This window comes from Plectropomus leopardus, chromosome 6, assembly GCF_008729295.1.
Source record: "Plectropomus leopardus isolate mb chromosome 6, YSFRI_Pleo_2.0, whole genome shotgun sequence".
NCBI lineage: Eukaryota > Metazoa > Chordata > Actinopteri > Perciformes > Serranidae > Plectropomus > Plectropomus leopardus.
The window spans coordinates 36,086,831-36,230,342 of NC_056468.1; the positions used below are offsets into that span (position 1 = coordinate 36,086,831).

Sequence of the window (143,512 nt, forward strand, 5' to 3'; positions counted from 1 at the left end):
TTGTAGATATGATGGGAAGGTGTGTCAGGACATTCATATATTGTCCGTGACCGCTTGTCCTCGTAAGGGTCGCGGGGTGGCTGGAGCCAATCCCAGCTGTCATTGGGCGAGAGGCGGGGTCACCCTGGACAGGTCGGCAGCGATCGCAGGGCTGACACATAGAGACAAACGACCAGCTCGCATGCACACCTACGGCAATTTAGAGTCACTCTTTCTCTCTTTCAGCTCTGTTTTGTTTCAAAAATAAAAAATTAAATAAACTTAAATTAACCAAAAATGTGAGAAATGAAAATACTTTAAAAAAATAATGTCAACAAAAAGTACATTTGAAAAAAAAATGTAATCAGGACAATAGTAACTATAGTAACATTTCCCCCCAGCTTTTTAAAAATATTTTTTTTAATCGAGCAATTTCTTTCTGAATATTTCTTGTCAAGCTGCTCATTGCCTTTCCCCCTCTGTTTTCAAAAGAAATCAAACCAATGTGCCCGGGCTTAATCCTGACGGGAAAAGTTTGCAGGGCAAAACTTAATATGAACAAAGCAAATTATTACTGAGGTGCAACAGGTTAAAGGTGGGTGGTTTACATATAAAAGGGCTAAGAAGAAGGTTTTTGTCATGAACGTAAATGTTGTCAACAGAAAAGTAGAGAAACATGTCAAAGTGTGTGCAGGAAGAGCAAAACCGACCCGAACAAAAGCAGAGACTTAAATACACACTCATCTAACGAGAGGATGAGGTGCAGCTGCTGCAGGGAGGAGCAGGGAGGTGATCGGGGAGCAGAGAGTAACGAGGCTGATCCAGAGCAGGAGTGCAGGAGGACAAAAAGAGGAGGGCAGGAAATCCTCCTCATCGCTCTCTATGTTTACGTGCAGTGAGAAGAAATGCTAAAAATCTAAAAATCTAAACAGGAAATGCTGTTTATTTCTGCAGCCTCAGTGCAAGAAGGAGCTCCACATCCCCATATATTATATTATATTATATTATATTTAGTTTTTTTTATGTATTTTATATATCATATTTATGTATTTGATCTACATGGACAGCAGTTAACATTTTACATATGGTCAAAAATGTATATTTAATGCATGAATTAATAATTTATATTATATTATATTATATTATAAATATATTTATATTTTAGGTAATTTCTTTGTCTGTTTTGTACTAATTTCTTGCTAATTTGGGGGTCTTCTTCACGTTTTTTAAAAGAAGATCTATCTAAAAATCAGATAATGATCTGTTTCTGGTTTAAATCACTCTGAAACGTGACAGCGCCGCCTCCGTCATCGGCCAACCAACACTGATATTTCCTGAGGCAGTCTGGGTAACGTGTGTGTGTGTGTGTGTGTGTGTGTGTGTGTGTGTTTCCTTTGAGTGCAGGGGTCTTTGAGCTGAGGCAGTGAGTCAGAGAGACGAGGTAATCCCTCGCTCGGCGCAGGCGCACACACACACACACACACTAATCTGTACCATCAGAAATGTGCGAGGGGGTGGTATCGCTGAGAGTGTGTGTGTGTGTGTGTGTGTGTGTGTGTGTGTGTGTCTGGACATGCCTCGGTATGTGAAGCTGTGTGCGCCTCCAGCTGACTGGGCGGATGTAGATTAAAAGCTTTAATATAGTGTATACACCACGATGAGTCATCGGAGGCTTCATTGAGCCTCTGGTTGGGAATTCATGTCAAAGAAAAAGTAATTATAATATATAAGTCTGTTTCCTTCAGTGTGTAATCAGCTGAAAATAAGAGTGGGTGTGTTTTTGTTACTTTAGACCTTATCTTAGTTTATATCTACATGGGGAGCAGGTTCTCGTCTACGGAGATCGCCATGTTTCTACAGTAGCCCAGAAAGGACAAACCAAACAGTGGTCAAGATTGAGCAATTTGCAGCACTTTTGGTGAAACTCTGGATTGTAACATATTGACTGTTTTTACCATTTTACAGGGACTATATGGTGCATTTTACGCACATTTTATTCTTCAGTTTTTGATCATTTTGGCTGTGTTCATGCATATGTCATACATTTTTGTGTATTTTTGTTTAATCAGTGAATTTGCAGCTCAGCTCCTACAATAAGTCTAAAATACACTGTGAAAACTAAAAAGTTACATTCAGACTGTTAAGTGCAAATAATGCTGCACTGAAACTGACATTTTTGCTCCCACAGCCATGTTTTCATTTGCAGTTTTGCAGAAATGAAAGTTTCTGTTTGACGGCTGAAGAATTGTGATTTGTATTCAGTCCTTCACAAAGAGAGAGCACATCATCATCAGCGTATCAGCTGAGCCAGATTTTTCTCCAGGATGAAACTTCACTCAGATATCAGCAAGTCCTACAGAGCATGTCCTAAATCAGCATCATTACAAGCTCCCAAATGCACCCAGGTAAGAGGTCAAAGGTCACCTCCGACCCAAACATACTAGTGCAACCAGAAAACTAAACACAAACACACTTAAAAAAGGAACTTTTTGTTTGTTTATTAAAATGTACAAGTATAAAATGTATTAAAAACAGCTGTGATCTTTAATTTGTCATTAACATCTTGCAAAACTTGCAAGTCTTGCAAAGTAAAAAGAAAAGAAAGAAATGTGTTTCATTTGCAGTTTTGCAGATATAAAAAAGTTTCTTATTGTGACTGATGATGTCTGATTTGTATTCAGTCCTTTACAAAGAGAGAGCACATCATCGTCGGCGTATCGGCGGATTCAGTCACTGAGCTGCGTGGTTTCTGGATTTTTCTCTGGGATTAAATGTCACTTAGATGGCGTGGCCTCGTGTCCTATATCAGTGTGATTACAAGCACCCAGCAGCCCCAAGGTCAGAGGTCAAAAAAGTCATCTGAGTTTGAGTCTCAGTCCACATGACACTGTCTCATTCACGTCAAACTCACAAAGATGAAGTTTTTTTAAGAAAAAATCATCTCAACTCGCTGACCGTCTTTGTCTGCAGCTTCTTTTGTTTTCTTTTCCCCTATAGAAAATGCTCCTCTGTCACGCCACCACGCACTCCAGCTGAGTCTCTGGAGCTCCACCCACCATCTGGACCCTCCAGGGCTCCTCCGCCGTCCATCCCTGCACCGTGTCCAGGCTCCCCTCGGCCTCCTGGGGCTGAGACGCTGCCATGTCTGCACACTGGCCCTGCAGCTCTGCAACTTCACAACAAAAAGCAGGTAACGTTTTTAAACTGAACTTTGGGCAGAAAAAGACTTTTAATATCTACGACTGCAACGCAAACTAATTTTAGCAGATGTCACCATTCCCACTTAAAGTGTATGAATGAATGATCGGAGTGAAAATAGGTTCTTTGGGTTTATTTTGTAGTTTTTTGCATGCAGTACAAATGTGTAGTTTTCACCTACTGTATTTGTATATTTCTGCACACTGGGTCCCTAAACAGTCTTGAAACTACATGAATTCGGGTCTGACTGGAATGTGGGATGATGTTAGTCCCCAAAATAGTCATTTCACTGTAGTGAGACCTTTTTTTAAACTGACCTCACTAAACCTCCAGCATTCAGAGGGTGTTCGGCTTTCATAGGTACTCGGGCAATAAGGTACAGAGGTGCTCGCCATCCAATCGTCCAACAATTAAATTCTTACAAAAATCTCCAAAAGTCAAAAGTTTTTGATGCCAGTTTTTTCTGTGTTTTGTATTTTCTTCCTCGAGGCCTTGGTGTCCTAATGTGATGTTTCGGAGGGATTCATGACCATTTATTTAAAACAACTCTCAAGTGGTAAAACATGATTAAATTTTGCACAAAATCTTTGTAACACATGGTTTCAACCCAAAAATTGCTACAAATTATGAGACCAAGTAAAGCAGAAGAATGGCCATCACTTTCCCTGCACAATTTGAAATTTGAAGAGGAGCCTCACAAAAATATGATGTTTATTACAGATGTATGATCACAAAACTGTGTAAATTTCCAGCTTTCAAATGACGTTAACCACTTCTATGTGGCATAAACTGTTGACCTGCTATCTCATCCTCAAAATCCTCAGTCCCTCTGAAATAAATGTGGGTCTCAGAGGACAACATTAAGGAGTCAGGCCACGTCCTTTGTGCTGGAACACTAAAACTAAACTCAAAACAACAAAAATCAGGTGAAAAAAATTGGAATCAAAATAAAAGATTTCTTTTGGAAAGGTATTTTTTTGCCACATCTGATCTTTCCATAAATTTTTTTAGAAATGACTTTTATGTTTTGCTGTAACAGACTATAAATGTGTCCGTGTGTGCAGACCGACCTGTGCAGGTGTGCGTCTCCTCCGCGTAGATCTGCAGGAAGACGACAGCAGAGAGGAGCAGCAGGGCCCGGCGGGCCCGGTCCGGGGCCTCCTTCAGCCGGGGCCTCCTGCTCTGAGAGGCCGGGTACAGGACCCGACGGGGGCGACGTCCCCGAGGAGGAGAGGGGCGCTGCAGGGAGGAAGAGGAAGGACAGGAGGAGGAGGAGGAGGTGGAGGTGATGGTTGCATCCAAAGGCCCCAGAGCCACAGGGAGCAGCCTGCAGGAGGAGGAGGAGGAGGAGGAGGAGGAAGGCATGGTCGATGTTTGAAGATCCTCTGTTACAGCTTCACTTTTACTCCTTTTTCTCACTCTGCCTTCACTTTTCTCAGTGTCTGTCTGTCCTGTCCTGACCTGAAAATGCTGCTGCTGTCTCGCTGCATCGTCTCCGGACTGACCTCAGAGACTCTTCATCACTAACTAACCTCGGCTTTTCTCTCCCAGACTCTAAATTTGTCTCTGCATCCCTCCTGATTTTCCTCTCTTTTATTCATCACTAATCCAGGTCTAAATTCAGCACTCAGACTCTTTAAATATGTGCACAGTAGGTGTTGTCAGCTCGCCTGTGGCCAGGTAGGCCCCGCCCACCTCTGGAATCAGTGTTGTTGTGAGTTAAAAATTATTTTTAAATGCACGCAAACTCCCTCTCCTCCTCCTTCTCCTCCTCCTCCTGCTCCTCCTCCTCCTCCTCCTGCTCCTCCGTCTCAGCTGCAGGGAAATCCCTGCTGCAGCTGCACGGCGACAGGCCCCGCTCCAGATTTTTGGCTCTAAACGGATCACTGCAAATCTTCACTTTAATCACAATAAAATGGAAAGAAATGTGGTCGAAGCTGCAGCGAAAGAACAGAGAAGAAATTATTTAAGAGTCCATGAACAGGAGAGGTAAATTGTAAAATGTGCGCAAAACCTTTCTAGTATTTCAACAGACTCAAAACAGTTAAACTACAAGTCACATCCACCCGTTCACACACATTTATCATTTATAAGATCAGCAAGTTAGCTTGATTTCTTTTGAAAACATTGGAAGAAGGCAATGAGCAAAAGAAAAATACAAAAAATTACTAAGAAATTAGATCAAAATACAAGAAAATTGCCTGGATTTTGGTTTAAAAAGTAAGAATGATTTTTTTTGAAATTCTAAAAATAAAAAAGGGAAATGACCTGCTGAAGATTATAGTAATTCAGTAAAATTATTTATATATGTCATTATGATCATTCGCTATAAATATTTTTACCCAAGCTTTTGCCCTTAGACATTTTCCCCAAACTATTAAAAACAACTTTTCTAACTATTGTAGTTTTCTGCTTTGCTCATTATCCAGTGTTGAGCTTCACTAGTGGAATCACTCTTTGCCTTTTACCCACATTTTTGCACCAATTTACTCAGAGTCCAAAGGATTGAATACTTGTGAGAGGCATCTGAAAGCAGCACAAGCAAATAAGCTGGTGGCCGAGGCTACCGTATATGGTACTATTCAGCTAAGCATTCACACGCACAGCAAAGACGACACCATCGGGAGCAATGTGCAGTTGATGTTGTTGCCCGAGGATGCTTTGACATGCTGACAGCAGGAGCCGGGCGCCGAACCGGCGATCTTCCTGTCAGTGGACGACCTGCTCCACCTGCTGATCCAACTATAATCATCACGTTCTCATCCTCACTCGTCACATGGTGCCACTTTATCAGTGAACTTACGCGTCGATATATTACACTCTAGGTATCCTTCTGCTCCCGGCGTTGGTTTCCGTGTGCGTAAAACATAACGGCGCGCAGCGTCCGCCCACCATGTGCTTGTGTTGACATCGCCGGAGCAGCATCCCAGAACGTCAATAAATCCACGTGCACGTGTCAAAGTGTCCCTGGGCAAGATGCTGAACGCCAAATTGCTCGTCATCGCTGCAACATCACTGTGTGAATGTTTCACCATACGAGGTGGCACCTCATACGGTAGCCTCGGCCTCCGGTGTGTGAATGAGGTACTAACGGTTTTAAGTGGTTGGAAGACTAGAGATGGACACATAAATCAAATCTATTATCAAGGTTCAGTCACCGAGGGGACATATTTCTTTTGTTCCTTCTTCCTCTCCTCATTTCCTCTCCTCTTCTTGCGTGTCTCCTCTCTTTGTTTCCTCTCCTCTGCTCTCCTCTCCTCATTTCCTCTCCTCTCCTTGTTTCGTCTCCTCTTCTTGCATGTCTCCTCAGTTTTGTTTTTTCCTCTCCTCTCCTTGTTTCGTCTCCTCTCCTTGTTTCGTCTCCTCAGTTTTGTTTTTCCTCTCCTCTCCTTGTTTCGTCTCCTCTCCTTGCGTGTCTCCTCAGTTTTGTTTTTCCTCGTCTCTCCTCAGGCTTCGACCACAGAAACTCTCACTGAAGCTCCTGGAATGTTTTGGAGAGTCTTTGATCGGCTGCCTGCCTCTCTCTCTGCACGCAACACACACAGCACCGCATGCAACACGCCGAGCTGCCATTTAACTGCAGCATGCGACCTGCAGTCCCACATCACACACTGCTTCCATAAGCTCCATATTTTCATGAATACAGACGCACACAGGCTGCACGCAGGACGTCAACACTTAAAAACATCTGCATCACACACAGCAAGACTCACAACACCACATGCAAATTCCTCTAGTGTCAATTAATGCTGCACGCAAACACACACACACACACACACACACTGTACACACGATGTCACGGTCAGCTGAACTCTCACTTTCACAGTGTTCATCCAACACGTTCTCTCTCCGAACCACCTTTAGAGTCCAACCCGAACGTGGCTGCACAGCATCAGACGAGAACGCGCTGATGGCCAGACGGCACCGTGTGCATCCACGTGCACTGTGCACAAGCATAAAACAAATGAAAAAAGGACAGCGTCAGGTGATAACGCTGCCTGTAACCGCGTAATATAAAGAGTGCGCTTATAAGACGGAGGGGAGATGGATGTGCTTCTTTTGCCTAAATCCGACCGTCCGTGACTTTGCTGCCATGTGCTGTTGTGTAAAGAGGACTGTGCTGCTTGATTTCGTGATTATTGACAGTGATATGGCTTCATACATGTTAGAACGTAAACATCTGACAAAGAAGGATGCATAAAACGTTACAAGCAGACGCAGATGGTCGCTGACAGAGCTCCTGGATGAAAGTCCGGGTTTGTTGGACCTTTCCAACGACCCTCTCGCCCTAAAGGAACTTTCTAGATCCTTATACGATGTTGTTTTAACTGCGAAAGGTTTGACCTGACCTTGTTATAAACTGATGCTGCCAGAGGCGTTGTAAACTGACGTCGCCATGTTGGGATAACATACCTTCACAAAAGGTAAGCCTTATTTGTATTCGTGCATGACGGCAGTATTTTGCAGGGTGGGAATGAGAACAGCTGAGTCTGGTTACTCATTCCTGTCGCAGTGGCCCAAGTTTAAACTCAAATTTTGAGAACTTTTCTGTGAGTAAATGTACAAAAAATCCTTTAAGTTGAGAGAGTTTTGGGGGCTGTTTACTCTGCAACGGTTCTTGCATAAAACCTTAAACTTTTGTTGCATTTGGCCTTTTGTTCACATGATAACGATGTTTTGGGGGCCTGAAAATGCAAACTTTTGAAAGCAGGTTCCAGAGACAGATGTTTTTTGAAAACGCCACCTTTTCTGTCTCCATGTAAACTGGCCGGCGTGGATCCTCTGATAATGGTGACGTCAATGGTAACAAGTACAAGTTGGATTTATTTTATGACTCTACGGTTTAGTAGCACCCCTCTAGCAAAGTCCAGATTTGTTGCAGCTCTACTGTGATCAGCGAAGATTTTCGCCATCGTCCTCGTTTTTTTACTCACCGCTCTGCAGGAAAACGCCTGCATGTGCAGGAGGGTGGTCTTCTTCTATGGTGTGTCATTACAAAGTCACACCGCCAGCTACTGGCCTGGCGTGCATACTACAGCGTTTTCGGTAGTTTTTGTGGATCATTCTCACAATGTTATCATATGAATATGGATTTATTTAAGAAAACACAAAGGAAGTACATTTACATTTTTAGCGGGCCGTTCTCGTCTAAACGTGGCCTTAGGTTTCTCACGAGGATTAAAGATCTGAAACGTTTCCCTCTGCTGCTCTGAGATCCAGCAGCGTGACATCACAGCCTCGTGTCCCACGAGAGAAGAAGAAGAGGACAAAACAGAGAAAAGAACAACCGACTAATGAGAAGTTGGATCGTCTCCATGACATACGTGCTGCTCCAAAATTAACCACCATGTGACCCGTCTGACTCTGTGCTTCATTAAGTCCTGATTCTCAGGCTTCTCGGCTCTCTGAGTACTCGACAGATCAACCAGCGCGAGTTCAAACCCCTCCGAGTGGCTGCGAGTGAATCACAGAGGGAGTGTCGGAGGTTCAGGCCCTGGCCAACGGGAACACATTCTTCACCTGAGTGCTGCCTTTGTCCCCGAGCCCATTTTTTTATAAGTTCATGCACTCAGCTTGTCCACACCCAGAGTCAGTGAAAGAGCAGCAATAAAAGAGGAACAAGATCTCAAAGTGCTCATTAGTTCAACTGATCAAAGGTAAATTTAACTGTGAGAGAGCGGGACATCTCTCCTGACTTGAAGTTAATACGACGTTACATCAGTCATCAGAGTCTTTTAGTGTTTTTGGATTCATGCTCCACGACGTGATGCATTTTTCATTTTTTCATTTCCTTCTTCCTGTTGTGATAACTGTGTGTGTGTTGATGCATGTGTCCTAAATGTAGTCCAGATTGTGTATTTGAGTGTAATCAGTGAATTTGCAGCTCAGCTCCTACAATAAGTCTAAAATACACTGTGGAAACTAAATAGTTACATTCAGACTGTTCAGGTCCAAAAATGCTCCATTGAAACCCATTCAAACTGACATTTTTGATCCCACAGCCATCAGAGCAGAAAAACAGGACTTGTATTATTTCTGGGTGTCATTCTGGGCTTTTGACTCTGAATTTGTCATTTTGACTATTTTCCACCTGATGAGGTCATTTTGACCATATTTGGCATATGGAGGAAATACATGCTATTTCCACTAGGTGACCTGTCACAGTCAATGTAGCTGCTGATCACTGACATATCCCAGACTGTCAGCAGCTACACTCACACACTGACATATCCCAGACTGTCAGCAGCTACACTCACACACTGACATATCCCAGACTGTCAGCAGCTACACTCACACACTGACAGATCCCAGACTGTCAGCAGCTACAATAATCTATTATCTATTTTTTAAAATCTAAAAACCTAGTCATCATGACAAGAACTTGGCATTCAAATGGTTAAAGTTCTGAAAATTAATGAATGTTTGATCATTATGATTAGGACTGATGTTGTCAAAAAAAGTCAAAGTCAAAGTTGCTGCTAATCCTTGACGTATTCCAGGCTGCGATAATAATAAAATCTACTTCGAATGTAGTGTATTAAAAAATAATATTTTTTGTGTTTAAAAACATAGTGGCATCATGACTAATATCTGGCATTAAAAAGAGTAAAAATTTTCAAAGTAATTCATATTTGATATTTATGATTAGGACTGATGTTGGTTTAAAAATCAACTCAATGACAGCAGAAAATAATAAAATAATGTATAATATGTTTTAAAGCTTGATTTAAAAAAGCGCATTTTGCGTAAGTGTAATAATAAAGCGGTGCTTAAGGGGTTAACTCAAAGCTGATTCCTTGTGATCTTTATTTTTAACTCTGTGTTTTGTTCACACGCTGAAAGAAAACAATCCTCTGCGTTCAGAGCTGGTTGTGCGTCGGTGTTTTGTGTTTCGCAGCAGTGAGAGGTCACTCTTTTGTTCACAAAACAGCGTGAAACTTCATCCAGCTAAAGTTCAACAAGTCTGCCGCCGCGTCCCGAGCTGACTCACTGCGCGGACACTTTTACCCCCGACAGCAGACGTTTGTGCCAAAAATAGTCCTTTGTTAGCAGAAAAAAAAAACCTGCAGAAAAACAAAACCTGAGGGTCTGTGTCAAGCCCAGTTTGAGTGACGAGTCATGAGTTTGAGGTCTTCTCAGATTCAAGGTGTTTTTCAGCAACGTCAGACAGGGTTTCACAAGTTGGCACGGTGATGAAGATTTTATCTTTTAACTCTTTGAAACCTGAGCGAAGGGTAAGTAGATACAGAAGGTCACCGACAGAGCGGCACCGGTCGATGAGAACGTGAAAGGTGGCCTTCGGCGTCGGGATCTTCAGGGATATTTGATGACTTCAGAATGAGAACAGGTCGGTAAATCAGGTCGGTTGAGTTTGAGTTTCCTCTTGAAACAGACTTTTATCAGAGTGTTTCTGATTTTACTTTTACTTCTTTTGATTTCCTTTAAACCGTCTATTACGTTCACGGTTTTTATGCAGCAATTATTTTTACTTTCTTTTTAGGCATTTAACTTTATGACTCATTTGTTTCATTTTGATTTTCTGTCTCGTGAGCAGTTTGTAACACATGTTTTGAACTGTGCTCTTTAAATAATTATAATTATTATCATTATCATAATAATAATAATAGAGGACCTGAGAGGTATAATGAAAATGTTTGTATGAAGTGTTACCTGGATATGCACGTGATTGGAGGAGACGTTTCCATGCACTTTAGTAACCTACGGCTACATGCAGCAGGGCGGCATTAAGGTTTCTGCTCGACACCTGACCTAAATCTGGAAACATTTCCTTTTCTGTTGTTACGGTAGGGGAAGGTGCTGGGTCCTCTTGTGAAAGTGTCTGAATGTTACAAATAATCAAACGTTTTCACTCTGTCATGCACGTGTACATATTAAAAGCTGATTACTGGGTCGTTCTCACTCCCAGAAAGTCTAGTGCAGCCATTGTGTCAGGGATTTTGACGAACGCACCATGCAGCAGACAGCACCCACTGTAATACAAAAGGCTAGACAGTTCATATATGGAGCATGAGACAGGATGGTCAAACAAACGCTGGACTTTCACTCTGGAAGCTGCTGTTTGTGTCCTGTGTGAACCCAAAAGTCAATGTTTTCATAGAAACATAGTGTGCTGGTGTCTGCAGCATACAGTGCTACTGATGTATGTCTCACTACGTTATGAGGTCAGTCCCAACCACACTTATTTTAATCCAAATCATGATGTTTGTCTTTAAATCTAACTACATACTTTTGCTGCCTAAACTTAAGGACATAAAAACATAAAAACAAAGTGTTTTACCAGCCCGTTCTCATCGAATGGCCTACTGCAGTATGGTCGGTGATTTAGGACACTGATACACAAAGGCAACTTTTGTAGGTACAATACACCAGCGACCAGCGACAGTTTTAACAACATCATATAAGGAGCCGGAGAGTCCCTATAGATCGCTCTACAGCCTGCGTCATCAAAAACATCGTTAACATTAATTTAAAACGGTCAGCAGTGTCTAAATGTCTGGCTATTAAACGTGTTGACTAGACTGAGGACACATAATTGCATAACAGTTAATGTTTTATTTCCAGATGCAGCTCGCTGTGAGGATTCAGTTTTCAAGATTTCTGATTGTTTCTGACTCTGAGCCTACGTCACGGTGTCTGACGCTCTGCACATACCCAGTTAGCAGGGAACGTTCCCACAACATTTGCTAACAGTCCATACCAGTTGCAATAATGTTTTAAAGAAAACATTTTGACCCACTCAGTAATAGCCACAGATTTTGGAAGTCGGCCACCATTTCTCAAATTCAGCTCGTTGAGGTAGCATTTATGATCTTTGGCGGTTAATCCTCTTGCAAAGCTTAACAAGCTGTTGCTCTCCAACATACCTCCATTGCCAAAATGCGTTCACACAATTCCTACATCTTCATCATTTACAAACCGTAAACAGGTCTGCGGGGCTGGTCCAACAAACCCTGGACTTTCACATGGAAGTCCACTGTTTGCTTCCCTTCTGAATGTTAAGCCAATCCACGATGTCTTCTTCAAAAACTTGAGAATATGTTGTTTTTACCAACTTTTTAACTTTATTTTGAAAAAGACTGCAGCTAACGAGGATAAACTTTACATTTTCATGTGAAAATTTAAGTGTATTTTAAAGAGACAAGAATGATTCAACAAGTGTAACGTTATTTCTCAGAACATCCAAAGCATCATCCATCATATTGAGACATGTAGGTCTGATGACAAAGCATCGTGTTTTGAGAAATTGGGTTAAGAACATTTTTTTTGTGTCGGCTCATATGATGATCCTAATGTCTCAGGTTCAGGTGCAGGTTTGTGCTCTCTGGAAAAAGGGAGGAGATTTGTTGCAGCAACGTGTGAATTCTCGGTATTGACCCACAGAAGCAACCAGAGCGGATGTGACCGACAACGCTGTTGCAACACGTAGAGAAAGTGATTAACAGAAGCAGATTTACACGAATTCCTGACATGACGGATATCAGTCAGAGCGAGACACAAAGACTCGATTAAAGGAGTCGCTGACCTTCTGTACGGCTAAAAAAATATGTTTTAAATCGTCCCTGAAACGCTCCTCTCTGCTGCTGCCAAACCTTCTGTCGAGCCCCTGATGTTGCGTGATGCTGCAGGAGTTGCTGTCTGTTGTTTGCGCTGCGTGGCAACAAAATACCGAAGTGCTGGTTCACATCTGCCGAGAGGAAAAGGCTCGTCCCCTGGGCTCTGAGGAGGCACGAGGCGAGACACGTTGGAGCTTGAAAATCACGGTTATTACAGCTTAATGATACAGCGGAGCGGTGATCACAGCAGCTAACACCCTGCTGCAGGAATCCAGCAGCATCTTTCTGCTTTTGTCTCAAAAGTCTGGAGGAAAATTCCAGTTTAAAGCTGAGCTGCGGTTTTGGCAGCGCTCCTGATGGTTCAACCAATTACTCTCAGTCAGGAATTTAAATGAAGGTGAACTTTATAATCATTACATCCATGAAACACCTGGGAGGTTTGAGGAGATGAATTTGGGCTCTTTAGTGTTTCCAGTTCCATTGTTGCAAAACAAAAAAAAGACTTGGGATCACTTTCGGTGTCATTCGTTGATTTGACCTTCGGACCGGTGACACGGTTTTGTTTCTGTGTCTCATGATGACTCAGATGTTAAATGTCAAATTATAAGGAGCCTGATATAAATAATTACAGCCGAAGGTGGAAGTTAATGTTGGGGTGGATCTCAGAGGTCGACTGTGTGAACCGAGTTTCTCAGAGCTACACCTGAAAGTATTTCCGCAGAAAGTTAATAAATACTTTTCTTATTGCTAATAAGGGCAGGGCGATATGGAGAAAAGTCTTATCATGATCATTTTTTTCATATCGGTCGATATCGATATATATCACGATATACATCAAATCACTATTTCTGTCGAGCTTAAAGGTTCCTTTAACTCCTCAGTGAGACATGAAGATATCATAACCAGTGATGCACAATAATGATCATTTAAACCGATAAACCGATAATTTCCAGCTTCTATTGGCCGATAAGATACCGATAACCGATAATTTCTTTTTGTTTGTTGTTCATTACCTGACAAAAAGCTGTAAAATCACATTTTTTTAGAAAGTCATTTTCAAGAGCAAAATCAGTTTCATTTTTATACTCACTACACCTGAACTCAGACCGTGTCCAGCGTGTCCTCTCATCGTGTCCTCTCATCGTGTCCTCTCATCATGTCCTCTCTCACACACAGAGCGAAGGAGGGAGGGGGGAGACGGCGGCGGCTTACACCGCCGGAGAATGAGACCGGAGCGGACATTCGGAGACATGGGAGGAGACACCAGCGGAGAATAACAGCGGCGCGGACATTGGGAGACACCGGCGGAAGACCCGCGGAGACACCGTTGGACAATGAGACCGGAGGGGACATTCGGAGACACTGGCGGAGACACCGGCGACAAATGAGTGCGGAGGTTATTCAGAGACACCAGAGGAGACACCTGTGGAGAATAACAGCGGTGTGGACATTGGGAGACACCGGCGGGAACACCTGCGGAGACACCGTCGGACAATGAGAGCAGAGTGGACATTCAAACACAACTGGCATTATCTCCAAGTCTTATAATAACAAAAACAAAAAGGGGTTTTTGTTGCTTTGAACACAGCTGGAAATGTCCGAAACTTAAACTTTATGTCAAACTAAAAAAGTTTTTCGTCTCTCTGCATTTCATGGTATCTGTGGTTTGCAGAAACCTACAATAACAACATTTTTGTCTGGTGATTTATTTGCAATAATCTAATTGTCAAAAATCAGAAGCTCGGAGGTTAAAATCTTTTCGTAATCGGAGAGTGAAATGTTTGGTATGTGACCTCAGATGAACCTGAGCTGACTGGAGACAGCGTGCACCTGTGTGAGGACACCTTCAGGTGCACTCAGTCATTTTCATAGCTGAGGTTTCTCCTCCGCCTCCCACAGGTATTGAGCCCGAGGCCGGCGCACCGAGCCTCCGCCGCCTGTGTGTTCCCGGCTGTTTTTCTGCATCCACCCAGCAGAGTCAAGCCTGCGAGGAACATCCCTCAGAAACTCCGGTAATGTGCTCTTTGCACGAGAGTGAGAGGACGCTGTTTCCCGGCAGGACAGGATGAGACGGAGCGCAGAGACGGAGCAGTTAGTGGTGGAAAGTGCGGGTGTGGAGGCTCTCACGACACACAGACATTTGTAAAACAGAAACTTTAACCCTCAATCAGCGTTTTCATTTTCACATGCAGATGTGTTTCCAGTTCCTGCTGCTGTCACTGCATATTTTTTTCTACACATTATTCAAACTTTTTTTTTTTTTTAAATTAACCCTCTGAAACCTGAGGCCACACCTATTTTCTTCACAAGCTATTAGAGCCTGAAACATGAGCAAAGTGGTTTGATTTTTCTTCCAAAAATTTAGGGAAAAAACAACTTAGCAAAAAATGTCCAACAAATTGCGAACATTTTCGAAAAATTACTTAAAGATGGGGGAGTTATTAAAAAAAATCCAATAAATTCTGTTACTGTAAAGAAAATTGATCAAATAAATACATTTTATTTTCATTTTAGTGTTTATTTAAATTTTTTAATTTTAGTATTTATTTAAATAAAAATCAATCTAAAAAAATCTATTCATTTATAGTTAAAAATGTTAAAGTTATATAATGAGAATCTTACAAGTGTATTAATAAACAATAAACAAAATAAAAAATAAACACAAAAATACATTCAAATAATAATGGCTCTAGTAAGAAAATCTGTATAAATTAATGATAGAAAAAAAAGTCAATTTAATATAACAGAATTACAGATTAGTCAAAACACTGAAATGTGTCAAATAAAAATATATGCATGAAATGAAAATGTTTTTTTAAAGCAATTTTAATGCAAAAATATCTGCTTTGTTTCAGATTTGTTTTTTGGTCAGTGGGTGGAGCACATTTAAGGACTTCTGACGTCATTATTCCCTAAATCTGAGCACGTGTGACAAATATCAGACGCCACAAACGCAAAAACTAAACAAAGAAACAGACAATAAGAGTCAGAGTGATGACAGAGGACACGGCTGACATTAATTAACACTAACTGCTCATTAACAGCAGAGACAGCACAACCTCTCAAACAGGACAGACTGGCATCACGAGCCACATGCTCTCTTTAAGTTAATTAATTAACAGTCAGTAAATTTGCTTTTTTTTTTCCTGGTAACTAATTTGATCAAATGTTCGTGTTGTTGCAGCAAACACTGTTTTGCTCTTTGGGCTTCAGAACAAACGTTACATCATGTAATAGATCTCTGCGTGCACGCTCATGCTCCAAACCTTTAATTTCATGACTGAAATCAGCAGCAGGTGTGTTTTTCTGTGGCTGAGCAGAACACAGCCTGCTGCAGAGGGGAGAGGCTCGCCCAAAATAGCTCCTAAATGAAGCTATTACCTGTCTGCTGTGTGCTAAATGTGTTTGTTTCCACTGTTGTCATGGCAGTCTGTAATTAAACTTAGAGAGGCGCACCGTGTTCGTTATTACTCAACACATCAGCTCCTCCTGCTCACATTTCAAGCTGCTAACAAACACTTTTTTTTTATTAAAATGGTCCATTTTTCCTGCTGTGGGGACAAAGTGGGGTCCACAGGTGTGAAATGAACCCCTGCAGACGGCTTTCTGCAGGACAATAGATTGATCAAATGTTGCCGTGATACATTTCTGCAGATAAATGATATTTCTTCAATGATGTTGTTCGGGATAAATGTTCATGAGTTTCTCAGCAGGAGGAGACACCTGAGTGAGGCGACAGTTCAAGGCCACCAAAAACCGGTATTTAGATATGTATTCCAAAAGAACCAAGTCTCTCCTGTTTTAACCCTTTAACAGGCATTATAACCGCACAATTGACATTTTTTGCAATAAAATTGCTTTACTTAAAGTTTTGAAAAACCCAATTTTTATCTTATGCATTTTTTTTCACATAGTGTATTTTAGTATTTTGATTATGCTAGCATTCTATTGTATTTCTATTATATCAAATTGACTATTATTTTTTCAATTCTTTTTTTATTTATTTGTTTATTTTATGAAGTTGCTTTGATTTTTGGATTTTTTTGTTTTTCACCAAATATTTTATACAGATTTTCTTTTTACTAGATTTATTTTTATTTTGTGTTTATTTATTTTTTTTATAGGTTTATTGTATGAATGTTTTTATTTTCAGATTTCTATTAAATTACATTGACTTTTGCACTTTTTACAAGGCATTGTTATATTATATTTCAAATAAAATGATACATTTTGTTAACATTTCTAAAGTCTATATGCTTAAATTTATTATTATTTAGCAAAGGCATTTTTAATGTGACTCTAATATTGTTTTCTTGTCACCATTAACTAATTTCTCCCAATTTGTTGGACATTTCTTGCCAAGTTTGTGATTGCAAAAATCTACTTAGCATATAGTTTATTGAAAATAATTAGTTTTGTGCATGTTTGTGTTTTTTGTTTTGATTTTTTCATCTAAAATATTCATCTGAATATTTTATAATTATGACTTTGACTAATGTTGGTCACAAAAATAAACTCTGAATTAGGACTGGGACCTTTTTTTTTTTAAATTAATGCAAGAAATAATTATTACATGAAGAAATAATTATGATAAAGTTTATTTTATTGCACTTGTTAAAACCAGAAATCTAGAAATCTAAAGGGCTAAAAGAGGACAAACACATGTACAGAGTGACATATGAAACGAGAATAATATCAACAGTAAATTGTAGTAAAAGTTTAAAAATTTAAAATGAAGACAGTTTGTTTATTTTTGTAAAAGTGTAGAATTTCCGACTTTCCCTGAAGGCAACATTTACCTAGCAACAACATGGACGTTAGCTTCTGAGCTAGCTACGTTATTCTGTAGACTTTCTTTGCAAAATACCCCGAAAAACGGATAAAAAAACGGCGAACGGCAACAAAAAGTTTGTTAACATACAGCGAAGAGACAAATATATGTCCATGGCGGATATAATGTCTTGTGAGGACAGAGAAAAGCCGTTATATTTGACACAAATTCAGTTTCTGGATCAGCAGCTGGAGAGGTGAGCCGCAGTTAGCTTCAGCTAACGCAGACTGCAGTCTCATTTAGTTATTTTTAAAAAATTATTTAAACACGTAATTATACATACATATAGATTAATATTTGTATTCATTTATTATAAATATTTCATTACTAATTTTATCTTATGTTTTTGTCTTTTTAAGTGAGAAAATATTTTGTGACGGCTTTATTTTGTTAAGGTTAGCTTTTTAACGTTAGCCGGGTGATGTTAGCCCCGTTAGCAGTAGCACCAGTTTGTGCCTCATTAAAATGCTGCGACAGAAAAAATTCAACATCATTGCCACCGACACAAAGTTGATCATGTTAGCTTAAAACTTAATTTGATTAAAAAAATCAAGTTACAGACTAAATTTGAGTGATTAGAGGCTAAAATTTGAGGTCTGTTTATGTGTCTGTATAAGTGATGTTAGCTCCGTTAGCATTAGCACCAGTCTGTCAACAAGAAAATTACCTTAAGATTCATTTTTTAACAAAGACAGAAGGATTATTTGAAAAATAGGAGGGACTGTCCAGAAAATTGTAATTATTATGATTCAATATTTAACATTATGTCTGTAAAGAAATCTGTAATAAAGTATGTAAAATAAATTTTTGTGTTTGCTTTTCAGATTTTATTTTTCTACATCTTGCTAAGTTGCTCCCATGTCTGAGAAAAAAACAACAATTTACTCAGGTTTAAAGACTTAATTATTTAATCTGACTCTATTCATCAACTAATGTTTCAGCGATTTTCTAGCTCTCCAACACTTTCTCTTCTTTAAAAAATACTAAAAAAAAAACCAAATTTCCAAGAAGTGTCCCACTAATGTATTATTATGACTTAGTTATTTTTTTGTTTGTATTAATTTAATATAATTTTATTTAGATTATTTGTTATCGTTTTTTTTAAATATCATTTGGTAACATTGTATTTTATTATTTTATTATCATTTTATTCAAATTGTTTTTTGAATTGTTTAGTTATTATTTATTTTTAATGTTCAGATATCATTTTATTTCTATAATTTAGTCATTTCATTTAAATAAGTTATTTTATTTTTACTGTTACTTTAATATTTCATTTATATTATTTGCAACAGTAATCACAGTACTTTAATGTACTACTATCTCTTCTTGCTGCAGATGTCAGCGTCGGTGTGACGAGCTGCAGAAACAGAACAAAGACCTGACCGACCAGAGCAGCACGCTGGAGGAGGACACGAGGGACATCAGCGAGTACCTGAGACACTCGGCGGTGGAGACGGAGAAGAAGGTGGAGGAGCTGACGGAGCGTCTGCAGAGTCAGCAGCAGGAGGAGCAGCGGGTCAGAGAGGAGCTGGAGCTGCAGCTGCGCCGGCAGCTGCAGGAGCTGCAGGAGCACCTCGATGAGCTGAACTCACAGAGCGCCGTGCACGGTGACACACCGCGCACACACCTTCATTATTATTAACCATTTATATGCACAAGTATATATACATATATCCCATCATACAGTCACACATTCAGACAAAGAAAATAAAATGAACAATGACATTATTAATAATAATAATTACAATAAAAGTTCTTTTTTATTATTATAGACAGACTGAATTACATTAATAATTTATTTGATTTTTTAAAATACTAAAGTTATATAACAAAAATGAAAGTAATAAAATAAAATGAGATAAAATGAAATAAATAAAATAAAAGTCAAATGCAGGATTAATACTTTCATGTCCAAATAACATTTCCTCTCAGTCGGTGAAACATGTTTACAAACAAACTCTGTTTGGCGTCTTCCACCTGAAGCCCGGTACGCACCGTGTGATTTTGGGCTGTCAGATGAAAGATGACCATCGTGACAGAAACGTGCCGATATTTCTGCTCGTGGCTCTAAAACGGGCGAGAGAGGTTTAAGGACAGCTGCCGTCAGAGACAGCCCGCGATAAAACCCTCAAACTCTCTGAACGCTTTTTGTTTGCAGCATCGTCTCCGTAACGCTCCTCTCCTCCCTCAGCGGCAGCGTTTGAGGAGCGGCAGGAGCTGGAGGAGCAGCTGCAGCGTCTGATGCAGCAGGAGTTTGACACGGAGCCTCTGAGGACGCAGCTGGTCAGCGAGAAGGAGGAACACGAAGCCGCCATCGACAGTCTGGAGACTGAAGCCGAGTTGAAGCTGAGCGGGTAAAGACGGAGTTAAACTGACGGCGACGCATCTACAGCAGAGACACTCAACTTGCTTTACCCACTTTTAGGATTTTTAGGACATTTCATACATTTTAGAACATTTCTGGGATTTCAGGATGTATCTCAGATTTTAGGACTTTTCTGCAACTTTAAGACATTTTAAGGGTTTCAGGAAAAGCTCTATTTTGATGCTGTTTTATGTCGCTGACATCTTATGGAGACTAAAAGGACAAAAACTATTCAGAGTGTCTGTCACTTTATTTTTATTGTAAATTAGAACATATTTGGGGGGCCACCAGGCTCTTCTTTGGGGGCCATCAGGCTCTTCTGTGGGGGCCACCGGGCTCCTCTTTGGGGGCCACCGGGCTCCTCTTTAGGGGCCACCGGGCTCCTCTTTGGGGGCCAGATTTGGCCTGCGGGCCAAAAGTTGCGTATCACTGTCATAGATAACGATCGTCTTCTTTTGACCTCTAAATTGACACTAAATGTCCTTCGTCCTGCGACACCAGGGTGGCGGAGGACTTGCAGAGCGTGGTGAAGGACTGCATTCAAACGCGGGTCTCGGACTTGGTCCAGGAGGAGCGGGCTCAGCACAGAGAGCTGCAGGAGAAGGTCCAGATCCTCCTGGACGAGTGCGTGGATCTGTGGAGGGCCAAGGAAGACCTGGCAGACCAAGAGGAGCTTCTTCGCTTCGAGATGAAGAACCTGACGAAGGATTTCGAGACCGTGGCCCAGAAGAGACTCGCCTGCCAGAAGGTAAGAGGACCGTAAATGTCAGGTGGACCGTTTTAAGGGACGAACTTCTCCTCTGAACGTAACCGGCAAAAAATTCCTCACACGACTTTTCTTCATCCTCATTTGTCGATTAACACAGCAGCACAATATTCAGAGTGAAGATGAGCCCAAAGAACAAAATTAGATTAAACTGCACAGATACGGGGTTTTGAATTTCTTATAAAACAAGTTGTATTTTTGACATTTAGCAATCAGTAACTAAATAATACGCCCAAGAAGTGAGGGGAAAAAACATGAAAATAATAAAATATAAATCTTTTTTTTCGTATTATTAAAAAAGTTAATACAAGTTATAAAATCATCTTAATTAATTAGAATAGAAATTTTAAAAAATGCTACGACCTTAAAATACCTAAAACCTTATTTTCAGTTCCTTTTCATGTCAACTTTCTTGTCACCTAATTTCTTGCAAATTGCCAAGTTGCTCCTCCCAGTTTTAGCCTTTTTAAAGGAAAAATAAAAAATGAAAAAATCCAGTTTGCGCAGATTTCTGAGGTGTAAATCTTGTGTGTTCAGGAGGTGGAGAAGCTGACGAGGAGGTGTCGGCAGCTGGAGGAGGAGATAAAGAGGTGTCGCATCGTCAGACAGAAAACGCTGGAGGAGAACGAGACGCTCAGGTGGAAAGTTTGCTCTCTTCTGTCTGCACCTAAAACTCACTTTCAGTGTCACTCTGTGTGTTTCCCTGCAGTTTAGCGGAGCGACGGTTATAGTTAGTTTAACTGGACTCTGTCTTTGTCCCAGTACACCAGCAGCAGGGAGAATCTGCTGACTGAAGTCTGTCTGACTTTTTTATTTAAAATAAATATCAAAGATCTTTTTAAGTCCTACGCCAAAAAACTAAAATGTCTCTCCTCAGTGCTGACTTTTTTTTTAAAATGTCTGATCCATTTTTCACCCCTCCCCCGTCATAAATAACAAACAGTCCCTACGAGGACGACTAGGAGCACACGCACAACACCGAGTCCACTTAAAGTCAGACTGAGGTGTTTACACGACGGAGAAAATCCTCCTCCGGTCAAAGTCTCGGGTTTTAGTCCGACTTCCAGAAATAAGATTTAGTCTGATTTCAGTCAGACTAACATGTTCACATTTATTTCAAAGTCCAATTTCAGTCCGACTGACACAAAAATTATTATTATTACATCATGTAAACACACTCAGGTTCATGTAAAGTGCATTTCAGGGGTGTCTGGTGTCTGTCCTATCCAATAAAGACAGAAATGCCAATAAATAATCTTTAAAGTGCATTTCAAGAACATTATAATCCCCGAGATTCAGAGCACGAGACCCAGTTTTGGCAGAATCCACCAGCTTCATTCGCAGCAGAAATCTGACCGTCCACTCCGGTGAAATGTTGGTAAATGGGAGTCAGGGGGCATCTGGAATTGAACCAGAGACCTCTTGATCTGCAGTCAAATGCTCTACTACTGAGCTACACCCCCTCTGATGACCCCCCTCTGTGCGTGCGTGCGTGCGTGCGTGCGTGTGCGTGCGTGCGTGCGTGCGTGCGTGCGTGCGTGCGTGCGTGCGTGCGTGCGTGCGTGCGTGCGTGCGTGCGTGCGTGCGTGCGTGCGTGCGTTTTCAGACGGCGGCTGGCCTCAGAGTCACAGAGGCTTCAGCAGCAAACAGCCGAGCTGGACGAGCTGAAGACCGAGCTGCAGACGGAGAGCGGCGGGACGGAGCGGCTGAAGGGCGTCCTGCAGCACGCAGCTGCCACCCTCAGAGACATCCTGAAGGTCCGAACACACGAGGACGAGCATCATCTTCACCTCAAATACCCCGTAACAAGTTAAAGGCTAAAACATAGAACTTCTGCAATAACGTCAAAGGTTAAAAATAAAAAAAAATACTTCTGGAATAATTAAAAAGTTTAAAAATCAAAAATTACTTCTGCAGTAATATCAAGTTTAGAAATCAAGAAACTGCTTCTGGAAAAACAAAAAAGTTTAAAAAATTCCTGACCTCTCCAAACATATGTACATATATATATATATATATATATATATATATATATATATATATATATATATATTATATATATATATTATGATGCACACAGATTTTGCAGTTTTGAATTGTGTGCCAAAACACTAAACTAAACTTGCTGTTGCTTTACCCTGCTGTTGTCTTCTGTCCTCTGCAGAGCTCAGACAAAGTGTCTCAGCCTCAGTGGACGACGCTGCAGGAGCTGCTGCGCAGCATCGAGCCTCAGGGCCCAGGCTCGTCTCCTGGGCTGACCTCCGACCTCAGACCGGTCAGGTACTGAATCAGCCTCCGCTGCATCGCTCTGGTTTCTGCTGCTTGTTGTTATTTTTTTGTTAGTTTATAGTTTACATCTTCGTGTCCGTCCTCCACAGACCAGAGAGCCTGAATGTGTCCACAGACCCGCTGTTCCTGTTGTTGGCCCGCTACAGACCGGGCGACCTCGGCCTCGTACCCCGACCCACGAGGAAACACAAAGCGGCCCCCTGCAGGTCCGGAGCTCCGCTGCATCCGGACAGGTCTGTGATGAAGCGGTGAGTCTGCGGGGCGTCAGTCCTGTTTTCAGTCTGTCCTCAAACAGCAGACATGAGGACAACAAGTGAGGCGTGTGCATTTTAACTACTTAAATAAAGTCATGGAAACAGGAAGAGATATTAATGATTGGTGAAAACGAAGGGTCGACAGATGATCTGTTATTGCACTTTTTTCGTGTCTGCAGAAATCACTGACCTGTACTGTTTCACAGGTTCGGAATAAGAACGGCTGATTAATCAATTAAGCCATAAATAGAAATAGACCTCAATTTTTTTTTGTTTTTCAAGAAGTATTTTTCTGTGTTTCCTTTCTTTGTGTAAATGCTGCTGCTCTGTCTGTCCCCTCAGGACGCTCTGCAGACAGAAGACGTCCTCCTCCTCTCTGCAGACCGCTGATCCAGACTCACTCAACACCAACAAACACGGAGGTTTTTTCCTCCTGATGCCACATTAAAAAATAAAAGGTTTAATCCTGCTTCTGTTCTGACTGCAGACCTGTGTGTGGACACGAGGAAAATTACTGAACATTTACAGCTTCCACATGAACTTTTTTAACGATTAAGATTATTCTGTCGACTGTTTTCCATTCACTGATGATGAACTGAGTCCAAAAATGGAGACAAATATCCATCGAGGGTTCCAAAAACAAAATCAGACTCCAGCGAATGTTGTGTTTCGTGACCAGCAGAGCAGAATATTTAATTTACGGTCATCAAAGAGAAGAAAAGCTGGAATTTGTCACATTTGAGACACTGGAACCAGAAAATATATTTACCTAAAAGTTTAGTTGGATTTTTAAATTTTTTTTCTATGTTTAATATGTATATAATATATAATTTTAAATGTTTAATATTTATTCACATGATCATTGACGGACAGATTATTGGCTCGCCAAACAAATAACACTGATTATCTCCACAGTGTTTACAAAATGTTGAGCCAAGCTGAGGTCAAAGGTCAGACTGCTGAACCACGATGACCTGCTCACTCTGAAGCGTCGCCACCGTTTAAAAATGCACGAGCCTCACAGCGAGGACAGGAGGACGGAGCAGAGAGACGGGGACAGACTGAAGACTCAGCAGACGTCCTGCAGACATCGCGAAGCTCCGGCACCAAAAACTGGTCGGCCTCTCTGCAGGTAATCCACAGCGCCACACACACGCGCACACACATATACACGCACATGCACACACATATACACGCACATGCACACACACACACACACGCAGGGACGAGACTTTCTCAGCTCTGCAGAGCTGATTCTTGTACAATCAGGACTTAAAATTAAATCTTAAAAATAGTTTTTTTTAAAAACATTTTTAACCCTCTGAAACCTGGATCTACATCAGCTGTCTTGTGCTGCCTTCAGACACATTTCACGAGTATTTCAACCTTAATTTATTTTCATTTGCAAAAAAAAAAAAAAAAAACCTAAAAATTAGCTTTAAAAAGATGAGAATGAATGAATTACTAGAGTTATATCAAATATCCATGAAATGATTCTTTGGAGTAAAAACATGAGATTAGAAGCAATGAGCAGCTTGGCAAGAAATATCCCAAAAATTGCAAAAAAAAAAAAATAGTAAAAGGTAAAAAAAAAAAAAAAAATTAGTTTAAAAAAAGGTAGAGGATATTGGAAAATTATTTTTAAAAAATTAAGAGAAATTGTCCAAACCACTATATTGTTGATCACTATAATTTTATATTTAAAATTCTGTTTCAGAAGAAAATAAATATGAATAGATATTTTTGTTAGGTTTTTTTTCTCCTTTTTTGCTTATTTTCAGGTAATTTTCTTCCACTTGTCTTGTTAAGTTATTCATTTCCTTCTTGCCATGTCTGTGAAGAAACCAGTTTGCTCAGGGTTTAAAGGGTTAAGCGTTTGATTATTTGTTTTTTACTTTAATTTGCTTTCTTCTCAAGTTGTTCATTGCGTTCCTCCTTCTAAAGAAATCAAGCCTAATTTCCCGGGTTTCAAAGGGTTAAATGAACTTAAGGTTACCAGATGTTTTGGTAAAATTTAAAGAGAAGAAATCTGCAGTTATGTTTCCCGTCATTATATCGTGTTATGAGAAAATTTTTTAATAAAGGTTAATTTTGATTCATCTTATCAAACAGCACTCAGTGTGACTGTGTGTGTGTGTGTGTGTGTGTGTGTGTGTGTGTGTGTGTGTGTGTGTGTGTGTGTGTGTGTGTGTGTGTGTGTGTGTGTGTGTGTGCGCTGGTGAAACAGGAAGGTGGAGCCATCCTGGAACATCCAGCTGACACTGAGATGTCAGCTGGATGTTCCAGGATGGCTCCACCTTCCTGTTTCACCAGCACACACACACACACACACACACACACACACACACACACACACACAGAGTCATGAGGCTCTGATACATTTGAGGATTTTACCTTATTTTTCTACAGAAAACCTTCAAAATGAGCTGCCGACAGAATCACACGTACTTTCTTTCTTTCCTGCAGAGTCACTCTGCTGTGAAACCCAAAATCAGACAGGAAGTGTGTAACTGCAGCTGATAACTGATCTTTCACAGCGCTGCATTTAACACATCTCATCTAAAATCAGGTCACAACTGCACCTTCCGAGGAAAGAGCGAAGACGGAGGAGATTAGTTTCAGCCAATCACACACACACACACACACACACACACACACACACACACACACACACAGGTAAACAGAAATCCTCATAAAAAACAGTTGTATCATATATTTATGTAGTATTCTGTGTTTTTTTATTACATATTTTTGATTGTTACTTCTTTGCTAAATTTTCAGGTAACTTCTTCTTATGTTTTTATTATTATAATTATCTAATTAAATAGGTACTAATTTGCATGTATTTTCATAACAATGATCTGAATATTGGAGAAGGTCAGCCTCAATTTTTTTTCTCACTTTGTTCTCGTGTTAGGATCAATGGTTTTTTACAGAGAGAATTTTTTTTTATGTATGTATGTATGTATGTTTTTCTTTTATGAATACAAAGATGTTGAGAACAGAGAGAGGAAGTCACAGAGAGAGCAGCTTCCTCCTCCGATGATCAGCTGATCAGCTGATCGGCTGACCGTCAGAGTTACTAACTGACCGTCAGTAACTCTGTTTGTCTGGTTTCAAACGAGCCCACGCAGAGAAGGGAATCCTGGGAAACATCATGAGACAAAGTGGACTTTTTGTCCGACAACAGGCCGGTGTGTGTGTGTGTGCGTGCGTGCGTGCGTGCGTGCGTGCGTGCGTGCGTGCGTGCGACGTGCGTGCGTGCGTGTGTGTGTGTGTGTCGGACAGACACATGAAATTCTTTTGAATGAGGTCAGTGAACTAAAGAGACCCTCCTCTGTCCTCTGTCCTCTGTCCTCCGTCCTCCGTCCTCCGTCCTCTGTCCTCCGTCCTCCGTCCTCCGTCCTCCGTCCTCTGTCTGTTCTCAGGTTGTTTCAGCGTAAACAGTCAAATGTTCAGCAGGATCCATCAAACAGGTACACATCTGTCACACATCTGTCATTATTACATATTTAACACCTCCTCTGCCCTCTGACCTTAAACATCACTTTTTTGTGCTGCATCTTTCAAAACTCTTTAAGCCTCTGAACTCTGTGCAAAGTGAGCAAATTTGTAGATTTAGAAATATATTTTTTTTAAAAAGCTGAGGAAAAATGTCCAGAAAAACTATATTTCAATTTTTTCTAATGATACAATTATATAATAATAATATTTTTATCATATAATATTTATATTATCAAATTATAATTGTTATAATTATAGAGTAATAATAATAGTAATAGTATTAATAGTATTAATAACTTCCATGGTACTTTTTTCAGGTCAGTTCCTTGTTTGTTAGTTTTTTTGATTTTTTGTTTTTTTGTTTCTTACTATGATGAATGGTTTCATATTTGGGATTTTTGGGGTTTTCTTTTAAGAAAGTACACCTTTGGAAAGCTTGTTTTCTATTTTTTTAAAGGAAAAAAATGCTAAAATGTTTTCTTTAAAAATTGCTAAATTAAAAAAAAGAAACATGCCTCCTAAACCTTCAGGTAGGCAAGTTTTCTTTCAAAATTCAGCAATGAAATAAATTCAAAATACAGTGATTTAAAGGCATATGCCCCTCCCCTAGAGCCAAAATAAAGTAAACACAAGTCCCTCCCTTGTGTTTACTTTAGTCCTAAATAACGAACAGTCCCAACAGTGAGTTTGATTTAAATATTCAGTTCTAATCCAGTCTGGATTCATTATATATATTTAAAAATACATATTTAAAAATCTATTTTAAAGTTATGAAACAGAACCGCTAAGTCTTGATGGTTGTTGTCTTAAAAAAATTGCCTTAAGTCCTGGAAGAGTCCTTGAAAAGTCCTGGATGTCTATTTTTGTATGAACCCTGCTTTGTCATTTTGGGACGCTTCCTGAATCAGCTGATGCTGTTGTTTGTGCCTCTGCTGGTTTAAAAGGTCCGTGAGCTCGGCGCTCTGCCACGTCTGATCGTTGCAGCAGGTGTGGACAGTTTGACCTTTGACCTCACCTGGCTGTCCTGCTCAGGGTGGAGACGGGACAGCTGATGGACAGCAGGACCGTCTCTGCTGTTCTGCCTGTAAGACGACAGAAGCTGTGCAGGATGTGACTGTTTACATGAGGGGGAGTCGGTCTCCACGGAAACAGGTGTGTTTATAGCTCAGTGTGTTGTTAAGGTGTATCCACCGCCATCACACACACACACAGACACACACACACACACACACACACAAAGCTGCCTGTTACACACACACACACACACACACACACTCTCGCACACTGTCACAGAGGATGTGTGGGACACCTCACAGCAGAGTTGCAGGATTGAGCAATAAGCCACACACGCACACGCACACACACACACACAGACTGGCCTCTCGTTAATTGACTGTATAGTGGTAGTATCGTGTTTGTTGATGCTGCAGCGCCACCTGCTGCCTGCAGGCTCGTTAGACATCACCAGAGGCCTCATTAGGTGGATTTCCATCACAGATTTGTGCAGAACTTAAAACTTTAAAAAATGTTTTTAAAGTGTGGATGAAACACAACTGTGTTTCCACTGATACTGGTTACTGGGGTGATAACACCCCAGTAACCATGGCGATGGTTCAGAACATCAGCAGCTTTATTTCTGTTGCAGCGACCGCACTAGCCGTCATTATTTTTTCAGTCCGAGGCCACGTAGGCGTGTTATGGAGCCGTGATGGAAAGGCGAGCTCCTCATACGTGGAGCGGCCACGAATAACGAGCTTCTTGGCACAAAATGTGCTCAAATTGCAAGAAATTAGAAAAAGAAAATGATATGAAAATTCATTTTTAAAAAAGGAGAGACAAATTATTAGAATTTTACTTATTTACAGAAAACTATATTTTATTATTATTATTATTGTAATTATTAACATTTGTATCCATATTTATTTAGTGTTTTGTTAGGATTTTTTAAAAACTTTTTTTGTTTGTTTACATTTTCCCTTTTTATTTCTTTTTGTGTAATTTTGAGTTAATTTCCTTGTTATTTGTAACCTCTTCCCATGTTTTAAAAGAAATCAAGCCGATTTACTCGGGTTTTAAAAAAGAGAGAGAAGATTCAAATAATTAAAAAGGGGGGAGGGGTCCAAAAAAACTAAAGGCGTCTCTCTCAGGACACTTTGACTTGTCTGAGCGGAAGGAGCTCAGCTGAGAGCGATGACACTAACGCAGTGACGGCGAGCGAGCGTTCATCAGAAACCAAAAATCAGATCATCAACTTCAGCTGTCGTTCATTTCATCATGAGCACCGCGATGTTCCTGCAGAGACGCGTCCAAATGTTTGTCTCTTTTCACCAGCAGAGGGACACTTTAGTCCACTAAAGCATCACAACATGTCTCACTGAGGACAGTTTACTGAAGCGAGTCCTCTCAGCTGCAAACACTTTTTAGAGTTTGAAAATCCTAAAAATGGTTAAATAAGAATTTAACTTGGAAACTCAGCTGGAGCCACAACAAGCTCCACATCTACAATCTGAAACACTACATCTTTATTATTCACTTTATTTTAAACAGTGAACAGAGAATACGCAGTTTAAAACACCTCAAGAGTGTAGATGGTTTTTATTTTTTGAACAATTGTAAAATTTATTTATTCAGGGATTTTGTTAGGGTCTTTTTTTTAAAAAAAAAAAAAAAAAAAACTTTGTATAACATTTTTTCATTTGATTTGATTTGATTTGCTTAATTTTTCTTTGTAACTTGAAAATTCTTCTCATGTTTTTTAAAAAAATCGAGCCAATTTGCTCGGGTTTTAAAAAAAGAGAAAGAGCATGAGATGAATTAGAAGATTTTACAAAAGAAGGGGAAATATCTAAAAAATATATTTAGGTCAGTTATTTTAGTAGTAATATTATTATTATTATTTATTTATTTATATTTATTTTTTATTCTTTTTGTTTGTTTTGTATTTTTAACTTTTTCTCTTTTTTTCTTGTAACTTTTTCCCATGTTTGTGTTTTAAAAAAAGAGAGCAAAAGACAAAAGAGACGATTATCCAAAAACGGGAAATGTCCTAAAAACTAACTCTAAAACTCTAAAAACGTTTTGCTGTTTGTAACAAAAAAACACATAAATTGAGTTTAAAAAGGAATTTATTTAAGTTGAACATGAGGCAAACACAGTGATAGTGCAAGCTTTGCTAAAACAGTGATATAAATATATAAAAGTATTTTATTTTACATTGCACAGTAAAAGAGGCCCGAGCCTAAAAAACACACAACAAACAACAAACAACAAACAACAAACGCGTCAAATTCAGGCAGATAAACATGAATCAAAGTGTCAGATTCAGTCTGAACCATCACGGAAACGTCTGTAACTAATGAGTTTGTTTTTGGCACGCTTGATTTGCAAGTCAAAGTGTTTGTGCGAGAAGTTTTCCTTGTTGGCTGAAAACTAATTTCTTGCAAATTTGTTGGACCTCTAACGCCTGAATCAACATTAGTTTTTCATGTGCTGCATTCAGATGCCTTTTGTCGAGAAAAATCGTTTTGATTTCTGTCAAAAACACGATGAGCAACTTGGAAAGAAATGTTCCACAAACTGCACAAAAAAGGTGACAAGGAAATGATGTAAAAAAAAAAAAAAAGTTTGGGTGGGGGTATTAGATTTTTTTTTAGAAACCTATATGTATAATTCTCTTCATATAATTCAAAATATATAAGAAAAAGTACTCATTTTCTGGTTTGTTTTGTTTTGGGTTTTTTTTTACCTTTATTGTTTTTGTGAACTTATTTTTAGGTATTTTTCTTGCAGCTTTTACTAATTTCTTGCTCATTTTTGGGCCATTTTTTGTTCCCTCTCCTGTTTGTGTGTTTGAAGAATCATAGCAGCTCGTTTCAGCCGTCCTCATACATGAATGTTGAATGAAAAGGTTGTGCTCTGTGCGTCAGACTCACTGTGACTCTAACTGTGACTCGGGGTATTTGCATGACTCCTGTCGACAGTATTTGGTTATTAGGAACAAAATGTAAACAAGACAGCAAACGCAAACATGTAACATCAGCCTCTGTGTTTTTAAAGTGCTCAAAGTGTGAAGAAACCTGGTGACACTTTTATGTCAGATTATTTCTTTTGAATATTAAGTGACAAAGTGAAGGTTTTCGTTTCTGGAGTCAAAAGTTAAATTTGGTTTTAATCTGCAGCAGAGAGGGAGACTCTGACCTTCTGTTTGTCGTAAATCTGCTGTTTTATCGTCTCAAACAAACATTTGATCTTCACTTTTATCTCGTATCACCTGACCGCCTTCCTGCAACATGACATTTGATGCTTTTTAAGTGCTGCTTGTGCACATTTTTACTAAAATCTGAGGTGTGTAAAATAAGCTTTTAAGTAACAGTTCTGAGTGCTGTGAGGAGATTAAAGGGATAGTTCGGGTTTTTTAGGCTGGGTTGTATGACAGGAAGTATGTTACATACGTTAGACGTCAGCCGACACGTCAGCAGTTTGGAGAAGCAGACGCTTTTTTATTTTCAGCCACTGAAAAAACTCCCACCTAAAGAAATCAATAACAATGTAAGCGTCCAAAAAAAGGGAAATGAAATGAAGTGGAAATTGGGGTTGTTAGACTTAATCAAAAAATGAGGGAAATGTCTAGAAACCTTTATGCATGAATTTTCTAATAATCTATTTTAAAATATATAACAACAAAATGTTTTTTTCTTGAGTTCATTTTCTTGTTTGTACTTTTCTTTTATTGTGTTTTAATTTATTTTCAGGTAACTTGAAATCTTATCACTTTTTTACACAAAATTTTTTTTGATGCTTATTACATTTTGATACCGATTAGCGTTGCCAGAAAATGTCCTCAAAGTGCTAAAAAAATATATATTTTAATGTAACATAATTTCAAATTTATATAATAATAAGAATTGTAAACATAGTTTTCTGAATATTGGGTTGGCTCAGACTGTCGGACCGCGGTCTGCTTCTCCAAACGAGGGACCATCCACCGACTCACTGCCTCAGTTTTCGTGTTTCGTGACTTGATGCAGAAAGTTGTCGTGTTTCCTGCTCCAGCTCGCTGATGCTCTAAAGATTTTGGCACAAGATGAGTTCTGTAACGCAGATTAAAGTCCGCCGCCGCTCAGGTTCATAGATCTGTTTGCGTGATCTGAAGCTTTTGGCAGAAAAGAAGCAGATTAAAGTCGCCGCCTCTCTGCGCTCAGCTCAGGTGTGAGCGTCGGCGTCTCTCTGTGTTTTCAGAGATTTTATTGCACATGTGGATCAGCTGTTTTCTGACTCAGCAGCTGCTGCTCGTTGACGCTGAAATCTTACCGTTCAATGTTTGTTTTTCCTCCACAGAAATGAAACAGGATGTGATGCAATGCGCCGTCACTTACTGTCCTCGTTTCTGAAAGGTGAGGAGGAAGATGATGATGCCCGTCAGCAGCACCATCATCATCACCACGGACGTCAGGAGGAAGGCGCGGCACGCCGGCCGGCCCGTCAGTCTGAACAGAGCTCCGCCCACTCCGCTTCTCTCAGCGTGGCCCCCCACGGGCGGGCTGGGGAGCCCCACATCCAGAGAGCGGTTCACCGACTGCAGGGACGTCAGCGACCTCTGACCCCACCGCTGGCGACCTTCGGATGACCTGAGTGAGACACAGAATGTTACTGATAAAATGAAACTGAATTTTAATTTTAATTTAATTTAATTTTTTTCAACAACGCTAAATTGTGCTAAAAGATCGTCAATTTTTTTTTTATTTAAAGAAAAAAAGAAATAGTCAGAGTTCTCTAAAACTCGCCAAAACTATTTTAAAGAAAAATCATTCTTTTTCTTATTTAAATAATTCCCAATAAAAGTAAAAAAAAAAGTTGGCCAAATTAAAAAAAAAAAAGTAAAATAAAATCTTTAAAATATTACCAAAAGGAAATTAAAGGGGGAAGTTTTTTATTTTTTTAAAAGAAAACATGCCTTCCCACAGGTTTTAAAAAAAACCCAACAAAAAACAGCGACTTTAAGTTGCATGCCCCGTCACAAAGTGAAAATTTAAAAAATCCCTCCCCCCAGTACATAAAATATTGAGTTCTGATCCTGTTTGAATTAATTATTCTTTTAAATAATATATATTTTAAAAGCTTATATATAGTAATAAATAAAAAGGAGTATCAGTGGTTGTTTCAGAGAATGTATGATCTTTAAAATTTGCCTTGAAGTCCTGGAAACGTCCTGGAAACGTATTGGTGAAAATGAGTCCTGCAGAAGCGTGTTTAAAGTTGTTAGATCGATTTTTAAAAAGCTGAGCGCTCTGATACCTTTTGACCTGCAGCTTGCCTTTGCTGCGCAGGAAGCGGATGCTGTAGACTCGCTGCATGGCGGCCGGCAGGTACGACAGCATGTCCGAGTTGGTGGCGAGGCGGGGCAGGCCGAGGGCGGGCAGCGGCGTGAAGCTGCGGCACAGCGGGCACTGGATGGCGTCGGGCTCGGCCGACTTGACGTTGATGCGCGCCAGGCACTCCAGGCAGAAGGTGTGCTTGCACTGAAGCATCTTGGGACAGCGGAAGATGTTGTTGAACTGGCTGAAGCAGATGGAGCACTCCAGGTCCGGCTCGGCGTCCTCGGGGCCCGGAGGCGGGAGAGGAGACGGGCGCAGGTCCGGGGACGGGATGATGACGGAGACCTGGCGGGACGGGGGTGTGGCCAGGGCGGAGGTGGGATAAGGGTTCGGGACGGGAGCTGGAGACAATTCGATGGTGGACGGGGGTCGCGACCTGAGGCTGATGCCGGGGTCTGGGAGCGGCGAGGAGGAGCGGTCTGGTGATGGGACATGGTTTGGACCTTGGTTGTGGTCTGAGGACACCAGAGGGTGAGGAGAGTTCTGGTTCAGGACCGCCAGAGAGCTCTGACCCGTCCTGATGACCACAGGAGGAGACGGTGAGGTGTCCGCCAGAGGAGGATGATGGGAATGCTCGCAGGGGTCAGGAGGGGAGTACGGAGGTGTGTCTCTGTACGGATTCATGATGGACGGACGGAGGACAGAGGACGGACAGAGTGAGAGAAGAAGAGAGCGACGACGCTCCTCAGAGATGAACAGACGGAGTCGAGTCTTCAGCTGCAGGATGATGATGATCAAAACTCAACCTGCCGATAAAAAACATCAAGATTTAATATGTTTACAGACTCAATATATGGCCAAAAGTATGTGGACACCTGTCTGTTTTTTTATATTTATATATTATTATATTATATATTATATATTTATTTTTATATTTAGGGGTCATTTACACGGTTCTCGCATGAAACATGAAACTTTTGTTGCAGTTTGGTCTTTTGGGTGTTTTGGGGGCCTGAAAACAGAAACTTTTGAAACCAGGTTCCAGAGTGATTTTTTTTTTAAACGCCACCCCTTCTGTCACCGTGGAAACTGGCAAAGCACGGATCCTGTGAGAACGGTGACGTCCCGGCTGCACTTTGCACACTGCAAACTACTACAGACTGCAGACTACAGTGTTTTCGGTTGTTTTTGCGGACCTAGGTTTACTGGAGATTTTCTTTTAAAATGCAAAGCAAAGACTTTTCCATTTTTAGTATGTCCGTTCTCGTCTAAACGTGGCCTCAGAGCTCTTAATGACGTTAAATTCTGCATAAACTCATATTTTACAGTTTGTTTTTGTCTTTCTGCTGTTCTTACATGACGACGTCCTCGTGCACAGAGCCAGCTCCGAAACAAATGTGTTTCCCAGTTTGACCCGCAGAGTCCTGACCTCAACCCTCAACACAATCCACAGTAAGTAACCAAAATTTATTGCCAAATTTTTACAGTTGATTTGGAGTCTGTCCTGATGCGCTTTACAACAACGAAACAGAAAAATCCACACAAACGCACCGCCGCGGTAACGATACAGCGCAGATATTTTTTGGCATCATCATCATTTGGCTTGTGTTACTAAAATCATATTTTAACACGTTTACTGGGGCGCGTGGTGGCTCAGTGGACAGAACGGGCGCCCCACGTTTAGAGGCTGTGTCCTCGCCGCAGCGGCCGCGGGCTCAATTCCAGCCTCGGCCCTTTGCTGCATGTCATCCCTTCTCTCTCTCCTCCTTGCACACTCATGCTTGTCCGATCAATTAAAGGCAAAAATGCCCTAAAATCATCAGGCATTTTGACTATTTTCCACCTGATGAGGTCATTTTGACCATATTTGGCATATGGAGGAAATACATGCTATTTCCACTAGGTGACCTGTCACAGTCAATGTAGCTGCTGATCACTGACATATCCCAGACTGTCAGCAGCTACACTCACACACTGACATATCCCAGACTGTCAGCAGCTACACTCACACACTGACATATCCCAGACTGTCAGCAGCTACACTCACACACTGACATATCCCAGACTGTCAGCAGCTACACTCACACACTGACATATCCCAGACTGTCAGCAGCTACACTCACACACTGACATATCCCAGACTGTTAGCAGCTACACTCACACACTGACATATCCCAGACTGTCAGCAGCTACACTCACACACTGACATATCCCAGACTGTCAGCAAAAAAATCTACTTTTGAAAATAAATATATATATATATATATATATATATATATATAAAATAAATCTCAAAACATAGTGTCATCATGACAAAACCTGGCATTTAAAGGGTTAAAATTCTGAAAATTAATGAATATTTGATATTTATGATTAAGAACTCAATGAAAGTACAAAATCATATGAATGTATAATAGGTTTTTAAAGCTTGATTTTAAAAAGCACATTTTGTGCCCAGCGATATGAGTGTGTGTTATATTAACGCAGGCCCCTAAGGGTTAACATCAAACAAGGTCCACATTAATCAGAAATCCTGTCTGTTAAAAATGTTAGTAAAGATCCCAAAGACATCAGATTTGTCAGGTTTAGAAGTATAAAATGATGCACTTTTCAAAGATTAAAAAAGGTCATTTTTTTAAAAAGAAAGACAAACTTACCTCCACAGTTTCAGCTCTGTACGAAACTGCAGTTTGTGTAACTTTAATTAAAACTGGACTCTGCTCTGTGTCTGCATAAGAAACTCTGTCCCGCTGATCTCATGCTGAAGTCAAACCGGCATCAACGGGACAGAAATTTGCATCGTCCGTTTTATTCAAAAAGGGAAATAAGATGCAAAACAGGCCGTGCTCTGACGCTGAGGAGCACCCGGCAGGGACCCCCTGCAGCTCTCTGCAGAAACACCAGCATCGACCGACGCCTTTTACCATCAGTCCGTCACACTGCGTCTCTGCCGCTGTTTGGTCTATAACATTTTAGAAAATAGTCAAAATGTCCCAGTTTATCAAAGTCTTCCCTGATGTTTTTTTATGTCTTATTTCGTCAGTCCCAAACCCAAAATATCATATTATAATAATATATATTATATTACATTAATGTATAGACATCAGTTTTCTAAAGCCAAGAAATATCCTGCAAAGTGCAAGAAATTAGTAAACCATGACAAAAAAATTCCCTAAAAAGCATAGATTCATAGAAGATTAACTAAAAAAAACAGGGTAAAAGGTCTAGAAACTGCATTTATAATAATAATAATATATTTAATATTATATCACAGAAGAAAATATAATAAAACATCACAAATATTAAATAAATAAATCATTTTTGGCACTTTTGTTTGTTTTTATTTTTTGTGTGCATACTGTCAGGTAATTTTAATGAAACTTTTTTTAACTAATCTTTTGCTAATTTTTGGGCCATGTCTTCCTCCTGTGTGTTTTTAGTTTTTAATTTCCTTCAGCTGGTAAACCTGTAGATTGTAAAACTACTTCCTGGAACACCTCAAACAGGAAACACGGTGATAGAAATGTTGTTCAGCTGCACATAAAAGCTCCTGTGTGTGTTTTCGTCTGCATTCTCATGTATATGACATCCAGCCAGCGAACAGCTGATCTGCTGTCACTTCCTTATTTCCTCAGTACGTCAGATCTGTTAACCATTAAAGGCCAAAACAAACAGAGCGTTTACAGAAACACTTACTGAGCAGTTTGAGCCCTTAAAATAAGTTTCACTCATCCTAAACACACCTGGAGGCCCCTACATATATTCTGACTAATTGTTTCATTACAGCGGGTTCATCATTTTTCTTGTTTAATATTTTAGCTTCATCCATTGTTGTTTTTTTTTTTTTTTTTACCTCTGCAGCTTATTTCCAGAGCTGTGGAAACCATGATTAGGGAAGGTGCTACAAAAATAAAGATTATCATTATGTGTTGAAACTGTAAATTGTAAATAAAATAAAGTAAAAACAAAAATGGATGAAGCTACATATTGGCAAAAGTTGGCTTCTTTATGTTTGACTGAGATGATTAAAATTATTAAGTCGTGACTGCTAATTACAGGAGGAGCTCTGAAAAGGAACTTTTTAATTGTCCGCTATTACAAAGAAAAGAAAACTCACCAAACTCAGTGCGAACATCAACGACTTTATAACTTACAGCGTTATTCTGGAAAATGTGAATGTGAATTGATGTCGAAGAAAATAAGGGAAAACTCAGCACGAGCAGCCTTTACATTCGGCACACATGCAACACTTGTTTGGTTAAAACCTCCTGTTAATTCCTGCGTGACAAGAAGCCAAAGAGAGAACCAGCTGCAGTGTGTGTTTTACCAAAATATCGCATTTAGTCGACGTTATGCGTGGTTTTGTTGGCAATCAGTGATGCCGAATTTATCTCGACATCATATTGATTAGTAAAATATCAGAAAAGAAGCGATTTTACGATGCGTGCGCCTTTGGACATACATAGAAATCTAAATTGCAGGATTCGTAAATGGAGTTTGGCGCGCTCCTACCGTTCAGAATCCCCGGTGATCGATGCCGCCTCTCACCCGGCGCTGCAGCATCGTCAGGCGGATCCTCCGGGAGGTTATCAGCCCCAGTGTCGTGGTCGTGTCTCGGCTTGAGCTTGTGTCTCTCTGTCCGCAGGGTGACAGTTTGAATGAAAACGAGGAACCGGATGAGTCCAATCACCTGTTGGCAGCGCAGCTTCCGGTCTGACGGGGACACACCTGGAAAAAAGTGACGCTGATTAACGGACAACAAAGTCGCCATTTTCCTCTAGACTGATGGACGTTAAAGCCCCAAATGTCCGGTAAATAAGCTGACATTATGAGTTAAAGTTGTTTTATACTCCTTTACAATCTTTTAAATGTCTTTTTTTGTTGCTTTAACTGTTAAAAAACGTTCAATAAAACGCCCGAAATGTAAAAGTTTCGGTTAACGGCTACATCAAAGTAAATGGCCACAGTAAGCTAGCAGTTAGCTTAGCTATTAAAGCTAACTGACACAAAAAAGGAGAAAAGTCTCAAACAAAATAAACTTTTTCCAGCTGAGATATCAAGTCATGAATGTGCATAACACTTGATATTTGATATTCACGTTTTATTGAAATACGGTAGAGGAAAAAAATTCAAATATATGTTTCAAACATGGACAGCAGGTTAGCTAACGGTCGTGCTAACAGCTACTTGTTGATATTTTCCAAATGGCAGAAAACAAATAATTTTATAGACCCAAAATTATTGATTATTTAGGAGAGAAAATTAGTTATCCCTCTAGCAAATATAATTAATTCAATAACGCCAAATATTAACCCTTAAGGTCTGCTTTAATATTACACACACTCACAGCAAGCTTAAGAAAATATTATACATTAATATTATTTTCTACTTAAGTTATTGAGTTAATTTTCCAACCAACATCAGTCCTAATCATCAACATCAATTAATTAGTTTTCAAAATTTTAACCCTTTAAATGCCAGGTTTTTGTCATGATGCTGCTGTGTTTTAAGATGAAAAAACTAAAATGAATTACTTTCAATACAAAACATGCAAAGTAGATTTTTTATAATTCATTTTTGATGATCACAGCCTGTCATATGCCAGTGGTTAGCAGCAACATAGATTTTTATACATTAAATTTTTTTGTGCAGTGTTAAATACTCACACTCACACCACTCTGCACAAAAATGTGTGCTCTCAAAGTAACTTTCCCATCACAGTGAAATAAACATGTTCAGTTACATTTCCAGCTTTTTTCTTTGGCTCCGAACACATCTCAACATGTTCTGAGCCGATTCTTCAGTTTCACTGTCATCATCTTGGACTGATGGCGCAGCACACCATTAAGCAGGTAAGAAAACTGCCAAAATTAAGTAATTACTGAGACACCAAAACTCAGCTTTGAGTTAAGGTTGATTAGCCTACATGAGCGTGTGAGTCTGACATCTGTAACTGGACATTGAGGAGTGTCAGGTGAGCTCAGGTGAGTGCAAGCTGTTCAGATCAAATCTGTCATTTTGAAGGACAGATTTCTTCATGTGCTCTGATGATGATCATAAATACAGCCCTTTCTCAGGTGTGACGATTAGAGTTAACTAACTGTGATTAAACTCAAACTATCCATATTAATCAGAATCTGTTTTTAGAACACCAATAATTGCGGGGCTCATTCTTGTGTTCAGTTAGTAATCTCTGTACGTTTATCATGTCGGTGGGATCAGGGTTATTTGATTAACTGAATAATTAATTGCCTGCGCCTTGCTCCGCTATTTGGCCCTGAGAAATTCCCCAGAAACCAATGGAGAGGTGTTTTGATATTTTTAGTATCTTTATTGTGACGTGCCTGTTTCAACACGCAGCCGCAACGGCCAAAATGACACAACAGGGGAGGATTTTTTTAATTAGGCAGCTGCTGAAGGGATGTGAATGAAAGGCTGGTGGCTCATTAGACGAACGATGAGTGTACAGAGGACAGAGGAGACATAGAGGGAGCTGCACCAGGTAAGTCAGACAGAGCACGGTTTATTTCATACACAACAGCTTTACAGAGTGCCTGACATAATGCATCAACATATTTAGAAAAAGAAAGAAAACAGCACATTAAAACATTAAACATTTAAAGTAAAAACTATTTTTTAGGAAATTAAAAAGTTCAGGAACACATTCATTTAGCGAGATGGCTCCTGATTAGTGTTTGGGTTTGATCACAAGTCATGCAAAACGTTTGTACTCTGACTTCAGGGGGATTTTTTTTACATTACTTTTTTCATTTTTACATTTGCTAAATATATATTCAAGCAGCAGTATGATTAGAGAGTGTGTTTGTGGTTAAAAGCTGTCGTAATTGAACATTATCTTGTGACTGTTGTGTCTGGATGGATTTGGACTCATCTTGAATTGCCTACTTTTGGACTAGGCAGTATTCTGTAGAGTTGTTTTATTTCATCTTTGTTCATAAAGTATTAAAAAGTACTGCATTTAATATCAGAAATTCACCAATATAAACGCAGTGCAGGAGAATTATTAATGTAACTGACACAATGTAATGTATATTTGTTTTTCTGTATAAACCAAATATTGGAAAAAGACGTCTGTTTTCTCATTAAATGCTTAAAAGGAAAAAAACACAAATTAACCAGGAAACAAAAACAAAATAATAAATCTGTGTCATTTCGCTCTCATTCTCGGCGGTAGTCCCACTGGTGTCCGCTGTCATTGACTGCCAGTGTCTCCGTGGGTGTCCACTCCGCTCTTATTGTCCACCGGTGTCTCCGCGGGTGTGTCCACCAGTGTCCACTTTGCTCCTATTCTCCGCGGTGTCTCCATCGGTGTCTGCTCCGCTCTCAATGTCCGCCAGTGTCTCCGCGGTTGTCCCGCCGGTGTGCGCCGCTGTCATTGTTCGCCGGTGTCTCCGTGGGTGTGTCCGCCTGTGTCCAAAAAACCCCACCAGCTCATATACAGCTGTGTACATAGATACATATGTACATATTCATAGGAGTATCTAGTTGCATCAACTCTTCTCTCGATTAGAATTGATTTTATTGATTGGTGTTGCTACTTTTCTGTCTTTTGTTCTGAACCAAGATTCATCAACATCAACATGTGGATCAAATTCAAACTTTCAGATTGAAGTTAACAGAACAATCTGAAGTTAGATCTGCTGTAAGTCCGATTGAAGTAAAATGAGTGATCTTTAAGGACAGTGGACTGAACTGTGTGTTGTTCTTTTGTTTGTTTGTTTTTGACACCTGCATGTGAATCTTCCAGCTGGACTCTTACTTTCACTTTTGCAGGTGTGAATGTTTCTGTTGGGAATGTCGTCATGTTTGTCTGACAGAAGATGGAAACTTATTGGGTCCTGTTTAACTGGCTGTGCCTCTACTCACATTATTTTTAGTATCTCCTCAATTAATTGTATTACCTGGGTCCGCCTTTTCCCAAAACTCACAGCCAAACTGTGATCTAAAGCTGTTTTCACACCGCTGCGTGGCAACCACCCTGACAACCGCCTAACTCCAAAACAGATCCCCAAAAAAGCAAAATGTTTTCACAAGCAGCTGCATACTGTAGTAAGACAAGTTGAATCATTGAAATTTCTTAAGATTTCTGTGTATTTGGACAATTTACCATTCACCTGAAGTTTGGTGGAAATGGTTTCCCAGACCCAGTTCTTTCGTTCCTCCGTATTGTCTTCTTCCTGCTTTTGACGTGTTATTTGATCAGTGAAAGCGCCCAGCGGCAACCGCCACAAGCTCAACACGGTGGTAGAGCAAAATCTGCACCCGTGCACATGGTCAGCACCTGCTTCATATCCCTACCGACGTCTTAGAAACCACGTCCTGTCATTAAAATGAAAAAAAAAAAAACAAACAAACATATTTTGGCCATACGTGACCATTTATTATCTTAGATGAGCGCCCACCATCTTTATCAAAATGTGCCGTCTCACCTAATGTGATCAAAAAAAATAAGGATCATCACTTTGAATAAATACAACCTTGAGCTGAAGGCAAAATGCCAAACTACTGCTATGAATACTAAAATGTTACCTGAACCACACCTTTGGCACATGCAAAAAAGCAAAATGTTTTCACAAGAAGAGGAGAACCTGTTTAAGGCGAGGGACAGGCTTTATTGTTCCAAACAATTCAAAGTCTTCCTTTAGTTGAAACTGATTTGTGTGTAATTATCTCTGCCAGGTGTGTGTGAGAGTGTTTTCATATATCTGCAGCTAATCTTGCAAACTACTGGACCAATCGCCTCATACTTTGTGTGCACCTGTATGATTGTATGCTGCGGTGGTTTACAAATGTTAAAAATCCTTTTTTATTCCGACTACTCTCTCCTCTTAACCGGCTGGTAGGTTTTCCAGAAATTGGCTCATATGTCTGTTTTAATTTGGTTTATTGTTTTTATTTCCTGCATTGTTGTAATGTAACCTGCAACAAAAGTTTATACTGTTAAAAGTCAATTTAGTTGTTAAAAATGCATTCATCCTTGTAATTATATTGTATCTGTATTTCACATACAGATCATGTTGGCAGGGAAACCCAATCTGCTCTTTAGCTTTAGTAAAAACATAGGCAAGGCCTGAATATATGCGTATGCTTGAATAACAACAACTGTCTGCGGTCAGACTTGGGCAACCCCGACAGAGATCCCTGCTGTGGTGATGTCAAAAATATTATGTCACACGTGTTTGTTTTAAATGAGTGCAGAGGAACACATGACTGCATAAATATGTGTCCATGAACAAAAACTTCTGCACACATGTGACTGGGTAAATGAAAAAAACAGCCTTTTTTAACAGGAAATTATTAGTCGGTAAAACCATTTTTTTCTTTTTTAGGTTCAAAGATTAAAAGTCTTCTGGTAAATACGTCTCTAGTGTTTCCGGCAGACTGACATCATGGTGACCGCTGCACCTGGTGAGTCCTGTCAGAGTATTAGTCTGCACACATTACACACGTGATGGTTTTTTATTTTTGTATACATGAACTTATCCATGTGCTTTCAGCAGAAATAGCCACTGGTCATTTGTATTTGTTTGCTGGACTAACAGGAAGAAACTGTGAATCCATTTGATTGTATTCTCTTGATGTGAGTAGGTTAGCTGTGCCTCCTGATTTTGCATTTTCTTTTCAGTCTCTGAGCTGAGGATTGTTCTTTTGGGGAACAGCTGGTCTCAGAGGTGTTCAGTGGGGAACTTCATACTGGGAGCGACCCTGTTTTACACTGAAGAAGAACCAGACTGCTGTCATCAACACTCCAGATCTGCTGCTTCCCAACATCTCTGAACACAGACTAAAAAAACGTGTTGAAGACTGTGTGAGACACTTTGATCCTGGACCTCATGTGTTCCTGCTGGTCCTGCAGCCTGAAGACTTCACTGAGGAACAAAAACTGAAGCTCTGCAGAGTCCTGAAACTCCTCAGCAATCAATCGTTTGATCATTCACTGGTTCTTATATCGACACCCAGAGAGGAGAGTTCAGGTTTAGTGGAAGAATATTTGCGACATCCACCCTTGAACGACATGATCAGAAGTTGTAGAAACAGATTTATGAGGCAGAAGAGCCTTGAACGCCCAGAGCTGTTTACGCGCTTAGATCAAATTGTAAAGAACACGGGAGAGCATTTGAGGTGTGATTCATTCGAAGATCCAAAGATTACTTTACCTGGCGATCATCAAAATGTGAAAAAACAGGCAACATCCTCTGTCGACTCAGACTCTGCTAGACCTGGTGGTAAGTGATAAATGTGTGATAAATAAGTCTTCATTAAGGAAAACCATTAAGTCGGCACTTATTTTAATGAACTGCGGTGATCTTTTTGTAGGGCTGAAAGCTATTGTGGATGTGACAAAAAACTGTCTTACCAGCTGTAAGTGAATTCATTACAAATGATCATCATGTAATGTACACAAAGATCTATAGGATGCTTTTTATATTTTGGGTATACTGTTGTTTTTTCTTTCACAGGGTTAACACCAGACATGCCATACAACCCGTCAGAAGCGCAAAGCAAAATGAAGCAAAGTAAGTAAAGATTGTTTGATCGAGTCTTTGACATGCCACAGGCAAACATTCAACATGTCTTAAATCTGAGGTTCGCAGTCACTAAGAATGTGATAGATGTTTTGCAAATGTGAAATAAATGTGTCGGGGTTGACACTCTTGAACAAACAGTTGCAAGAACCCTCTAACTGCAGTGCCTGAGAAATGTAGCAATGTGTTTTACAATTATTATTTTTTCACTTGTTTATTTTTGGCACTTTGAGCACTGTAAACCAACTGCTATATACTTCCATTATATTAGAGTGATGGCAGACATATCCACGACTGATATCTCCATCACTCAGCAACTCACACCAAAACTATCTAAAACTAGACTAACAACCAGAACAGCTTTTTAGAGGGAAAAATATTGATGCTGGAGTGAACCGTCCTATTAAAAGTATTGACAAAAAAATAACTAGTCTAAGGTAAGGTGCATTTTAGAAAAGGCACAATATTATACAAAACCAGAAATTGCAAATACATTCTAAATTTCATTGCAGTTCTTTAAAGTCAGCCTTATTTGTTAGGGCCCTAAATTTAGTTTATTTCCAATACTTAATAAAACACTAAATATTCATGTTGTTTTACAGCATCTGCACTCAGAATTGTGCTGTTGGGCAAAAGTGACGATCCAAAGACAACACTCGGCAGCTTCATCCTTGGTAACCAAGACTTTAATTTACAGAAACATACGCCAATCAAAAACTGTGTGCCCATCTATGGAGAGTGGAGGAGAAATTCGCTAACAGTAGTGAAAACTCCAGACATCTTCGGTCTTTGTGTGGAAGCAGTCATAGGAGAGATGAGGAGCTGTGTGACTCTTTGTCCTCCTGGACCGAATGTCCTGCTGCTGTTAGTGAAACCTCCTGAGTTCACACAGAAAAACAGAGAAACACTGAAGTTCATTCTGAGTCTATTTGGTCGAGATGCTTTAAAGCACTCGATGGTCATTACAAAACAAGAAGAGGATAAAACATGTTACTCCATCAGGCAGCTCATTAAAGACTGTGGAGGAAGACACTACCACATGTTAAAAAATGACCACACACTGTTAATGGAGAAGATGGAGAACATTGTGCAGGACAACAGAGGATCCTTTCTCTCCTTCACTGAAGAGACCATCAGACCAAAGTCTGAGCCCATGAGACCAGCTTTAAACCTGGTTCTGTGTGGGAGGACAGGAGCAGGGAAGACTTCAGCAGCCAAGGCCATTTTAGGTCAGACAGAGCTTCATCCAGAGAGTGTTAAACATCAGGGAGAGGTGTGTGGACGTCCAGTGTCCCTGGTGGAGCTGCCTGCCTTGTATGGAAAACCTCAGGAGGCAGTGATGGAGGAATCATTCAGGTGTGTGTCCCTCTGTGATCCTGAGGGCGTCCACGCCTTCATCCTGGTCCTACCTGTGGGTCCCCTCACCGATGAAGACAAGGGAGAGTTAGAGACCATCCAGGACACGTTCAGCTCTCGAGTCAATGACTTCACCTTGATTCTGTTCACTGTGGAGTCAGATCCTGCAGCTCCTGATGTTGTTAACTTTGTAAAAGAAAGCAGAGACATCCAGGAGCTCTGTGAGAGCTGTGGAGGAAGATATGTTGTTCTCAATGTCAAGGACCAGCAGCAGATTGCCAAGATGTTGAATATGGTGGACAAACAACAGTGCTATACAACAGAAACACTTGCACATGCCCAAATAGCCAAGATCATCCAACAAGAGAAACTTATCAACATGCAACATGCTGAACTTCAGATGCTAAAAAAGAGCACCATCACTGGTAAGTATGTTAACAGCTTTCCCAGATCTAGACATCAGACTACACTCTTGAGCTTGTACTGTTGTCATTGAGTTTATTGAATGGTTACCAAAAGTAATTTTCAACAAGCTGGGTCTTATTTAATGAGCCCATCTGAGGTCCATATCTAATGATTGATAACGCTCATCCCTGAAGAGGACAGAATTTCTGCATTAGTATTCTTGGACCAGTCCTCCTCTCCATGCACATGCTACCTTTGGCAGTTTCCTTTTTTAATGCAGAAGATACGTAGATCAACCTAAACTGCAATGTTGCAAACAATTACTAGAATATTGAACATCTACAATACTTAACTCCCTTAAAATGCCTTAAGCCAAATGATGCTGATGAGACAAGATGACAAATTATAGATAAAAATGATGCAAATACCTAAATCTGTAACAGGCTTTGTTCATTGACCCTTACAGTAACTCAGCAATGTGGAAATCTTGAAGTCATTTTTGACTGCAGAGAAGCATGTTGAATCAGTGGTTATATTGTGTTTCCTACATCACAGAAACATTTTAAAGATTAGATCTTTTTCATTCTGCCAAAAATCCATTAACTATTTTCGTGCCTCCATTACCACTGGACATCACTTGACTAGGCTGCGTGTCTGCACAGGAATATTTTCAACAGCATTTTTCAGTTGACGTGATGACAAACTGTTACCGAAATATTACCTGCCTGTGCTATGACATGTACTGTCAGATTAGTGACCCCGGGTTTTGTTATTTCACAGGTGATGATGAGAAGCAGAGCTCAGAGTGTCTCAGGATTGTGCTGATAGGAGAGACCGGCTGTGGAAAAAGCTCCTCAGGAAACACCATTCTCGGAAGAAAGGAGTTTACCGCTGAACAAAGCCAAACATCAGTCACAAAACTTTGTCAGAAAGCAGTTGGTGAGGTGGACGGTCGTCCTGTTGTTGTGGTCGACACTCCTGGTCTGTTTGACAATAGTTTGTCCCATGAAGAGGTTAATGAGGAGATGGTGAAATGCATCAGTCTTCTGGCTCCAGGACCACATGTCTTTCTGTTGGTGATCAAAATTGGTCGATTTACACAGCAGGCGAAGGAGACATTAAAACTCATCAAGGAAGTCTTTGGAAAGAATTCTGAAAACTTCACCATCATTCTTTTCACTGGAGGAGATTCACTGGAAACTGACGAAGTGTCCATTGAAAAATATGTTAAAGAAAAATGTGTTGATTCCTGCAAGAAACTGATTGCTGACTGTGGAGGAAGATACCATGTGTTCAATAACCGTGATGAACACAACCGGACACAAGTCAGAGAGCTGATAACCAAGATTGACTCCATGGTGAAGACAAATGGAGGCAGCTGCTACACTAATGAGATGCTGCAAGAGGCCGAAGCAGCTATAAAGAAAGAAGTAGAGAGGATCCTAAAAAACAAGGAAGAAGAGATACAGAGAGAGAGGGAGGATCTCAGAAGAAAATATGATGAGGAACTGCAGATGATGGAAAGAAGACTGGATGATGAGAGAGCAAAAGCTAAAGAGAGAGAATTCAGAAGGAAACAAGATATTGAAAACATTAGCAAGGAGCTTGACAAAAGAAGAAAAGACCAAGAAATGAGAGAAGAAGAGGAGCGGGTGAGGAAAACACATGAAGAATCAGAGAGACAGAAATGGGAAAAAAAACTTAAAGCTATGGAGATAAAAATGAAACAAGAATTGGAATCAAAGGAAAACATTGACAAGAAACTGACGCAGAAAACAGAAGAGATGAAGGAACAACAAGAGGCTTGGGAAAAGAAACAAAAAGAATGGTGGTTAAAAAGAGATCAGGAAAATAAGGAAAGGCTACTGGAGGAAAGTGAAATAACTGAAAAGTTCAAAGAAGAACAGAAGATTATGAAGGAAACGTATGAAAACGAGAGAAAGGAAGAGGAAAAAGAGCGAAAGGCGTTGAAGGACAAGTACGACATGGACCTGATGCATTTGAAGAAGGAACATGAAGAAGAGGCCAGAGCGAAAGCAGAGGAATTCAATGAATTCAAAGAGAAATGCCTAAAAGACCTAGAACGGGAGAAACACATGAAAGCAGAAGAGTACAACATCTTAAAGGCACTTTCAGCTCAAAGGGAAGAGCAGTTGGAGAAAAAACGTCAAAGACAGATCCATGATTTATTGAGGTGTCTCAAAAAACGACAAAATATCAAAAAATTCCGTGACTTACTGAAAAAACAAGAACAAGAAATGGAGAGAGCGGAAACTCGAGAGCAAAAGGAAAACCTGCAACAAATGCACGATAAACAAACAAGTGACATGATACAGGAACTTCTGAAAGACCTCGACAAACCACCTTGTCAGGTCTTGTGAAGATTTTTTTTGTTGTAGCCATGCTAGCGTCTTCGATCTTTGGATGGCAGTCAGTTTGTCCACCACTTTGGTCCAGATTAAAATATCTCCATAACTAGTTTGTGAATTGCCAATAAATCTAGCTGAGGCGTTGAACGTCCCTGGAGGATGGATCCTACTGACTTTAATGATCTTCTGAGTTTTGTTTCAGCATCATCAGCTTGTTGGCTTTTTTTGGTGAAATATCTTGACTGGATACATTGAAATGATATGTGGTTCATCTGTCTTGTTCCCCTTCGGATGAACTGTAGTAACTACAGGTAAAGTGGACACCCAAGTGTCTCAATGTATGATTAATGACCAATGGACGATGGAGGTTTGCTTCCTTGATTACTTATCAGTACCTTTGTTTTGTTTTTATTTTATGTTCTTAATGTCTGCAGTTTTTTTCTACACCTCCGCCAGTAACCATCCGTGCCAGCACGCGTCTTTGTAACGTCCCAGCATTCATTGCCATGTTCTTGTGTCCCCAGACATGTGCATTTTCATTGTTGTTTGTTATATTTTATTGTATTCTTATATACTGGTGTCCGAATTGTTTGATTGTTAATTATTTTAGGGTCTTTAGAGATTATCTTTGATTATAGTGAAATGAAATGTTTTGATGTTGCGTTTTCTCCACAGGACCCAAATCACAGATATCAATGTAAATATATAAAAATCATGTATATCATTTGGACTGTTTGTCAGATTAATCAAAAATGATAATCAATAATGGTGTAGACAAGGAATGCCTCGATGTGTCTTTGTTAGTATGCTGTTAAATATTACTTATTTTTCCAACACACGTATTTACAAACCTGCTTCCATTTTTTAAATTCTCTTTAGAAAGAGCAAGAATTGGGCGATGGTCCTAGTTCTTCTTCTAAAAATTCTTGTATGCTTTGAGCACGGTGATATTTTCTGTCTGATTACCCATCTGTGTCCAGCAGGTGGAGCTGCAGCATCAAACACTGGTGACTGGAGTTTTACTCCAGTTAAAATTTAGATTTTGTTTTTAAGTTTTATTCTACTCTCTATGATTTTGTTTGTGTCATTTTAACATTTTTAACCTTGGTTAGAGGTTTTGGGTTTGATGACTCAAAGATTTGTTTTTGCTGACCCTCTTTTTTTTATGGAATAAAAATATTAGAGTTTTGTCTTAAGAGATTTACTGTACTTTTTACTTCAGTGATTTACTTCACTGCTGTGCGTGTTCACTGTTTTGTCCAGCAGGTGGAGCTCTAATGTTAAATATAAAATTGCTGCTTCTGCAGATCGGTTTTGATCACTTGATATATTTTGACTGAACAATTATCTAATGCATGTAATATACTTATAAATATCAACAATGCGTGTATGCTGTAAAGTGATGGACGACTTTTAGGACTCATACAGGTTTATATAACTTTAAAAAATCATTTTTAAAACGTTTATCGTCGCCATTTTCCCCCTCCCCCCGTTATCATTTTACTTTCACTTTTACCGCTCATCGTGGCGCAACAAGTACTGCATCAGGTGAGTCAACTCTTCTAACACTAGAAACTAAACCTAACGCTAAAGAAACTATCAAGTAGTCATAGTAAGTGGATATTGTTATGGGTGCTTTAGCAGAGTTGATATCAGATCAGTGAAGGTTTATGAATAAACTCTGGTCTGTAACGGTGGATGTCTGTGAAATCCGAGCTGACGTGATTATAGCGAGAAAACAGATTTTCTGTGTTTTGGTCTGAACCTAGAGCATCAGACATGTTTTCAGTTTGACAGTCTATATGAAATGTATGGATAATTAGATTTAGTAAGACGTCTGTGAGAAATGTTTATTGATGCTGATTAATGTTTAAGCTGAGGTGATGTGTAGAGTCGCCATGTGATGGAAGGAAGTCAGAAGTGACCAGACATTTTTTTTATATAGCATAAATGTGCTGTAAGATGACGTGAGAGACCCCAACACCCGGAGACTGCTGTTAGACGTTGTATTCATTAAGCTACTGTGTCTTTTAGTTTATTTTGAGGTTTCAACACATTTATGTCAAAGTTATTATTGTTACTGTTATAATTATTATTGTTATTTTTGTTATGCTCAAACCCAGCAGCTGGTTTCCAGTTGAATTCGTCCCTGATGTTGTTTCCAGGAGAGTGACATCATGGCAGCAACAGGTGAGTTCAGTCACATTTACCTCAGTCAGGAGAGACTTCATTTAAGATTGATCATAAATATATTGACCTGGTGCACAGAAGGTTTAATGTGAGCCTTTGGTTACTCCATTGCCACCTCATTAAATTTTTAGGGTGCAGAGATTTCATGTTTAAACAGACATGAGATGTGAGAAGTGGTGGTGGAGGATGGGTTGACGAGAAACGCCTCAAATTCTGGATGGATGTGATTTTGGAGGAGGGCTTCTGAAATCCGGGGTACTGGAAATAATGAGAACTTGAGCAGAGTTGCATATTTTGTCTGAAATGACAACTGACAGTAGCAGAGAGGCAAATAGATTTAATCTTAAAGCCAAATGTGATGACTCGGATGAATAAAGGGGCAAAGTCTGGTTCAATCAGGCGAGACAGGTGAAAGTACAGGTACTTGTTTGACACAGATAAGAGAATAACCGATGACAAGTAATGATTAAGATCTGAAGGAAAGACTTTGCCTCCTGCAGAAAGATTTTGTGATTGAAGCAGCAGCAAGATAAGCACGATTTAGTAATGATTGACAAGTCACAGCACATTTTGATGCTGGCAGCCATGTCTCAGCCAGGATCAGCCCGTGTCTTCTATGCCCAGTCAGGCCCAAATTTGGCCACCATCAATGGGCCAGAACATGTTTCAGTGCTGGCTGCTGTGTTATCCAGCTGCCATGTCTCAGCCAGAATAGGCCCGTGTCCATAACAGTTAAATCTGGGCCAGATTTGGCAGAAGTAATAGGGTCAAAGCTCACATTTGGCCCCATGGAGACAGACCTCAGCTGAGTCATCTGTGTCTCAGCCAGAACTGGGCAGAGTCTGATGGCAACCCAGTTATGTACAATGAGACCAACCCGAAAAAACAGTCAAATTTCATTTATGTGCACCCATACCCGTACAAATACTTGACTGAATCTGCCACCTAATGTAATCAATTATTCTCATGCACTAAGGTTTCTAAACTACTCAAATACTCAAATGTTTCTTCAAAATGCACAGTGTTGTCCTTAAATCCTCTCCAGTTTTGTCTGTAGACTTGTCGATCAAAGGAAGAAACATTTCTTATTCTAATCTAAAATTATGTAAAAACACAAACACATAAAATATGAATACAGACAAGTCTACAGCAAGTGTCCCTTTTTGTTAAAGACTGCGTCTGCCTGTACTGCATTTAAATAAAGTATTTTTCTGCATCTTTACAGCCACAAATGATCAGAAACCACTGAAGCGGAACAGCAGTTACCAATGGCTGCCACCAGACAGTGAGTTAACCTGACCTGAGTCAGAATAATGTTTGTATAAAATAATATCCAGAATCACACTGTTTGTATTTGGTGGGTACAATCTCACATTTACTTCAATTTGAATATTTACAAATCCATTTTTGGATATCTTTTTAGATGACGAAGTACTATTAAAGCCCCACTCATTGTTTCTAAACCATCATTTTTGATTTTGTTTTGGTAGAAGTCTACACCAAGAAGGATTTACTAATTCAGTGTTTTCTTTTCAGTGTCTGAGCTGAGGGTCGTTCTGCTGGCAGACAGCTGGTCTGAGAGGAGCTCAGTGGGGAACTTCATCCTGGGAGAGACTGTGTTCAACACTGAGGAAGAACCAGACCGCTGTCTGAGAGGAAGAGGACAGTTGAAAGACAGAGATGTAGTTCTGATCAACACCCCAGACCTGCTGCATCCTGACATCTCTGAAAACAAACTGACAGAACATTTGAAAAACTGTGTGAGACTCTCTGATCCTGGACCTCATGTGTTCCTGCTGGTTCTGCAGCCTGAAAACTTCACTGAGAGACACAAACTGAGACTCTGCAGAGTCCTGAAACTCTTCAGTGATCAATCATTTGATCATTCATTGATCCTGATATCACCACCCAGAGAGGAGAGTTCAGGTTTCACAGACAAAGATGAACCAGAGCAGCCCTTAAAAGACCTGATCAAGAAATGTAGATACAGACACCTGAAGCAGAAGAACCTCGAACGTTCAGAGCTGTTAACACGTTTGGGTCAAATTGTAGAAGAGAACAATGGAGAGCATGTGAGCTGTGATGTGTTTGAAGTGCAGCACCACCTTTGGTTTCTGATCAGGACACCAGTCTGAAACAAACAGGAGAACTCAGTGTTGACTTGGATCCACCAAAAGCTTTTGGTAAGTGCAGGACAGTGATTTAGTTCATGAGAACTTTATATTTTATAATTTACTAATTTCTGTGTAATCACACTGTCATATCTGGCATTATCTTTTACAGAGACAAAGGCTCCCAGTGAATATACCCTGTCCCACCAGTGTAAGTAAATTACATGTTATTATCTGAATCCATGCATTGGCAATCTACAGCAAATCTGTCACCCAAAACATTAAATCCACTGTCATTGATCGTCTTGTTACAACCCAATGTTCTCCTGAGAATTTTGTAGTCCTGACATTCATGTGGCTGCATCTTGATAAGCACCACCCACTCAAATGCTGTTGCAGACTGACCACACAGCACATGTTACATCATCAGATTTGCATTTCGGGAATACGGAGGGCAGGCTGATTTCTTGTGCTTTTTGTCAAATTTCTCAAGCCATTCCTGAAGAGTTTTTTGTAGTGTGGCATGGGTCATTGTCCTGCTGAGGGGTCATATCACACTGAGATATTATATGAGCTATATGCTAATATCTGTAGTATCAGACAAGAGATTTGGTTAGCATTTTTTAGTATCTGTGTCATGGAGAATTGTGGTTGATATATTTCAAAGTGGAGGGCACATAGTTTGATGCAGTACGAAGTGACTAGTCATTAGTGTCTGCATCCCTCTTTGTTAAGTTAATGACTAATTGCAAGTGTGATGATTTATGAGTAATGAGGATTTTGTCAGTGGAATCTTCTCTAACTTAAGATATATCTGTTATTTCACAGCATGTGAATTCAGGATTGTGTTATTTGGAAAAAGTGAGGACAAAAAGAAGACACTGTGCAACTTGATCACGGGGAGCAAACAGGTGCTATATCATAAAATAAATATCAAAAAGCAATGTGAGGTCGCCTGTGGAGAGTGGAGCGGAAAGCCTTTGAAAGTTGTGAAAACTCCAGACATCCCCAGTCTTTCTGTGGACGCAGTCATAGAAGAGATGAGGAGCTGCATGACTCTTTGCCTCCCCGGACCAAATGTCCTGCTGCTGATGGTGAAGCCTTCTGAATTCACAGAGAATAACAGAAAAATGCTGAAGTTCATCCTGAGTCTGTTTGGTCAAGATGCTTTCAAACACTCGATGGTCATTACGACACATGAGGGCGGTGAAACGCGTCAGTCTGTCAGTCAGCTCATTGAAGACTGTGGAGGACGACACTACAGCATGGCTCAAAACAACCGTCCATCACTAATGCAGAAGATGGAGAACATCGTACGTGACGCTAATGAAACCTTCCTCTCCTTCACTGAAGAGACCATCAGACCAAAGTCTGATCCCATGAGACCAGCTTTAAACCTGGTTCTGTGTGGGAGGACAGGAGCAGGGAAGACTTCAGCAGCCAAGGCCATTTTAGGTCAGACAGAGCTTCATCCAGAGAGTGTTAAACATCAGGGAGAGGTGTGTGGACGTCCAGTGTCCCTGGTGGAGCTGCCTGCCTTGTATGGAAAACCTCAGGAGGCAGTGATGGAGGGAATCATTCAGGTGTGTGTCCCTCTGTGATCCTGAGGGCGTCCACGCCTTCATCCTGGTCCTACCTGTGGGTCCCCTCACCGATGAAGACAAGGGAGAGTTAAAGACCATCCAGGACACGTTCAGCTCTCGAGTCAATGACTTCACCTTGATTCTGTTCACTGTGAGTCAGATCCTACAGCTCCAGCTGTTGTTAACTTTGTAAAAGAAAGCAGAGACATCCAGGAGCTCTGTGAGAGCTGTGGAGGAAGATATGTTGTTCTCAACATCAAGGACCAGCAGCAGATCCCAGAGCTGCTGGATGCTGTGGAAAAGATGAAACTGAGACCCAATGAAGACGAACCACACGGCTACACAACAGAAACATACGCACATGCTCAAAGAGAAAAGATCAGCACACTTCAGGCTGAACTGAGAGACCTGAGATCAAAAAGCACAGTCAGCTGTAAGTACTGTGAATTTCAAGTTTTAAATATAAAATCTGTTAAATAATAGTCCTTTTTTCTGTGTCTTAAACCCGCTGCACATAAACACCATGCAGTTTATACTGCTCTGTCTGCATATAAAGTAACTCAAAGTGTTTTTATTTCACAGGTGATGATGAGAAGCAGAGTCCAGAGTGTCTCAGGATTGTGCTGTTCGGGGAGACCGGCTGTGGAAAGAGCTCTTCAGGAAACACCATTCTGGGAAGGGAAGAGTTTGAAGCTGAATCAAGCCTTAAATCAGACATCAAACGCTGTCAGAAAGCATCGGGGGAGGTGGACGGTCGTCCTGTTGTTGTGGTCGACACTCCTGGTCTGTTGGACAGTAGTTTGAGCCAGGAGGAAGTCACTGAGGAGCTGTCGAAATGCATCGGTCTTCTGGCTCCAGGACCACATGTCTTCCTGTTGGTGTTACAAAATCGGCAGATTCGCACCAGAAGAGAAGGAGACACTAAAATTAATCAAGGAAGTCTTTGGGAAGAATTCTGAAAACTTCACCATCATTCTTTTCACTGGAGGAGATTCACTGGAAACTGATGAAGTGTCCATTGAAGAATACATAGAAAAGAAATGTGACGATTCCTGTAAGAAGCTGATTGCTGACTGTGGAGGAAGATACCATGTGTTCAATAACTATGATGAAGGTAACCGGACACAAGTCAGAGAGCTGATAACCAAGATTAACTCCATGGTGAAGACAAATGGAGGCAGCTGCTACACTAATGAGATGCTGCATGAAGCAGACGTTGGGAGGATCCTGAAGGAGAAGGAAGACGAGATGGAGAGACAGAGAGAGGAAATGGGAAGAAAACACGAGGAAGAAATGCAAGAGGTGAAAAGCAGAATGGATGAACAGAGAGCAGAAATTGAAAAGGAGAGACAACTGAGAGAAAAACTGCTTGAAGAAAAGGAGGAAAAGATAAACAAGGAACATGAGGAGAGAAAGAAAGAACAAGAAATGAGAGAAGAAGAAGACAGGAAGAGAAAGCAAGCTGAAGAATTACAACGACAGGAGTGGAGACAAAAAGTCGAAGCTTTGGTGCAAAAATTAAAGTTGGAGTCAGAAATAAAGGACAGAGAGCTGAAGGAGAGCAGAGATGGGATGAAAAAAGAACGAGAGAACTGGGAGAGAAAACAACAAGAATGGTGGGACAGAAGATATCAAGAAGATGAACAAAGACGACAAGAGGAACAAACAAGACTTAGAAAACTTCAAGAAGAGTACGAACAAGAAAGAAAGAGAGATAAAAATCAGAGAATCAAAGAGGACCGAATCAGAAGAACAAGAGGAAAAAGAGAGAAAAGAGTTGGAGGAGAAACAGAGAGCAGAAGTTGAAAAGGAGAGAAATCTGCGAAAGAAACTACATGACCTACTTGAGGAAAAGGAGGAGAAGATAGAAAAGGAACGAGAGGAGAGAAGGAAGGAACAGAAAAAGAGAGACGAAGAAGGCAGGAAGAAAATGCAAGAGGAAGAAATTCAGCGACAGGAGTGGGAACAAAAAATTCAAGCTTTGGAGCAAAAAATAAAATTAGTGGCAGAATCAAAGGAAACAACTGACAGAAAGCTGGAGGAGAGCAGAGAAGAGATGAGAAAAAGAACGAGAGAACTGGGAGAGAAAACAACAAGAATGGTGGGACAGAAGATATCAAGAAGATGAACAAAGACGACAAGAGGAACAAACAAGACTTAGAAAACTCCAAGAAGAGTACGAACAAAGGGAAAAATCCTTCAAGAAAACAATGGAAGACGACCGAATCAGAAGAGAACAAGAGGAAAAAGAGAGAAAAGACAGAGAGGAAAAACAGAGAGCAGAAGTTGAGAAGGATAGACAACTGAGAGAAAAACAACTGAAAGAAATGGAGGAAAACATAAACAAGGAACGTGAGGAGAGACAGAAAGAACAGAAAATGAGAGAAGTAAAAGACAGAACGAGAAAACTCGAGGAAGAAATTCAGCGACAGGATTGGGAACACAAAGTTTCAGCTTTGGAGCAAAAAATAAAGTTAGAGTCCGAATCAAAGGAAAGAAAGCTGGAGGAGAGCAGAGAAGAGATGAGAAAAGAACGAGAGAACTGGGAGAGAAAACAACAAGAATGGTGGGAGAAAAGATATCAAGAAGATGAACAAAGACGACAAGAGGAACAAACAAGACTTAGAAAACTCCAAGCAGAGTACGAACAAGAAAGAAAGAGAGATAAAAATAAGAGAATCAAAGAGGACCGAATCAGAAGAGAACAAGAGGAAAAAGAGAGAAAAGAGTTGGAGGAGAAATATAAGACAAAAATGGAGAATCTGATGAGGACGTATGAAGAGGAACCCAGAAAGAGAGCTGAAGCGTTCAATGAATTCAAAGAAAGATACGACAGGCAGTTTGCTGCTCAGAAGCAAGAGCACGAGAAACAGCTGAAGGACAAAGACGAGGAGTACGACCTCTTAAAGGCTCGTTCACACTGCAGAGAGGAACAAATAAAGACAGACCACCAAAGTGAGATTTCTGAATTAGTGAAATGTGTGACCAAAAAGGCAGACAATGCGAAAACAATCGATGACTTACTGAAAAAACATGAAAGGGAAATGAAGAATGTGAAAAACGACGAAGAAAAGAAAATTCTGCAGCGAATGCATGAAAAACAAATAAGTGACTTGATACAGAAACTTCTGGAAGAAGAAGAAACATCATGGTGTTCGATTTTATGAGGATTTGTTTCTCGTAAATGTCACAACAGCAGAGCAGTTTGAGACGTGCTTCGTTTATTGTGGAAACATTTCACTATGATAGTTTACAGTCGATTACTCTGCAGTACGTACCATGGACATAAAAATACTTCTTATTGGCTGCTAGTCTTTGCAGTGTTAAACTGCAGTAACCATAGCAACTGTACTAATGCTTCACTTTGTTAGCAGTTAAAAGAGTTTATTTTTTTAAATGCCTCACGTACAATACAAGACCTTTCATACAGTTAGAATTACACTCACACAGTTTTAATGTGACTGTGATCATGTTGATGTTGACTTTCATAAACATACTGCATGTTACAGGTAGTTTCAGCAATAATATGCAGTTTTTGGTTGCAGTGCTTTTTATTTGCCAAGTTTTAAGTAATTGCATTTTATGCAATATGTTTTATTTCAGCCCATATGTTTATGAAATAACTTGAATATATGGTAATATCGCTGAATTGTAGAGCTCAAACTAATGACTGAGGAGAAATGTGGAGCAGCTGAGGACGACTGCACTAACACATTCACACCTCATTATCTTATTTTGTAATAGTTTTTTGTTTTTTTTTAATTTACATCATACTTTGTGTTTGTCTGTTTGCCTGCTTTTATTGATTTATTTTATTATTGCGTTCCTGTTTTATTTGAATTTGAATATTCTTATTCAGGTGAGATTCTTTAGAAAGGTTTCTAAATCTCCTGTAATCTTGTCTTATTGTACTTCTGTTGTTTTATTTTGTGCAAATAAACCTTAAAATCTTTGAACAGTTGATGGATGGTTTCATGTCAGAGAGATCTAATCTGTTGTGTTTTCAGTGTTTTGTCCAGCAGGTGGCGCTCTAACATTAATGAATTGAAGCTTCTTTTGCAGCTCTGCACACTTTATTTGACTCTTTTAACAATATACCGCTTTTGTTGTTTTTCTTTTAATGATTTTGAAACCTGAACAATGAAAAACTTAAAGGTGATTTAAAAGAAATTTAAGCATTGCATGATGTCTAATATACTAGAACATTTTACCAAAGAAGGGTTTTTGAATCATTCGTATTCATCATATTATGAATTAGATCAATGAAAGTAAGTCGGATGAAATATCCTGATGATGTTGAGCGTTGTGTTGATACAAAGACTAAATGTGACCTGACATAATGACATAAATGTCACTGTCTATATGTTAAAATCCCGGTAAATTGATAATTTAAATGTGTTCTGAGTTTGTCACATCACAGAAAGATGTGTTATTAAACACCTGACCAAATTTGAATGACCAAAAAAAATGACAAGTCTGTAAAAGGTCTCAAAATCATTAAAAAATGCAGAGTATTCTCTGATCTGAAATCCTGGCTATGCCGAGTATAGCTCCATTGCATCATTGAGCTATGGTTTTAAGCCCGCCCAAAAAAAATCTCAAAACAGGAAAATGTTGAAAAAACAGTCAACCATATAACTCCACAATACAATATTATAAAATAAAGGGTGTTTTTAACATGTTTTCAGCAATCAGTTTCCAACATCTAGAAGGTGTTTTGAAACAAATCTCTGAATTCACTTTACCCGGACTTTTAAGTCTGCAACAATAAGCAATATGCATCTAATATGATTTAATTCAATTTTTACTTATACTTTCTGGCATCTGCAAAACTTTTCTTCTGGCCCTTCTTTTCCCCTCCCCCCTGCAAAAAGTTTAAATCGAGAATCTGACAAGGACATACGAGGAAGATGCCAGTTTTTCAGTTTTTAATTGTTATTTTTCTATTTATGTTTTTTAACTGTTTCAGTACTTGTTTTTTATTATTGTAAATTTTCTTTTACTGTGTTTATTGTTATTCAATATTATGTCGATATCATGTATGTGAAAACTTGAGGTAGCCCAGTCACCTCTAAGCCTAATTCTGATGCTGATATTATACAAATATGAATCTCTTCACATCATGCTAGCGTTAGCTCTGTTAGTTAACAGTCTGACTGTAATAGTTTAACTCGGCAGACAGTATCTGTATAGTAGCAACTAATCTCTATGTTAGAGATACTCAACTTTGCTCAGGGGCCACTTTTCCAAACTGAAGTCCCATACATGTTATAGGGTTTCAGGATGTAGCGACTAAAGGAAACAAACTAAAAGTCACGGAGAGGCTGGGCCTGGTCTACCGTCTGACACGCCAACAAAAAATTCCTTGATATCCAAAAAATATATTTAAAAAAACTTAGAAAAGTGCAATAACTAAAAATAGAGCGACCCACTTCACCCTCTCCCCTACTAACCCAACACAGGTGAAAACCAAATATCCATAGATGGATAATTAATGTCACCGCCTATAATCACATGACCCAACTCTACCAGTAACTGGAACCATGAAACTAATAAATTATAATATCCCAAAAACATGTAATAATGCCAAAATAAAAACCACCCCAAATCAATATCAATGTTAAAAAATGATCTCTTTTCTAAAGTAATCCATGGCTCCTTCAACATCACCAGTAACTGAATATTTGTTATGAATCTAACCTTTAAATGGGACCTAATGTTAAGCTATTGTTTTTGTAGTTCTTCTCTGAGATCGAGATCAGCCGTGTATTAAGTGACTGTTAAACATTAGCTGTCATGTGTGCAGTATCCCGCCCGTATCTGAGAGTAAAGGTCGCTCCAGGTGAGTTTGGCTTTGGTTTGGAGTTTGTAATTTCACCGATGTACTTCGCAGCGAAAAGGATCTCTCCTGGTGAGTGGACACAACTGTAATGTAAATTTGAACTAAATTTATATTTAAGAGTAAAAAGTTATTGTTGGTAAACCTCAGGTGTATGCTGAATATTCAGGACTGGTGATTTTGTGGAGCAGAACTGCTGTTTGTAGTTACCAAAGTAACCACATGAATTAAGAGTTTTCATAAACTGGTATACAATTTTACAGAATTTTAACATTGAAGCCCTACGCCATATAACAGTGTCTAATGTTTGGTAATACCAAGAGAGATATTGATTTTTGTTTTTTTAATGTATCACCTTTGCCAAGGAAGTCGGCTGGAGTTACACCTTTACAGCTCCTGCCCCTGTTGGCCGGGTAAGTGCTAAGCATAATGCTAACAGTACTAACAAAGGCAATGAACGTCATATTATTTCACCTTGGCAGAGTGCCCCTCCAGCTTTATGACTGACATAAATTTGATGACCAGAGTGTAAAGGTCAGACCAATGGTGAATAAGGATGTAAAATCATCTGATGATAAATGTAACAACCGCTATAAAACCGCCATGGATAAAAAATTAACTTCATACCTCTATCACCACTGAAGACACCATGTCCACCGCCCCTTTTTTTCTTGAGGTGTGTATGCAAAATTTAATTTGATTTATTTTTTCAGTGAGCACCATGTGTTTACACTATGCAACAAACAACAGCAGCACGACGAGGCGTTAAACAATCACAGAGCATGTAATAAATATACGTTTCCTCTCGTGAAGCCACACAGACCTGTGGCTTTGTGCTCTCTGCGTATAGCTGGTATTGTTTTAAGATGCTATGACTTGGCCAGATGATCAAGGCTAATTTGCTTTGTATTATCTTTGTACAGCTATGTGCCACCCAGAAGTTACTTTTTATGTTATTTATTTAGATTTACACGACATTATTATGAATATATCCTCCCATCACAAAGCCCACTGTAGTCCGTGATGTCGGCCTCTCTACGCGTTATTGGCTGATGCCCAGACACTATTCAGCACACTCTCCTTTTTAAATTAATTAAATCCAAACTAGCAATCATAATTAAAGCGGATAGGACCACGGATTTGTCTTCTGAAACTTAATGCCATCCTCTCTCTAGGTTCTCAAACCCAGCAGTTGGTTTCCAGTTAAATAACTCTGAAGTTTCTGGTAGAGTAACATCATGGAGAATGCAGCAGCAGGTGAGTTCAGTCACACTTTTTCCTCTGTTATCAATCAAACAATCAAAAAATCCTTTTTTCACATAAAATCATACAAGGTGTAACACAAGTGAAACGCAGTCCTGTCAGCCATGTCAACCTATACATTGTAATTTTGCCCATTTTTGTCTTTTCTTACATTGTAGTCTGCGTCCTTTATCGGTCTAATAGTGCAGAGCCAACACAGTCCCATTCGATTGATGATTTTTTTTAAATGACCACAATATATTATCAAGAAACAACGAATACAACACTGCCACACTGTCACATACGAAAAGATGACAAGTAATCAAGATATATTAGAAAGAAAGACAGGGATTCTTCTATCTAATTTAATTGTCAGGAAGCAAACCTCTTGGTTTTCCATAAAATTCAGTGTGGTCGTCATATACAGTGAAGTCCACAACGTCTTCAGCTCACACCTCTGGAAGACTTTTTGTGCACTCTGTGGAGTTTTGGGACACAGAATCAAAATGGGCCATGTCCGAATCCTCCACTGTGAGGGCAGCTGCTGAAAGTTGTGGTCAGACGGTCATCAGTGCTTGTTGTTGCGGCAACCAAAGGACCCACTGACCAACACCAGCGGTGAAGGAGGCTGTCAGGCTAAAGATGGAGACCTTTCGGGCTTGATTGGCCCACGGGTCTCTTGAAGCAGCAGACAGGTACCGGTTGGCTGGAAGGGCTGCAGCTGCGATAGTGACCAAAGCAAAAACCCATGTGTGGGAGGAGTTCGGGCAGGCTATAGAGAAGGACTTTCAGTCGGCCTCAAGAAAGGCCGCGGCGCGAACGCTTTGCATGCCATGTTAACATTCAAAGTCAAGACAAAGATGCGGACGGACATGAATTCTCGCTGGGCAGCGCGTTGGAAGCAAATACGTGTATTTCGCGTCTTTGTGCAAGTTTGATTTTTCAGCTTGAGCGCGAATTTAGCGTGAGGCTGTATTGCGATAGTCTGTCCGTTGAGATTCTCCTGATATTACTGAGACACAGAGTTTCACTACTAAATACACCTGTGTCCTCTGTAAGCTATTTTTGTTGAGTTGCTTTGTAGCAAAATGCTCTAAATAATTTAAACTGGTCTTTTATTGAGGCAAGTTAAGAACAGAGGACACGCTAAGTGCCGCTGTGACAGTCTGATAAATAATGGTCTTGGTTCACTCTGCTTCAGGGCACGAAGCCTGACAGAGCCTGTCTGCTTAGATCCAGCTTTCTGTTGTATGTCACTGCAAACCGTTAGCCATTAGCTGCCTCTCTGAGCTAACGTAAGCACACTTACAGCTTTTGAGGGCGAAGTTTTTGTGAGTTTCAAAATTATTAAAAAACAAACAAACAAAAGAAACAAGCGACTGTATACAAGCTAATAATGCAACGTGAAATGTTTTCTCGCATTTGGTGTGAAAGCACAGTTAGACACCTCAGAAAGGGAAGCAGGGCTAATGAGTACCTGAGATGAGGTTGAGCGGTGGAAAGAAAAATTCAAAGACCTTGTGAGCCAGGCAGTTATGTCCTCCATGAAGGAGGCAGAGTCTGCAGACTCAGGGAAACTCATATCCCTGGCAGAGGTCACTGAGGTGGTCAAAAAGCTCCTTGGTGGCAAGGCACCAGGTGTGGATGAGATTTGCCCTGGGGTGCTGAAGACTGGATATTGTTGGCCTGTCTTGGCTGACATGCCTTTTCACTGTTGTGTGGAGGTCAGGTACAGTGCCCAGCGGACCGGGGGAGAACCGATGTGTTTGTATATGGCTTGTAAAAAACTATAATTAATCAAGTTGTTAGTTAGTGTTTGTAATTTCATAAACAGGGCATTAGTTGATTATTCAAACTTTATTACAATTCCTATCGGTCATGACAGTCCAGATCCTTCTAGAAACATTGTCTCTTTTGATAACAGATCCATGTGAAATAATCAGTATTCTTTATTCTTACAGGAACAAATGTTCTGCAAAAACTGAAGCGGAGCAACAGCTATCGATGGCTGCCACCAACCAGTGAGTTAACCTGAGCTGAGTCAGAAATATTCTTCTGCATATTCACTTCTAATGACAGTTTGTAGGTGGTGGATACTATCTTACGTTTTATTTTATTTGAATACTTGCAAACTGGCTGCTTAATTTACAAGTTCCAAGAAGACAGCTGACACATTCATGTAAGTCCACCATTAAAAAAGCCGTGATTCCTCAATGTTATTATTGTTGTTATTATTATTATTATTATCATTATTATTATTATTATTATTATTATTATTATATTATTATTTTGTAAAGATATTTTGGGGCAGTTTTGCCTGTAATCGGTAGGACAGCACAAGTGAGAAATGGGGAGAGAGAGAGAGGGATTGACATGCAGCAAGAGGCTGAAGCCAGAATCGAACCCAGGGCCGTTGTGGCGAGGACACAGCCTCTACAGACGGGGCGCCCGCTCTGTCCACAATGCCACTCATTGTATTTTGGACAAAGTCAACACTGAGTAGTATTTTTTCTAATTCAGTGTTTTTCTTCTCAGTGTCTGAGCTGAGGGTCGTCCTGCTGGGGAACAGCTGGTCTCAGAGGTGTTCGATCGGGAACTTCATACTGGGAGAGACTAAGTTCAACCCTGAGGAAGAACCAGACTCTCTGAGAGTCAGAGGACAGCTGGAGGAGAAAGACATCGTTCTGATCAACACTCCAGATCTGCTGCATCCCAACATCTCTGAGGACAAATTAAGAGGACATGTAGAAGACTGTATGAGACTCTCTGATCCTGGACCTCATGTGTTCCTGCTGGTTCTGCAACCTGAAGACTTCACTGAGGAACAAAAACTGAGACTCTGCAGAGTCCTGACACTCTTCAGTGATCAATCATTAGATCATTCATTCATCCCTGATATCACCACCCAGAGAGGAGAGTTCAGGTTTCACAGACAAAGATGAACCAGAGCAGCCCTTAAGAGACCTGATCAAGAAATGTAGATACAGACACCTGAAGCAGAAGAACCTCGAACGTTCAGAGCTGTTAACACGTTTGGGTCAAACTGCAAAGGAGAACTCTGGAGAGCATGTGAGCTGTGATCTGTCTGAGGATGCAGGTTTGATAATGAAACCAGAGTCTGAGCCCATGAGACCAGCTTTAAACCTGGTTCTGTGTGGGAGGACAGGAGCAGGGAAGACTTCAGCAGCCAAGGCCATTTTAGGTCAGACAGAGCTTCATCCAGAGAGTGTTAAACATCAGGGAGAGGTGTGTGGACGTCCAGTGTCCCTGGTGGAGCTGCCTGCCTTGTATGGAAAACCTCAGGAGGCAGTGATGGAGGAATCATTCAGGTGTGTGTCCCTCTGTGATCCTGAGGGCGTCCACGCCTTCATCCTGGTCCTACCTGTGGGTCCCCTCACCGATGAAGACAAGGGAGAGTTAGAGACCATCCAGGACACGTTTCAGCTCTCGAGTCAATGACTTCACCTTGATTCTGTTCACGGTGGAGTCAGATCCTGCAGCTCCTGATGTTGTTGAGTTCATTCGCAAAAATAATGGCATCCAGGAGCTCTGCCAGAGCTGTGGAGGAAGATATGTTGTTCTCAACATCAAGGACCAGCAGCAGATCCCAGAGCTGCTGGATGCTGTGGAAAAGATGAGAGTTGGAGGATCTGGAGGCTTCACAAAGGACATGTTCACCAAAGCTCTGATAGAAACGGTTTCCAAACTTAACACTGAATTAAAGGATGTGAAACAGAGGAGTGCAATGGCAGGTACTGATGAAAGTCAGAGCACAGAGTGTGTCCGGATGGTGCTGATTGGAAAGACCGGCAGTGGTAAGAGTGCAACAGCAAACACCATTTTGGGCAAAAAGCACTTCACACCAAGAATCACCCCAAAGCCAGCAAACAAGACTTGTGAGGAAGCGAGAGGAGAGATTGACGGGCGGCCTGTTGTTGTGATCAACACTCCCGGCTTGTTTGACACGACTCTGTCTGATGATGAAGTCCAACAGGAACTTGTGAAATGCATCAGCATGTTGTATCCTGGACCTCATGTGTTCTTACTGGTGCTGCAGATTGGCCACATTACACACGAGGAAAAGGACTCTGTGGAGCTGATCAAAAAGGTTTTTGGCAAAAAGTCTGAAGATTTCATCATCATTGTTTTCACCAGAGGAGAAGAACTGGAAGGTCAGTCGATTGAGGGTTATATTGAAGATTGTGATGTATTTGTTAAAGAACTCGTCAGTGACTGCGGAGGAAGATACCAGGTCTTCAGAAACAAAGATGACACAAACCACACACAAGTGAGAGAGCTGCTGACCAAGATCGATGCCATGGTGAGGGCTAACGGCGGCTGCTACACCACAGAGATGTTCCAGTGGGCAAAGGAAATCATTCAAAAGGAGGTGGAGCAAGTTATGAAAAGGGACCAGATGCAGACACAGAGCATTAACAAAAGAAAAGATGAAGAAATGCAACAGATGCAAATAAAACTGGAGACCCAAATATCCGAAATGGAACAGAGAGCTAAACATCAGGAGGAACAAAGTCAGCTTAAAATGCAGGACGAAATGCAAAAGCTGAGAGAAGAACTGGAGTACATGAAGCGAAAACAGGCTGAAAAGAAAAACAAATGCCCCGTCCACTGATTATGTAAGTCCCACTACGTGCCACCTTGTTACAAAATCACAAACACACACACACACACACACACACACACACACACACACACACACTCATGCTCACTTTGATACATACATGCATTAACACAGTGGTTCCCAAATGTTGGGTGGTGGTCCCAAGTGGGTTGTGAGTCCATTCTGAATGGACTGCAAGCGAACATGTAAAATTTGTAAAAAGATTTAATTTTGAAGTAAATTCAATATCCGGCACAAAGCTTTTATTTTGATGGGCCATTTCCTGCTGTAGATTGAGTGTTTTTTAAGTACAGCAACTATTTAGTTTCCCTGATCTTGGTATTATTTGGCGTATTAACATGCTGCGCCTTCACAGTATTTTTGTTACAGATCTTGAAGAAAGAATAAGCACTTTTTTTTGCAGTGACATTTATTTGACACGTTTTAAGTAATTGCAGGTTATTCTTGCAATAAGTTTTATTTCAGGCCACATGTTTAAAGTTTTTGAAATAAATTGAATATTTGGTCATTGTTCTCATGTGTGGAGCTCAAACTAATGACTGAGGATGAATCTGGACCATTTGGAAACCACTGCACCAACACACTAATATTGCATTATTGTATTTTTTAAACTTTATTTTAATTTACATTACACTTTGTGTTTGTCTTTTTGCTTTCTTTTATTGATTACATGACTGTTGTATTTGAATATTGTCCTTATTCAGGTGAGATTCTTTATAAAGGTTTCTAAATCTCCTGTAATCTTGTTTTGTTGTACTTCTGTTGTTTTATTTTGTGCAAATAAACTTTAAAATCTTTGAACAGTTGATGGATGGTTTCATGTCAGAGAGATCTACTAATCTGTTGTGTTTTCACTGTTTTGTCCAGCAGGTGGTGCTCTAATATTATCTATTGAATTGAATATCTGCACTATTCATTTGACTCTTAATATATTGCTATTGTTGTTTTTCTTTTAATCATTTTGAAACGTGAAAAAGATTTAAAAGCTAAAGTGATTTAAAATCAATTTTAAATTGCCTGATGTCTAATATAGCACAACATCTTACCAAAGAAGAGTTTTGAGTCATTTGTATTAGTAATATTATGAATTAGATCAGTCAGACTAATTCGGATGAAATATCCTTATCATGTTGAGCATTGTGTTGATTCAAAGACTACAAGTCATAAACCTCACCATCTATATTTCAAGTATGCAACAATAAGCATCATGCATCTAATATCAATTAATTGAATTGTTACTCATAGCTACATGTTCATATAACGTCATAATTTTTACAAATAAATATACATTTCTATTTATTTATATATTTTTTTGCGTTTGTGAAACTTTTCTCGACGCCCTTCTTTTCCCCTCCCTCCTGCCAGAAGTCTTTACTTTCACTTTCACCGATGACTGTGGCGGAGCAGCATCTGCACCCGGTGAGTTAACTCGACTAAAACCGAATAAAGGAAAATACCAAGTAATTATAGTAAATCGATATTGTTTTGGATGCTTCCGCAGAGTTGAGAACAGGTGAGTGAAGGTTTGCTGGATGACCTCTGATCTGCTGTAACGTTTGTGTGAATGTCAGCTGTGACCAGCTGAGTCGCCGAGCCTCGCGTTTCAGGCGCGTTTCACGCAGCACGTGTCAGCGGTGTTTCGTGGTTGTCGTCTTCACTCGTGCGGCGATGTTGCCGCGTCGCTGCTGCGGCACTGCCCGCAGACATTACTTCTGTATTTTCAATCATTTAACCACGAAGTCACTAACGAAGTCACTAACGAGGTCGTGCAGCTGCTCATGTTCCTGTAAATGCTTCAAAATAAAATGCCTCAGGTCGGCAACTGATGGGATTCTGTCCACAGAGACGCTGTGAGAGGGCTTTTGTTTTGAAAGGGAAGCGAGGAAGTTGAAATAAAACAGCTGTCTTTGTGTTTCCTCTCTGTGACAGACTTTAAACTCCAGTAAAACAAAAGCGGTTTAGAGTCAATGTAATCATCAAAACACCATTTTCACTGTCTGCTGACAAACGGAGAAGGGTCCAGGACCGCGGCAGGTCCAGGACCACGGCAGGTCCTGGACCTGCCGCTGCACCTGAGAGGCAGGTCAGACCAGGTCAGACCAGGTCAGATCAGGTCAGATCAGGTCAGACCAGGTCAGATCAGGTCAGACCAGGACAGATCAGGTCAGGTGCAGGTGAACTGTTGAGACGCCATATCAGATATTATGTAGGGAGGAGATCAACCATTTTGTTTTTTGGCTTTTTTCCCCGATAGGCATGGCCTGAACGTGCTGCAACATGTGAGAGACTCCCATCCCTGAAGACTGTGGACTAGCAACTCATCCTACTCTCAACTTTTCCTATGTGTGAGTGCTGTCCTGCGAGTTCTTTAATGAAGCAATAGGAGGAGATTTCCTGTTTCAGTATTTTATTGAGCAGTGAAGGAATAAAGTTACAGAGCTCTGGGTTAACTCTTCCTTTCCCTGACCAGCAACAAAAGCGTGTCAGTTCACAAAGTCTGACTACCTGTCTCTCCCTGACCCAGTACTTTTGAGCGTTACATGAGTCATTGTGCACGCAGGGCGCTGTCCTTCCTCATTGTTTGTCTCACTCTTGCATCTGCCCCGTGCTCATCTGGCTCTCCACCGAAGACTGCAAAACATTTCACACTGCAACTATGCACAACCTGTCCTCTTCTTTTTACCACATAAAACTGCAAAACATTTCTCACTTCAGCTGTTAACGTCTGATAGTTCTGCTGCACCACTTCACACCTGAACTCCTCTTTCCTCGGGTCTTTCAAACACATTTCCTCGTAATACAGTTGCAACACCAAAGTTGTTTTAAAGCACAGCCACAGCTTCACATCTTTTTAAAGATTAAATAAGATTCGTGAGATTAATGATTTAAGCACACCTGTACCCCAACAAGACTCCTGTTAGAGGTCGTCCTCATCAGGCTGCTTTGTCTTTTGTCCCCATCACAGGTCTCATGCATATCTTATCTCTGTCGAGAGCTTTATTTAACTGGTCTTACAGCACACACACATGTTTACACACGTTTTTGAACAGTTAATGAGATTTCAAAACATTTATGTGTAAGTTATTAATGTTGTTACTGTTATTATTATGAGTTTTTGTTGTTGTTCATTTTAATCAGAACCAGAATATTTAACCGTTAATGCTCCTCCTCTCTTTAGGTGCTCAAACCCAGCGGCTGGTTTCCAGGTGAACTGGTCCCTGATGTGACATTATGGCAGCAACAGGTGAGTTCAGCCACATTTACTTCAGTTAGGAGATTAATAATTTAAGATTGATAGTAAATATTGACCTGATGCACAAAAGGCTGAAACGTGAGTCTTTCGTTAGTCCATTGCCACATCATCACATTTTTGGGGGCAGAGATTTCATGAGTAGACAGACATGAGCAATGACCTTCGTGTTGCTTGTCTTTGGTCGCTTGTTTATCTTTGGAGCATTTTGAAACTCGCAAAAATTCGCCCTCGGCAGCAGTGATTGTGCCTGTTAGCAGGGAGAGGCAGCTAACGGCTAACGTGATACGCAGTGAAATCCAACAGATGCTGGATGTAAACTCTAAGCTCTAAAGCAGAGCGAACCAAGACAAAAACACTCTGCACAGCACAATACACGGCTCCATTTATAACTTTCCACAATGAAAGACCAACTTCAGTTACTCAGAGTATTTCGCTCAGTAGCAACTCAGCAAAAGTAGTTTGTGCAGACACGGGTGTTTTCCCAGAGCTTACAGTGTAACTGCTCACAGATCTCTGAGCTCTTCAGGTCCTTATTTGTGCTGAGTGAAGCTCTGTAATTTTGGGAGAATATCAACTGACAGAACATCGCAACACAGCCCCACGCCAAATTCACGCTCAAGTTGAAGAATTTCAACTTTCGTGAAGTGGCAAAGTAAGTGTGTCACGTCCTTTGCATCCATGACGCCGCCCGGCCCAAACTCGCATCTGTCCGCATCTGTGCATCGACTCTGAATGTTAACATGCCACGCGAAGCACTCGCACCACATCCAGTGTGAAGGCACAGTGAGACCCTCGCTCCGAACTCATCAGAGAGCAGCAGTGTCAGTGCTTTTGGCGTACAAGCGTGATGCAGGTCAGGTCCAGATTAGGTGACTGTTAACAGGCCAGAACACACATGCCTGCACTGAAATTAAATAAGTATTTTCCTGCATCTTTACAGTGACAGATGCTAAGAAACCACTGGAGCGGAGGAGCAGCTTTGAAATGGTGCCACCAGACAGTGAGTTGACCTTAATTGAGTCAAAATAATGTTTAGATATGGTACTATCTAGATTACACCAAGAAGGATTCTCTAATTTAGTGTTTTTGTTTTTAGTGTCTGAGCTGAGGGTCATTTTGCTGGGAAACAGCTGGTCTGAGAGCAGCTCAGTGGGGAACTTCATACTAGGAGCGATTGTGTTCAGCACTGAGGAAGAACCAGACTGCTGTCTGAGAATTAGAGGACAGTTGAAAGACAAAAAGATAGTTTTGATCAGCACCCCAGACCTGCTGCATCCTGACATCTCTGAAGACAAACTGACAGAACATTTGAAAAACTGTGTGAGACTCTCTGATCCTGGACCTCATGTGTTCCTGCTGGTTCTGCAGCCTGAAAACTTCACTGAGGAACAAAAACTGAGACTCTGCAGAGTCCTGAAACTCTTCAGTGATCAATCATTTGATCATTCATTGATCCTGATATCACCACCCAGAGAGGAGAGTTCAGGTTTCACAGACAAAGATGAACCAGAGCAGCCCTTAAAAGACCTGATCAAGAAATGTAGATACAGACACCTGAAGCAGAAGAACCTCGAACGTTCAGAGCTGTTAACACGTTTGGGTCAAACTGCAAAGGAGAACTCTGGAGAGCATGTGAGCTGTGATCTGTCTGAGGATGCAGGTTTGATAATGAAACCAGAGTCTGAGCCCATGAGACCAGCTTTAAACCTGGTTCTGTGTGGGAGGACAGGAGCAGGGAAGACTTCAGCAGCCAAGGCCATTTTAGGTCAGACAGAGCTTCATCCAGAGAGTGTTAAACATCAGGGAGAGGTGTGTGGACGTCCAGTGTCCCTGGTGGAGCTGCCTGCCTTGTATGGAAAACCTCAGGAGGCAGTGATGGAGGAATCATTCAGGTGTGTGTCCCTCTGTGATCCTGAGGGCGTCCACGCCTTCATCCTGGTCCTACCTGTGGGTCCCCTCACCGATGAAGACAAGGGAGAGTTAGAGACCATCCAGGACACCAATGCAATGTTCTGAGAAACTTTTAGTTCTGACATTCATATGCTGCACTTTGACAAGCATCACCCAGCCAAACACCATTGCAGACTACGCAACGCCCCCTTGTGGCATCAGCTTCTGGCCTCTACATTCACTAGAACCAAATCTGACCAAGCAGGTCCCCTGTGACGGGGATAGTCACTCGTGTGTGTCGGTAAATCTGAAGTCACACAGGAAAAGTGCTTTTGGAGTTGTTTACTTCGATCTTTTTTCTCCGACATTCCAAACACAAGAGTTACACCTTCTCAAAGTCTTCATTGCAGCTGCGCAAATCCTGTTCTACAAATCACAAATTATGTTGAAATTCTTGCTGCAGTAGGTCCCCGCTCATATGCTGCAAAACACATTCACACACCTGCATCAAAAGTGTAAAGTCATGGTCAAAACTGGCACATACGCAAATCAGTATATGAATTAACGTGCTCTCGCCTTTGCACCACATCTGTCATTGGTGGAGCAAAAATGATTTGTACCTGAAGAGCCAAGAGGCAGTCACTGCTCAAAGATCCTCACACCTTCGGCAAGCCCGTCTGACCCAGGCCGTGCTTTACTAGAGGAGCAGAGAGAGGGCGGGAGGTTGGAAGAGTTTGTCCCCGTAGTCTTCAGTCGGCTTTTCTGTGTCCGCATACTTCTGGATGTTGAGATATGAGCTTTAGTTTTTAATTTCAGATGAAAAGCTGTGGGATTTATGTTGACACGTGAAATCTGTAAAACTCATTGCTTCACATTGCCATTTTCCAAGTTACTTAAGCTCAAATTTCATGGAGAAGGACTGTACCACTACTATTGGTACCTCCCCTCCTTCCCGCCGATGATATCTTAGCTGGGAGGACAGCAGACCTTGAGATGGACCGTCACGTGTGGCGACTGTAGCATCTCAAATTCAGCGCTGCTGGCCATCAGCCTGCTGTGACACCCGGTGTTGTGATTGCATCTTATTGCTGGCTGAATTCGACTTACTCCAGCAGGTCCGTCGCAGCCTCTCCAGAGCTGCAGTCTGATCTACTCACAGCAAAAGTATCCTCATGGACCAGGACTTGGAGGACCCTGGAGTAGCAGCTAGCTAGAAACTAAAGTAGTCACAAATGCTAACGCAGGGCTAGGCTTAACGTTTTACTCTGCCCACATTGGGCACAGCCCTGAAATTTATTGGCCAAAATGGTTCTGTGTCCTCTAAACAGTCCCCGCCCCCTGGCTCTACAGGTACAAATCATTTCTGGTCCACTTTTACTGAGATATGTGGTGCAAAAGTGAGAGCACGTGGAACTTGTCATTTGTAAACCAAAGATCAGCATTTGAGACTTGCAGCAGTACATTCAACCAGTTGTAGGTTTTGACTTGTGTTAATACTCCAAAAATATTCGAGGAAAAAATGTGTTTTCGAGTGAAAGCTGATTTGCTGATGTGCCAATTCTGACCATGACTTCAGATTTTCTGATGCAGGTATGTAAATGTGCTTTGCACCATATTTACTGCAGCTACTGTTGCAAAAATGTGAGTTTCAGAATTTGTGGTCTGTAGATCAGGCTTTGTGCAGTAATGAAGACTTTAAAAAGGTGTAATTGTTGTGTTAGGGTTTTGGGAGAAAGACATTCTCCTTGGATTGGACTCCGGCTGTGGCAGCATGTGCACAGGGGCGTCCTGTAGCATCTGGTACCAGGACTCTGGCAGTTGATCCTTTGAGACCTGTCAGTTGTGAGGTGGGGTACCACACAGCACATGATCAGATTTGCATTTCGGGAATACGGAGGGCAGGCTGATTTCTTGTGCTTTTTGTCAAATTTCTCAAGCCATTCCTGAAGAGTTTTTGTAGTGTGGCATGGGTCATTGTCCTGCTGAGGGGCCATATCACACTGAGATATTATATGAGCTATATGCTAATATCTGTAGTATCAGACAAGAGATTTGGTTAGCATTTTTTAGTATCTGTGTCATGGAGAATTGTGGTTGATATATTTCAAAGTGGAGGGCACATAGTTTGATGCAGTACGAAGTGACTAGTCATTAGTGTCTGCATCCCTCTTTGTTAAGTTAATGACTAATTGCAAGTGTGATGATTTATGAGTAATGAGGATTTTGTCAGTGGAATCTTCTCTAACTTAAGATATATCTGTTATTTCACAGCATGTGAATTCAGGATTGTGTTATTTGGAAAAAGTGAGGACAAAAAGAAGACACTGTGCAACTTGATCATGGGGAGCAAACAGGTGCTATATCATAAAATAAATATCAAAAAGCAATGTGAGGTCGCCTGTGGAGAGTGGAGCGGAAAGCCTTTGAAAGTTGTGAAAACTCCAGACATCCCCAGTCTTTCTGTGGACGCAGTCATAGAAGAGATGAGGAGCTGCATGACTCTTTGCCTCCCCGGACCAAATGTCCTGCTGCTGATGGTGAAGCCTTCTGAATTCACAGAGAATAACAGAAAAACGCTGAAGTTCATCCTGAGTCTGTTTGGTCAAGATGCTTTCAAACACTCGATGGTCATTACGACACATGAGGGCGGTGAAACGCGTCAGTCTGTCAGTCAGCTCATTGAAGACTGTGGAGGACGACACTACAGCATGGCTCAAAACAACCGTCCATCACTAATGCAGAAGATGGAGAACATCGTACGTGACGCTAATGAAACCTTCCTCACCTTCGCTGAAGAGACCATCAGACCAAAGTCTGATCCCATGAGACCAGCTTTAAACCTGGTTCTGTGTGGGAGGACAGGAGCAGGGAAGACTTCAGCAGCCAAGGCCATTTTAGGTCAGACAGAGCTTCATCCAGAGAGTGTTAAACATCAGGGAGAGGTGTGTGGACGTCCAGTGTCCCTGGTGGAGCTGCCTGCCTTGTATGGAAAACCTCAGGAGGCAGTGATGGAGGAATCATTCAGGTGTGTGTCCCTCTGTGATCCTGAGGGCGTCCACGCCTTCATCCTGGTCCTACCTGTGGGTCCCCTCACCGATGAAGACAAGGGAGAGTTAAAGACCATCCAGGACACGTTCAGCTCTCGAGTCAATGACTTCACCTTGATTCTGTTCACTGTGGAGTCAGATCCTGCAGCTCCAGCTGTTGTTAACTTTGTAAAGAAAAGCAGAGACATCCAGGAGCTCTGTGAGAGCTGTGGAGGAAGATATGTTGTTCTCAACATCAAGGACCAGCAGCAGATCCCAGAGCTGCTGGATGCTGTGGAAAAGATGAAACTGAGACCCAATGAAGACGAACCACACGGCTACACAACAGAAACATACGCACATGCTCAAAGAGAGAAAATCATACAACAAGGGCAAATTATCAGCATGCAACAAAGTGAACTTGAGAGGCTGAGACAGAAGAACAAAACCACGTGTGAGTACTTAAAATGTAAATGTTTTCTTTTTCTGTATCCTGAACCATGTTGTATATTACAGTCTTTATATGATACTGTTTTAACTTTTTTTAATATTGAGGGGTAACTCCAGGTGTTTTTATTTCACAGGTGATGCTGAGAAGCAGAGCTCAGAGTGTCTCAGGATTGTGATGATCGGGAAGACCGGCTGTGGAAAGAGCTCTTCAGGAAACACCATTCTGGGAAGAAAGGAGTTTAAAGCTGAATCAAGCCAAAAATCAGTCACCAAACTTTGTCAGAAAGAACAGACTGAGGTGGACGGTCGTCCTGTTGTTGTGGTCGACACTCCTGGTCTGTTTGACACAACTTTGTCCCATGAAGAGGTTAATGAGGAGATGGTGAAATGCATCAGTCTTCTGGCTCCAGGACCACATGTCTTCCTGTTGGTGTTACAAATCGGCAGACTCACACCAGAAGAGAAGGAGACACTAAAACTGATCGAAAAAGGTTTTGGGAAGAATTCTGAAAACTTCACAATCATTCTTTTCACAAGAGGAGATTCACTGGAAAATGACGAAGTGTCCATTGAAGAATACATAGAAAAGAAATGTGACGATTCCTTTAAGAAGCTGATTGCTGACTGTGGAGGAAGATACCATGTGTTCAATAACTATGATAAACACAACCGCACACAAGTCAGAGAGCTGATAACCAAGATTGACACGTTGGTGAAGGTAAATGGAGGCAGCTGCTACACGAATGAGATGCTGCAAGAGGCCGAAGCAGCTATAAAGAAAGAAGTAGAGAGGATCCTAAAGGAGAAGGAGGAGGAGATGCAGAGAGAGAGGGAGGAACTGGGAAGAAAACATGAGGAAGAAATGCAAGAGATGAAAAGAAAAATGGATGAACAGAGAGCAGAAATTCAAGAGGAGAGAAAACTGAGAGAAAAACTACTTGAAGAAAAGGAGGAAAACATCAACAAGGAGCGTGAGGAGAGAAGGAAGGAACGGGAAAAGAGAGAAGAAGAAGACAATAAGAGAAAACAACAGGAGGACATAGAGCGGCAGGAGTGGGAACAAAAAGTTGAAGCTTTGGAGCGACAAATAAGATCCGAATCAGAGTCGAAAGAAACCATCGACAGAAAGCTGGCAGAGAGCAGAGAGGAGATGAGGAAAGAACGAGAGAACCGGGAGAAGGAAAGAAAAGGATGGTGGGACAAACGATATCAAGAAGATGAACAGAGACAACAAGAGGAACAAACAAGACTGAAAAAGCTCCAAGAAGAATATGAGCAGGAAAAAGAAAAGTTTGAAAACAAAACAAAAGCAGATGAAATCAGAAGGGAACAACAGGAGAAGAAGCTGAAAGAGCTGGAGGAAAACTATAATCTGAAACTGGAGGAAATGAAGAAAAAGTATGAGGAGGAGGCCAGATGTAAAGCCGAAGAGTTCAATGAATTCAGAGAGAACAAGGAAAGAGACTTTGCAGCTCTGATCGAAACACACTTAAAAGAAGTGATGGACCTGAAGGAACAGCAGGAGAAAGACATGAGGAGGAAGCAGGAGGAATACGACGCCCTGATGGAGCTGTCAACTCACAAAGAAAAAAGTCTGAAACGAACTATGGATGAACTGCAGGACAAACACAAACAAGAAATGACTGACGTGGTGCTGCTGATTCTGACCCAAAAGAAAGAAAACAGAGAAAAAATAAAGGCAATGCAGGAAACCCAAAGAAAGGAGGTGGAGAACCTTAAAAAAGATCTCTCAGCCCAAAACAAAAGAGAGGAGAAGAAACGCATTAAAACATTAAAAGAAAAGCACAATCAAGAAATGCAAACCCTGGAGAAGAAACTTTCAACCAAGGACAAGGTTGATCGGGAAATGCAGAGGGGTGAACTGTCCATCAGGCATGAACAACAAATCAGTGAGCTAAAACTGGAATTGCTGACGCAGCACAAACAACATCAGAAGAAACTGCTGCATGAATTACAGAAACAACATGAGCAAAAACTGGATGAATTCAAACAGAAACTTCTAGAGAACAATAAAATGAATGAGAGGGCGAAAATAGACGAACTGCTCTGGAATCACCAACAAGAAATGGAGGCGCTGAGACAACTGATGACGAAAGAGGGAGAGAGTCAGCAGGAAGAACTGGATGAACTGCAGAAAAAACACCAAGAAGAAATGAACAAGCTGAAGGAGAAACTTTTGACCACAGAGGCGGGTGGGGGATGGGGCTGCACTTTGCTATGAGATTTTGTATTTTTGTGCCAAAAATAGGGCGTGTCCCAACAGCAGCCTCGTTTCAACCTCTGCCTGTTCGTATTGACCAGGTGTGCTTTTTTTCAGCAATGTGTCGACTGAACTATTAAGAACAACCAATTTAAATATTTTAGTCGAGTACACTCCTGGTGCCAAGTTGGATTTCTTCTTAATGTTCGTGCTTGTTTATTGCCCGCTGTGTTAAATGAGGTGTGTCAGCCTCTGCGCCCGCTGGTCTGAGTGGGTTCATGAGAGGAAACATTATTAGTATACGGCCCTTTAGTATTAACGTTTCCCCTCCGTTGTTTTTGTTCAGCACTTATATGAAAGATGTTTGGTCTCTGTGGTATTTGTCCCTCTGCCAGTGTGATTGGACAGCAGGGTCAAAAGAGACTGATGTGCAGCATTTTACTGAAAATCGAACAATGTTAAGCTCTTTGCACTTAGGGGGAAAAAAAAGGGCAAACTTGTTGCGCTCAGCGCAGTATACACGTTAATAACGTTAATATGCTGATCGCTCATCGCAAAGAATTCATAAAACATGCGGGACTTAGAAAAAATGCTTTGGTGGACCCAAAAGTTGCCCATCAAGGTCCCTGGATCATAAGTGAGTGTATGTTGGTGCACTACACATTGTTGCAGCCGACTTTAAGAAAAAAAAAAAAGATATAATGTTTTAATAAATCAGGAGATCAGAATTTTCTTTTTGTTTATTAATAATTATGTTACCTGGTCTCATCACTGCCTCCTGGCTTAATCCGCTGCACGTTTGCTAAACCAGGATGAGGACCGAGACTCGGCCTGGAGACCTGAAACCTCCTGGCTTAATCCACTCTCTAGGTTTTGTGCATGTGTTTGTATTTGCTCTTTTTCCCAAGTGTTAACTTTTTTGAGTATTTAGATTTATACTTTACTATTATTACCTTTCATGTTTGTACCATGTCTTATGTCCTGTACGGTGCCAGTTTCTACTTCGTGTTTACTCCGTATGTATCGTTCGTTCAGCACCAGGAACGCTCACTTACGTTCCTTTATGTTATGTACTGAACTAAATAATCGATGAAAGCCAGTAAAGTCTCTCTTATCTCCAATGCCATGACAGTATTGTGGTTTTGGTTTTGCTTGTACAAAAACACATAGTATACGGTTCTTAAAACGTTTTGAGAATAGTACAGTGCAAACAATTTTTTAGCAACATTTTCAGCAGCAAGTTTCATTTTGGTTCCCAGAATGTTCTGAAAGTTACGGAAATATACTTTTGAAACATCAGAAAATGTTTTTCTTTTTTTTTTTGTTAACATATCACATTAAATTGTCATTCTAAAAAATGACCTGTAATCTTATCAACATGTGTTATTTTGTAACATTGTGGGAACGTTTTATAAAAGAACATGATCTGATCCGTCACCTCTCAGCATCACCAAAACATCCTCAGGATGTTGCAGATAAAACGTTCATATTAGTCAGCATTTAACCTTAAAGGAACATTATTTGAAATGATAAACGTTCTTAAAACGTTCTTTGAACATTAGATTAAAATGCTTTCTTAAAACGTTAGTACAGCTTGTAGGTAACTTTAACCAAAGTTTTGGGAACGTTCTGTCTTTCCTTTTTTTACATTCTCTGTTGTGATATTAGAGAGTTTTTCAGCAACTTTAAGGTTATTTTGAGAACCACGTCTCAGCTTTTAATCAACATTCATGAGTCCTAAAAAGTTCTCAAAAAAGTAAATCTAACTGTATGACTGAGATCTGAGGTGTTTTCTGCCTGATTTCCTGTCTCAGTCCAGCAGGTGGCGCTGTAACAAACCCTGATGCCTGCAGTCTGATTCCTGACCTGACATTTGTGTCTTTTATTTTTATGTGAGGCATCTTTTCTGTTCATTTTTGTGTAATTTGATGCATTTAAACGCTGGCTGATGTTAAATGTGGACCGAATGACTTTTAGCTGTCATGCCTTTTCGGTGGAGCGAAAACATAATGTAGAGTTTTGTCTTCAGTGTGATGGTGTCTGTTCAAATCGTCCTCATCAGGAAATACTCTGAACATTTAACAGACTGAACCACAACGGCTGAAATAAACAGCCCAAAATGTCGCTTTGTAGAGTCTACTGATGCACTGTGTGAGTATGAAAGAGTGAAATTAAAAAATATATACTCTGAGAAGCTGTGATCATTTTGTATGCGAGGAAAATATGTTTACAATATCACTGCACTCACACAAATAATATATCTTAATTTAAAACTTATCAAAACATCAAAAAATGTTTTTTTGATGCAAAAAGGTCAATAATCGATTCAAAATGGGTTTTTTTTCAGGTAGGCCTATATAAATATATATATATTTATGACTATATACCTATATATATATTTTTCAGTGCAGTAGAAACAGACAGCGGTTCTTCTTCACTGACTTCATCAAACTTTTTAACCCTTGGAAATTTGAGCAAATTAGTTTGATTTCTTGCAATTTAAAAAAAGGTAGACGTCAATGAGCAACTTAACAACACATGGCCTAAAAAATTAATAGAAGATTTGAGGAAAATTACCTGAATTAAAGCACACAAAAAGTAAATAAAAACATAAAACCAACAATAAAATGACTGAAGAAGTACTGAAATTTGACCACAAAAATTGGTATTTTTCTATTATAGGATTTTAAATATATATTTATAATAATTATGAATGTGATCTTCTTTTCACTGTTTTTTTTCTTTATTAATATTGTGCAGTGAGCGCGATATTTCCTGCTCACTTCCTTCTTCGTGTCTCTGCGGAAATCAAATCAGTGTTCACCGGTTTGAAAGAGTTAAACAACTTGTCAAAACGTGTCTGAGCGCAGCACCAAAAAAAAAACCCCAAAAAAACAAAAACTGATGTGATCCAGGTTTGGGAGGGTTCCTGATCCTCTGAGCCTATCTGAGCGCGCAGGTGTCACGCGCATTTCCGGCATTTTTTCCTCTCTCTTTTGTCCCGCTGATGGCGCCGCTCAGACCTCAGCAGGTGAGTAAACCGATAAAAACAAATCACAGAAATGAGCAGAGAAGAGATGAGAAAAGAACGAGAGAACTGGAGAGAAAACAACAAGAATGGTGGGAGAAAAGATATCAAGAAGATGAACAAAGACGACAAGAGGAACAAACAAGACTTAGAAAACTCCAAGCAGAGTACGAACAAGAAAGAAAGAGAGATAAAAATAAGAGAATCAAAGAGGACCGAATCAGAAGAGAACAAGAGGAAAAAGAGAGAAAAGAGTTGGAGGAGAAATATAAGACAAAAATGGAGAATCTGATGAGGACGTATGAAGAGGAACCCAGAAAGAGAGCTGAAGCGTTCAATGAATTCAAAGAAAGATACGACAGGCAGTTTGCTGCTCAGAAGCAAGAGCACGAGAAACAGCTGAAGGACAAAGACGAGGAGTACGACCTCTTAAAGGCTCTTTCACACTGCAGAGAGGACCAAATAAAAGACAGACCACCAAAGTGAGATTTCTGAATTAGTGAAATGTGTGACCAAAAAGGCAGACAATGCGAAAACAATCGATGTCTTACTGAAAAAACATGAAAGGGAAATGAAGAATGTGAAAAACGACGAAGAAAAGAAAATTCTGCAGCGAATGCATGAAAAACAAATAAGTGACTTGATACAGAAACTTCTGGAAGAAGAAGAAACATCATGGTGTTCGATTTTATGAGGATTTGTTATATGTTTATGAAATAACTTGAATATATGGTAATATCGCTGAATTGTAGAGCTCAAACTAATGACTGAGGAGAAATGTGGAGCAGCTGAGAACGACTGCACTAACACATTCACACCTCATTATCTTATTTTGTAATAGTTTTTTGTTTTTTTTTAATTTACATCATACTTTGTGTTTGTCTGTTTGCCTGCTTTTATTGATTTATTTTATTATTGCGTTCCTGTTTTATTTGAATTTGAATATTCTTATTCAGGTGAGATTCTTTAGAAAGGTTTCTAAATCTCCTGTAATCTTGTCTTATTGTACTTCTGTTGTTTTATTTTGTGCAAATAAACCTTAAAATCTTTGAACAGTTGATGGATGGTTTCATGTCAGAGATCTAATCTGTTGTGTTTTCACTGTTTTGTCCAGCAGGTGGCGCTCTAACATTAACTATTGAATTGAATATCTGCACTATTCATTTGACTCTTAACAATATATTGCTATTATTGTTCTTCTTTTAATCATTTTGAAATATGAACACATTTGCATGATTTCTAAAATATACCAGAACATTTTACGAAAGAAGGGTTGTTAATCATTTGTATTCAGCATATTTTGAATTAAATCAACTCAGTCGGATGAAATATCCTTATGATGAGCATTTTGTTGTTACAAAGACTACAAGTTATAAATGCCACTGCTATATTTGTACAGGCATTACTGATATTTAGATTTGTATTAGATGTATTAGGCTAGTTGTTGCATACCTAAAAGTGATAGATGACTCTTAGGACTCATACAGGTTTATACAACGTCATAAGATTTTGTTTTTGTTTTTGGTGTCCGCAAACGATTCTGGCAGTCCCGCTTTTCCCCTCCCCCACCCACGACAGTCTTACTTTCACTTTCAGCGGTGCTCGTGGCACAGGAGCTATTTCAGGAGGTGAGTGAACTCGACTCAAACTAGGTATAGAAAAAACGACTAAGATTTAAAGTAAATAAACATTGTTTAGGATATTTCAGCATTGTTGATAAGAGAACAGGGAAGTTTTACTGCATGAACTCTGTACTACAATTGTGCCAAAAAGTGATCGCAAGTATGTAAACAGAGGCAAGAGTGCCTAACGCACATCCGGTGACCACGATCACTTTTTGACACGAAACAGGAACAAATGTAATGTAAAATGTATGATTGTCTGTGATTGAGTGTGAACCAAAAGGTCTCAATATGTTTTCAGCGTAACATCTGAAACGTGTGTGAAATGAGATTCTCTGAGACGACTTTGACAAATGTTGGTTAATGATTAGGCCAAAGTTAGCTGTGGATACGCCATTTCACATATGAAAAGAGGTAGTCTTCATGTATTCACAGTCTAATGTGGAGATGTGTCATGTGAGAGTCTCAGTGTGGGGTTGGTGGCTTTAAAGAAATAAATAAACGTGTGTAACATGAGAATGCAGCAGATGATATGAGACAATTTAACAAGACAACTGAACATGTGATACTCTCTCTTCAGATTCTGAAATTATCTTGTGTGTCCAGCAGAGGGACGTTATGCTGATTTAAGTAGCAGGTGAAGTCACAGGTGAGTTCAGTCACACTCAGTGGGTGGCCAAATGAAGTACCTGAAAGCAATATTTAAGTAACAGTCCAGATATTTTACCAGGAAATGTCTTTGTCATAGGTTATAGCAGTAGGGTAGTTGGAAATATATTTCGATCTTCGGGAATCAGTAACTCATGAAGGAAATGTTGTCAAAAGACAAACGATACTTCGTTTTAATTGCAGTGGGACTAAAAACGAGCCATACCCTCATCATCCAGCTATTTCATCCAAAATAGCTGCTGTCCTCCAAACCGGACAATTTGCACTGGTTTCTATAGGCATTAGGCTGTCAGACTGGTGTTTAGGGACCGTCTACCAAGTGCAACACCGTTGAACAAAAATATTCAATCACTCAATTTTTATATGGTGTATTAGCACAAAATTTACCTCACACATCAATGGTGTGCCGGTGATACACTACAGTGCTTAGATATTAAAATGTGCCTTTGTGTGTTTACAAGGAATTTTTTTTACTGGCAATTAGATAATATAACATCACTGTTGAGCAGTGTATTGTCATGACTCTAACTTCACAAAAAATGGAGCCATGTGGTCATGCTACAGCACTTAGTTTGGAAAAATGTGTCTTTGTGTTATTTGGGTGTTTTTTTTAATGATACTCAATATCTTCCATGGTACTCAGTCTCCTGTCATGAACTTATCTACAACCACTGGAGGTCTCCCCTCAGTCATACTACAACACCTATTTAGGAAAATGTCGCTATGTGTAACTTTGGGGAATTTTATTGGGAATAACAGCCTACTTAATGGGCCTCATGCAAGAAACTATATGCAAACAAAATTTCTCTCATTTTTGCTCATACCCAGGATTTGTTTTCATTTTGTTAATATACATTAATTTTTGGGATTCACTAATGTTTTCTCATTTTTGTTTTCTCTTAGGTAAGAGATAGTTTTACAAGTGGTCCAGAGCACTCGTACCAAGATAAGAGAAAAACATCTTGTTTTCACAGTCCACAAATATGTTGTCTAACACAAGGAAAACTAAGTTTTATCTTTGAGGAATATTTTGAAAACGCATTAATATAATTTAGTCAAATTTAGATGAGGTTTGGCAGTAACTCTAATGACTGCATTATTAAATTTTAGGGTAAAGGGATACTACAATACTTGTTGCATCGATCCCAGTGACTGTAATTTCAGTTACTGTGTCCCTCTGCTGACCAGCGCTGAACTGTAATTAAGTACATTTACTCAAATACTGTACTTAAGTATAAATCTGTGATTACTTTTGCATTGCTAGTTTATCTTAATCTCATGTCACTTTCCACCTCTACCCCAATACACCTCAGAGGAAAATATTGTACATATTAAATAAATATTGTAGTATTTTACTCCATTACTATGATTAGGCAACTACTTTACAAATTAACAATTTTCTTCAACGCAAACCAAAAAAGTGCAGCTGAAACAATAAATTGATTAATTAGAGAATTAACTGGCAACTATTTCTTTCATGTAAGTCATTCTTCATGGAAAAAGAAAAAAACATTTTGTCGTTCCAGATCTCACACATACTGTATGTGTGAGGTTTTTCTGCTTTTTCTTTTAACAGTTTCCATCATTTTGATTTATTACATTTATTTAAAATTTATTTTGCATGTTTACTGTTGCTTTTAATACTTAAATGTGTCTGAAATTACTTTTACTTTCAGTTTCTTTCACAGAACGTTAGTTTCACTCCTGAAGAAGTTCTCCTCTCAGCCTTGTTTGTGTCGTGTCTCCAGTCTTGTTCATTGTCAATCTTTGCAAACGGCACAAAATCTGCCCTCATATAGTGTTTAGGGGCATTACCTGTGCTAACAGGTGACTTAAGATCAAGTGGGTAGTATCACTGAGCACACCTGGGTAAGAGCAAATTTGGGTGACTGACAGCACTGAGTGTAGTGGTTCAGGAGTTGACTTCTCCTATATTTTCTCTTACATGAAATTAAGAGAAAACTATAAGAGAAATTTAAGACATTGATGGTGTATGACACACAATAACTTCCATGTTATTCAGTGTACTGTCATGAAATTCACTATAATCACTAGAGTGCACTGAATAACATGGAAGTTATTGAATATTTTCTCCCCAAAAAATTATACAAAAGCGCTTTTTTTCCAAAGTGAGAGCTGTAGTATGACTGAGGGGAGACCTCTAGTGGTTGTAGTAAATGTCATCACAGTACACTGAAAAATTGAAGTTACTGATTATTTTTCCTCAACAAACTTCCCCAAATTTACAGAAGTTCCCTAAAAATGTAGAAAATAAATAACTTCTTCATTTCTTTTCCTGGTTGCAGGACTCTGATTTAAACTTCTGTTGAGTGCTTAACCATTGTTTTATTTGGGGGAAAGAAGTTTTGAGTCGGCCTACTTCTCCTATAGCTGCCAACAGCCTGCCAATATTCCCAGTTAGAGAAAGGCTGAAATTAATTCAATGTACCGTGGCACCGAAATCACCACATCTGCCCCTGGTAATAATAACAAGAGCTGAGCACTCCCGCTTTTTCTAAATAATTCAAAGTCTGATTAAAGCTGAAACTAACACAAAGTCGTCTGTAGAGTCTAAAGAAGTCACTTTCACCTCTGCAGATGTGTCTGTTTCAGACACTTTGGTGCTGTGAGGAGAAGCTGCGCTCTGTCTGTCTGTCTCACTGAGCTGCTGTTTGATTCGCCATGATGAAATGCTGTGGCTGTCAAACACTCAGCTGTATTCTGGAATCATTCACTTTATTACATGATAGTTTAAAACTGTTTTGCTGTTAGATTTTCCTCAGTGTCCTGAAAGCGTGAGAGAGAGCCCAAATGCATGAGACACTTGGCAGATGTGTGAGAGTTTCCAAGATTTCGTCGGTTGAGGTGTGCGTGAGTGTGTATGTGCGTGCATGTGTTAATTTTGAAGATGTAACAGGAGGCACTATCAGACAAGGTACAACATTTAACAAGATTTAAACAAAAATATTTCAATTTTTATACTGTTCTCTCTTGAGGTTTTAAACCAGCAGCTGGTCTCCAGTGAGTCCCTGACGTTTCCAGAGTGACATTATGGGAATTTCATCATCTAATCAGCCTGGTAAGACTGGATAACACAAAGTTTACTGTTAATGTCTACATAATATTCACTCATGAAATTTAGTTTCTTGAAAACTCAAGCAAGTCCAGTTGGCAGTGGTATAGCACTTAAAATTACTTTGACGTGGATGACTGACAATCTTCACCAAGACCAAATGTGATTGTTTAATAGCGATACATGCGTTTTTTAGGTATGTAAATAACTTATCTCGATATTGTTTTGTAGCTTGTCAGAGTTAAACTAATAATCTCAAATATTTTCATTTAAATAATTGTCCATGATGTAGTTACCCATCAGTGAATGAGTAAACACAAAAGTGATAGAGCACTGATCAAAGTATTGTATATTTGCCGTTTTTTTTAACTAGGTGCTAAGTCAACAGTGACAGAAAAAATGCTGTATTAAGTTACTGCTGATACAAACCACACATTTCTTACTGCTGCAGCTTCACAATATCAGCATTTTAACGGTAAAACAAGGTCACTTTTATTATGAAGGGCCACAATAGATGTGGCTTTTTTTGCAATCAAAAATGTGTCTACAAAACAAGACAGCAATTCATTATTTTTTGATAGTGGATCAGTTTGAAATATTACAGGGAGAAACGGAGCAGTCAGCAGCAGCCACAGTGAGCTGTTCACACCTGCAGCTCTCTCTGTGCCCTGCTGTCTGCACGGTCACGAGCAGCATCATGTTTGCTTACAGAGTGATGCAAAAAAGACAGTTATTGTAAGTAACTATTGGTGTCACCAAATCAGCTTGGACTGAAATCTTCCAGATTGCCACTTGAATGGGTCTTTTAGACCAAACGTGACAATAACACCACTGAGAGACATTATTTTCAATGGCTTGACATGCTGCAAAGGGTCATAAGTCAGAATCAAATCTGGGCTGCTGCAAAGGACTCGATCTGTATGGGGAACAAACCAAATGAGGTGAGCTAGAGATCATCCCTCCTTGTTTTCATTTACATACAGTCACATACTGGTGGGAGCGATTTAAAAATGTGTGATCCATTTTGTTGTTTGTGAAACACTTTTTAGAGTAAATTTCAACATGAGTGCTGTGAATCATTGATCATACTTTTGACATTTGATAATACTGATGATAGAGATTTTGCCACCACAATAGTTTTCAAACCGTGATGAATTAGTGATACAGATGCTACAAACAGCTGCTCTGGCATTTGGAAAACCTCCCTGATGCAACACAGTTGGTAAAATTGCACACCTTTTTTGTATTTCCATTTGCAAGTACTGATATGCAAACTGATGCTTCCAGGCATTTCTACATCCATTTATGGTAAACTGGAAATATGGAAATAAGGCATGTGCCTCTGCACCCAGCTGACAATAATGCCTATAAATATTTCTGCACAATTGAAGTTGTGAATCTACAGAGTTTTATGCATGTGGTCCCTTGGACATGTCTTCAGCCCTTGAAAAGTTGGCATGATTTATTCCTAAAAAAACTCTCTCTCTAAGCGGAGATGAATTCTTGAGGAAGGGCAAGCTGGTACTCTGTGATATTATTTATAGTAAATTGCAAAGATGTTTTGGACACAAAGTAGTCAGTCTTTTAGACACTCAACATGTGGCTTTTTCTGACCTAGTATCCCATTGCGTCCTTAACAAGCATTCATGATATATTTTTCAAAAAGTACTTTGTGTGCTGTTTATCTGAGCAGATACAGTAAGCATATCATTGTCTTTGTAGAATATGCTCCAGCCCACATGAGCTTGAACAGGATGAGTGATTTAGAAAATCAGTGGATGGATGTTTGCGTCAAGCGTGCTGACACTAGGATTTACTGCATCTAACCATAGATGTATTAAAGAAAGTCTGGATACAGGCATGGAGGCCTGGCCTCATTCATTCTTACAGAAGCTGCTCAATGGCACATGAAGCAAATAAAGCTCTATCCAGGTATAAAATACTTGGATCTATGGGCCCCCAAAGCATGCAAACTTGAGACTTACGGTGGTCGAGCACGACCAAGTGTGCCTGAGTGCAACTGACCTTCAGTTTAGCTCTTCACTAGCTAAAGAACGTAATCTTGCAACTCTTTCAGACTATCCAAATGTTATAAAGCTGGATGGTTTAAATCTAGATAGTGAAGAGAGTTGTTTTGCAGGGGTTTTACAGTCACAGGAAATTACCCACTGTTTTAAAGACAAACAGTCGAGGTGCTTTTCAGAAGGTAGCAGACACACACAAGAACGTGACCTCATAACTACGTTACTAAGCTTGAGCGACACTTCAGGCGCAGCTCGGTGGTGATGATGTTGGTAACGCTGTTGCATTGTCGCTCGTAGTGTGAACACAGCATCACAAAATGCACTTGTGTTGCTTCCCTGTTTTTATGGACTACAAAATTTCTGCTGAACAAATCCTAAACAATTCACAACTTTGCCCTTAAGATAGTGGCAGTGGCAGCAGCAGCAGAGGTGGCGGCGGCAGAGGTGGCGGCGGCAGAGGTGGCGGCGGCGGCGGCAGAGGTGGCGGCGGCAGCAGCAGCGGCAGTGGCGATGATGGACCCCTGCAGCCTTTCCGTAAGTTAGACCAAACTGAGTCCCAAATGTTTTCGTCTAAGTAAACATATTTACAGTGTTCTGTAGTTGTTGGGCAAACACTTTTTATTTCATTTGAATATTTGCACGTTTCAGGTTGGTAATGGTGACAGATGAATTTCAGTTCACATAAAAAAAAGTTGTGACTTCTTCATCCCTGTCAGTCCACTTTTATTGCGTTTAACAGAGATTCAGAAGTCTACTCTTTGTTGTGTTTAACACACACTATATGGACACAAGTATTAGGCCACACTTCTTAATCACTGAATTCAGGTGTTTAATTCAGTCCCATCACCATAGGTGTATCAAATCTGGATGAATGGGCCAAAATTTCCCCAAACTTCCCAAAATGTTGTAGAAAGTCTGAACCAGAAGAGCGGAAGCTGTTAAAGCTGCAAAGGAGGGACCAGCTGTATATTAATGCCTGTGGATTTAGAAAAGCTCCTGTAGGTGGCGCAATACTTTTGTCTATATGGTGTAAATGAAGTAGTCTGCACTTACAGGTGATGTGTTTTCTAATTCTTCATTTTCTTTGCTTTTCTTTGCAGCGTCGGAGTTTGAGAGGGCCGTAATGCGTCATTCACTGATCCTCTCTGAACAAGTTCTTTGTAAGTTAGACCAAACTGAGTCCCAAATGTTTTCGTCTAAGTAAACATATTTACAGTGTTCTGTAGTTGTTGGGCAAACACTTTTTATTTCATTTGAATATTTGCACGTTTCAGGTTGGTAATGGTGACAGATGAATTTCAGTTCATGTAAAAAAAAGTTGTGACTTCTTCATCCCTGTCAGTCCACTTTTATTGTGTTTAACAGAGATTCAGAAGTCTACACGTACACCTGATGTTTTCTAATTCTTTACTGTCTCTCTTTGCAGCGTCTGAGCAGATGAAAATGTACCGTTTATTGTTACGTTCTCATGGACAACTTCGGCTACATCACAGCTTCTTCTATCAAGATAAGAAAAGTGAGTCAAAAAATAGGAAGAACCAAAAAGAGAGAAAAAAAACAACAAACAGATTTTTTTTCTTGTATTTATTTATCTCATCATTTAATTGTATCTGAGGTTTTGGCAATATTGTTTTACAAACATCCATGCCAATAAAGCAAATTGATTTGAATTGAGAAAAAAAACAGCAAGGAAGTCAAAGAAAGGAGAGGGAACAAGCACTAAAACAATTGGAGAAATTAAGTCCCACTAAAAAAGCCTTTTCCAATCTCTGCTCATCTCTCTGTCTGTGTCTCTGGGCTGTTCAGTACAGGGTCCCATCTCTGGTCTCTTGAACCCCTTAACTACTGAACCTTTTTTGTGCAGGTTAAGAGTTCGGTTGTCAGGTCTCACTGTACCAGGTTTGCTGCAGCGTCCCTCATTGGTGACATTGGCCGAAGCAGATGACATCAATGTCAGAGATCAGAGGGATGTGGAGCTCCTGGCTGACAGTTTAGTGGTGTTTGGGAGGACATCTTCAGCTAAAGTGAACTGGGCGAAAAGTGAGGGTTTGCTGGTTGGGCGGTAGGCAGATAGGCAAATTGCAAAGGTACTGGGAGACCTCAGCTGGGGGCGACAGGACATGAAGGTCTCAGGGTTTTTTCTGGGAACAGAAAAGTTTCAGAGAAAGAACTGGGAGGGTGTCCAGGAGGAGGTGTGTGTCAGACTGTCTAAGTCGAAATGGCTGCTGCTGCAGCTTTCCTACAGGGGCAGGGTCCTGATCGCTAATAACTGGGTTGCCTCGACCCTTTGGCACAGACCGATAGTCCTGCCTCCACCAAGGGGCCTGGTTGAAGAGTTTCAAAGGGCGGCTGTGGACTTCTTCTGGTCAGGGCAGCACTGGATGAGGTCAGCAGTACTGTACCGGCCGGTACAGGAGGGAGGACAGGGCCTGGTGGACATTGCATCTCGCATCACAGCCTTCAGGCTGTAAACAGCACAGAAACTGCTGTACAGCTTTGGCCTGCCATGGATGGACACTTCCTGTTTGCTCTTGAGGAGGACTGGATGCTTAGGACTGGAAAAACACCTCTTCCTGCTTCAGCCCCAGTCCTTGGACGTTAGTGGTCTAAGGCCCTTTTACGAGTCCATTTTCAAGGCATGGCAGGTTTTCACGCTCCATCGGAAGGCTGTGGAGACACCAAGGATTTGGCTCTTTGAGGAAGCCCTCTTCAGGACCAGCTTCATCTCCTCTCCGGTCCTGCTGTCCGTCAGCTTGAGATCCAGGCTGAGAGAGGCTGGCAATGTCAAACTGGGTCACCTGATGAAGACGTCCATCCCTCGTCCAACAGAGCTGCTCAGTATCTGTTCTGACAGACTGCTGCTCAGGCTGGTGGAGGAGGTCTGTGCTTCCCTGCCAGCTGCCCTCAGTTTCCTGCAGACCGAACTCTATCTGACCAGTGGGATGATGAATATGAGTACGTCTTCCCTTCCCTGGCGGTCTGTCCTGCTGTTGGGGAGTGGCAGGATGAGGGAGACACCCTGCTGTATCTTTGGACCCCTGAGCTGGGAGACTTTGAGTCTGCGGGGAGAAAAGCCGTCTATCATGTCAGTGTGAAGGTTTCAAACTTAGGCTCGCTGGCAGGGGTGAAGGGTTGAGGTGGACAGAGTTTGGCGTTGGATCGTCTCCTCTGGGCTGTTGGCGGTCCCTGTACAAAGCCCCCGTTGATAAACTGACGGGTGACCTCCAGTGGAGGATTGTACATGGGGCCATAGCTAGGAACAGGTACCTGGTGCACCTGGATCCTGGTCCAGGGGACCGCTGTCCATTCTGCTCACATACAGAAACACTTCAACATCTGTTGATTGAGTGCTCCAGACTCCTCAGGGTGTCCAGGCAGGTACAGGACAGGGTCTATACAGGTACAGGACTGGATTCAGGGTTTACACACACTGACCCCACACTGGCCATCTGGAGCTCAAGGAGGAGCCGTGTGACAGGTGAGGGGTCACAGGACGTGGTTCAGGTGCTAAAGGGGACTCTGGCAGCTCGGCTCAGGGTGGATTTGGGTTTTTACAGCTTAACAGGACTGAGACTTTTGTTGATATTGGGGGGTGCGGGAGGTGCTCTGTTTGGTTCAGGAGAACTCATTGGTGGTCCACTTTTGATGTCTTTCTGATGTGTTTCTGATCTGTTTCGGCTTATCGTGTCTTTGCTGGACTTCACTGTTGTGGTCTTTAATCTGTTTCTGGTTTGTAACTTTTCATGAGAAGACAAGTATGTGAGCAGGAGGCACCTTGAAATAAAGATCAAAAATCTCTCTCTGTCTCACTGTCTGTCTCTCTCTCTGTCTCTCTCTCTCTGTCTCTGTCTCGCTTTTTCTCTGTCTCTCTCTGTCTCTGTCTGTCTGTCTCTCTCTGTCTCTGTCTGTGTGTCTCACTCTCTCTGTCTCTCTCTGTCTCTGTCTGTGTGTCTCTGTCTCTCTGTCTCTGTCTCTGTCTCTGTCTCTCTCTGTCTCTGTCTGTGTGTCTCTGTCTCTCTGTCTCTGTCTCTCTCTGTCTCTGTCTGTGTGTCTCTGTCTCTGTCTCTCTGTCTCTGTCTCTGTCTCTCTCTGTCTCTGTCTGTGTGTCTCTGTCTCTCTGTCTCTGTCTCTGTCTCTCTCTGTCTCTGTCTGTGTGTCTCTGTCTCTGTCTCTCTGTCTCTGTCTCTGTCTCTGTCTCTCTCTCTGTCTCTGTCTCTGTCTGTGTGTCTCTGTCTCTCTGTCTCTCTCTGTCTGTGTGTCTCTGTCTCTGTCTCTCTGTCTCTGTCTCTCTCTCTGTCTCTGTGTCTCACTCTCTCTGTCTCTGTCTCTGTCTCTCTGTCTCTGTCTCTCTCTCTGTCTCTGTGTCTCACTCTCTCTGTCTTTTGTTAGGATTGTAATTGTGTTTTGGGAGGAGAAATAAATGGACATAGATTTGTGTCTGAACAAACATTAAGAAAGCACAGAGAGTGAGCCCACAGACTGATTTCTTCCTGCAAAGACGGTCCTCTGGTCTGACGTGGTGTGGAGGTCCTTTAGGTCCTGTGGATTAGACCGACATCACTGCGTCTGACCAGAGGTTTGATAACTAAAGTGCCAGTTTGTGTGAATGTATGTGACAGCTGATGGCACATTTTCTGTCTTTTCAGAGCCAGAAAAGAAGAGTATGACACGCTGCCACAGCTTTGAATTCCTGCCACCAGATTGTAAGTTAAACTGACCTGGATCAGAAACATTTTTATGCACATTAACATCTAGATTTTCAGCTTTTGAAGTTGATTGGCACAAACCCACATTTTGTTCCATTTACATATTTGTAAGTTGACTAGTGAATTTCTAAGTTGATAATAGATGATGGTCCATCATAAAAAGTCCAGCTGTGGCTTTCTCACTGATTGTTTTTTAATTTGATTGTAGTGAGAAAGGATTCAGTTTACTCTCAGTGTTTTCCTCTCCAGTGTCTGAGCTGAGGGTCGTTCTGCTGGGGAGCAGCTGGTCTGAGAGGAGCTCGGTGGGGAACTTCATCCTGAGAGAAACACATCATTGGGCTCAGTTTAACCCTGAGGAAGAACCATTCGGCTGTGTGACGAAAATCGGACAGTTTAATGAGAAACGCATAGTTCTCATCAACACTCCAGATCTGCTGGTTCTGAACAGAATCCTCAGACTGGATGTAAAATTCTGCTCTTATCCTGGACCTCATGTGTTCCTGCTGGTTCTGCAGCCCGAAGACTTCACTCATCTCGATGAGATGAGACTCTGCAGAGTCCTGAAACTCTTCAGTGATCGATCATTTGATCATTCACTGGTCCTCATATCAACACCCAGAGAGGAGAGTCCAGGTTTCATGGAAAGATACAGGCAGCACCCCCCCATAAAAGAAATGATCAGGAAATGCAGATACAGGTTTCTGTGGAGAAAGGACCTCGAATTTCCAGAGCTGTTAACACGGCTGGGTCAAATTGTGAAAGAGAACAATGGAGCGCATGTTTGTCCGTAGTATATTTGGACCAAAGTAAGTTGGATGTAAGTGAGAGATCGATGTAAAAATTATTTAGAGATCTCTGAAATTGGACAAACGCAGATCTGAGATCAAATAAGTTCAGAAACGAATTTGAGCACAAATATCGTTTTAAACAGTCATTTTTCTCCACATATTATCTATGCATATGTATTATCTGTACATATATTATAGCTACAGGCCAGTTTTTAAACTCCTGTGTCCACCAGTGGTGTGGGAATCTTTTGTAAATAAACAACTGTGTACGTTCTTATCTGCAAATGCTATTTTAAGTGCCTGTTAATCAGAGTTAAGAGCAGACCACAGCACCATTACAGCAGCAACTGTGGTTGTAAATGATATCGTTTTAACTCTTGATCTTAGGAAACACAGTGTAGCTACGACACAAAAAATAATGGAACAGAAAAACAGATTAAGAGGACTCACAACTCTGCAAAATATTTCAAATAATATTTCGTATTTCTCAGGTTTGTTTTTTTTCAAGACCTTCCCGTGATTAATTATTTTCCTAAACAAAGAAGATTTGAATACTGCAAAATGAAAAATGTTTTTCATCTATATGTGTTTTTTCCACTATTATTTTTGTGTCTTATGATTTACTCTTTGGTTGTCAGGTTGCTTTTGGCTGTGTTTTGATTTTTTTAGTCACTGCTCTGGTTCAGTTGGTTTCATTTAAAATATGTGACCATATGTGATTTACCTTAAATTCAATAAAGTTCATTTACAAAAGCACAGCAGGGATAAATGGGTGTGTCGTCCATCTTTATGAGCTGTCTGTGGGATCCACACTACAGGACGCCAAAGAGACACTTTTCGGCTTTCAGTTTTTTTTTTTGTTTTTTTTTTTGGCTCAGTTTACTTATTTTAGCCTAAATCCTAAATTCACAGGAAATATTAAGCAAAACATGTCAAACTACACATCAGACAAATCAGGTTGTTTTAAAATGAAAATAGGAATAATTTCAAAATGTTTTGTTTTCACAAATAAAAGTTTAGATTTGTTTTTTTTTGCTTGGCTTGGCAGCTATTTCAGATAAAACAAAAGCCTTACAATGGCAGCGTTTTGTTTTAAATAAAAAAAGAAGATATGGTTTAAAGAAATGATGTGTTTGCACTGACAATGAGCGGAGCAGCAGGGACTGGCAGGGTGGCTGCACTGTTAATATGTGTGCTGGTCACTGCTGTAGCTTGGTGTTGTTTCTCTCTATTGTGTGTATTTGTTTGTCTGTGGGCAGCTGGTTTGGCTGCTGTAACGCCTGAACAAAGCTAATGTGTTTTCTGGTGCGTATTTATGTGCTTTTGCACAGTGGTTTGGGCAATGCTGCTGTTTAATTGTGCTACGTTAGGCAGTGTCACTTGTCACTGTTCAACTGTTGTGTATTTGTGCCTTTTTCTGCGCCTTTATGCGGCGCCGCTGGTCATGCTATTGTGTTGGTTTGTGCGTATTTACGCGCGGCGTGCGTCTTTACTCAGTGTTGTTGATTGTCGCTCAGCCGTTTTTATTGGTATTTGCACACATCTTGATCTTGTACACATCACGTTCTTCTTCTCTGACTGTTTCAAACGTTTTTAACGACGTCCTCTGCGACGTACATGAACGCGCAGGTGTCGCGCGCATTTCCGGCATTTTTTACTTTCTCTTTAGTGTCGCGTGATGGCGCCGCTCAGACCTCAGCCGGTGAGTAAACCGATAAAAACAAATCAAAGAAATGATCGATTAAAAGTGCTGACAGAGGGAGATCTGCAGGTGATCTGGAGTCTGTGAGGAGAATCGATGATTTTATGGATTCAAAAGTAACTTTGGCTCCAAAAAAAGCCGCCAAACGTCCTGCAAGAAAACTGAGTTTGTGTTTGAGGTGATTTTAGGATTCAGAGGAAAATGATTCAGACAGATTCAACCAAAAAACACCTCAAATAGTTTCTGTTCAACCTAAATTTAGCCGTTTATTGTTTTTTTTTCTGATGGATGAATATCAGAGGGAATTCCGCCATTTTTAGAGGACTTTTTTTATTCTGACCGGTTCCTTTTTTTTTTTTTTTAAACTTTATTTAGAATATAAAGTACAAACAGTCAATGATACCGATTCAAAAACTCAAAATACAAAGATGACACGAGGCAATGGCAATAAGTGAAATAAAAAGGAATAAATGAATGGATGACAGATTTCTGCCACTCCAAATAATGCTAATAATAATCAATATTTGGAGTGTTAATAATAATAATAATAATAATAATAATAATAATAATAATAATAATAACATAATTCTGGGTGAGCGTTAGTTAAAAATGCATTTCTTATTGTTTACAATGAGTCAGAGGATTTGACTTTATGAATATGAAATTTCTCCATTAAAGAGGTTAACATCAACATCATCAACAACAATAATACATCATTTCTTATCTTTAAGTTAGAAGTAATTTATGACATTTTTTTGAAAACGTATTTGTTGTTAAAAAAATACGTTTAAAAAGATGAATTTTGAGAAACACAAGTTGACTTATTTAATATTATTGTTGTTGTGGTTGTTGTTTTATGGAATATTTTCAAACTCCGACAGGAAGTTACATTCAGACACCTGAAGTTACATTCAGACACCTGAAGTTACATTCAAACATCTGAAGTTACATTCAAACATCTGAAGTTACATTCAGACATCTGAAGTTACATTCAAACATCTGAAGTTACATTCAAACATCTGAAGTTACATTCAAACATCTGAAGTTACATTCAAACATCTGAAGTTACATTCAGACACCTGAAGTTACATTCAGACACCTGAAGTTACATTCAGACACCTGAAGTTACATTCAGACACCTGAAGTTACATTCAGACACCTGAAGTTACATTCAGACATTTGGACAAACGTTTGGATTTCTTCATTTTTGAACATTTTCTGTGGAAAAAGAAGAATCTCTCGCAGCGTCCTGACTGAACCTGTCCTGCTGCTGCTGCATGTTTCACTGTTGTTAAAGTTAAATCTGCAGGTTTTTTTCCTGGTGGAGGTGCTGGACTATGTTCAGTCCTCCTGGTTTTAGTGAGTCAGGACACGAGGAAACCGTCCGTGTTTTTGAAGGAGCGGCCGTCAGTTAGTCACCGTGTCAAAGTACGACCTGAGAGCGGCCTCACATGAAGACGCTCAAAGTGTCAAATGTTTCAGCTTTCACTGCCTGTTCTCCCAACATGTGGGCTGAATAATATTTTTTTTTTCAAATAAATATAACATTTATATATAGATTTATATATTTTTCTTTAAATAAATAAATAAATTCATGTGAATTTCTTTTTTTATCAGCATTTTTAAGTTAAATACAGACAAATCAATAACATGCATACAATGCATATAAATAAAGGCAAAGATATATATATATATATATATATATATATATATATATATATATATATTTATTTATATTTATATTAAGGCAAATCGGTTTTAACAGTTTACAGACCGTACAAGCATTTACAAATGAACAGCACAGGAATAAATCAATCAATCAATAGATCAATATGTATATTGGCACGCTGGCGCCCTCCTGAGGAGTGAAAAAACACACTAAGGCCAAGCAGGAAGTACACGGTTCAGAGTAAAAAAACAACAAAAAAAAAAAACAATAAAATACATAAGTAAATAAATGACAGTTCAAAGTTTAAAAAAGAAATAAACGGATAAATACATAAATAAATAAATAAATAAGTAAAAGTTTTTTTAAAAAAACCCTTTAAATAATAAAAAATCTATATGTAAATGATTAAGGTCATAAGACAGAGGACACACGAGCGATGGACACACACGACGTTAAAATAAAGTGTTAATTTCAGAGACGAGTGTGGACGTTTCACAGCCTCTGACACTCAGGATGAAAACAGACTTTGAGTGACGGTTTGTTGACGTGTTTTGCAGGACGGATGGACACGCAGAGCTGTTTGACATCTGCAGGAGTCCTCAGAGGACACACTGAGCAGCTCTGACACTCGTAGGTCCTCACTGTCTGTCCAAAGACATGAATTCATTTCAGTTCATGATGTCTTTCTGAGCGTGTAAAGAGCGTCAGAGACATTTTAATATTTGAAATTTTCCCTCCAGGTGATCTCTGATGTTTTCAGCAGAGCGCGTCATGGCGACCGCAGCATCAGGTGAGTCCTGTCAGACTGTCCTCTCTCGCTGTCCACATGTGAGACTCATAATGAAAGACTTCTGTCCTCAGAGTTTCAGTCAAAAATAAGAATAAGAAGATAAGTTCAGAAGCAGTCATAATTTAAGTCCTTAGGCCCCATTTTAATATCACACACACTCGCATGGCTCTTTGCACAAAATGTGCTTTTCAAAGTCAAATCTTAAAAAATAATATACGTATGAAACATCAGTCCTAATCATAAATATCAAACATTCATTCTCTTTTTTTTTAGTCCTTTGAATGTCAGATTTTTTTCACGATGCTGCTACGTTTTTACATGGAAAAAAACACCAAAAAATAATTTAATTAAAAATGAAAATCGATTTTTCAATTTACTACATGCAGAGTAGATTTTTAAAAAAATTTTAGGTGCTGACAGTCTGGGATATGTCAGTGTGTGAGTGTAGCTGCCGACAGTCTGGGATATGTCAGTGTGTGAGTGTAGCTGCTGACAGTCTGGGATATGTCAGTGTGTGAGTGTAGCTGCTGACAGTCTGGGATATGTCAGTGTGTGAGTGTAGCTGCTGACAGTCTGGGATATGTCCGTGTGTGAGTGTAGCTGCTGACAGTCTGGGATATGTCAGTGTGTGAGTGTAGCTGCTGACAGTCTGGGATATGTCCGTGTGTGAGTGTAGCTGCTGACAGTCTGGGATACATCAGTGTGTGAGTGTAGCTGCTGACAGTCTGGGATATGTCAGTGTGTGAGTGTAGCTGCTGACAGTCTGGGATATGTCAGTGATCAGCAGCTACATTGACTGTGACAGGTCACCTCGTGGAAATAGCATGTATTTCCTCCATATGCCAAATATGGTCAAAATGACCTCATCAGGTGGAAAATAGTCAAAATGACAAATTTTGTGTCTTACTTGACATCAGGGCTGCACAGTGACTCCAGTGTTAATCACCGTCACAGTTTTGGCCTCCCATGATAATATGAACATGATCGACTATGATATGGACATTTAAAATGTTCTGCTTATGGAAAAAAGTGCTGCACATCAAATCAAACGCTCCCTAAACTAACAGCCAAACTAACATGCACCCTGCGGCCGCAACCCGAGAAAAACGGTGCTGCTGCTGGGACTGCAGACGGCACAACGAACCACCGTCATCCGTTGTCTGGAAGTATTTTGGATTCAGTAGAGACCAAACCGTAGAAAAGAAAGAGTGCATAAAAGTTTTGTCTGTGTTGAAGCACCTGAAAAACTCTACAGTCTGCAGGACGATAAATGCGTGAAGACCTGAAGGAGATAACATCACTAACATCAGCGAACCGTTAGTCTCAGTCCTGATCCAGCATCAGCACCCGCGAGCACGCAGCGCATAACGGCACCATGAACACGCTTAATAAATGAATACATAAATAAAGACAGCAGCCGATAGATGAATGATGAACTATGAAATAAATAAGCAGCTTCTGCCAGAATAGTTCAGCCCTACCTGGATCTGAGGTCTGGAAGGTGGATCCTCTGGTCCAGTTTGGAAGTATTTCAAACACCATGATGAAGATGGATCAGGAAAATGTTGGCTCCAATGAAACACTGGGAAAAAAGGGAGAAATAAGATGATCAGTGCGAGTGAAAACAATTCAGAGCTAAACAGAGTTAAAATTACATCTCAACGTTGTCCAGCAGGTGGAGCTCTAACATAAACGACATTTCTGGCTGCTGGGAGACTTTTTTTTTTCTTTTTTTTAACGTTGTAGTTTGACAGTTTTTGACTTTCACTTTCATCAGCGAATGTGTCGCAGCAAGAATTGCAGCAGGTGAGTAAACTCGACCAAAACTAGATAAAGAAAGATAAGTGATGAAGTTGGTAGTGGGCTGTATGAGTATTTTGATGGGTCAACAGAGCTGATAATAGAATAATAACATAATAACAGATCTATGTGGGGTTTTGTGTCGTGAGGTTGAAAGCGAACACCCATCCGACAGTCTGCAGGAAAACATGATTTTTAGTGTTTCTCTCTCAACTGAGAAGTCTTGATTTGTTTACCTATTATTTGTTAGCTATTGTCTATTTATAAAGCCAATTTTCACAAACACGGTTTGCCTCAGAGGGCTTTATAGTGTTAGCTATTACCTGTTAGCTATTACCTGTTACCTATTATGTTACCTATTACCTGTTAGCTATGACCTGTTATTTATGACCTGTTACCTGTTAGCTAATTGTTTGTTGGATGCCCACACAATATGGCGGTTCCAACTCACAACACCCATAATGCACTGTGTGATGGCGTCACGTTGTCAAGCTCTATTCCAGATATCATGTGACAAGGAAGACCAAAGTGCTGACCGCTCATGTTTTAATATTGTAAATATGTAGCAAGATAAAATTTCACTCTGCCTAAACCGATATTTGTTGAAACAATATCACAAAAAATAAACTTTTGGTATTATTTTAGTTTAGCGAGACATTTTTTACATAGGTTGTTACTATGATTACACTCAGTTTTAGAAACTGAATCGGCTTTCTTTGCCAAAAATGTTTGTGATCTAATATTTACAAAACCAAATTTGAGGGTCTTGTTGGGGCTGCAGTTTTCAGTAATATGAGAATCTGTAGAGATGACATCAGCACTGAAATGCACTGAAGTTTGTTGTGTAAAAATATTTTGCTGACTAATGTAATTTATATGTTAATTATTCTTCCTCTTGGTTCTTAATGCAGCAGTCTTCAGCTGAATCAGCGTCTGGTGTTTTCAGCAGTGCCATCATGGCGACTGCAGAGTCAGGTGAGTCCACTCTGACTTTATTAGTCTGAATAAAAGACTGTCTTCTCTCTCTGTCCACATATTACTGTCCTTTGTCCTAAATTCAACTAAACACAAGAAACTTGTGCTCCAACCTTAAATCTGGTCTTTGAGTCTCGAATTAACAAGCTACAGCTGTCCATCATTAAATAAGTGATTGGACAGGAAACGCCTTAGCTCTATCAAATATCAAAAGATATTAAAGATATATAAAAGAGAAAGTAAGACAGGTCTTTTGAAAATGAGCTGTGCAACAGCAATAATCCTCGATGCAAAACATAGTGCAGCGGAGCGCCGATGCCGATAATTTACATTAATGATTTTCAGTTTCAACACTAAATGCTATATGAAAACAAAAAATAATCACAAAAATCCTACTTCCCATGCCTTTGCATTTTTTTTTTCAGAGGTCAAAGGTCAAATCTATTTATATAGCACATTTATAAACAACCATGGTTGACCAAAGTGCTCTACAAAAGTCCTGGACGAAACAAATACATAGAGTTCAGTATAAAATGGACACGTAAAAACAAACATACGGAAACAACAGCTCAATGTAAGTCAAAGGCCCACGAGAAGAAGTGGGTCTTGAGCAAAGACCTAAAATTCTGCAGTCTGAGCTGGTCTAATATGATGTGGTAAGTTGTTCCACAGTTTAGGAGCTGCCTCCACAAAAACTCGGTCACCTTTTGTTGTTAGATGAGCTTTTGGAACAAGGAGAAGCGGCTCATGTGATGACCTCAGTGATGATGAGCTCTACAGGATACTGAGGGGCCAGATCATTTACTATTTTAATGACAATAAAATCTTAAAATCAATCCTGAAAGGGGCTGTTAAGATCTACATAATTTTGGATCGGGTTATCCTCGGGTCCATTCGGAACATGTCTTACACTGTTCTGGGGTTATTTTCAGTTTTCTCCTTTTTTATGTTGGGTCTGTTTCAGATCTGATCCAAAGTTTTAGAAGACTCCATGTGACATTGTAATGACGACTGTTAATGTGTCACAAAGGTATAATGTAGATTACACGTGATTAAGTAAACAAATGCTGTGTTCTGTTAATAACAGGTGATCTGCCCCCCCTGAAGCGCAGACACAGCAATGAGTGGCAGCCACCTCACAGTAAGTCAAACTGAACTGTGTTTCCCTGCTATGTGACAATATCTGAGCTTACAGCGTTTTATAGGCAGAATCTTAAACAGCTATTAAACCAAATATTAACAAATTCAATTCTGCTATGAACCAATCTCTCTTACTAAACTTTTGTTTTCAACAGTGTCTGAGCTGAGGGTTGTTCTGTTGGGTAACAGCTGGTCTCAGAGGGTCTCTGTGGGGAACTTCATACTGGGAGAACCAGCATTTAACCCTGATGGAGAACCAAACTGCTGTTGGAGAGTCAGGGGACAATTAAGGGGGGAAAAGATAGTCGTCGTCAACACTCCAGATCTGCTGCATCCCAACATCTCTGAAAACACACTCACAGAACATGTAGACACCTGTGTGAGATACTCTGATCCTGGACCTCATGTGTTCCTGCTGGTTCTGCAGCCTGAAGACTTCACTGAGGAACAAAAAGTGAAGCTCTGCAGAGTCCTTGAAAGGTTCAGTGATTGGTCATTTGATCATTCCCTGGTACTGATGTCAGCACCCACAAAGGATTCGGGGTCACAGAGAAAATACAAGGAACATCCTCCATTAAAAGACATGATCAGAAAATGCAGGTACAGATACCTGAAGCAGAAGAACCTCGAACGTTCAAAGCTGTTAACACGTTTGGGTCAAACTGCAAAAGAGAACAAAGGAGAGCATGTGAGCTGTGATGTGTTTGAGGACGCAGTAGCTGCTTTACCAGCTGGTCATCGAGGTCCAAAACAAGAAACACAGACTCCTATCACAGATGCTGTTAAAGCTGCTGGTAGGTGCAGAAACATTTCTGACGAGGCAAACTTTGTTTGCTCGAATACTGCTTCATAAAAGTATGAAATTAAGTTGCTAATGAACGATATCTTTTACAGGGCTGCACGTGAGTCAAAGAATCCGTCCTCTACCCCAAGACAGAAACCCTGTGACTCACAGTAAGTACATTTATCACAGTGCAAATCATGTTTTTGAAAATATTTCTTTGTGACAGCTTTTCTCCAGGATTATATCAAGCACTATTTTTCATCACTGAAACGCCAAAGAGTGTAATACTCTCTCAAAAAATGTAAACACAACACAAATGTTTTTGCTCCCATTTGTCACAGGTTCAAGATAAAAACCTGAAACTTTTTATGCACTCAGTAAATGTTTCTCTCACATTTTCATCACAAATTTGTTAAAAACAACTTTAGAAAGAACTGGTCCTTCAAACTGACAGGTGTGGCACATCAAGATGCTGATTAAACACCATCATTACTACAAAGGTGTGCGTTGGGATGGTGATAATAAAAGCTCTAAAATGTCCAGTAGCTCACCTGGTAGTTTATTAAAGCTACGTCCTTGGCTGCAGCGGCCACAGGTTCGACTCCCAACCCGTAGCCCTTTGCTACATGTAATCCCCTTTCTCTCGCCTCCATCAATCTGAAGCTGTCTTATCAGATAAAGTCAAGAAGAGATTTTTGGAAACAGAATTTCCAGGAGATGGAGTATTTTCAATGCACACCTAAACCCAGGTTAATAGTAAATACGATGACAACCCATCACATTTTAACAGAATGTGACACTATGCATTGAACTACAACTCTGGCCGAGCCAGGAGACAGCTGAAGAGATTCCCTATTGTAGGCAAAGTGTGGTGATTTCAGCTTCATAAAGAGTTTATGTCATTGTTTTCTCTGTGGCATTACAGCACCTGGATACAGGATTGTGCTGCTGGGAAAAAGTGAGGACAAACAGACAAAACTCAGTAACTTGATCATCGGGGACCAAAGATTTCATTACCAAAGACTCCACTTTACCAAACAAAGGGTAGTCAACTGTGGAGAGTGGAGAGGAAAACCTGTAACAGTAGTGAAAACTCCAAACATGTTCAGTCTGTCTGAGGAGGCCGTGAAACGAGAGGTGAAGAGCTGTGAGACTCTTTGTCCTCCTGGACCAAATGTCCTGCTGCTGTTAGTGAAACCTTTTGAGTTCACTGAAGAGGACAGAGAAACACTGAAGGTCATCCTGAGTCTGTTTGGTCGAGATGCTTTGAATCACTCGATGGTCGTCATGACACATGATGGGAGTGAAATGAGTGTCACCGTTAATGAACTCCTTAAAGACTGTGGAGGACGACACTACAGCATGTCTGAAAACAACCACACATCACTGATGGAGAGGATTGAAGAAACAGCAAATAAAAACATCACACCAGCTTTAAACCTGGTTCTGTGTGGGAGGACAGGAGCAGGGAAGACTTCAGCAGCCAAGGCCATTTTAGGTCAGACAGAGCTTCATCCAGAGAGTGTTAAACATCAGGGAGAGGTGTGTGGACGTCCAGTGTCCCTGGTGGAGCTGCCTGCCTTGTATGGAAAACCTCAGGAGGCAGTGATGGAGGAATCATTCAGGTGTGTGTCCCTCTGTGATCCTGAGGGCGTCCACGCCTTCATCCTGGTCCTACCTGTGGGTCCCCTCACCGTTGAAGACAAGGGAGAGTTAAAGACCATCCAGGACACATTCAGCTCTCGAGTCAATGACTTCACCTTGATTCTGTTCACTGTGGAGTCAGATCCTACAGCTCCTGATGTTGTTAACTTTCTAAAGAAAAGCAGAGACATCCAGGAGCTCTGTGAGAGCTGTGGAGGAAGATACGTTGTTCTTAATGTCAGGGACCAGCAGCAGATCCCAGAGCTGCTGGATGCTGTGGAAAAGATGAAATTCGGTGGATCGGGATTCTTCACGATGAAGATGTTTACCAGTGCTCAGGTGGAGAAGATTGTAGAGTGGAAAAATACTACTGCAAGACTCAAAGCTGAACTGGAGGATCTAAAGCATAAAAGTGAAATAGGAATCGATGACAACATTCAGAGCAGAGAGTGTCTCAGGATGGTGTTGATTGGGAAGACTGGCAATGGGAAAAGTGCAACTGGAAACACCATTTTGGGCAAAGAACATTTTAAATCTAAAGGCTCGTCAAAGTCGGTCACTAAGTTTTGTGAGAAAGCAACAGGACAGTTTGATGGACAGTCTGTTGTTGTGGTCGACACTCCCGGCTTGTTCGACACAACTCTGTCCAATGATGAAGTTCAACAGGAACTTCTAAAATGCATCAGCATGTTGTCTCCTGGACCTCATGTGATCTTACTGGTGCTGCAGATCGGTCGCTTTACACAAGAGGAAAAAGACTCCGTGGAGCTGATCAAGAAATGTTTTGGAAAGAGGTCTGAAGATTATATCATTATCATCTTCACCAGAGGAGACGATCTCAATCAGTCAATTGAGAGTTACATAGAGGACTGTGATGACATTTTGAAGAAACTGATTAATGACTGTGGAGGAAGATACCGGGTCTTCAATAATAAAAATCAGACAGATCGCACACAAGTCAGAGAGTTGATGATGAGGTCCAACAAAATGATGAAGGAAAATGACGGCAGCTGCTACACCTCAGAGATGTTCCAAGAGGCCGAGGAAGCCATTCAGAGGGAGGTGGAGAGGATCCTGAAGGAGAAAGAAGAAGAGATGCAGAGACAGAAAGAGGAACTTCAGAGAAAACACGAGGAGGAAATGGAAGCAGTGAAGCAACGAATGGAACAACAGAAAGCAGAAATTGAACAGGAGAGAAAACTAAGAACAAAACAACTTACAGAAATGGAGGAAAACATAAAAAAGGAGCGTGAACAGAGGGAGAGAGAAAAGGAAATTAGAGAAAAAGAGGAAAGGAGGAGAGAAGGGCAGGAAGAAGCTAAAAAACAAGAATGGAAAGATAAACTTGCAGCTCTGGAGAAAAAAATTAAGTCAGAATCAGAAGAAAAGCAAACCATTGACAGGGAGTTGGAGCAAAGCAGAGAAGAGATGAAGAAGAAACAAGAGGACTGGGAGAGGGAAAGAAAACAATGGTGGGACAAACGAAATCAAGAAAATGAACAGAAACGTCAGGATGAGCACACAAAACTCACAAAGCTCCAACAAGAGTATGAGCAGGAGAGAGAAAAACATGAAAATAAAAGAAAGGAAGAAGATCGAAACAGACGAGAACAAGAGGAGAAGGAGAGAAAAGAATTAGAGGAAAATTATAAGAAACAAATGAAGGAAATGAAGAAGAAATATGAAGAGGAGGCCAGAAAACAAGCTGAAGAATTCAATGAGTTTAGACAGAAATACACCAAGGACTTTACAGCGCTGGTAGAGAAGCACATGGAGGAAATACAGGAATTACAGAAAAAGCATCAGAGACAAATGCAGGAGACAGAGGAGAGCCACAGCAAAGAGTACGATCTGTTACAAAACCTCTCAAGTCACAAAGAAAAAACACTAAAAGAAGAAACAGAGAACCTGAAGAAAAAGCACGAAGAAGAAATAAATGAACTAAAACAGAAATACAATGACAAATGTATCATCCTCTGATCCTCCAGCTGACTCTTGATCATTATGACGTTAACATCACAGGACATCATTTGAACATCTTTTAACAGCAGGTTTCTGGACTGTTAATGCTCAAAGTGCCCAGTTGGGTCACTGAAGTCCAGTTCAGACAAAAGACTCATTACAAGGTAAAACTGTTTTAGAGTTGCAGAATAAGTTGCAGAGGTGTCAACTAGCTGGTCTGAGCTCGATTCAAGCCGGCACCTGCGTCTTAGTTTGTCATGTCATCAGTCACCTGTCTCAATAGCCAATCAGCTTGTTGGCAAGTCAACTGGCCAAGTCAATAACAAACTTTCAACAGACGAAGAGTTGGCCTACTGTTGCATTCTCCGACAGCAGCCCTTCATCCTCACCGAGCCCGTCTCATTTACATCCCTGCAGCTGTTAACACGTGTTGGTCTCTGTCCTCACGGTGTGACGGTGTCAGACGGTGAATCTCTGCTGATGCTCTTGTCAAACACACTCAATGATTTGTTAATCTGCACTGATTATTTAAATTATTGTGGCGTTTCATTATGAATAAGGTCCATATGAAGCTCTGTTTTTTTATTATGTGTTTTCTGTTTCAACCCTGCTAGAAATGCAATTGCAGCAAGTGCTTCAGTATCATCAATATCAATTTTAATTCCATATTTTAAGAAGCCACAAAATATATTCAGCTTCAAAATAAGAAACAGAAGAGGCAGACTCCATAGAGTTGTTGTGACAAGGACGGCAACGCACTGGCTCATTGAATTGATGCAAAGGTTTTCACAACATTGCAGACCAGCGCATTGCAAACAGTTGCAAGTTTCAGTTTGTCTTGTCCTTAATCTTTAGTCAAAAATGGGCTTAAGGAAAAATACCACCATTTCTAATATTTTGATTTTAACCATTTTTAAAATTTATTTATTTATTTTTTTTAACAAGTAATCAATTAGTTCATGGTCTCTGGAAGCCCACAAAGTGCTTCTTGTTCTTATTGTTTGCAAACGGCTGCAAAATGTGACAGCAAGCAGGTGTACCTTAAGTTTTACTTGTTGTATCAGTTTTAACAGCATTTAACCAGTTTCCGCCTGTAGCAAAATAGCATGTATCATCTTTTGTATATTTTAAATGTATATTTTAAAATATTTAGAGAGTGCAGTCAGCCTTTTATCAGCCCACAAGCCCACACACACACACAAAAACACACAAATTTAGATCGAAAAAATATGTTCTTGTACCATAAAGCTACAGCACTGTGTCTCTCCTTCAACCTGTCTGAATAAATATTTTGAAAGCAATTCCCGATTTTGTCTGCTTTCTGCCTCCTCACAGAAACACCAACAGTCACACTGCTGAGATATAAGTTCATTCTTGATGTTTAGGACAAACAATCTGGATCACAGCACATGATTTTCTGCAGCAGATGGAGTTTGCCCTGTTGATATGTTCAACCCCTGTTCCAAAAAAGTTGAGTTACTGTGTAAAATATAAGTAGAAAAAGAATGCAATAATATGCAAAATCTTTTTGAACAATATTGATGACAATAAAAAGACTTTTTTTTAATGTTTAAACAAATAAATAAACATGGACTCATTCTGAAGTTGGTGTCTGCAACACATTCAGAGAATGTTCAAGAAAATTCAAGAAAAGTTCACCTTTTCTTAAACAGCACTCAGTAAGTGTTTAGGAACTGACGACACAAATTGTTTGAGTTATGTGAGTGAAATTCTTTCCCATTCTAGCTTGATATACGACTTCTCTTGCTCAACAGTTCGAGGTCTGCATTGTTGTAGGTTGCTGCTTCATAATGCTCCACAGATGTTCAGTGAGATATAAGTTACGTTTAAAACACCGCAGAGACATCAGCATAAACGTTAAATTTCCTAAATGTTTGCTGAGATAAATCAAACTGAGATGATGTAGAAGGACCAGCAGCTTCTTCTTTCTCCAAAAACACTAAAGTAAATTTTCAAGTGCGCATTATTTTAATAAATCAACAACATATATTTCAAAATATATAAAGTCAATATCTTGCTAAAAACACAAGCTTTAAACTGACTCTGGTGATAACAGCTTAAGTACAAAAAATAACCTACCTGTATGAGTTTGGTTCATGTCCTAAATTGCTGCTGCTGGTTGACTTGCAAAATGCATGCTAGGATATTCACGGGTTCACACGGGTCACCTTCAAAAGCATTCTTAACAAAATGCAACAAAGTGAGGAGATGGTCGAGCATTTGCATCACAGATGGATGAATGCGATGGTTGATTTTTAGGATACTTTGGTTGCGACGTTCCTCGTGTAGAAAAGAACATAAACTCAGGCAGGCGTCAGATATCTGAAAGAAACAATGATATCATTTAGATCTGTTGCTTAGCAGTGTTACAACAAACCAGTTTAAGACAAAAGACATTATAAGACAGTTTAATATTTGGATAATTAAGGAAGGATGGTGTATTACCAACACACTTACTAACACATGTAGAAAATCATTCTCACTTACATTTTTTAAGAATTCTTGAGGACCAGTGAAGAAGCTTTAACACGCAGTCCTACATTCTGTTTACTCAGATGACCCTTGACCTGATACTGAAACATTTTTTTTGCCTGACCTTTGTGAATATGTACGGAGCCCCTCTGGTGACATTAGATGAAAAAAAAAATAATGCGTGGCCACGCATTACTACTAGATAGTTTTTGTAGTCATCCCATGCAGACTGTTGCTTTTATCATGGACAAGTTTGATTTAATTTCATTTTATTTTAATATAGGAATGAATTACAATGACGTACTTAAGTCACTTGCGGCAAGGCATGGAGTAATTCTTAGCAAGAGACACTTAATTCGGCTGCTCAAAAATGCATGGGCTTAAACGCAAGGAATATGCTGATCTCGGGGAAGTCATCGATTTCATCATTCAATTCCTTACCTTTGTTCACGAATAACTGCCAGCTCCATATAGACAACCATCCCGCTACCGAAGGTGAATTATTTATTTATTTTCTCGTGGCCACGCATTAACTATCTCGTGGCCACAAGTTATTATCTTGTGGCCACGAGATAGTAATACGTGGCCACGCATTATTTTTTTTTTTCATACAATGTCACCAGAGGGGCACAATAACAAGTCGTGATAAAATATCCTGGAATCAACAGTCAGAAGTATACAGAGGCAGCACCATAGTTGATAGTTCATTGTGTAAAACCCTTTAACTCTGAAAGACAAGTCTATTTTACGAAACAAATTACAACCTAATTTCAAAACGTCATAGAGACATCAGAACTAGCTGTAAATTATCAAAACATTTGCAGAGGTGAATCGGTAAAAAAATTATAAATTTAGGACAGAAGTGGCCGTGACGTTTTGGAGGTCCACAGGAACACAGATTCAGAAAGGCCTCAGATTGCTGCAATACATGATTATTAGACTGGGACTGTTTTAATTTCGGTGTTCATGAGTGTGATGGCGTGTGGACAGAAGCTGTTCTCATAGCTGGTAATTAGTCTGGTTGAACGTCGAAGGTGTTTCCGAGGCATGTGATTATAGTTCAGGGTCAAAGTCACATTTATTCTTTCCAGTCAGGTTCCTTGTTTGCTCTGAACACACCTTATTACTCCTTTTAGCTCAGTTTTATCCACACTACGTGCACAGTCGCTGTCCATATTTGTTTTGACTGATATGTAAATGTGTGTTCATGGAGGGCCGACTGGGCACCAGGTGACCTGTCAGTTGCTCTGTCAGTTGCTCTGGACTTGTAGGTATTTGAAGGTGTGTGTCTGTCTCTAGGACCTTTAAAGTCACCAAACCTGGGTGTTTTTGGAGACCCTTCACTGTGTTTCCAGCAGAGGTAGTACCACAAAAGCCAGCTATTTTCACCAAAACATTGCTGCTTTTCCTGCTGGGATACTACAACCAAAAGCAAGTATTCAAACCAAAGCATAATCTTTTTTCCTAATCATAACCTAGTAATTTTGGGCCTAAACTTATATCCACTTTAAGCTCAGCTTTGTTGAAATGTAAGGAAACATGTTGGCATTGCATGTTTCTGCAAACTACAGTATGTTGTTACATTTATTTTGTAGCTGATATGTTGAAACTGTATCAGCTACATAATAATGTAAACTATATTATGATTTTAACACATTTTCTATATAATAACATACAAATGTAGCACAAATGTAAGACGTTCGGTTGAGAAATTCTGTCAAATGCATGTATATTTCTTGTTTCTCTTGCAAATGTATTTAGTGCATGACTGCAAATTATTTAACTGCTGTAACATCTACTGGCATTTACATTTAAACTTCCATCAAATGTTTCTGAAACCGCTTGTTAACACTTCATCTGCACTCTTCATGCACCAAAAATAAAGAGAGAAACATCAGCACATCTGAGCTTAACTGAACTGGGACTGTTTAATGATGAACTATGAAATAAATAAGCAGCTTCTGCCAGAATAGTTCAGCCCTACCTGGATCTGAGGTCTGGAAGGTGGATCCTCTGGTCCAGTTTGGAAGTATTTCAAACACCATGATGAAGATGGATCAGGAAAATGTTGGCTCCAATAAAACACTGGGAAAAAAGGGAGAAATAAGATGATCAGTGTGAGTGAAAACAATTCAGAGCTAAACAGAGTTAAAATTACATCTCAACTTTGTCAAAAATGAAGGCTTTCTCCCTTTTTCATTGTGTCACTATTTGGCTGTTGCATCAAATAAATGAGAGCAGAATCACATTCATCCCTAATAACTGCAAGAGGGTCTTTCAATCTGATACATATTTAATCTTAATGTACTGTTATGTTTAATGAGTGTGGGACACTTTCCTCAGTCTGTCTGAGGAGGCCGCGAAACGAGAGGTGAAGAGCTGTGTGACTCTTTGTCCTCCTGGACCAAATGTCCTGCTGCTGTTAGTGAAACTTCTGAGTTCACTGAAGAGGACAGAGAAACACTGAAGGTCATCCTGAGTCTGTTTGGTCGAGATGCTTTGAATCACTCGATGGTCGTCATGACACATGATGGGAGTGAAATGAGTGTCACCGTTAATGAACTCCTTAAAGACTGTGGAGGACGACACTACAGCATGTCTGAAAACAACCACACATCACTGATGGAGAGGATTGAAGAAACAGCAAATAAAAACATCACACCAGCTTTAAACCTGGTTCTGTGTGGGAGGACAGGAGCAGGGAAGACTTCAGCAGCCAAGGCCATTTTAGGTCAGACAGAGCTTCATCCAGAGAGTGTTAAACATCAGGGAGAGGTGTGTGGACGTCCAGTGTCCCTGGTGGAGCTGCCTGCCTTGTATGGAAAACCTCAGGAGGCAGTGATGGAGGAATCATTCAGGTGTGTGTCCCTCTGTGATCCTGAGGGCGTCCACGCCTTCATCCTGGTCCTACCTGTGGGTCCCCTCACCGATGAAGACAAGGGAGAGTTAAAGACCATCCAGGACACGTTCAGCTCTCGAGTCAATGACTTCACCTTGATTCTGTTCACGGTGGAGTCAGATCCTGCAGCTCCAGCTGTTGTTAACTTTGTAAAAGAAAGCAGAGACATCCAGGAGCTCTGTGAGAGCTGTGGAGGAAGATATGTTGTTCTCAATGTCAAGGACCAGCAGCAGATCCCAGAGCTGCTGGATGCTGTGGAAAAGATGAAACTGAGACCCAATGAAGACGAACCACACGGCTACACAACAGAAACATACGCACATGCTCAAAGAGAGAAAATCATACAACAGGAGAAACACATTACCACGTTACAGGCTGAACTTCACAACCTGCAAGCAAAGAGCTCTATCAGCTGTAAGTACTATTATTATAAAAACAAATGATAATAAATCATATTGTTAGTATTATTGTGATATTCTAACTTGCATTTAATACTGTTCGACATGTAGATTATTTAGGTAACCCCAGGTCTTATTATTCCACAGGTGATGCTGAGAAGCAGAGCTCAGAGTGTCTCAGGATTGTGCTGTTAGGGAAGACCGGCTGTGGAAAGAGCTCTTCAGGAAACACCATTCTGGGAAGAAAGGAGTTTGAAGCCAAATCAAGTCAAACATCAGTAATCAAACTTTGTCAGAAAGCATTGGCTGAGGTGGACGGTCGTCCTGTTGTTGTGGTCGACACTCCTGGTCTGTTTGACAATAGTTTGTCCCATGAAGAGGTTAATGAGGAGATGGTGAAATGCATCAGTCTTCTGGCTCCAGGACCACATGTCTTCCTGTTGGTGTTACAAATCGGCAGACTCACACCAGAAGAGAAGGAGACATTAAAACTGATCGAAAAAGGTTTTGGGAAGAATTCTGAAAACTTCACAATCATTCTTTTCACAGGAGGAGATTCACTGAAACGTGAAAAGATTAATAATGAACGTGACGAGAGAAGGAAGGAACAGGAAAAGAGAGAAGAAGAAGACAGGAAGAGAAAACACAAGGAAGAAATTCAGCGACAGGAGTGGAGACAAAAAGTTTCAGCTTTGGAGGAAAAAATAAGATCAGAGTCAGAATCAAAGGAAACGACTGACAGAAAGCTGGAGGAGAGCAGAGAAGAGATGAGAAAAGAACGAGAGAACTGGGAGAGAAAACAACAAGAATGGTGGGACAGAAGACATCAAGAAGATGAACAAAGACGACAAGAGGAACAAACAAGACTTAGAAAACTTTCAAGAAGAGTACGAACAGGAGAGAGAGAGAGAGACAAAAAAGAGAAATGAAGAGGACCGAATCAGAAGAGAACAAGAGGAAAAAGAGAGAAAAGACATGGAGAAATATGAGAAAGTAATTGAGAATCTAAAGAAGATACATGAAGGGGAGGCCAGAAAGAAAGCTGAAGAATTCAATGAATTCAAAGAGAAACACAACACAAAATTAAAAGATCATGAGAAGCAAATGAGAGACAAAGATAAGGAATACGACATCTTAAAGGCTCTTTCAGTCCACAAAGAACAAGAAATGAAGAAAAAACATCGACAGCAAATTTGTGATTTGGTGAAATGCGTGACCAAAAAGAAAGAAAATCTGAAAAAAATCAATGACTTGTTTCAAAACCAAGAGGAAGAAATGAATAGGGCGGAAAATGAGGAGAAAAGGAAGAAACTGCAGCAAAAACATGAAAAACAACTAAGTGACTTGATTCAGGAACTTATGGGAAAAGTCGAAACATCAAGCTGTCCCATTTTATGAGGATTTGTTTCATGTGAATGTCACAACAGAGCAGTTTAAGATCTGCCTAATTTTTGCTAGTTTCATTTAGTTTTAATAACAGAAACCTTAAAGAAGCAGAGACTTTGCTGTCATAATTTGCCAAAAACTACACAGCTGACGCATGACAAAGTGTTACTGAATACAATTCTATCTAGTTGAAGAGATTTCCGACTGAAGCAAATAGTGGCAACGTTGGACAAAATCACAGCAGAAGTCATTCTGGGCCACATCATTTTTAGACTGTTGTAGGATCTTATATCATATTTTGTGGTTGCTGTTTTGGGACAGTTTGGTCTCATGGATGTGGACTATGAAATTCATAATCTATACGAGCATCCATTTTTCACCTGTGTCAGGTTAGTAAGAGATAGGGTGAGTGGATCGCTGTATTTTTGTTGACTTTGTTTGCAGTGATTATTTTGATTACAAGTTTGTGCATGTTCCAAAAAGTTTATTCCTTTTCATTAATAAAATGACTCAATTTTTGGGGGTTTTTCAACAAGTCTTTTTCTTGGCGTGTCATACAAGTCAACCGGACCTGGCCTCAGCCTCTTAGTAACTTTGAGTTTGTTTACTGAGGTCACTACAGATTGCTTCTGTGGTTTCTTCTTTCTTTGCATAAGCCTAATGGATGTTGACAGCTGCCACTCAACACTGTTGCTCATCTTCAATAACAGGTGTACCTGTTGAACAGCTGATTTCAGGCACACACTGGCTCAATAAAATATGTCCAGTAGCAATGGATTAACCTGGAAGTAAAATTGTCACAGTACAGCAGCCTGATGGCAGCGAACACTTTCAGCTCCCATAATCACTGCTCCTCCTCCTCATGCATAAATGAAGCATTGCAAATAGTTTATACACATGTGATTAGGGGAATTACAGGATTTTAAATATTTAGAAACCCATATATCTAGAAACATACACTTGCATTTATGAAATGAATTAACAAATGACTGATAAATGAGCACAATGCAAAATTTAAATGAACACAATGAAGTAACTGGGCTGCTCAAGTGAGGCATATAATCTGCTGGATGGATAAGAACTTTTAAAAGAGATGTTCTCAGAATTGATCCCTGTCAGCCCTCCAAGAAGACTCAGAGTGATGACTCAGCATTTTTTGGGCAAACGTGAACACACCATGTATCTAGTTATATGAGAAATATACAAATATCCACAGTCCTTAAGAAAATTCCAACTTGAAAACAGAAGTTATTCATTAGAAACGGATCACCTTGTGTGCACAGAGACATCAGTATCAAGTGTAAATCACCAAAAAAGTAAACCTGTTCAAAGTGAGATGACCTAAAAGAGCCGACAGGTCCTTACATCTCTAAAAACACTGAATCAAAATCTCAAAAAGGTTTTCTGTTTTGATAAACTGACAATATATCTGAATTATAAAACCCTCAAAACTAAATCTGGTGACCACAACAACAGTTTTAGGACCAAAGATAACTTACCTGCGTGAGTTTGGTTCATTTCCTCAGTCCCTGGTGCTGGTCGATAAATGAAATGCAGGATGGGATACTTGTCCATCTAAGGTTCTCACAGATCACCTCCCAAAACATCCTCGATAAAATGGATGAAGCGAGAGGACGGTTCTTTGTTGGTGTCATTTCAGAAGTTCTGAAAAAAAGAAAACTGAGAAAGTCCTCAGATATCTGGAAGAGCCTCCGCTGTCGTTCAGATCTGTCGTTTAGTAGCGTTGCTGTTTCCCAAAACGGCTGTTTCAGATGAGACAGTTAAAGATAATAGACAATTAAATATACGAATAATTAAAAAGAACATTAAGATATTACCTCAACACAACTCCATACTAACACATATACAAAATTATTTTAACTTAATTTTTTAAGGATCTTTTTAAGGAAGAAGTTTTAACATGTAATATTTAACATGCAGCCCTCTGTTATCAGAACATCTGTGTTTCCTCACATGACCCTTGTTTTGACATTTAAACATTATTTTTATGTGAACATAGTGAAGGTAAGCTATAATAACCAATGATAAAAAACTGTGGGATGTCTGACTTCCAAAATCTTATACATTAAACTTCACAGTACCAACGTTTAATTACCAAAACATTGAGGTAAATCTGTTCAAACTGAGATAGCAGGTCCTTGCACCTCCAAACGTATTTGAGCAAATATTTAATAAGCATTATTTAAATAAATCAGAAACCTACTTGAAATATAAATGTTAATAAAGAAATAAATTAATAATAATAATAATAATAAAATTCTTAAAACTAAACTAGTGACAAAAACACTAATTACAGTACAAAAAAAATGATAACTTACATGTGTGAACTTTGGTTCATGTCCTCCATCAGTGCTGCTGGTCAATACATAAAATGCATGCTGGGACATTTGTCCCTGAAAGGTTCGCATTGGTCACCTCCCAAAACATCCTCAATAAAATGGATGAGCAAAGAAGACAGGCGGGCATTTGGTCCATACTCAGATGAATGCAAATGTGAAGTTTCAAAAGTCAGCAAGACCACAAATTCAGAAAGTCCTCAGAAATCTGGAGGAGCCTCTGGTGTCATCTCGGTCAGTTGTTTTGGAGCGATATTTCCCAGAAAGATGCAGAAACACTGGACAAAGATCAGTTCATCGGATATATACGGATGTTGAAGTGAACTGAAGTTGGGTATGTTTTCAGAGACAAACGTACTAAACCATGTGCATCTCTTTTAAGACCTGATTTTCTTTGGTGTCTGTTGAGTCTGTCGGATATAAAGCAGCATGAGCTGCAGTCATCCAGGTGTTAACCAGCAGCTGATCTCTCCACAGACAGGTGGACCTCCAGACTCACAGAGAGAAACTTTAACGTGAAGCTTCAACACAGTCTCAGCTGAGTGACGACAAAAACTGTTGACCTGAACGAGTAAATCTTTATCTGCTTATAAGATATTCATAAAAATGTTGGACCAAATGTGGAAGTTTGTTTCAGATTTGGGAATATGCATCTTACAGTCTTTTGGGTGGGTATAAATGAAGATGACTGCGCTGTAGAGAAGGGCTGCGATTAAATAAGTATAAACTTCTTATACTCCTTTCGGACATGTCAGTGCTTGTAAATGGAGTTATGTAACATGCTTTTCACTTTATTCTGTTTATTTGTTGGAACTGATTTGTCTTTTTGTTTGTTTATTATCAGTTTTCTCTTTTATATTTGTTTTTCCGTGTTCATATTTAAATTTACATTACTTGTCTTTTTAGTTTTTTTAGTTTTTGTAATTTCTACGTTAACTCACTTTTGTTTTGCAGAGGCCTCGGAAAGATGAATTCCTTTAAAATAATGTGAAAAAAATGTTGCAATAACATAATGTTATCAAGAATCAACTGTGTTCATTATTACGGTAATTAAGTACGTAACATTTTTAATTTATTTTTTTGAGTTATTTTTAAAATAACTCAAAAACATGTTCATAATTATAGTAACAGTACAAAATTAAAATTCCCTTTAAATAATGTGATAAACTTATATTTTATGAGGAATCAACTTTAAAAAGTGTGTTCATAATTATGGTAAATAAATACTTAATCACCATAATCATGAACAAGTTTTTAAATGAATAACCAATGACAAGTTCATTTTCTCCAAATAAGTTTTCCACATTATCTAAAACAAATTCTAAAGTGTACTTAATTAATGCATTTATTAACATACGTTTTGAGTTAATTACTGATTAAAATTAAGTTGTTCCAACAAACTTTTTCACATATTTTAAAAGGAGTTTTAAAGTGTTAAGCCTTATGAGGATGATTGAGTTGACCTCAATATTACTCATTAAAAAGGGAATTCAAAAAAAAAGAAAAAAACAACCATCCACAGCAGTGTGGTAGATGAGCTGAACCTCCCAAAATATTCCAGTCCTACCTGGATCTGAAGTCTGGACGGTGGATCTTCGGGTCCAGTTTGGAAGTTTTCCCACGCCATGAAGACGGAGAGGAGACGTCAGAAAAATGAAGACAGATAAAACACTGGAGAGAAAAACAAATAAGAAACTTCGATTTCTGTCCACAACAGCCAATGTAACTGATGCACGTGATCAGTGTAAGAGAAAATTATAAAGCGCTGAACAGTTTTAAAACTAGGTCTTTATTATTTCCAGAATTAAGGCTTTCCACCGTTAAAAAACCCCAAAAAAAACAACAACTTTGTGTTAGACTTTAACTGGCTCTGACTTCACTGCTTTACATTTTTGCTTCACATTTACACACTGCTGTATCTCTTTAAAATGTTTTATTTTTGTTATATGTAATATAACATTATATTGCATGTTCGTTTTTTCTGTTTTTTGTGTATAATATTTTCTCTATTTCCTTTTTAAGTGTTCAAATCAAACATGTCAAAACGGAAATGATCGTTTTTTGTTTGTTTGTTTTTTTTTTATCATATTTTCGATGGTCCTTGAACACATCAGGCTTTCCTCGGGGACATAAAAACAACCAAATCTGATCATAAAATAGTAATATTTCATACGTCTAATTGAAACTGTGTCCTAAAATAAGGACCATCAGCTCGACAACAGTGAAACACCACCGAGGCTTTTTCCAACTGCAGGATTTCATTTTCTACTTTAACTTTTAATCAAAGTTTTATTTTAAACAACTCATGTGGAGGGAGGCTCGCGCATTTTATACAAGTCACTCAGGAAGGGAGTTTCACCCCCTCCATCTCTGATAAATATATTTACATTTTTAACACATTTGTGTCAGATTTCGTTTTTGTTTTGTCCTGAAATGAAATGATCCAAAAGTGGAGCAGTCACAGGTCGGTGCGCCTTTATAGCTTTTGTCAGAAATATAAATTCTTGTGGTAGTTCCTGATGTATTTTTATAAAGTTTGAAGCTTTTTTTAGAGCATAATAATTAATAATGTAATAAATCATAGAGGTGGAGTTCCTCTCCAGTCCTCTTGAGGGCTTTTTGTTTCTTCTGTCTTCTCTTTCACTTTCTATGAGAGTTTTGGAGGCAGCGACGGAACATCAGCCGGACTTTAACTCGAGGTAAACATCCAAAATATTATCGGTCTAAAGTCAAAAAATGGAGGATTCATTACTGCGGATCAATAGCGGTGATTATTGATCAGCGCGGGCTGTTTCTGCAGGTGTTGATGTGACAGGTGAGTCACATCAGACTGTTATTATCTGACTGAGCAGAAAAGCGTTTATTGAGCATTAATTCATTATTCATTCATTACAGGCTCACAGATAAATACATTAACTAACGCTGTCAGATTTAGATTAATGACTGCAGGTATACAGTCGCAGGTATTTTGGGAGTTGGAGACGGAAACGCAGCGTAATTTTTAAAAAAGGAGCGACGCAAGAAGACGGATCTTTTATCAAATTTAATTGTTTTTTAGTCTTTTTCAGTCATTTTTAATGAGAGAAATCGTCGCCGTTTAAGCCTTTCCATCACCATGACGATTATTTTATTACTTATCTGATAATTAAACTTTATTGGTAATAAAGGCGCTGTCAGCTCCGGATTCATGACTTCAGGTGTGCGCAGGTGAGTCAGGTGTGCGTGTGAAATATTTATGCAAGAAAACACGACTTTTATTTTTAATATGTTGGGCGATTATTTTGATTCTTTCCAAGACCAGTTATTTTCATATGGGGGAAATATGAAATAACTGCTCAGATGAAGGTTATGTTTGTATAGTTTTTGTATAAATTTCAAAGTCGCCATTTTAGATTCAACTTTTAAAAAAGCAGGAAGAGGAGTTACATCAGCTGCAAAGTTACATTAGACTGACTTTATGTATTTTATTGTCATTTTTTCTCTTTAATCTGTTTAATCTAGATTGTATTACATTGAATTGTATTATCAGTGTTGTAATATCTGTTGAATGTATTTATGACATTTTATTTTGTCTTGCATCCATCAACCTGCTTTTTTTCTTGTCGCTTTTACAGTCGACATTTGTTCTGTCAGGTCATTAGTCATCTGTAAAGCACCTGGAACTGAACTTACCTGTTTGTAAGGTGCTGTGGCCTAAAAAAAGTTTGGCTTTTGGTTGATCCCCTTTTAAAGAAGCCTCATGTAATTTCAGTAGCTCATTCACATAATATCTTATTCATCTGGTTAGAATCAGTGAAATCTCTGTTGTGAGACCCCACAACAAACTCAAAATGACAGGAAAGCTACATTATAAAATGTGGTACTAAGTTAAAACAACATTTCATTAGTTTTTGGGGGGATTTTATCCGCTGTCACATTATCACCTATAAGAGGGAGGGTTGTTAGTTTGAGTCCTGACTGTGGTGACATGACTGACGCTCCAGTTTGCTCTGTGATAACATCTAAACAGCTGAAATAAAATCATTGAAATTCGAAATATTCTTCCTTTAGGTTTCTAATGCAGCAGCCGCCTGCAGTCGAATAACCTCTGATGTTTGCAGCACAGTGACATCATGGCGGCTGAAGGTGAGTCCAGTCAGACCGAGGCATCGTGTGCGGACGGGCCCCACTGACACCAAACATCGGCATCTTAGGCCCCGAAAAATTATAACTTTGAGCGGTTGTTGTCACTAAAGCATGGATACTTAAAGTATACATGTTTCTAAGATTTTTGGAAATTTCTTGGATTTTACAACATTTCAAGGATTTAGGGCATTTCCCACATTTTAGACGTTTCTCACATTTTAGGAAATTTCCAGGATTTTATGACATTTCTAGGATTTAGTGGTATTTCTATGATTTCAAGACGTGTCCAGGATTTTAGGACATTAGGGACAAGGTCTACTTTGATGCTGTTTTATGCACCCTGGTACCTTATTAACTAAGTACAAAAACAATTCACATGAATCACATTATTTTCATTGTGAATTAGAAAATGGTTGGGAGGCCACCTGGTACTGTATGGGGGGCCAGATTTGGCCGACGGGCTAGAAGTTGAGTATCACTGCCTTAGTGCATTAAAGGGTGAAAAATTGAGCATTTGAGAAATTGAAACAGTTCAGCATACGCATCCAAAGAATAACTCTTATTACCCACCAACATCTCATACTGACCCCCACACACAGTAATCTGGATCAGGGCCTGATGTTCTAGGGCGGGTGGGAGGAGGCATAAAAGTATAAATACAAGCTGTTTAACCAACATTGTGAGTTTATTTTAAAAAAGACTGTATGCATCTAATGAGCTTAAACTCTTCAATTCCAATAAAAGCGGAGCTGTATTCAAAAACGGACACGCTGTCCCTGAACGTTTACAGATGCAGGAGGACTAGTGCATCATATTTAGACGTGAGTGGCTCCGACCGAGCAGCGACATCTGAAAAGTCGGGATGAGAAGCAGGATGAGAGCAGCAGAGCGAATAGCTTGTTACTGAGATGGGTCTTATGTTTTAGGAGTTTTTGGGCTCTGCGTCAGCACCTCACTTCACCGATATTACTGATGATCAGTAAACGGGTATCAATCATGTTCTGATCGGTTTCTCAGTGGGTCAAAAACAGTTACAGAGTCTGCACAGAGTTTGAGAGATAGACTGAATAAGTCAGAGATGTATGAAAAGAACCATAAAGTTTTCACAGGCCTCCACGCTGCTTTCTATCATTTTTCTGGCCTGGCTCTGACATTAAACTGACACACCAAAACAGCCGAGTGAGCGTGATTGGCTCATGAGGTGGGCAGGTGGGGAAATGGATGGGTCCCACAAACATTCGGTGTGGGAGTCCAGAGTTCGCGTCCTGTGTGGGTGTGTGTTTTTTTTTTAACCTTACAATGTGCCTCTTTTGTCTAAACATAACCATCCATCCTTTGGTGCCTAATCCTAAGCATCGTGACGGACGCGCTGTTGTGTGAACACAGAGGCCGTGCCGCTTCACCACACATGCATTTGTTGACATCATGGTAACGGGCTGCGTCATCCCACCATGACGCCATCCCACCACGTGCATCTGTTACCATCACCGCATCCCGAAACATCATAGGTTGATGCTGCAAGAATAACTAAGTCATTGGTTGATGTGGAAGGTCACTGACTGAGCTTCACCATATGACAAGTTCGGAGTGAGACTGTGGTGGCTTTTGGGGACCAGGTGGGACCTCAGCTTGAAATTGAGGACTCTAGAGCACATCCAATGACAGGCTCAATCACGTCCCTGCCCAATGTGTGAAGGAGGAGAATTTAACCCCTCACAGCTGTCACCCATCGTTCCAGGTTCAAGTTCATGTCTTTTATTACACTCAGTTTGACGGAGGCAGCATTCACTCCACTAAACGTTGTGACGTTATGTACCACAAGAGAAACAAAATAAAAAGATGGATAAGATGAGATAAAACAGTCAGGTACGGTCCTTACATTGTTGGTGAAAATGTTGACATGGAGTGCGATCTGGCTGAGGTGCACTCTGCGTCCTGTCATCCAACATGCAGCTGCTGGTTAAAGAGTTAATACTGAAAATGCAGAGAATAATTGTTCTGTTTTTATGAATCGTGCCTGTAAACAGACTGTGAAAGGATGTGTGGATACTAGAGTGCAGCTCGGGACTCATATTGCTATTCGAACATAATAGCTGAGCGCGAGGTGCAGGTTGGCACATATTCTTTGTGCACTGCCAGGGTTGTCATCAGGTCCAGCAGGTTTGCTCACATATTTTCTCAGCAGGGTTTGTCTTAAACGTTCATACTTAGAGAACTGCAAAGTCATCAGACTGCTGTACTGTTCAAAGGACACAACTTGATGTCTTGTAATGCCATTTTTTCTCTAGAAACCTCAGTCCTTATTTTCCACTTACTTCCAGTTTTTGGAATACTGAGGTGGGAAAGATCGGACATTTCTGGACGGTTTCCTGGGTAAATTTGTGTGTCTCAATCTGCATGCAGGATTCAGAAATTTGATTTCCTGTCATGACTAGTTGAGGAAGAGGAATTTTCATTTTGAGATTTTACAGTGCAAAGTCAGAAAAAAAAGATTAATAATATCTTACTTCCTATGTCTGAGCATTTTTAAGAATTTTGAAAAATAAATTTAAGTCCATTTAATATGAATCAAGGCCTTATTTTAAATGAATGAATTCAGTGCCTTCAGACTTTTTTGAGGATCCATGGGGAACCCTGTGAATGGGACATAAGTAAATGAGAATATCTGAAAAACATAAAGAATTTCAAAATTTGTGTTTAAATCTCTGAAAGTGTCAACAGTGTCTGTTATATTGGAGCTTGGAGTGTCTGTTTAAACATTGTAAGAGAAGATACAGCGTGAAATCTGGTGCTCTATAGGGTCTAACGGAGTTTGAGAAAAGTGGAACAGTGGACCAGCTCTTTACTTTTGCGAGGCTGTTGGAGGGGTCATGGGAGTTTACCCATCTGGTCTACATGTGCTTTGTGGACTTACAGAAAAGAACGCATCCTTCAGGGAGTCTTGTGGCGTGAACTGCGGGAATACGGGGTACCCAGGTCGTTGTCTAGAGCCCTCCGGTCTGTGTATGACGAAAGTGAGAGCTGTGTCCACATACTGTGCATGAAGTCAAACACGTTCCCTGCTGGTGTTGGTCTTTGCCAGGGTTGTCTTTTGTCTCCGATCCTGATTGTGATATTCATGGACAGGATCTCAAGGCGTGTCCCGGGGGAGGAGGGTGTCAGGTTTGGGTACCTCAGAATTGCATCATGTCTCTTTGCAGATGATGTGGCTCTGTGGGCTTCATCACTCCCTGACCTCCCAGCATGCACTGGGGCGAATTGAGTGTGAAGCGCTCAGGATGAGAGTCAGCACCTCCAAATCTGAGGCCGTGGTTCTCTGCTGGAAAACGGTGGATTGTCCTCTGTGGGTTGGAGAGAGATGCTGTCCCGAGTGAAAAGGAGTTCAAGTACTTTGGGGTCTTGTTCACAAGTGAGGGTAAAATGGAGCGGAAAGGCAGCCTGATCCTGTGTCAGCAGTGATGCAGGTGCTGCACCAGACTGTCATAGTGAAGAAGGAGCTGAGCCAGATGGGGATTTACCAATTCATCTACGTCCCAGTCATCACCTATGGTCATGAGCTCTGGGTAGTGACCAAAAGACTGAATGAGATCAGGGATACAAGCGGCCAAAATGAGCTTCCTCTGTAGGGTGTCTGGGCTCAGCCTTAGAGAGAGGGTGAGGAGATCAGACAGCATGAAGGAGCTGGGCGTAAAGCCGCTATCTTGACTCAACTAGATGCACTAAAAAAAATACAAGATGACAAAACAGATGAGAGTTTTACGATTAAGGGACATGTAATGTCAAGCATTGTTTAACAGTGGAGAGGTAACCTATCCACAGATATTCCCTACTGTTTTAGAGCATCAACCCCATAAGCACAAGAAAGATCGTTCATCTTCCTCTGAAGTCTCACTTGCCAGATTTTACATCTATCTATCTATCTATCTATCTATCTATCTATCTATCAATATGGGAAAATGAATGAATGAGTGACGTGTGCATTTCTGTCTTTTCAATCAAAACAGGTGGCCTGAAGCACAGCCACAGCTATGATTTGCTGCCACCTGCCTGTGAGTTTAATTAAACAGCATGTTGAGATGAAATGTGAATTTGCATGTTGTTGATGGCTGTCACATTTGAACAAATGAATTATTTTCTCTTTGATTTTTAAAGTTTTAGTGTAAGTTTTAGTTCTACAACCCCAACTCCAAAATAGTTGGGACATTGTGTAAAATGTATATAAAAACAGAGAAAGATCATTACAAATCCTTTTTTTAACCAATATTTAACTGAATACAGTCCAAAGACAAGATAAGAAAAACTTAAATTTCTTCTATTATTATTCACTCTTTCTGAATTTGTTGCCTGCAAAAAGTTTTGAAGAAGTTGGGACAGGAGCATGTTAACCTCTGTGTGACATCACATTTTCTTTGAACAGCACTCAGTAAGTGTTCGGATCTGTTTGTTGTGCGTTGTGCTTCATAATGCTCCACACATGTCCAATTGGAGACAGGTCTGGACTACAGGCACAATGTGTCTCATTGTCTTGCTGGAATAAGCAGGGACGTCCCTGAAAGACATCTGGATTGCAGCATATGTTGCTTCAAAACCTGTATGCACCTTTCAGCATTCATGGTGCCTTCAGAAGTATGAGGTTACCCATGATGCCATGGACACCAACACCGATTTTTTGTCTAACCAAAGCACACTTTTCCACTTCACTGTTTGGGCCCAGCAAAGTCCTTACATGCAGGGATTTCTCCATATTCACTGAATCTTTTGATGATATCATATATCGTAGATGGTGAAATCTTTAAATTCCTTTCAATTCAGAAATGTTTTCAAACTGTTGTTCTGTTTGACCGTGCAGTTTTTCCACAAAGTGGTGAAACTCACACCATCCATGCTCATGAATGACTGAGCCTTTCAAGGATGTCCTTTTCATACCTATTAATGACACTATCATTTTTTACCAATTGACCCTGTAAAAATTCCAAGCTTTCTTGAGGATTCCACAACTTTCCCGGTCTTTTGTTGCTCCTGTCCCATCTTGTTGCAGGCATTAAATTCAGACTGAGGGGATATTTCCGAACATTAAATATGTCTCTGTACCGTATTCAACTGAATGCAGTTCAACAAGGCTTTGCAAGTCATTTCATTCTGTTTCCATTTACTTTTCACATACTGTCCAAATTTTTTGTAATGGGAATTGTAAATTCAAATGACCATTCTAATTCAGTGTTTTTCTTTTCAGTGTCTGAGCTGAGGATCGTTCTGCTGGCAAACAGCTGGTCTGAGAGCAGCTCGGTGGGGAATTTCATACTCGGAGAGACTAAGTTCAACACTGAGGAAGAACCAGACCGCTGTATAAGAGTCAGAGGACAGTTTGAGAAGAAAGAAATAGTTCTGATCAACACTCCAGATCTGCTGCATCCCAACTTCACTGAGGAAAAACTACAAGGACATGTAGAAGACTGTATGAGACTCTCTGATCCTGGACCTCATGTGTTTCTGCTGGTTCTGCAGCCTGAAAACTTCACTGAGGAACAAAAACTGAGACTCTGCAGAGTCCTGAAACTCTTCAGTGATCAATCATTAGATCATTCATTGATCCTGATATCACCACCCAGAGAGGAGAGTTCAGGTTTCACAGACAAAGATGAACCAGAGCAGCCCTTAAAAGACCTGATCAAGAAATGTAGATACAGACACCTGAAGCAGAAGAACCTCGAACGTTCAGAGCTGTTAACACGTTTGGGTCAAACTGCAAAGGAGAACTCTGGAGAGCATGTGAGCTGTGATCTGTCTGAGGATGCAGGTTTGATAATGAAACCAGAGTCTGAGCCCATGAGACCAGCTTTAAACCTGGTTCTGTGTGGGAGGACAGGAGCAGGGAAGACTTCAGCAGCCAAGGCCATTTTAGGTCAGACAGAGCTTCATCCAGAGAGTGTTAAACATCAGGGAGAGGTGTGTGGACGTCCAGTGTCCCTGGTGGAGCTGCCTGCCTTGTATGGAAAACCTCAGGAGGCAGTGATGGAGGAATCATTCAGGTGTGTGTCCCCTGTGATCCTGAGGGCGTCCACGCCTTCATCCTGGTCCTACCTGTGGGTCCCCTCACCGATGAAGACAAGGGAGAGTTAAAGACCATCCAGGACACGTTCAGCTCTCGAGTCAATGACTTCACCTTGATTCTGTTCACTGTGGAGTCAGATCCTGCAGCTCCAGCTGTTGTTAAGTTCATTCACAAAAATAATGGCATCCAGGAGCTCTGCCAGAGCTGTGGAGGAAGATATGTTGTTCTCAACATCAGGGACCAGCAGCAGATCCCAGAGCTGCTGGATGCTGTGGAAAAGATGAGAGTTGGAGGATCCAGATGCTTCACAAAGGACATGTTCACAGAAGCTCTAATAGATAAGGTTGTAGAGCGGGAAATCACTTGTGCAAGACTTACATCTGAAATACAGGATTCAAAACAGAAGAGTAAAGCAGGAGGTGAAGATCAGAGCAGAGAGCCTCTCAGGATGGTGCTGATTGGGCGTACTGGCAGCGGGAAGAGTGCAACTGGAAACACCATTTTGGGCAAAGACCGTTTTAAATCTAATGCCAGCTTATGTTCAGTGACCAAGATTTGTCAGAAAGCAACAGGAAGGATTGATGGACAGCCTGTCATCATTGTTGACACTCCTGGTGTGTTCGACACGACTCTTTCCAATGATCAAGTTCAACAGGAGCTTTTAAAATGCATCAGCATGTTGTCTCCTGGACCTCATGTGATCTTACTGGTGCTGCAGATCGGTCGCAGACTTACTAAGGAAGAAAAAGACTCTGTGGAGCTGATCAAGAAATGCTTCGGCAAGAATTCACAAAAATTCATCATCATAATATTTACGAGAGGAGACGAGCTCGAAAAGATAACAATTGAGAGTTACCTACAAGACGACCATGGTGGGTTTTTGACAAAACTTATTAATGACTGTGGAGGAAGATATCAGGTCTTCAATAACAAGAATCAGACAGATCGCACACAAGTCAGAGAGTTGATGATGAGGTCCAAAGAAATGCTGAAGGAAAATGACGGCAGCTGCTACACCTCAGAGATGTTCCAAGAGGCCGAGGAAGCCATTCAGAGGGAGGTGGAGAGGATCCTGAAGGAGAAAGAAGAAGAGATGCAGAGACAGAAAGAGGAACTTCAGAGAAAACACGAGGAGGAAATGGAAGCAGTGAAGCAACGAATGGAACAACAGAAAGCAGAAATTGAACAGGAGAGAGCCAGACAACTGAAAGAAATGGAGGATAACATCATCAAGGAGCGTGAGGAGAGAAAGAAAGAACAGGAAATAAGAGAAGAAGAGGAAAAGGAGAGGAAAAGGCAGGACGACATTCAGCGACAGGAGTGGGAGCAAAAACTTGCAGCTCTGGAGGAAAAAATTAAGTCCGAATCAGAAGAAAAGCAAACCATTGACAGGGAGTTTGAGCAAAGCAGAGAAAAGATGAAGAAGAAACAAGAGGACTGGGAGAGGGAAAGAAAACAATGGTGGGACAAACGAAATCAAGAAGATGAACAGAAACGTCAGGAGGAGAGAACAAGACTTAAAAAACTCCAACAAGAGTATGAGCAGGAGAGAGAAAAACATGAAAATAAAAAGAAAGGAAGAAGATCGAATCAGACGAGAACAAGAGGAGAAGGAGAGAAAAGAATTAGAGGAAAATTATGAGAAAAAACTGGAGGAAATAAAGAAGACATATGAAAAGAGGGCCAGAAAACAAGCTGAAGATTTCAATGAGTTCAGAGAGAAATACACGATGGACTTTACAGCGCTGGTAGAGAAGCACATGGGGGAAATACAACATTTGAAGAAAAAGCATGAAAGACAAATGCAGGAGACAGAGGAGAGCCACAGCAAAGAGAACGATCTGTTAAAAAACCTCTCAAGTCACAAAGAAAAAGCGCTGAAAGAAGAAACAGAGAACCTGAAGAAAAAGCACGAAGAAGAAATAAAACAACTAAAACGGAAATACAAAGACAAATGTATCATCCTCTGATCCTCCAGCTGACTCTTGATCATTATGACGTTAACATCACAGGGCATCATTTAAACATCATTTAACAGCAGGTTTCTGGACTGTTTATGCAAAAGTGTATACAGTTATAACTTAAAAAATGGTCACATAATGTGCATGGGGTAAATAACTACAACACTGATATGACAGGACAGAGTGTATTTTGTCCTGTTCTCTAAACCTCACATAAACAGAGCAAATTGTCCTTTGGATTAAACTGTGGTACTTTGAGATACAAACAAACAAGGATGTGTACATCTGTTCTGCAGTAATGTTACATACTGTTGGCAAAATCTGCTGCAAAGTCACAGGTTTTACACAACATCATACATAAGGGCGGCAACTTTGTGTATAACTTCACCTTGCAGTAAACGTTGCTAGGTAACGTTAGCTTATGTTAGCTAATCAATGCTAACGTTACGGCCAACTTCAGTTTCGTAACGTTAGCTCATCATGTCATCTGTTCAACTTAGTATTTTGTTCTTTGACTGTCGGACATCACTGTAAACTGTGGCAAAAAATTGTAGTTAAAGCCCTTTAACTGAAAACTGTTAAAGTTACTTTGGCTGTAACATTACCTCATCCCAAAAAGAGACATGTTGACTTTCCAGAACACATTCTTAAATAGCCATTATTAAAATCATTAAGTCCTAAAGACGTAAAATGAGCCATTTTCCGATTATAGAAATATTTCTTCCAGAAATCAAATGAACGCGCATCGGACCTGCGGGACTCTACCGCCTGCACGCGCATGTGACTCTCGGAGTCCCTGACACAAACACAGGCTTCGTGCCGGCCGTAGTAATGGATATTTTTAATGACAAATTATCATTTTTACCTTTTTACAACACATCCATACGCTGCTGGCTGTAAAGCTGTAATATGGACGTCTTACCGTGTCCGTATCAGAGACCGTATATACGGTCTGCGGTCTGTATTCAAACTGCCGGTTATCGGTGAGCAGCGGAGCTCTAGAGACAGATACTAAACAGTACTGAACGTAGTATTTACTGAAAGTTGAGCTGTGTAATAATACACGGGGCAATATCACAAGGCACCACCTTTCATTATGTTTTTGTGGGCACAACACTTTTTGATTCTGTTAATTTAATTTCTCCGGTCGTGATTACGATGTGATTCCCTGATAAGTTTTATGTATATTTTGTGTGTGTGTGTGTGTGTGTGTGTGTGTATAGAGAGATAGATATTTTCTGATTATCACGTAAATATTAAAACCGACAGCACCCCTGTCGTTATACCGTCGATGAAAATGAAACCGTCTAAGAAATGAAAAAAAAAAAGATTACATTATATTCACTTTCTGACAACATATCCCCCTAATCTTACACACTGGATTAAAAAGCTTGATATTTTTAACTTGTTTCAGGTGGATAAATATAGTAGTACTCGAATACAGAGGATGGTTGACTTTTCATGTCTGTCTGGACATGAACTATAACTGCATGCAGGGTTTGAAATACAGTTTTTTTCCACCTCCGTTGGGTGAGAGGGGCCCTCCGGCCCTCATTGGCAGCATGTTTTTTAGACGTCAGCTTTAAGTGAAATAAGCAGATTCATTTTTTTCATTAATTCTCAGGTGTTGGTGCACCTAGAATTTTACCTGACGTTCACCGTTAATAAAATTCAGTAATTACATCCTGTAAATGTGTTTATGTCTCTTCAGAGTTTGTGTGCTTTCTGTAAATAAATTAACTGCCAATTAATATGTCAGTAATCAGTCAGTCACTGGCCACGTAACAGAACCTAGATTCTTTATGTTATCCTTTATAAATATTAAAAATATATAAATATTCTCAGAGTGCATTTGTCCTGTTATTCACCGTCTGTCCTTTGAGACTTTGTCACGGCAGCATAAATGTTTATCATATTTATAGAATCATGATTCCTATTATCATTTATATCATCATTAGTATCGTAAGTATTATTGGTTTAGGATTTTTTTTTTGCATAATATACGTGTTTATTTTTTGTATTGTTTCATTTCCTTTCATTGGTTTATTTAGTAGCTGCTCTGGAGCTTTGGATCAAATGGTTTCCTCCTTGATTTATTTGTATCTTATCTGAATGTTTATGTATATATGTATATATGTATATGTGTGTATATATATATATATATATATATATATATCTCCTTGTGTTTCTTTGCCTTGCTTCTTTCTGTTTTATATAAAGCACTCTAAACTGTCTGTGAATGACTGGGCCTTTTCACATTTGTGACTGTGTGAAATATTTTGGCATCTATTCGACAGATTGTGATTAAATGTAGTTCATCTTTCGTTTCTCTTCAGGTCAAATATAATAATTATGGTGATACTTGACTTTCCATCTGGCGCCATCATCAGGTCAACATGTGAATGTGTCCAGTATTTTGGTTTATGAACAAATACTTCCACAATTGATGATGTTCACATCAGCGTCAGCTGGACTTTGTGTTTAATGAGAATTACACTAAAAAAACAAAGACTTTTGTTTTTGGCAGAGACAAAAGATCTGAGACCTTTTTATGCTCACAAAAGATTTCATTTTCTTAGATTATATTTTCTACTGATTGCTTTGTGCCCAATACAAGGTGTTGACCTGAGAGCACCACAGCAAAAAAGACCATTAAGATTATTTAAATTCATCTTCTGTATTATATGCATTTGTTAGAAATTATGCATAATATACCAAATTTGGTTATTTATATTTACAGTATTTCAGCCACTGTTTAGACAATTTGGAAATTATCTGGGTGGTTTTGAGGGGAAGTTCAGGATGCTGAATCCATTTCTAATATTTTCAAAATTCTGAATTTATGTTTTAAAACAAAAGTCTGTATATTTTAACTGTGGTTGGGCTGATTTTGATGAATCTGTATTCAATTTAGACATTTGAGAGGACATTTTATATATATATATATATATATATATATATATATCTCCTTGTGTTTCTTTGCCTTGCTTCTTTCTGTTTTATATAAAGCACTCTAAACTGTCTGTGAATGAATGGGCCTTTTCACATTTGTGACTGTGTGAAATATTTTGGCATCTATTCGACAGATTGTGATTAAATGTAGTTCATCTTTCGTTTCTCTTCAGGTCAAATATAATAATTATGGTGATACTTGACTTTCCATCTGGCGCCATCATCAGGTCAACATGTGAATGTGTCCAGTATTTTGGTTTATGATCAAATACTTCCACAATTGATGATGTTCACATCAGCGTCAGCTGGACTTTGTGTTTAATGAGAATTACACTAAAAAAACAAAGACTTCTTGTTTTTGGCAGAGACAAAAGATCTGAGACCTTTTTATGCTCACAAAAGATTTCATTTTCTTAGATTATATTTTCTACTGATTGCTTTGTGCCCAATACAAGGTGTTGACCTGATGAGAGCACCACAGCAAAAAAGACCATTAAGATTATTTAAATTCATCTTCTGGATATGCATTTGTTGGAAATTATGCATAATATACCAAATGTGGTTATTTATATTTACAGTATTTCAGCCACTGTTTAGACAATTTGGAAATTATCTGGGTGGTTTTGAGGGGAAGTTCAGGATGCTGAATCCATTTCTAATAGTTTCAAAATTCTGAATTTATGTTTTAAAACAAAAGTCTGTATATTTTAACTGTGGTTGGGCTGATTGTGATGAATCTGTATTCAATTTAGACATTTGAGAGGACATTTAATTGACTGGATTAGATTACTCTGTCCATTCTGCATATTGGAAATAATTGAAAAAACTTCAGACTAGTTATAAACTGTACTATATTCATAAACACGTGAATAGAACAATGCTTTAAGTTAACGTCTGAATTCACAGACCATCACGAACAGTTGATGCACAGCTGGTAAAAGTTGGTAAGAAAGGCGAGTATGGCAAAATAAGTAAAGTCATGTTAAAAATGTGGAGCACACAAGTTTTCACGATTTTTTTTGGACAAATCTCTATCCAAAATGATCAGAACAGAGAATTATTTGTACACTAGTTACAGTGTTATAACAAGTGATCAGAAATGGACTCAGCATCCTCAAAACCACCCAAATAATGTCAAACTGGCAGCAGTGGCTGAAATACTGTCAATATATGTGATTCTGTAAACTAAGTAAATTATGCAAATTGCCCAACATATGCAAGTTAGCATCTGGCAGTTTATTTAATATTTGGACCCAAACTGTACATTTATAACATAAAACTTTGGGGTACTCAACGTTTCCGGGTTCACAATGGGGCTCCATACGCTGGAAAATGGACTAAAATGAAAGCTGTAGAGAAACTGAGTCACACAGTAATAACGCAGAACTTTAACCCGTCGCTTTGACGACAAAGAAAAAAAAAACTGCTGAAGGATGCAAAGTCTCTCCGTCTGAGAGCCGAATTTCACGCGACTCTGAGCTGTCATAAGATTCAAACGTTCGTACTTCATATCTGGACTGAGAGAGGACAGTCCTCTTTTAACCCTTTCAGCACGTAGATTTATTTTACTACTTTACAATTTATTTGTTTATTTTTCGTCCTTTTATGTCATTTATGGAATTTTATGTTTATTATTTTCATCACTATCGTTTTGTCAGTTATTTATCGAAGTACAGCACTTTGTTTTAAATGTGCTTTAGAAATAAATTTGGATTGGATACTAAACCTCCCGCCTTTATTAAGTTGATAAGAGATGTTCTGCAGCACCTTCAACAGTATTCAAAGGTCAGATTTCTTTTTCGAGGCTCTGTTTATAAATTAACTAAGACTTAGCTAACTTTTATCGATTATATAGAAGCCAGGCATTAATAATTCTGCCAGCTGTACGCTGCCACTGCCAGGTGAAGGCAACCATGTGTTTTCATGAATTTTACAGTTTTTCATGTATTTTACAGTTTTTTTGTCGAGCTGCGTCTGTTTAAGTGAACTCCTCACGTTTCTGTGGCATTTTGTACAAATCTTTTTCATTTTGTCCTCTTTGGTACTTGAAAAACTAATAAACAGACATCAGAAAAAAAACAATCTGCAGAACATGCTGAGCAATGCAATGCACAATAACTGTTGTGCTTCGAATAAAGGTGAACTTTTAATTTCACTGCATAAAGTAATGAATTAGAAAACTCTGACAAAAATAACAGCACATACTCACCACATCAACAGTTTGCTCCTCTGTAAACCCGGCTGGATGAATCGCCCACTCACCGGCTGTCGTCGGTCCTTCACCTCCACACACCTAAACAATAAATGAAGCTGTTTGTTAGTGCCGTTTAAAACCACTTCCACCAAAAAAATCATTGACTGCTTTCTGATACACGGCAGGAAAATAAAACTACCTGATTTGGGAGCACTGATTGATTAATGATGAGATCTGGATACAGTCATGACTGAAACATGTTTGTTATCTAATAATTGTAGAGAAGTCAGTAATTAAGAAAAAGAGCTTTAATTATGAGAGATTACACTCTTTAAATGTTGGCGCATCAGTGGTTCACTTGACAAACCTGAATGAATGAATGAAAAATGTATTTCAGACGTGAAAAAAAAATAAACAAAAAAAAGTAAAATTAGTTCCAACAAATAGGCAGAATAAAGTGAAAAGTATGTTACATAAATTCCATTTACAAGCACTGACATGCACAAAAAGAAGTAGGAAGACGTTTATGCTTGTCTCAGATTGATTTGTCTGTTCATCTGTGTCGCGGGATCACTCTGCTGATGTGTTAAAAAGAAAAAGGTAGTCTCAGGTGGATTCAGGTACATATAGAGGGTGTTTCTACGAGAGCAGTGAGGACACACCCTTCTTTCTTTCTGTCAGTGAGTCAGTCATCAGTGTGAAGTTTCTACACATCTTTGTTGCAGAAACAATTACTGGTGAGTAGACTCAAGATAAATCAGAATAAATCAAAATATAAGCCCAGTGATGAGTTGAACAGTGAAGAACAGTAATGTGCGTTAAACTATGAAAATATCAGCTGATATTATAGTGCTGCACAGCCACAGCATCAACAATAACCTCGGAGTTAAATCCATGCATTTGTTTTTGCAAAAATAAAATGTAATATTACAGGGCTGTGGTTCTGCAGTTTGTACCTGGATTTCTACATTTCTAGTGACTTTCTTGTAATAAATGCTACATCCTGCGTTTCCGGCAGTAAACTAACTTAAACAGCCCTCTGATGTATGTAGGACCAGTCATGGCTCGTTCCTGACAATAACTGACAGGAATCTGTTATTCTCACTTGTTACAAATGGCTTCAACTTAAGGTACATGTACTCTGCTGACAAACACTGTTAGAGATCTAATGGTGTATTTGCATGTTTTTCATCAAAAGTGAAAGACTTCTTTAATTTAAAAATCCATTTTCAGAATTGTTTTATACCGTGTACTGAGATGAGGCGATGGTTAAACTTGACCTTTGAACAGACGCATGTGTGAGTGCCCACTGTGAGAGCAAAGCTGGTCCCAGGTGAGTCTGGCTTCAGTGTAGGGTTTGTGATGAACAAGATCTCACCTGGGGAGCAGACACAACGGAAATTTAAATTCTGGTGGACTTTCTGTTTGTGCAGCAGCTTTCAGAGATAAATTTGTCATGGTGAGTGAAAACATGCTGACAGAAAGAGTATCGTCAGCAGTGACATCAGCACTGCCGTGTGAGGACAGCTCCTTTTTTCTGGATTTCAACAAATACTTCTACTACTACTACTACTACTACTACTACTACTACTACTACTACTACTAACTGCGGGCTCCCAAACCGGGATCTGCTAACAAACAGCGTCACATTTGCTCGGTGTCAGTTGAAACATTAACGTCCATAAAACACGTTAAAGCACGACTTTAAATGACTGTTAACAGGTGAAATAAAGCACACTACCTGTCAACCACAGAATATGAATGGTCCATAAATATCAATAAAACATGAAGTTAACAGCTGTGAAAATATTTTTTTATTTATCTTATTTTCCAGATTTCTTGATTTATTTTTTTTAACCATCATCAGTCCATTAAAAATTAAAAATATTTAAAAAACTGATTAAAACAGTACATAAAGCCTGGGATACTGGCAACACTGATTGTGACAGTGCATCGAGGGAAAACAGCATGTATTTTCTCCATATGCCAAATATTGTCAAATTAAAAAATAAATAAAGATGTGTTTTAATGGCTGTTGATAATTCTGCATGGATTTGAGAAGTTGAAGTGAAGGGATTAAATGTAATTTAAAAATAATCGTAACATTTTTGGACAATGATGTCTATACCAGCCTCTGTGTATTTTACAACATAAGTAATGTTTTAAATAAAATTATGACTTAAATCAGAGATAATACGTCTTTCAGCTGCAAGTTTAGATTTGATTTTTGCTTTTTAAAGTGTCAGCCATAAAAATGAGTTATTACGTTTACACAGAAAACTGAAACAGCTGTTTAGTTATCTAAAATCATCTGTGTGTCATCTGTTGATTGTATGTTTTTTTTCGTAGCATGCAATTAATAAATATCACGCTACATTTTAAACACAATGCACAGGCCTATAGCATAATAAACATAGCTAGTATATATCAAAATGTATTTGGAGTCAACAATATGTAAGCTACATTAGCTATTTGTAAGACACACTTTAAAAAGGTTGTTCCTAAACTTCAGTGACAGTGTCTGAAACTTTAACAACATTTCTGTCTGCTGAGACTTTCACTTTCACTTCGTTTGTGTTGCAGCAAGAATTACAGCTGGTGAGTGAACTCGACCTAAACTAGATAAAGAAAATAACAGAGGAATTAAAGTTAAAATAGTATTGTTGTTGAGTCGGTGAAGGTTATAATTCAACAATAGTGGATCTGTATGAGGGAACAGTGAAGGTTTACTGAGTGCAGTGAGAGGTGACAGATCAGAGAATGTTCTTTATGAAACGTTCCTACAACGTTTCATAAAGAACAAAGGAAGAACGTTACCAAAGTAACGTTCAGAGCAATGTTACTGAAGACTGAGATTACAGACCTTAATGAAAATGTGATGTAATGTGATGTTAACAAAAAACAACATTTTAAACTTTTTTTTTTTGTTTTGTTAATAGAGAATGTTATCCGAAGTTTTAGAGGAATATTCTGGGAACTAAACTAAAACTGCCACTGAAAATGTTGCTAAAACATTGCATTGGTTGCATTGTACCATTCTCACAACGTTTTTAGAACAAAAGGAGCTGGCTGGGTTAGTAACCTCTGTAGGGGGGTCCATGGAGACCCTCCCCGAGCATTTTTTATGCACATGCTCTATTTTTGATGCTATTTTGTTAATGCACTTTAATATTTAGCCCTGTTAACTGTTTTTTAAATAATTTTATTTTCCAGATGAATTATTAATTGTGATGTTAAAAATATTAGTGATTGTAAATAATTTGACTGAGTTCAAACAGCATACTTTGCAACTGCCGTTTTTAAAATGTAGAGAATTTCGATGTACTTGCACTTCCATTTTATGCTACTTTATACTTCTACTCCTCTAGGGTAACATTGTACCTTTTACTGCACAACTTAAATGAAATATACAATCAGCCCATAAATAATATAAATAATGAACAATTATATATGAAACAGCCTGTTTTTGATCAACTGTATTATAGAATCATGTTTGTGGGCTTCGGTGCATCAGTGAAATGAAACATGATAAGATCTGGGGCTTTTTATAAAACATTTGGGGCTGAAGCCACAGGTCTAACGCTACATACATGTGATTTCTGATGGTTGTACTTTCCGGGTTGGAAGTCGTTCTTCAGACTTTGCTGTGTTTATGAGTTTAGAGGTGGTAAAGTGGAAACAACATGAAACTACAAAGAAGATGTGTTGCATTTTAATGCTAAGAGCGTTTAAACGAGAGGTTGATAGTGGTTTCCAGTGTGTTTATTTTGATATACTGTATATTATATTTTTATATATTTAATTAGGTCATTCTACATGGAGAGCAGTTAACATTAATACCATACTTTACGTTTACTTTAACCCTAACCCTTAATAAAAACTTTTTCACCTTTGATCAAACATTGACATTTTCCCGCCATGTTTATGCATTTATGATGTCAAGTCGGCGACTCACGTAATAAAATAATGTTGCTATGAGTGTTTGTATACTCGCCTGGCTGCTTTATAGTTTAAAGACTACTTACTTGCTGCTGCTATTAGATGCACATATTAAAATGTGACACTACTAAAAGTAAAAGATAGCGACTAGGAACAAACTAACCGAATATATGACTTTTTAGCATCAACTGATGACACTGTTTCCATGCTTTCCGACATTTCTACTGCCCTGAAAGTCACCCAAACATTACAACTTGGCAACTCGGGTATCATCGAAACTTGCAACAATTTTGCATTTGTTATTATGACTTCATGCGCTTAAAAAAGCTGACTGCAGTCCAGGTATTTCCCGCCATGGATATTCCCTGATTTATTGTTAGAACAAAGTGCTGACCGCTGACTATTTAATGTGCAGAGGTTGTGGCAGTTGTTAGCGTTTCCGAATGCACCCTCTGAACTTTAAAAATCGGATGATTCTCAAAATAATACATTTCACTCTGTCACTGAACGATGACTTTACAAAATGCTGTGTTATCGATATTATGTTAGCATACAGTTAGCATAATGTAGCACGTACAACACAAGCTGAGATGAACCCATTTGTTATCAAAACTATAATTACCATGACGAATAACAGAGCTGTGGGGTTAGCTAACACTAGCTAACACTAGTGTTAGCTAACCTAAAACCAGTTAACACACATAAACACTGCGCGCTGCTAACGTCACGTTAGCTACTGAAAGGAGCGTGGCGTGATTTCAGCTCGGCACGATAAATTACTATCAGCGGACAGCTGACTGAGTTTTTGATGGGCAGGTGATAACATCATCAGTGATAACACGCCTAAATCAACCCAGCTTCAGGAAACTGAAAAAACTCAATAAAAATGTTTCATATTTGGATTTAGGCTAATGTCTGATCATTTTTACTGCTTTTTATTTTGCCTGAAAAAAACAAAAATTACATGTTAATAAAGTTTTGGGTAATTTGGGTTTAAGGGGCTTTAAGATATGTCTGGATTTGTGCAACACAGGTTCGTACGGTGCGCTCTGGACAGGCTATTATTAGCATGTAAACAGTAAAATCTTGTGTCAAACAGTATTTAGACAAAGACGCTCTCGAGTGTTTGTGTTTGTGTGTATAAAGGTTTACTGATGAAACATTAGGCAACAGATGAGGTAAAATAAGTTCATATTCAAGATAACTGAACATTGAATGCTCCTCTTTTTAGCAGCTGGTCTCCAGGTGAATTAGTCCCTGATGTTTTCAGCAGAGTGACATGATGGCGACTGCAGCCACAGGTGAGTTTATTCAGTCCGAATAAAAAATAAAAAAAACTGTATCCTGTTTCTTATTCCTACACTCAAAGTCATTTGGGTACCAGAGCTCCATGTCCACTTATATTGACTTTTTACTTTCTTACTTTTTACTGTCGATACAATAGTAACATTCGTCTCTATTTTTTTCCACTGTGATATATTATTACACAAAAAAGTCAGAAAAGTGTGGTAATTGAGTCATTCCTGAATTAAAGTATTCATGAATATGGTAGGAATTAAAAATCTTTTTGCATTTTACAATTTTATAAATTGATTTTTTAATGCCTGACTGACGTCAGTCAAATGCAAAGATGGAGAGGTTTGCTTGTCCCCTGGGCTGATCCTGGGATTCAGCGTTCATTTTGGGGGACTGAACTTGGGCCATGGGCCCAGGTTGAGCTCGGCTTGAAGAAATTACAAGCAGCTGGGTGTATTATGTGCTGGGGGGCAGGGAGGGAGGGCAGGTGTGCTGTAAAAAAACAACACGGTTAAAAAAAAAAACAAAACAGCAATACGTTATTCCAGAAACGGTGTTTCCTTCAATAAAAATTACACGTGAATAAATCCACATTCTGTATTTTTACAGATTCGGATGATCTGCAACCTGTCAGGCGGAGCAGCAGCTTTCCATATCTGCCACCAAACAGTGAGTTCACCGAGGGCCAGTCCTCACATACATGAGTATAAGGTCCCCCCCCTTACTTTGGTAAAAAAAAAAATGCAAGCATAACAGTTGTAGTAGGAGTAGTATTTAATTTACAGTTCACATTAATTAATTTACATTAATTTTAATGTATTTTTATTAGTATGAACATTAAATATCTTGTTTGCAACTGAATATAAGTCAAAAGAATTGCATTGTAATTGCATTTGGTTTTATTTCCATTTAACAGCATTTCCCAACTGTTTTGAAATTGGGGCTGTACAACCATGACACACAAACATTACGAAACATGAGAGCACATACTGTATATCAGACAGCACTGAGCTCATACATAAACAGATGGAGGTACACGTGCAGAATAAAACAGAGACAAACGGGGGCCGGAGCCTGTCTCAGGTGAGAGGTGAGGTACGTGGACAGGTCGTATTACAGGTCAGACAGACAATCATTCACGCTTACATTCACACCTACATACAGATTAACCTGCGTGTCTTCGGACAGAAGCTGGAGGACCTGGCTGGGAGAACATGCAAACTCCAAACATTCGTTCAGTGGGTCATTTTTACTAACCTTAAACGCAGTTTGTATGTGGACTAAAGGACAAGTGTACATGCACGTGTCTGTGGCCAAAGCCTGAGTCAGAATCTTTCACTGAAAAACTGTGACTTCCCCATTTTTTTATGAAATGACATGTTTTGATCATATCATTTTGGACAAAATCTGCACTAAGTTTTTCTAAGTCAGTGTGTTTTCCTTCTCAGTGTCTGAGCTGAGGGTCGTCCTGCTGGCAAACAGCTGGTCTCAAAGGTGTTCGATCGGGAACTTCATACTGGGAGAGACTGTGTTCAACCCTGAGCAAGAACCAGACTCTCTGAGAGTCAAAGGACAGCTGGAGGAGAAAGACATCGCTCTGATCAGCACTCCAGATCTGCTGCATCCCAACATCTCAAGACAAATTAAGAGGACATGTAGAGGACTGTCTGAGACTCTCTGATCCTGGACCTCATTTGTTCCTGCTGGTTCTGCAACCTGAAAACTTCACTGAGGAACAAAAAGTGAGACTCTGCAGAGTCCTGAAACTCTTCAGTGATCAATCATTCGATCATTCATTGATCCTGATATCACCACCCAGAGAGGAGAGTTCAGGTTTCACAGACAAAGATGAACCAGAGCAGCCCTTAAAAGACCTGATCAAGAAATGTAGATACAGACACCTGAAGCAGAAGAACCTCGAACGTTCAGAGCTGTTAACACGTTTGGGTCAAACTGCAAAGGAGAACTCTGGAGAGCATGTGAGCTGTGATCTGTCTGAGGATGCAGGTTTGATAATGAAACCAGAGTCTGAGCCCATGAGACCAGCTTTAAACCTGGTTCTGTGTGGGAGGACAGGAGCAGGGAAGACTTCAGCAGCCAAGGCCATTTTAGGTCAGACAGAGCTTCATCCAGAGAGTGTTAAACATCAGGGAGAGGTGTGTGGACGTCCAGTGTCCCTGGTGGAGCTGCCTGCCTTGTATGGAAAACCTCAGGAGGCAGTGATGGAGGAATCATTCAGGTGTGTGTCCCTCTGTGATCCTGAGGGCGTCCACGCCTTCATCCTGGTCCTACCTGTGGGTCCCCTCACCGATGAAGACAAGGGAGAGTTAGAGACCATCCAGGACACGTTCAGCTCTCGAGTCAATGACTTCACCTTGATTCTGTTCACTGTGGAGTCAGATCCTGCAGCTCCAGCTGTTGTTAACTTTCTAAAGAAAGCAGAGACATCCAGGAGCTCTGTGAGAGCTGTGGAGGAAGATATGTTGTTCTCAACATCAAGGACCAGCAGCAGATCCCAGAGCTGCTGGATGCTGTGGAAAAGATGAGAGTTGGAGGTTCAAGATGCTTCACAATGAAGCTCTTCGCCAAAGCTCAGATGGAAAAGGTTTTCTGTGGACAGAATGCCATCAGTTGCTGATACAATGCATTTTATTTTGAAACGTTTACAGGACGGGGTAGTCAGCTGTGCTCACATCAGCAGGCAGATATACGCCTGAAGGCCCAGTTCAGGCTGGACTATTGTGATGCAGAAATAATGGACTAGTTATAATTATTTCTGTTAGAGAAAAGTTACCGTGTTATTCAAACTGCAGTCATTTTACTGATAGATGTTTTGGCTGTGAGAGTTGAGGTTTGTTACTGTCTTTGTTAAGTACCTTGTATTTTACTTAGTTTTATGTATTTTGCTGTTGGATTGCTAAATGCAGATTGCTCTACATTCCTTTGACTTGAGTGGAACAAGCTCTTGCATTAGTTTTATTTTATTTTATTTTATTAGTTTTATTTGTTATATTAGACTGTGAAACACAGATTACCAGTTAAGACTGGGATAATTTTTGTTGGGAATAACGCCCTGCAGTGTATGACAGGTTTTAAAATGTTGTTTGAGTAATGAGTAATAAAAAAATAATGGTTAGATCAATAAAAAGAATAATGGATAGATGAATCGATAAAAAAATAATCGTTAGGTGCAGCCCTCTTGGTTTCAGACTGGATGTTTCCATCCGTCTAATGTCTATAATTTACATGCATGCGTTCATTAACCCTTTGAGCCCGCTTTAATATCACACACACCCATATCGCTCTGCACACAAAATGCACTCTTAAAAATCAAGCACTAAAAAATATTTTATTATTTTCATAAATTTACATATTATTTTCTACTTTGATTGCGTTTATATTTTAACCAACCCAAGTCCTAATCATAAGTACCACATATTTATTATTTTCAGAATTTCAACCCCTTAAATGCCAGATTTTTGGCCACTGTGGTTTTAGATGAAAAGAGAAAAAACAAAAACAAAATTCGAGAGATACTGATTTTTCTAAATACCTTTTTTAATTGAAAACAGGTTTGCAAGGCATTTTCCCCTTAAAAAGTTTTGCGATTTTTTTTTTTTGTAATAGATCGAACACTTACATTTTGGGACATTTTTTTTAAGTCTAAGCTTATAGAAAACTATAAATTTGAGATTCTATTTTTCTTTTTATTATTTTTTTTTTAATGAAAATGTGATTGGTGTGTTCTCCTTTTTAATTCTTTTGCAATTTTTACATAAAACTTTGTATTTTGGGCAAATTTTACAGAAAACTTAAAAAGTCCCTAAAGGAGGAGGTAAATCCTGCGGGCTCTAATTGTACTTCAAATGCCTGCTTAGTGAATTCTGTTTGATCCTTGATGAGGTTTAAATATAAAATATTTTTGAACAGTCGGCAGAGTTCGGTCGGGCTGTTATTGTGTCAGCAGAGGGCTCTCTGACTGTGTGAAACGACTCGTTCTCGTGTTTCCTGTTTAATGAGCCGCAGCCTCGTGACTGTTCATGAGTCTGATTTCACTTCCTGTTATCCTCATTTATTTCATTTATTAGCTCAAGTTCATGTTTTACATATAAGTTCTTGTAACTTCTACACAATAAAAGTCTATTTGGATTAAATGATTTTTCTTTCTTTTTATTTTACTCTTTTGAGTCCTGTTTGAATGTGTTTTAATTTTGTTGTGTCTTTTCTTAAACACACCTTTGTGTTTTATCTTAAGCACTATGAACATGTGCTGTATTGTAAAGTATTTTTTTGGGAGTATGTGAGATACTCTGGGTTTTTATGTTTCTGTCAACTTTCACTTTTACTTCATTACATTTCTCCTCGTAGTTAGATACTACAAACCAGGAAAGAACGAGAGGGACGGGCAGATTTATGAATGAGTGGGACAGAAAAAAACAGGAAAAAACGGCTTTTGTTCTGTAATCCTTTCTTTATGGAAACAAAGTTTCTTCCTTTTTTTAAAAAAAAAAAAAAAAAAAGAGTGTTTTTTTTTTTTTAATTGAAAACTTTTTAAAAAATGTGGAGAATTTTTTTTCCTACTTTTTTTTGGAAGAAAACAGGTTAGGAAAGCACATGTCTTCAAAAAGTTTTGGCATCATTTTTTTCTCAATTTTGGGGAATTTTAATAGAAAGATTTGGTTATTTTCTTAGAAGGTTTGAGTGAATTTAGTCTTTTTTAAATGTTTTTTTTGGGGGGGTCTACATAGAAAACTTAGAAAGCTACTTGTTTCTTACAATTTTTAAAGGCATGTCTACATATATATATATATTTATATATCACACTAACTTTTTTCCTATCAGTCGATATCGATATATATCACAAAATCAGTATTTCTGTCAAGCTTAAAGGTTCCCTTTGACTCCTCAGTGAGAAATGAAGATATCGTAACATTATTTCAACAGATAAACCGATAATTTCCAGCTTCTCATGGCCGATAAGATACCAATAACCGATAACTTGTCTGATAACTTGCCTTTTTAACAGACAACCTGAAAAATCATGGAAAAGTTTTGAAATGCTGTCAGTGACAGCGCGTGGGGAACCTGTGTGACGGATCGACGTCTGCGCTGCTGCAGGTTTCTGTCTCTGCAGGTCTGACGGAGGATTCCCATCCGACCGGGCACCTCCTCCTGAGATCACACCTTTTATGGTGTTTGTGCTGCTGCGTGTTTGTCAGCTTCGGAGGAAGTTTGAGGTTTGGCGGCCTGACGCTCCCCCGACTGCTCCAACAGGCCTGGGACCAGCCGGAGAATTCGGGCAATGTCTGCGCTGCCTGACTGCAGGGCGCTGAGACCTGGATCAGCGGCGAGCCGAGACCTCACTGCACCTCAGATCTGAACCTCAGCGCCCTGCAGCCGGACGACCTCTTTAAAGTGAGCAAAGCTGCCGCAGTCAGATTTCAGATTTGTTAGAAAAACAAACAAAATCTCTAAAATTCAGTCACTTTTATTGCGAGGAATCCTAATTTTAGGCATATATTCTCTTCTGCTTTTGTAACATCTCAAACCCGACAGTGCTCAAAGCTCCAAATCTCCTGCCAGCTTTGAGACTAAAACCTTTAAAACCTGGAGCGTCGTCACATTTGAGACGCCTCTCACAAGTATTTTAACCTTTGAACTCCAAATTTGAGTCATTTTTAAAAAACAAAGGAAAAAAAGGCAATGAGCAACTAGGCAAAAAATGTCCAACAAATTGCAAAAAAAAAAAAAAAAAAGATTATTTTTTTTAAAGCTAGAAGTATCCAGAAAACTACTGTATTTAATTTATAATTTAAATAATTATTATTTTTAATAGTTTTACAGAATTATTATAGGGTAATTATTAAGCTTTTTTGGTAAGTCATTTCGTTGTTTTATTTATTTATTTATTTATTTTTGTTATATTGTTTTTGTTTTTTTTTTGTGCTAATGTTTAAATTATTTATTTATTTATTTTTTTTTTAAACTTTTTTTCCTTTACTTATTTCTTGCAACATTTTTGGGTCATTATTTTTTTAGATACCTTAGGCCTTTTTTCCCGTCTGCCTGTTCAGTGGTGACAGACGTACTCAGATACTCTCGTGTAAGAAGAAATATCATCTATAAAAACACTCCAGTACAAATAAAAGTACTGCCTGCAAATTCCAGGTAAGTATGAAAAGTAAAAGTACTGAAAGTTTTGTTTGAATATTGTGGTGCATTAACACGTAACGGCAGTTTAAGTCTGCAGCTCATGAATGAATCATATCTAATAAAATCTCTTTATTTCATGTTTAAGAAGTATTTCATTGCTGAAATTTTGAGGGTTTTTCATAATTTTTAAATAACTGACTCAGAAGGCATGTTCTCTTCAAAAATTACTGGCTCTTTTTTTTTCTTTTTGAATTGTTGGTAATCTTTACAATTTTGGTGCCTTTTTTTTTTTTTTTTAGCTTCTTATTTTGTTTTATCCCCACTGATGCGATCTCATGAGGTTATGTCCTATTTTTATTGTATTTTATCAAATTTCTTCTTTTTTTTTTTTTTTTAACTTTAATCATTTAGTACTTTAGCTTTTCTTGTCTTTTCTGTTTGTTGATGTTTATTTTCTCGCTCCCTGAGTTCCCGCCTTTGCTTCGCCTGTGAAAGCACTTTGTAAACATTTGTTTTTGAGGTTTATATAAATATATATATTTGTTCTCAAATGAAAACAGGTTTAGAAGGAGTTTTATCCTTAAAAAAAATGGAGATTTTTTTTTTTTCTTTTTGGAAATGTTTGGCTAAATTTTAATTTTTGGCGATTTTTAATTTAATTTTAAAGTAAAAAACATTTGGCAGGATTTGTTTTTGTTATTATTATTATTATTATTTATTGAAGAAAAT

General features: G+C 39.7%; 7 protein-coding genes, 2 long non-coding RNA genes, 1 other non-coding gene and 2 pseudogenes across 12 annotated transcripts; 10 read left to right on the forward strand and 2 right to left on the reverse strand.

Annotated features, from left to right (window-relative positions):
* The first annotated feature begins 17,579 nt into the window (after positions 1 to 17,579).
* LOC121944731 (cilia- and flagella-associated protein 157-like) lies at positions 17,580 to 23,708 on the forward strand. The gene is made up of 9 exons (XM_042488620.1): positions 17,580 to 17,779; positions 18,922 to 19,193; positions 19,778 to 19,940; positions 20,453 to 20,699; positions 21,255 to 21,355; positions 22,324 to 22,519; positions 22,882 to 22,997; positions 23,096 to 23,254; positions 23,603 to 23,708. The coding sequence occupies exons 1-9, from the start codon at positions 17,691 to 17,693 to the stop codon at positions 23,706 to 23,708; spliced, it is 1,449 nt and encodes a 482-aa protein (XP_042344554.1). The 5' UTR covers positions 17,580 to 17,690.
* Positions 22,109 to 22,180, reverse strand: trnac-gca. The gene has a single exon. It is a non-coding gene; the product is annotated as a tRNA-Cys (tRNA).
* Positions 23,709 to 27,701: 3,993 nt separating the features above from the next.
* Positions 27,702 to 38,801, reverse strand: LOC121944732. Its single transcript, XM_042488621.1, has 5 exons — positions 38,745 to 38,801; positions 37,591 to 37,806; positions 33,059 to 33,884; positions 32,140 to 32,391; positions 27,702 to 27,846 (listed from the first exon to the last, which is right to left on the reverse strand). The coding sequence occupies exons 3-5, from the start codon at positions 33,760 to 33,762 to the stop codon at positions 27,702 to 27,704; spliced, it is 1,101 nt and encodes a 366-aa protein (XP_042344555.1). The 5' UTR covers positions 33,763 to 33,884; positions 37,591 to 37,806; positions 38,745 to 38,801.
* A 5,802-nt stretch (positions 38,802 to 44,603) lies between these two features.
* Positions 44,604 to 57,430, forward strand: LOC121944733. The gene is given in 13 exon segments (XM_042488622.1): positions 44,604 to 45,406; positions 46,167 to 47,512; positions 49,921 to 49,945; positions 51,482 to 51,961; positions 52,045 to 52,128; positions 52,229 to 52,267; positions 52,885 to 53,627; positions 53,629 to 53,791; positions 53,794 to 54,072; positions 54,222 to 54,537; positions 54,539 to 55,379; positions 55,381 to 55,705; positions 55,707 to 57,430. Coding segments are annotated over 13 exon segments (6,447 nt in total). The 5' UTR covers positions 44,604 to 44,700; the 3' UTR covers positions 56,807 to 57,430.
* Positions 57,431 to 64,335: 6,905 nt separating this feature from the next.
* Positions 64,336 to 65,353, forward strand: LOC121944734 (GTPase IMAP family member 7-like). Its single transcript, XM_042488623.1, has one exon. It carries the CDS (start codon positions 64,355 to 64,357, stop codon positions 65,351 to 65,353), a length of 999 nt encoding a protein of 332 aa, XP_042344557.1. The 5' UTR covers positions 64,336 to 64,354.
* A 1,399-nt stretch (positions 65,354 to 66,752) lies between these two features.
* On the forward strand, positions 66,753 to 78,388 carry LOC121944221 (GTPase IMAP family member 8-like). 2 transcript variants are annotated; one of them, XM_042487943.1, is made up of 7 exons: positions 66,753 to 66,781; positions 67,617 to 67,707; positions 68,541 to 68,606; positions 69,556 to 69,615; positions 69,712 to 70,610; positions 73,634 to 73,985; positions 74,116 to 78,388. In XM_042487943.1, the coding sequence occupies exons 3-7, from the start codon at positions 68,594 to 68,596 to the stop codon at positions 76,221 to 76,223; spliced, it is 3,432 nt and encodes a 1,143-aa protein (XP_042343877.1). In that variant the 5' UTR covers positions 66,753 to 66,781; positions 67,617 to 67,707; positions 68,541 to 68,593; the 3' UTR covers positions 76,224 to 78,388. The 2 variants fall into 2 exon arrangements, with proteins under 2 accessions (XP_042343877.1, XP_042343878.1); XM_042487944.1 differs by lacking the exon at positions 67,617 to 67,707 and having other exon boundaries at positions 66,763 to 66,781.
* A 2,402-nt stretch (positions 78,389 to 80,790) lies between these two features.
* Positions 80,791 to 87,056, forward strand: LOC121944780. The gene is made up of 4 exons (XR_006105923.1): positions 80,791 to 80,858; positions 81,433 to 81,501; positions 84,518 to 84,600; positions 87,021 to 87,056. It is a non-coding gene; the product is annotated as an uncharacterized LOC121944780 (long non-coding RNA).
* Positions 87,057 to 87,097: 41 nt separating this feature from the next.
* Positions 87,098 to 92,881, forward strand: LOC121944567 (GTPase IMAP family member 2-like). The gene is made up of 5 exons (XM_042488400.1): positions 87,098 to 87,152; positions 87,719 to 87,778; positions 88,045 to 88,134; positions 91,265 to 91,321; positions 91,574 to 92,881. Exons 2-5 carry the CDS (start codon positions 87,742 to 87,744, stop codon positions 92,113 to 92,115), a joined length of 726 nt encoding a protein of 241 aa, XP_042344334.1. The 5' UTR covers positions 87,098 to 87,152; positions 87,719 to 87,741; the 3' UTR covers positions 92,116 to 92,881.
* Positions 92,882 to 93,769: 888 nt separating this feature from the next.
* Positions 93,770 to 96,367, forward strand: LOC121944023. Its single transcript, XR_006105892.1, has 3 exons — positions 93,770 to 93,814; positions 96,041 to 96,113; positions 96,224 to 96,367. It is a non-coding gene; the product is annotated as an uncharacterized LOC121944023 (long non-coding RNA).
* A 1,677-nt stretch (positions 96,368 to 98,044) lies between these two features.
* LOC121943944 lies at positions 98,045 to 105,879 on the forward strand. Of its 2 annotated transcripts, none has more exons than XM_042487556.1 (6): positions 98,045 to 98,079; positions 98,985 to 99,048; positions 100,136 to 100,189; positions 100,344 to 100,982; positions 101,083 to 101,142; positions 101,898 to 105,879. In XM_042487556.1, exons 2-6 carry the CDS (start codon positions 99,030 to 99,032, stop codon positions 104,594 to 104,596), a joined length of 3,471 nt encoding a protein of 1,156 aa, XP_042343490.1. In that variant the 5' UTR covers positions 98,045 to 98,079; positions 98,985 to 99,029; the 3' UTR covers positions 104,597 to 105,879. The 2 variants fall into 2 exon arrangements, with proteins under 2 accessions (XP_042343490.1, XP_042343491.1); XM_042487557.1 differs by having other exon boundaries at positions 98,055 to 98,079; positions 98,988 to 99,048.
* Positions 105,880 to 108,278: 2,399 nt separating this feature from the next.
* Positions 108,279 to 112,434, forward strand: LOC121944735 (annotated as a pseudogene).
* Positions 112,435 to 116,780: 4,346 nt separating this feature from the next.
* Positions 116,781 to 127,116, forward strand: LOC121943945 (annotated as a pseudogene).
* Positions 127,117 to 143,512: the final 16,396 nt, after the last annotated feature.

Excerpts from the sequence above, each read along its gene's own strand:
- LOC121944732 (XM_042488621.1), bottom strand. The coding sequence starts at position 33,762 with ATGAATCCGTACAGAGACACACCTCCGTACTCCCCTCCTGACCCCTGC. Across the intron at positions 32,392-33,058 it reads GGCAAGCTGCAGGTCAAAAG|GTCATCCGAAGGTCGCCAGC; the intron begins GTATCAGAGCGC and ends TGTCTCACTCAG. Across the intron at positions 27,847-32,139 it reads ACCTTTCAGAAACGAGGACA|GCAGAACAGCAGAGACGGTC; the intron begins GTAAGTGACGGC and ends GTCGTCTTACAG.
- LOC121944221 (XM_042487943.1), top strand. Across the intron at positions 69,616-69,711 it reads TGAAATGGTGCCACCAGACA|TGTCTGAGCTGAGGGTCATT; the intron begins GTGAGTTGACCT and ends TTTTGTTTTTAG. Across the intron at positions 70,611-73,633 it reads GAGAGTTAGAGACCATCCAG|GACACGTTCAGCTCTCGAGT; the intron begins GACACCAATGCA and ends AAGACCATCCAG.
- LOC121944734 (XM_042488623.1), top strand. The coding sequence starts at position 64,355 with ATGAGAGTTGGAGGATCTGGAGGCTTCACAAAGGACATGTTCACCAAA.
- LOC121944731 (XM_042488620.1), top strand. The coding sequence starts at position 17,691 with ATGTCCATGGCGGATATAATGTCTTGTGAGGACAGAGAAAAGCCGTTA. Across the intron at positions 19,194-19,777 it reads CTCACAGAGCGCCGTGCACG|CGGCAGCGTTTGAGGAGCGG; the intron begins GTGACACACCGC and ends CTCCTCCCTCAG. Across the intron at positions 20,700-21,254 it reads AGAGACTCGCCTGCCAGAAG|GAGGTGGAGAAGCTGACGAG; the intron begins GTAAGAGGACCG and ends TTGTGTGTTCAG.
- LOC121944567 (XM_042488400.1), top strand. The coding sequence starts at position 87,742 with ATGCGTCATTCACTGATCCTCTCTGAACAAGTTCTTT. Across the intron at positions 88,135-91,264 it reads CTTCTATCAAGATAAGAAAA|AGCCAGAAAAGAAGAGTATG; the intron begins GTGAGTCAAAAA and ends CTGTCTTTTCAG. Across the intron at positions 91,322-91,573 it reads TGAATTCCTGCCACCAGATT|TGTCTGAGCTGAGGGTCGTT; the intron begins GTAAGTTAAACT and ends TTTCCTCTCCAG.
- LOC121943944 (XM_042487556.1), top strand. Across the intron at positions 100,190-100,343 it reads TGAGTGGCAGCCACCTCACA|TGTCTGAGCTGAGGGTTGTT; the intron begins GTAAGTCAAACT and ends TGTTTTCAACAG. Across the intron at positions 101,143-101,897 it reads CAGAAACCCTGTGACTCACA|CACCTGGATACAGGATTGTG; the intron begins GTAAGTACATTT and ends GTGGCATTACAG.